Source organism: Heterodontus francisci, chromosome 8 (assembly GCF_036365525.1).
Source record: "Heterodontus francisci isolate sHetFra1 chromosome 8, sHetFra1.hap1, whole genome shotgun sequence".
NCBI lineage: Eukaryota > Metazoa > Chordata > Chondrichthyes > Heterodontiformes > Heterodontidae > Heterodontus > Heterodontus francisci.
In genome coordinates, this window is record NC_090378.1 from 72,296,556 (window position 1) to 72,440,734 (window position 144,179).

The window sequence follows — 144,179 nt, forward strand, 5'->3', positions numbered from 1 at the left end:
ACATCTGCTCAGGATGTTCAGGGAGCAATTCTCCTACAGCTAGGAACAGCGTGGCGAACATCTCTGTTTCACTAAGGACATCCTCACTGAATCTGCCACATGCTGCAGTCGGAGTGAGGAGAGGATGGCATTGTCAGTAGCTGTTAAGGTGACTGTGGCGATGAACGTTTATTCTTCTGGCTCTTTCCAGGCTGTTGTAGGTGATATTTTCAACATTTCCCAGTTTACCATCCACTGTTGCATAAGTGGGTGGTGGGGGGTGTGGGCGGGGGGGAGGGGGAAGGGCGGTGAGGGATGTTAGAGAGCTGAATACATGTTATTCTTTCTTTCCAGAGAGAAGCAGGTGGAGCAAACATATGGCTTCATGAGGATTAGAGGTTTCCCCATGGTGCAGGGTGCTGCTGATCACGCACACATTGTTTTGTGGGTACCACATGTCAATTCTGCCCTATACTGAACTGAAAAGAATTCTACTGCCTCAAGGTCAAATTGGTGTGTGACTGTACTCAGTTTGTCATGCAGGTTAATGCCCAGTATCCTGACAGCAGTTATGATGCCTTCATTCTGTGGGGCAGTCTGCTGTGCCAGCTGCTTTTCAGCCACCATGACAAACCAAGGATGGCTACTGGTGACAAGGGCTATCCTTTTGATGACAGGGCTTATGACTCTGGTACGCAATCCATGCAGACATGGGCAGCATGCATACAACAATACAGCAGACCATTGAGTGCTTAAGCAATGTTTCTGCTGCCTGGACCGCTCTGGAGGAACTCGGCAATGTATGTGTCAAGATTCATGGTGGTCTACTGCATGCTGCACAACCTTGCCATCATGAGGGTACAATTCTTGCCACCAGCTATACGGTGATCAGCTGCAGAGGAGAAGTTGAGGGAGGAAGAGGAAGGGAGAAGGCAACCAACACAGGACCTTTCTGGCTGGGCTCCCCACGATCAATTCATCCAACTGTGATACTAGTAACCGCAATCCCAATTCCCATTCACCACCAGTCCCACACCTTACCTTCCCCATTACTGACCATCACAGTGTCTGCAGGCATCGTGGCAGCAGTCTGGGCTCACTGGCTGACAGGCAACACTCGCAGGGCGGGGTGGCAATGGTGGGACAATGAATACTGTCATCTTGAGAGGAGAGCAGGTTCTTTCTCCATGGGGCCACTGCCACTCCTCTGGGGTCATACATCAGCAATCCAACCCTACAGGATCCTTTGAACATTGTTATCTGCAGACATGTTGGCAGCAGTAAGTTGACCTTGCATGACTTCAGTCTGAGCTTCCACTGCAGTACCCAAGCATTGGGTGGCTTCTGCTAATGCTGCAATGGAAGCTGAGACTTCAGCCATGAGATGCAATATCATGGTTGGGTCTGCAAATGTGCTAAAAAAGTTGGCCACCATTTCCATGCTGGTAAAATGGGCTCCAAGCTCCCTGTGCCAAGTTGGTGCCAGACTCCTCCATGCTCATTGACATTGCCATCAGTCTTTCTGGCAGGCCTGCCAGTACACCAAGCATTTCTGTGTGCATAGCCATTATCTTTTTCTGTAGGCCGCTCCACCAAAGCTCTCACCCGAGTCCTCGGCAGCAGAATTCCTGTGTGATGTCGCCGTCTGGCGAGTTGGCACCTGTGCTATCATTTCCCCTGCTTTAGCTGCAGGCCACTATTGCCTGGTGGCTCACCAAGTGCAGATCCCGCCTCTAAGCTATCCTCTAAGATACGCACAGTGTTAGTATCTGAATTGGTGGCTGCGAGTGTGAGAGCAAGTGATGGCGTTTCTTCTTCATCTTCTACCTCTTGCTTTTCCATCACTGCCTGGCAGTGCAAGATGCGAGATGTGGGTGTGAGATTGCGGTAGTGTTAAGTGTGTGAGGGTGGGATGAAGCTATGAATGTTATGCATGAGTCATGATTTATAGTGATTGTTGGTAGATGAGTGATGGGGGTGCAGTGAATTGAACGTGTGTGAGACTAGTGGTGCAGTTAGTAGGGTATGGCATTTGAAGATCCAGTCACTGACCTTAACCACTCATGTGAGGTCATTAAACTTATTGCAGCACTGCATCCAGGTCCTCGGGGCTGGTCTCCCGGGTTTGACTACCACAGCTATCTGCTCCCACTATCTTCACAAAGTTTGTCTGGAAGGCCTCCTGTGGATAGATGGCATCTCTCCTCCTCTTCTTCTCCTGTAACAAGGCCTTCAGTGCAGTATCAGAAAAATCTTGGAGCTCACTCTCTTCCATTGTTAAGTGTTCCCCAGATCAAAATCACTTTTAGAATGACTTCCAGAACCTGCTCCAGCTCAATGCACCTCCCCTTTAAGAGGTGCAGCTGTCTTTAAGTAGCACAGGCTACCTTGAACTTGTGCGAGCCCACTCTCTCAATTTTGCACCCCCTGCTCAGGTGTGCAGCCATTCAACAGCAAGCTTAGCGCTTGTTGTATACTACAATCAAATAAATCAGCAGGCAGCATGAAGTTTGCATGCTACCTGCAGCAGAAGCAACAGGCCTGCTTTCAGGTCATGTCCAAGTGCACGGCCAGGATTTCCCACTCTTGGCTTATCATGTCCAGATTGTAATGAGTTCTTTATATGTTGTCTGATGCAGTATAAATGAGATGCGTGGAGTCCAGTTTGAAGATCTCAAACAGGTTTATTAACAGCTAGCAAGTATATACAGCAGAGCAAACTATTTACAGAACCTTCCTCTAGGTGTTACAGTTGCCTCGTGACTCAGGCTTGTAGTCACATGACCTCATTCTGGTACTCAGCTCATTAGCATACTAAGATCTTAAAGGGACATTACTCTGAAAGGCAATCTTACAACATCCCCTTTCTTTCCAAAGATAATCCTCATATGCTAAAAGTAAAAAACACATAAAATCAGATATCAAAATTTTTACACAGGTATAGAGATTATGAACTTTACACGTGCAGAAGCTGAAGAGTCCATATATCATTTTGATGGACTGACAACTGTTCCAGATCTGGTTATGGTATAACCTTCTGGGGATGTGGATTTCATTCTTGGCTGTTTTGGGGTTGCAGGCATGTTGTCAATGTGTTGGTTGTTGTGTCACACCCTTATCGTCGGAGTGTGTTCTTTCGAGTCTGCTATGTGCAATTGGAATATTGCACATTTGCCTTATTTGGCTTCGGTTCCTTCTCAACACTGCTCTGCTAGGTGTTGTAATCTCGTAGGACCTAGGCTCACTGCATACTTTGGGCACCTCTGCGGCTGTTCTCATTGTGGGGTGTATGACCCTGACATTTTGTCCTATGTTTAGCTGAGGTAGTTCTGCCCCTGCATGTCGGTCATGCACCGTGCTCATTCTCCCCTGTTTTTCAAGCACTGTCTCCTGCATTTCAGATAATTTGGACAGATGGTGGCTTGGCTGAGTCATCCACACTTGTCTGCCAAACATGATCTCTGCTGGTGATGGTAAGCCCATATCCATAAGTGTAGTTCTGAGGTGGAGCATGGCAACACGAAAATCTTGTTTCGTTGTCCTACACTTCAGGATAAGCGATTTGACTGTGCGAACCATTTGCTTGGCAAGACCATTACATCTAGGGTAATGTGGTGAGACGTCATATGGTTTCCACCCCATTTGGCACATATATCCCTGAAAGGTTTGCCCATATACTCTGGTCCATTGTCAGAAATGATTTAAAAACAAGAAATGCTGGAAATACTCAGCAGGTCTGTGGAGAGAGAAGCAGAGTTAACGTTTTGGGTCAGTGACCCTTGAAGAAACGTTAACTCTGCTTCTCTCTCCACAGATGCTGCCAGACCTGCTGAGTATTTCCAGCATTTCTTGTTTTTTTTTCAGATTTCCAGCATCCGCAGTATTTTGTTTTTATGTCAGAAATGATTTCTTCAGGTGCACTGATTAGACAGAATATGGCACTCAATGGTGTTCACAATGACCGTGTTTGGTGTCTTTTACCTATCTGACAATTGGAAATTTGGAGACATAATCAGTGACTAAGATAAAGTCATCTCCATTAACGGAAAATAGATCAAAGGCAATTTTGGACCAAGAGACTGAAGGAATCTCGTGTGGGTGTAGAGGTTCGTTGCGTTGTTGTGGCTGGTGGCTCTGGCATGCCTCACACATCCTCACTAACCTTTCAATGTCAATGTTGATCCCTCGCCGATAAACAGTGGCTCGTGCCAGTCGTCTTGTTTGCTCCATGCCCATATGGCCTTGGTGAAGTTGTCACAAGATGTCCTGTTGGAGCGCTTTGGGCACAATCACTTGTTTTCCCATGAAGGTGACACCTCTCGACATACTGAGTTCATCCCTATAAGGCCAAAAGCATCTGAGGGTTTCTGGCACATCTTTTACTGTCAGGCCAACCTTCTATGATGACTGTCCACAGTGCCATCAGTTGTGGATCACTGGCTGTTTCTGACTGTAGTTGGTCACATTTGTGCTGACCAAAATGCAATAAATCAATTTTGAGCACATTTTCCACCTCGATGTCCATGCTGTCTACTTGTAGATCTAGTGGAGCTTCTTCATTCTTGCTCAAGTTTGGTAATCTGCTCAGCGTATCCGACATGGCCATTTTGGTATCCAGTTTGTAGCAGATGTTGAAGTCGTACCCCTGTAATTGCACTAAGAGCCGCTGTAGTCGAGGTGGTGCACTTGTCAATGGTTTGCGCAAGATCATCTCCAGTGGTTTGTGGTCAGTTTCCATTGTGAACTGCTAACCGAACAGATAGGTGTGGAACCTTGTGATCCCAAACACCAGAGCAAGAGTTTCACGCTCTGTGTTTGAGTAATTGGATTGTACTGGAGATAAACATTTGGACCCGAATGCAATTGGTTTGCCATCCTGCAGGATGCATGTTCTTAGCCCTTTCTGTGAGGCGCCACTTCCAGGATTATATTCTTCCTTGGATCGTAGTACTGCAGGGTACTGACTATGCTTGTTTGAGGGACTTAAACATATGCTGATGGTCCTCCTGCCATACAGACAGCACTTTTTTCTTTAAGACCTCTCTCAGCGATGATGCTTTGTCAGAAAAATTTGGAATGTATGGTCCCAAGAAGTTGAAAAATCCAAGACATCTCTGGAGGTCTTCCTTGTCTTGTGGGGTAGGCATATGCCTTACATCTTCGATTTTGTCTGGGTCAGGACAGGTTCCGCAACCAGAATAGATGGAGCCAAAGAAACTGATCTGACTTACATTCACCTGGCACTTCTTGCTGTTAAAAATAAGCCCCTCACGATGAGCTACTGCCATCAGTGAATGAAGATTTCGATCATGTTCTTCTTTGGTTTTGCCCATTACCACAATGTCATCAGCAATGTATACAGTCAGGCACATTTTCCATAATTCCATCCATGTGCTGCTGAAACAGATCTTGACTGACAGATAAGCCAAAGGGAAGTCTCAGGAAGCAATATCTTCCAGATGGTGTTCTGAAGGTGGTGACTTCTCGAGATTCCTTAACTAGGTGTACCGACCAATATCCATGTTTAGCATTCAATGTGGAGAAGAATTTGGTTCCTGTGAGCTTGGGATCCATTTCCTCTAATGTCGGAATCTTGTGAGGGCATCTCTTTAGGGAGAGATATAAGATGCCTTGGATTTAGACAAACCCTGATTGCTCCATCCTTCTTCAGTACACATGTAATTGAGCTGCACCAGTCTGTGTGATGATGCACATGATGGATGATGCCATTGCGTTCAATGTCATCTAACTTATGCTTAAGCTTTTCTTGTAGGTGCAAACTACACTTTTTGGAAGGGTCAATTAATGGAATTGTATCCTCTCTGAGGTGCAATAGGGGATTGCCTTTGAAATCTCCTCTGGCGAAGAACCTGTCCGGTTACATTTGTTGTAGGTCGTCGATTGACTCAATGTGGGTACTCTTGGTCTCTTCTGCTGTAATGGGTGCCTTGGTGACCTCATTGTTGAGGTCCTTGCACGCTGGTAGTCCTGCCACTGCTGGTCCATTCGTGTCTACCAGGTAAAATATTTGTGGTTTCCATGCTGACTTACCATAGCTGCATTGCATTGTTAGTGTGCCACTGCAAGGAATGGGTGACCCATTGTATGCAGATAATTTTGCATTTGTTGGTTGTATCATTGATTTCCAATGACTCTGGTACATATCCTTCAGGATTTGGTCTGGTAGGATATTTGCACTGGCGCCGATGTCAATCTTAACCCTGAGTGTACGTTTGCCAGCTTTCTTTAGGCACATGGTGTTCATAGTGGTGAAAGCTTCCAGTTGTTTGAGTTCATCAACATGACATGAGGGGGGAGGCGGTGGCATAGTGGTATTATCACTGGACTAGTAACCCACAGACCCAGGGTATTGATCTGGGGACATGGGTTCAAATCCCACCACAGCAGAAGGTGGAATTTGAATTTAATTAATAAATCTGGAATTAAAAGCTAGTCTAATGATGGCCATGAAACCATTGTCGATTGTTGTAAAAACCCATCTGGTTCACTAATGTCCTTTAGGGAAGGAAATCTGCTGTCCTTACCTGGTCGGGCCTACATGTGACTCCAGACCCACAGCAATGTGGTTAACTGTTATATGCCCTCTGAAATGCCCTAGCAAGCCACTCAGTTGTACCGAACCGCTACGAAGTCAATAAAAAGGAATGAAACTGGACGGACCACCCGGCATTGACCTAGGCACCAGAAATGACAACGGCAAACCCAGCCCTGTCACCCTGCAAAGTCCTCCTCACTAACATCTGGGGTCGTGCCAAAGTTGGGAGAGCTGTCCCACAGACTAGTCAAGCAACAGCCTGACATAGTCATACTCACGGAATCATACCTTACAGACAATGTCCCAGACACTGCAATCACTATCCCTGGGTATGTCCTGTCCCACCGGCAGGACAGACCCAGCAGAAGTGGCAGGACAGTGGTCTACAGTAGGGAGGGAGTTGCCCTGGGAGTCCTCAACATCGACTCTGGACCCCATGAAGTCTGATGGCATCAGGTCAAACATGGGCAAGGTAACCTCCTATTGATTACCACCTACTGCCCTCCCTCACCTGATGAGTCAGTACTCCTCCATGTTGAACACCACTTGGAGGAAGCACTGAGAGTGGCAATGGCACAAAATATACTCTGGGTGGGGGACTTCAATGTCCATCACCAACAGTGGCTCGGTAGCACCACTACTGACCGAGCTGGCCGAGTCCTAAAGGACATATCTGCTAGACTGGGTCTGCGGCAGGTGGTGAGAGAACCAACAAGAGGGAAAAACAGACTTAACCTTGTTCTCACCAATCTGCCTGCCGCAGATGCTTCTGTCCATGACTGTATTGGTAGGAGTGACCTCCGCACAGTCCTTGTGGAGACGAAGTCCCGCCTTCACACTGAGGATACTGTCCATCGTGTTGTGTGGCACTATCACTGTGCTAAATGGGATAGATTTCGAACAGATCTAGCAATGCAAAACTGGGCATCCATGAGACGCTGTGGGCCATCAGCAGCAGCAGAATTGTACTCAACCACAATCTGTAACCTCATGGCCTGGCATATCCCCCACTCTACCAATACCATCAAGCCAGGAGAGCAACCCTGGTTCAATGAAGAGTACAGGAGGGCATGCCAGGAGCAGCACCAGGCATACCTCAAAATGAGGTGTCAACCTGGTGAAGCTACAACCCAGGACTACTTGCATGCCAAACTGCATAAGCAGCATGCAATAGACAGAGCTAAGCGATCCCATAACCAATGGATCCTGCCACATCCAGCCGTGAATGGTGGTGAACAATTAAACAACTAACTGGAGGAGGTGGCTCCACAAATATCCCTATCCTCAATGATGGGGGAGCCAAGCTCATCAGTGCGAAAGATAAGGCATTTGCAACAATCTTCAGCCAGAAGTGCCGAGTTGATGATCCATCTCGGCCCCCTCCTGAAGTCCCCAGCAATACAGATGCCAGACTTCAGCCAATTCGATTCACTCCGCGTGATATCAAGAAACGACTGAAGGCACTGGATACCACAAAGGCTGTGGGTCCTGACAATATTCTGGCAATAGTACAGAAGACCTGTGCTCCAGAACCTGTCGCACCCCTAGCCAAGCTGTTCCAGCATAGCTACAACGCTGCCATCTACCCGGCAATGTGGAAAATTGCCCAGGTATGTCCTGTACACAAAAAGCAGGATAAGTCCAACCCGGCCAATTACGGCCCCATCAGTCTACTCTCAATCATCAGCAAAGTGATGGAAGGTGTCATCACCAGTGCCATCAAGCAGCACTTGCTTAGCAATAACTTGCTCAGTGATACCCAGTTTGGGTTCCGCCAGGGCCACTCAGCACCTCACCTCATTACAGCCTTGGTTCAAACATGGACAAAAGAGCTGAACTCAAGAGGTGAGGTGAGAGTGACTGCCCTTGACATCAAGGCAGCATTTGACCAAGTATGGCATCAAGGAGCTCTAGCAAAACTGGAGTCAATGGGAATCAGGAGGAAAACTCACTGCTGGTTAGAGTTATACCTAGCGCAAAGGAAGATGGCTGTGAATGTTGGAGGTCAATCATCTGAGCTCCCCAGGACATCACTGCAGGAGTTCCTCAGGGTAGTGTCCTAGGCTCAACCATCTTCAGCTGCTTCATCAATGACCTTCCTTCAATCATAAGGTCAGAAGTGGGGATGTTCGCTGATGATTGCACAATGTTCAGCACCATTTGCGACTCCTCAAATACTGAAGCAGTCCGTGTAGAAATGCAGCAAGACCTGGACAATATCCAGGTTTGGGCTGATAAGTGGCAAGTAGCATTCACGCCACACAAGTGCCAGGCAATGACCATCTCCAACAAGAGAGAACCTAACCATCTCCCCTTGACATGCAATGGCATTACCATCACTGAATCCCCCACTATCAACATCCTAGGGGTTACCATTGACCAGAAACTGAACTGGAGTAGCCATATAAATACTGTGGCTACAAGAGCAGGTCAGAGGCTAGGAATCCTGCAGCGAGTAACCCACCTCCTGACTCCCAAAGCCTGTCCACAATCTACAAGGCACAAGTCAGGAGTGTGATGGAATACTCTCCACTTGCCTGGATGGGTGCAGCTCCAACAACACTCAAGAAGCTCGACACCATCCAGGACAAAGCCGCCAGCTTGATTGGCACGCCATCCACAAACATTCACTCCCTCCACCACCGATGCACAGTGGCAGCAGTGTGTACCATCTACAAGATGCACTGCAGCAACGCACCAAGGCTCCTTAGACAGCACCTTCCAAACCCGCGACCTCTACCAACTAGAAGGACAAGGGCAGCAGATGCATGGGAACATCACCACCTGCAAGTTCCCGTCCAAGTCACACACCATCCTGACTTGGAACTATATCGCCGTTCCTTCACTGTCGCTGGGTCAAAATCCTGGAACTCCCTTCCTAACAGCACTGGGGGTGTGCCTACCTCACATGGACTGCAGCGGTTCAAGAAGGCAGCTCACCACCACCTTCTCAAGGGCAATTAGGGATGTGCAATAAATGGTGGCATAGCCAGTGATGCCCACTTCCCATGAATAAATTAAAAAAAAGTCAGGTTCAAAATGTGGAACGCCAGTTCGTCTTCTAGTCTCAAGTCTATTTTGCTGTGAACTTTGTGTATCAGCTTGCATTTACACAGGTCTCTGGGACTTTCCTTGCTGCTGTTGCCCTGTTGCTGTGCCTGTTGTCTGTTTGTTTGTCTCCTACTGTGATTTCTGGCTGCGTCTTTGGAGCCAGAGTTCTTGCATAGGTGGGCCCAGTGTCTTTTTGTACCGCACGCCTTGCACAGGTCTTGAAATGCAGGACAACTTCGCAGTGAACACTTACCACACAGCTTGCTTGCTCTTTTTAACCTGGTTATTGTGCCGATACTGTTGGCTGCGCCTAGTGCTTGCAGGTTCTGTTGTCTAGCTATAATGGTTTCATATTTCCTGCCATCTTCTAGCAGCACATCCCCAAGAGGGCTTTCTGAAACACTTCAATGTATGTTGGTACAACCAGCTGCTCCATTAATTGCTCTGACATCACAGTTTCTGAGAAATCACATTCGTCGCCCTTACGACATCTACTGAAAAACTGGTCTATTGATTCCTGTGGCTGTTGCCTGTAGGACATCAATTCCAGGCGATGAATTCTAAAATTCACTCAATCAGGGCTGATCCTCTAGCACTTCCAATATCTTTGTGGATCTTTCTGGTCTTCTTCAGATAAGCCAGAGGTATTGATTATCGTTTTCAAAGCTGTTTCACCTGTGGTCTTCAAACTTAGACTCTATCTTCTCACCACAGCTGTCAGCATATAATGAGTTCTTTATGTTGTCTGATGCAACATAAATGAGATGCATGAAGTCCAGTTTGAAGATCTCAAACAGGTTTATTAGCTTACAAATTTATACAGTACAGAGCAAACTATTTACAGAACCTTCCTCTAGGTGTTACAGTTGCAGAGTGACTCAGGCTTGTAGTCACATGACTGCATCCTGGTACTCATCTCATTAGCATACTAAGATCTTAAAGGGACATCACTCTTAAAGGCAATCATATAACACAGATCTCCACCTGACCACAAACATTTTGACTCATTTTGATCCTGGTAAAAATATTTTTAAAAACATAGCTTATAAAATTGTAAAAGACAAAGTCAGTCAGCAGGAAAGGAAGATGCATGAAAAACAGACATACACACTGACACAATGAGAAACATAACTAAGAGAAAAGATACAAATGGAAGGACAGGCATAAGAAGGGTGAGTGTCAGGCAGGGAGAGACATATAGAAACAGCGAAAAAAAAGAATAAAAGGCAGCGAGTGGAAAAAAGAGATGCAGGAACAGAGAATTTTAACTTTTGTCTGTGAGCAATGCTGGGGAGATTAACTAATTTGTATACAAAACCAATGATGGAAGAAATTACCTCTGTTGACTTTGCCTGAGAGTTAAAGGTAACACTTTGATTTAAACTGGAAGGAGTCTTGGGGGAAAATAAAACATTTGTTGCCTTTTTAAGGTTTCCAGTCCAGTGGAAAGTGGAAGCCAGCAATAGCAACATTGATGGGAAGATGTTGTTTGCCTCTTAGGGTAGCTACTTTGCTGAATGTATTTTTTCAAGATTATCTATCAGACGGAAGGAGTCCTAAATTGTCTGTCTCCATTGGGACAGGATATATATTTTTTTAAAACTACATTTTAAGTAGGTATTGGAGAACAACACTATTTCCCCTCTCCATCCTATTTTCTTTCTCCTTTCATTACATACAAAAGAACACTGATATTCATGACAGCCAATGATTGGTTATTGCAGTAGGATTGCAGCCTGTTTGACAGCTGGCATTTCTGAGATCCAGTTTCCAGTTGTGTACCAGGTGGATCATATAACTCTCACTTTATCACCCTTGGAGGCCAACTGAAAGACAAAGTGAAAAGAAAACCCACCCAAACACAAAACTAATGTTTTTCTACTGCAGTAACAACTTGGAATAGATGGCCTGAGTGAACGTGAGGGAGAACGAGCCGCTGGGGTTCAAGATCACTGCCATTTCTTCTGAGCATTCTTGAGCTGCTTAGCAACTGTGACCCTTGCCAAACACGTGATTGAGAAGAGATTTTCATTGCATTGCCCTCGAGGTGTCCCATTCAATGTATTGAGAATGTCATTCGTTCAGAATGTCATGAATGTCATTTTCCAGTACAGCTGGAGGAGGCGAAGAATCTTGCCCACCTCATGGTAGTGCTGTTTTCCAAATTCCAAAACCCATTAAAATACAAATAAACCACTGAGGAGAAGTGAGAAAGCAGGTGGGAATGTGTGGCCTTCAGGAACTTGACATCTTCATTTTATTTAAACGTTTGTGAATGGATTTATTGTTTTCACTATTAGTATTATATTTTACATTTATTTCTCGGTGCATAGGACATGTTACAAGAACTCCACATTCAAGGCGGCTTTAGTTTGTCAGTCAGCAGTTTATTTTATATATTACATAAATATATATGAATTATATATTTTATAATATAAACTGCTGACAATGACAAAAACAGATTATGTATTTCAAGTTCTACGTGGAGAAATTTTCCACATTGATTTCAACCAACAACTTAACTGGATATTCTAATTAACTTTCCATATTAGCACAACTTCTCAATTTTTTTCTTCTGCGTTATTTCTCAACATCTCTCACCTTGTAGAACGCTAATTGAGGACTTAACACTTCCTAGTCTGTGCTTCTTGTATCAGCATTAATCAGGTACAGCATCGGAAAGATGCAGAATAATGTTCCCTCTGCTCCAACGAGTCTCAATTGCAGAAGAACGTCCCAGTGCAGCACATTTCCACTCTAGTCATCCTGTAACCGCTTAGAGATTGCCAACTTAGCCGACAGTTACCTGCAATGGGCTGATGCCCACTGATTTGAGAACATGCAAACAGTTATGTGTGTGAATTCTCCAATGGCTCACTTGGCAAGGGTTACATGGAATTGAGTTGAGCTACATGAACCAGAAGGTGCCATGTTTAACTCAACACATGTCGAATTAGTCGATTTCAGCCTGAATAGCAGTAGGGGCACTAACAAAACTCTGCTTGAATGGAAAAAGGGGTTCCCATTCCCATTAATTCCTGTTAGATAACATATACATGTAAATCTCGATTACCCAGATAGGACTTGGCTATGGTACTCTAATAACATAAATGGCTAGACTCACATGAAATGTTACGTCTTGGGTGAAGATAGTGAAGGAGGCACAACACCACAGCTGGAGTAGACATTTTCAGGAGAAAGTAAAAAAAAAAAACTGACAAATATGCAGATGATGTGCACAGAAAAAACAAACTGAATGACCAACATTCTTCACAAAATGCTGAAGATCCAGGGGGATGGGGGGGGGGGGGGGGGGTGGTGGGGGGCAGTGGGGAGGGCGAAAATTCAGTCACGTCACTTTAGAGTTATATTTTCTCATCATAGAGTGGTTACAGTGAAGGAGGCCGCCATTTGGCATCATGTCCGTGCTGCCTCTCAGAGCAACTTAGCCATTCCCACTCCCCTGCCTTTTCCCTGTAGCCCTGCAGATCTTCGCTCTTCAGGTAGTTAACCAATTCTCTTTTGAAAGCCACGATTGAATCTGCCTCCACCACACTCTCAGGTCGTGCATTTCAGATCCTAATCACTCACTGCATAAAAAAAAAATTATCATGTTGCTGCTGGTTCTTTCGCCATTAACCTTATATCGGTGTCCTTTAGTTCTTGATCCTTCTGCCAATGGTAACAGTCTCTCCCTATCTACTCTGTCCAGACCCCTCATGATTTTGAGCATCTGTCAAAACTCCTCTCAACCTTCTCTTCTCCAAAGAAAGGAGCTCCAGCTTCTCCAATCTGTCCACGTAACTGAAGTCCCTCATCCCTAGAACAATTCTTGTGAATCTTTTCTGCACCATCTCTAATGCTTTCACAACCTTCCTAAAGTATGGTGCCCAGAATTGGAGGCAATACCCTTGTTTTTGTACTCTATGCCTCTATTTATAAAGCCCAGGAACCCATATGCCTTTTTAACCACTTTCTCAACCTGCCCTGCCACCTTCAATGATTTGTGCACATATGCCCCCAGGTCTCTTTGCTCCTGCACTCCCTTTATAATTGTACCCTTTTATCATTCTTCCCATCAAAATGTACGACTTCCCATTTCTCTGTATTAAATCTGTCATGTGTCTGCCCATTCCACCAGCCTTTTTTTTTATTCATTCAGGGATGTGGGCATCACTGGCTAGGGATATTTCCTATCCCTAATTGCCCTTGAGAAGGTGGTGGTGAGCTGCCTTCTTGAACTGCTGCAGTCCATTTGGGGTAGGCATACCCACAGTGCTGTTAGGAAGGGAGTTCCAGGATTTTGACCCAGCGACAGTGAAGAAACGGCGATATAGTTCCAAATCAGGATGGTGTGTGACTTGGAGGGGAACTTGCAGGTGGTGGTGTTCCCATGTATTTGCTGCCCTTGTCCTTCTAGTTGGTAGAGGTCGCGGGTTTGGAAGGTGCTGTCTAAGGAGCCTTGGTGCATTGCTGCAGTGCATCTTGTAGATGGTACACACTGCTGCCACTGTGCATCGGTGGTGGAGGGAGTGAATGTTTGTAGATGGGGTGCCAATCAAGCAGGCTGCTTTGTCCTGGATGGTGTTGAGCTTCTTGAGTGTTGTTGGAGCTGCACCCATCCAGGCAAGTGAAGGGTATTCCATCACACTCCTGACTTGTGCTTTGTAGATGGTGGACAGGCTTTGGGAGTCAGGAGGTGAGTTACTCGCCTCAGGATTCCTAGCACCTGACCTGCTCTTGTAGCCACAGTACTTATATGGCTACTCCAGTTCAGTTTCTGGTCAATGGTAGCCCCTAGGATGTTGATAGTTGGGGATTCAGCGATGGTAATGCCGTTGAATGTCAAGGGGAAATGGTTAAATTCTCTCTTGTTGGAGATGGTCATTGCCTGGCACTTGTGTGGCACGAATGTTACTTGCCACTTATCTGCCCAAGCCTGGATATTGTCCAGGTCTTGCTACATTTCTACACGGACTGCTTCAGTATCTGAGGAGTCACGAATGGTGCTGAACATTGTGCAATCATCAGCGAACATCCTCACTTCTGACCTTATGATTGATGGTAGGTCATTGATGAAGCAGCTGAAGATGGTTGAGCCTAGGACACTACCCTGAGGAACTCCTGCAGTGATGTCCTGGAGCTCAGATGTTCTCTTAAAGTCCATCACTTACCGCCTCACAGTTCACAATATTTCCAAGTTTTGTGCCATCATAAAATTTTGCACACCCAAGTCTAGGTCATTAATATAGATCAAGAAAAGCAGTGGTCCCAAAACTGACCCCTGGGGAATCCCATAAGATTATGTCCTCCGGTTGAAAAACAACCGTTCAGCAGTATTCTACGTTTCCTGTCACTCCGCCAACAGCGTATCCATGCCTACGCTGTTCCTTTTATTCCATGAACGTCAACTTTGCTGACAAGCCTGTTACGTGGCACTTTATCAAATGCTTATGGAATGGGCATCATCCTTTTGTTTCTTCACCTCCTCTCGAAGATAGTGGCTGATGCTAGGGTATAGTTATCGCTAGTTGTCATTTGGCCTTAATTATCTTGTGCAAGTGTATAAGCTTGAACAATGAGTGGCAACAGAATAGTAATCATAGGAGCATCACATGCAAACTCAAATCCACTCACCAGATGTTGAAACACATGCACTTTCCAGCTACAGTCACTGGATAGTAATCAAGAGCAAGAATCTTGCCTGATTTCTTGCTACCTTAAACCAAAAGATACTGTGCCCAAATGTAGCAACCCAATGATTGGCCTGGCTAAGATTAACTAGCTCAGCACAGACCCAGGATCCCTAGCTCAGCTATATATCACATGGCACATTTGCCATGTGATCCATTAAGGCAGCTACTGTATAGATATTTTTTAAAAATGAGTTTTTGGCATTTGTATTTAAAACAGCAGCTTTTATTTACTGTAATAAAAACAAGAAACGCTGGAAATACTCAGCAGGTCTGGCTTTACTTTACTGTACTTTGCAGACAATATAATTAATTCCTAGGTTTGCAATGACTTGTCCTTTACTTCACTTTTTGTTGATGCTTCTTGTAGACAGGCTCTGATAGATGCAGAATGTTGAAGTACATCAGAAAGATCAAGAAGTGGATGCAGGAAAATAGGGACACCAGGACCGGGAATAAATCTGGCAGTTGTGGGGGAGGAACGAGCATTGCACTCATCAAACTAAGTGTTGCCATGGCAATTACAGATAGAAGGAACTGTAGGAATAAAAGAAAAAGCAATTTTTTCATATATTTTAAGTCACATTTTTCAGTACATCTTTTGGTTTTTACAACTGTAAAGCCCAAATATTAGAACACACTAATGCTTTCTAAATTTGCAAACATAATATCCTGTATACTTTTCATTCTCCCTGCATCCTTACTTTGTTGTAATGCTCAACAAGCATCTTCTACTTTGGCTCAAAATTTCCCAGGATGCCATAACTGTGGAACTACTTGCCTTTCAGTTTTTCTTTCTACAATCCACAGACTGTTAAAATCTAAGTTTGTTACCCAAGCATTTGTCTGATATATTTTGCCTTCTCTGGCGCCTTTTTAACCTTGGTGGTGTCTTGCACCACTGATCTTGTACCTTCACCTGGGCTTTTAAATGAAAGAAAAAAAATAAAAACTGTTCTCTAAATGTGATTTGTTTTTTGATGATAGCTCATTGGGTAGCAATCTCACCTGAGGTCAGAAGGTTGTGGGTTCAATTCCCACTCCAGAGACTTGAGCACAAAAGTCTAGGCTGACACTCCAGTGCAGTACTGAGGGAGTGCTGCATTGTCACAGGTGCTGTCTTTCAATTGAAACATTAAACGGAGGCCCTGCCTGTCTAGTGGATGTAAAAGATCCAATGGTACTATTTCGAAGATCAGCAGAGTTCTCCCTGCTGTCCTGGCCAATATTTATTCTTCAACAAATATAAAAGAAAACAAATGATTTGGTTATTGTCTCAATGCAGTTTGTGGGACTTTGCTCTGTGCAAATTGGACGCCGCACGTCCCACATTAAAAAAAGTGACTACACTTCAGATGTACTTCAACGGCTGCACAGTGCTTTGAGACGTCCTGAGATCATGAAACGTACAATATCAATGCAAATCTTTCCTTCTTTCATTTTCTCCCAATGTTCCATCTTCTACTACAGCCATCTCGACAGCTTTTTAAAGTAGGATTGCCAGTTTAGTATTAGCTTATGCCACCTGCTGGGCCGTTCTGGGCTGTGGATTCATAACTAGCAGAACTGGGCTAAAATGTCTTCAGATTCATCTCATGGAAAGTCCTGTTTACAAATCATCAAGATGTAGAATGTCAAATTGGGAAATTAAATGTTTGACCCCACTTTTGTCACTAGTGCTAATATTAAGCATTTTCCCATTAATTACTACTTCGATTATACGCAATGTAAAGTTCTTGCTTCTCTGCCTCATCAATATAACTTCAACCTTACAAAAGCACTGCGTTGCAATATTTTCCATTTGCTGCACCAGCCACCCTTGTGGCCAATTTAGTGATTATTTAACCTCCAATTATCCAATTGCTGTAAGCTGGATCTGAACCCAGATCCCAGAGGTGGCCAGGTTAGGTGTGATTCCACTGTTCTAATGTTTCACACTTGAAAACAAATTTGAAAACAGTGATTTTTCAAAAAGCCATTATTTACTTACTGAAAATTTTGCAAGATGTGGTGGAATTGTAAAGTGTGGAATGTACTGCCTCACACCCTGGAATAATGGTTCGAGTTGCAGATCCTTCAATGACACTCTTTCAAATGCTGACAACAACTTTGTTGTGACGAGGAGGAAAGCCAAAGTGGTAACAGTGTAAGGAAGGAGCAGCCCATCCTTCAACAACAGGGGAAACATGCTGCAAGGATACAACAAAATAAAGAAGTTAGAAGCTTCATTCCTATTCAGTAGCACCACAAGAAATATGAAATTCGTTAAGTTAAAACTACATCCTTGGACTTAGTATTGACATCTAAAGATTAACAACATTGATATTAGCACTAATGGTTCTCTTTAATGGACATATGGTAAGAAGGCCAATAAGTTGGGCTGATCTATGAATTAGGGATAAGCTTATTGGGCATTTCTCCCCAAAAAATTGGGTGGTGTCCAAGGCTTAATGAGTAACAAACAAATGATATTTATATAGCACCTTTAACTTAATAAAACATCCCAAGGCGCTTCATGGGAGCATAAAAAGCAAAATATGATACCAAGCCACATAAGGAGATATTAGGTCAGATGACCAAAAGCTTGGTCAAAGAGGCAGGTTTTAAGGAGTATCTTAAAAGAGAAAAGCGAGGCGGAGAGATGTAGGGAGGGTATTCCAGAGCTTGGGACCAAGGCAACTGAAGGTGAAGCCACCAATGGTGGAGCGATTAAAATCAGGGATACACAAGAATTCAGAATTAGAGTGCAGATATCTTGGAGGGTTGTGGGGCTGGAGGAGATTACAGAGGTAGGGAGGGGCGAGGCCATGGAGGAATTTCAAAACAAGGATGAGAATGTTAAAATCAAGATGTTGCTTGACCAGGAGCCAATGTAGGTCAGCAAGCAGAGGGGTGATGGAGGAAGAGGGCTTGGTGAGAGTTAAGACATGGGCAGTAGAGTTTTGGATGACCTCAAGTTACCGGAGAGTCAGAACGTAGGAGACCAGCCAGCAGTACGCTGGAATAGTCAAGTCTAGAGGTAACGAAGGCATGAGCTGAGAAGGGGGGGGGGGGGGGGGGGGGGATGTTATGGAGGTGGAAATAGACAGTCTTAGTGATGGCATGAATGAGGCCTGAAGCTCATCTCAGGGTCAAATGTGACAGCAAGGTTGCGAACAGACTGGCTTAATCTCAGACTATTACCAGGGAGAGGGATGAGTTGGGTGCTAGGGAATGGAGTTTGGAGCAGGGACCAAAAACAATGGCTTCAGTCTTCTCAATATTTACCCAGAGGAAATTTCTGCTCATCCAGTACTGAATGTCGGATAAGCAGTTTGATAATTTAGCAACAGCGGAGGAGTCAAGAAAAGCAATGGTGAGGTAGAGCTGAGTGTGAAAACTAACACTGTGCTTTTGGATGATGTCGCCGAGGGGTAACACGTGGACGAGAAACAGGAGGCAGCCATGGATAGATCCTTGGGGGACACCAGTCGTAACAGTGCGGGAGCAGGAAGAGAAGCCATTGCAAGTGATTCTCTGGCTACAATTAGACAGGAACCAGGTAAGAGCAGTCCCACCCAACAGGACGATAGTGGAAGGGTGTTGGAGGAGGATGAAGTGGTCAACCATGTCAAAGACTGCAGACAGGTTGAGAAGGACGAGGAGGGTAAGTTTACCTTTGTCACTGTCACATAGGATGTAATTTGTGACTTTGATTAGCGTTGTTTTGGTACTGTGGCAGGGGCGGAAACCTGATTGGAGGGATTCAAACATGGAGTTCCGGGAAAGATGGGAACGGATTTGGAAAGTGACAACGTGTTCAAGGTCTTGCAGACATTCAAATGACTTTTAGCACAAGCTTTGGAAACACGGTGGTACAAATACATTAGGAATGTTTAAAAGAAAAATGTGACAGATATTTACTAAAACCACAAACAAGGGACAAGATTTACAGAGAGTATTTTTAAATCATGTGTTCCTTGTCACTTTAAACAGGGACGGAAATCGAGAAACACTTGTAAGGTAAGGCCTAAGCACTTACACAGAATCTTAGTTAGTCTCTATACAGAGATTTGACACAAAAAAGCTGACCTTACCTAAAAGTTGACACGAGCAAAAACCAAGTTGCCATGAAAGGGATTTCATGTAGAAGCAATAATACAGGTCTGAAAACAAACCAAATAAAAGCTACATGAATGAAGATTTGCACAGAGATGGTCTGAAATATGAGCAAGGAATATGTGGGTAAACACAATGCCTTGTGTGGTACAGAGCCATATAAAACAGGAAGGTAGGAAGTTTGATCCCAGTATGTATTCCTTTAGCTGACCTCAATCAGGGCAGTGGTAGTCTCAATATTTTGGGTAGGGTGAGGAGCATGAACCCAGCTGAAAAGTGTCTATATTTTAACTGGGTTGGGCTCTATTGTCATGTCCTCACGGTCAAGTATTGACATTCACTATCTGACAAATAACCTTTCATTCTCTATGTGTTGAGCAACCTCTTCACACTTAAATTATAGAATGGTTACAGCACAGACATTGGCAATTCAGCCCGACATATCTGTACCAGCTCTCTGCAAGAGGAACTCAGCTCGTCCCACTCCCCCGCCCTGCAATTTCTCTGTCTTCAGGTGCTTATCCAATTCCCTTTGGAAACCCACGATTGATCTGCCTCCATCACATTGTCGGCAGTGCATTCCAGATCCTAACTACTCACTGTGTAAAAGAGTTTTCCCTCATGTCACCATTGGTTGTTTTGCCATTCACCTTATATCGACGTCCTCTGGTTCTCGATCCTTCTGCCAATGGGAACAGTTTCTCCCTATCAACTGTGTCCAGATCTGTCATGATTTTGAACACCTCTATCAAATCTCCTCTCAACCTTCTCTTCTCCAAAGAAAACAGCCCCAGCTTCTCCAATCTGTCCATGTAACTAAAGTCCCACATCCCTGGAACCATTCTCTTTTCTGCACTGGTAAAATAGAGGGGAGCTGAGTTAGGATGGCTCCCAATGCACATTGTAAAGCCTTTACATCCTTCCTAATGCCAGAGTCTCCCTGTCTGTGAAGGCCTTTGTCAACCCAATTCTTGAAGATACGATCCATTTAGCACTGAATGGGCTAAGCTGACTAGCCTAGTTGCTAGGTTTATCCTTGCACCCTTTTTTGGACAAGGTTGTAACATTTGCCTTTCACCAGTCCTCTGGTACCACTCCTGTATCTAAGGAAAACTGGAAGATTATGGACAGTGGCTCTGCAATTTGCAACCTTACTTCCCTCAGTATCCTTGGACAAATCCCATCCAGTCCTGGTTACTTATTAACGTTTCAGTACAGCCAGCCTAATACATCCTCTTCATCAAATTTTAGTCCAGTGTCTCAACTACCTCCCTCTTTCACTACGACTTTGGCAGCATCTTCCTCCTTGGTAAAGACAGGTGCAAAGTCGTCATTTAATACCTCAACCATGCCCTCTGCCTCCATGGAAGATCCCCTTTTTGGTCCCTATTCAGCCCCATCCTTCCTCTTACTACCCTTTTACCATTTATATGTCTATAGAAGACTTTTAGATTCCATTTTATGTTAGCTGCCAGTCTCTTCTCGTACTTGCTATCTGGACAAGAATGACCAACTGGAAGAGGTAGAGTCCCATTAGCATCACTTGACTGTGCCCCAGAACCCATCAGAAGTAGAGAAAATATGTAACTTCCTACTAATTTTATCCCCCCTCTGCCCCTTTCCAGAAGCCTTATTGCTGAGGAAAAATTTCAGGAAGGCTAGAAAGTGTACATTACTGAGCATTAGCTTGGTTCAGTTGGTAGTGCCCATGCCTCAGTCAAAAGCTTGTGGATTCAAGTCCACTCAAAAAATTGAGCAGATGATCTAGGCTGATATGCCAATGCAGTAGAGAGAATGCTGCACTGAGGTGCTATCCTTCAGATGGATGTTGAATTGAGGGACTCTTCTTCCAATGGTTCAAGTGGAAGTTAATGATCCAATGGAACTACAAAACGTTCTTCAGGTGCCGTGGTCAACGTTCCACCCTCAAAACAGATTAATCGGTTATTCATCGTGTTCCTTTGAAAGATCATCTTGCACACAAAATGGCTGCTACATTTGGCTACATAACAAGACACAGCATTTCAAAATACCTCTTAGTACATGAAGTGCTTAAGATATTTCTAAGATGGAATGAGGTGGCATCCAAATACAAGCCCCTCCCCCAGGTTGAATCAGCTGTCTACACTCTGACTGAGCTCACATGTGATGAATGGACACTTAAGTAAAACATCAGTGAGAGGCTGATTCCTATTGAACCATACCCCAGCGAAAGTCAGTGCCTTCAGGAAGGGAGGGAGAAAATTAGAACAAAAAATATATAATTTTAAAATAAGAAATTGAGGCAGGAAGGCAAAATTGTAGCCAAGTTTTATAAATGATTCCCATCAAATGTGCTTTGGGCAGAAGGCTGCTCCGTTAATTTTATGGCAGCCAAATTGCCTACTGACTGCCTCAAGGTCGGAATGAGATAGAGTAGAAGACTACGTTTGAACAAACTGATGGGTTGATATGTTAACTGTCAGGAATAGTCATCAGATTAGACAGTAACCATGGAATAAAATTTTATCTCTAGTTATTTTCTGCTACAGAATTAATGGGCATTTTATAAATAAATGCTCTGTTCATTTTAGCTACTCCATCAGTGTTGCAGAATACATTCTGCCCAATTCTCTTTTATAGATAAACGTGCATTAATTTCAATTAAATGTAAATCTTTTTCAGACCAGTTTCCTGAAGGGGCTGATTCATACTCAAATGCTGGCACCCACCTGTACCATACTTCAGTGGCTATTCCCTATGCTTGAGCCTAGACAGACAGTCATTTAAAAAAAAAAACATTTCTTTGCTGTGAGTGCATGTCTGCATGAGTGGGAAGCACACAGGCAAGTTTGAGCTTATCGTCAGAAAAGATGTATTTCCTAGCAAAGCTCCCTGGATAGCCACCACGAGTGGGGACCCAGCCTAATTTTCCCCTAACCCAAAGTCACGGAATTGTAGCATGACACCACTACAATGGGATGTGAGCATCACTGGCAAGACCAGCATTTGGTGCCCATTCCTAACTGCTTGCTAGGCACATGTAGGCAGATTTCCTTCCTTAAGGAATTGTTGAACCAGATGGTTTTTACAACAAATCGACAATGGTTTCATGGTCACCATTAGACTAGCTTTTAATTCCAGAATTATTAATTGAATTTAAATTCACCATCTGCTGTGGTGGGATTCGAACCCATGCCTCCAGAGCATTAACATGGGCTCTGGATTACTAGTCTAGTCTAGTCTAGTGACATTTCTTCAAAACTCCACTGCCTCCCCGTGGTCTAATACTTCAGCACACAGTGCATTTACTCACTGAATCTTCACACCAGGTCAATCAAAATTCATTACGTAGACAATTACCTAACGCCTGCCACAACTCATCTATCTGAGCTTAAAACATCAATTTAGCTCAGTTGTTAACATTTCTGGGTCAGCAAGTTGAGTTTAAATCCTATTCTAGATTTTGAGCATGTAAACTGCATTGAATATATAATTAGGATTATGTTAGAAATTCATCAACGTAGCAGTTATGACAAAGCAACTGTATCCTGAGCGCTAACATTTAAAAAATTATCAATGTACAGATTTATAATATATTCAACTTGTACTAGCAAGACAATGGAAACTTAAATGTAATAATTGAGAAAGGCACACTTCTGGCTAAAACACTATGTGCATTATATCTCTTCATCAGTCATGTGTTCACAGTTCACACCACTGTATTCCCTACAGCATTGATCACAGCAACTACGAGAGAGATTGGGTTTACAGAGCATACATAGCTCGGTCTATCGTGTATAATGAAATGTACCTTCCAGTTACAAGGAAAAGTAAGAAAGTTAAGCCTGTTTTCTTTGCTAAAAATGAGACTTTGAGATTACCTAATTGAAATTTCGAAGATTAAGAACGGAACTGACAAAACTGATCCGGGCAAATTGTTTGTGAGGTTCAAATGCCAAGAGATAAATTAAAAGGTAATAAGTTATGGCTAAGAAAATCAGGTAATAAGGTAAATCAGTTTCCACACAGTGCAACAGATCTGTGAAATAAGTTGCCGGGGTAGGCCGTTGAACCAGACAGTATAGAGAGGTCTATTTCTGAAGAAAGGAGGGGCTGAGGGATATAGTGAGAAAATGAGTTGTTATGTTCAGTCTATGGAAGAGAGATGGGCTTGTTGAGCCTGAGGGAAATTCCCATGTATTTTTTTTTTTAAGTGAAATAATGTCTATTATTTTACTGAAAATATTGCATTATTATGAGGAATGTGAAAAAATAAAACTTTATCTATAAAGAAACATGCACATAATTCCCTTTTAAAATTGAAGGATGACAACACTTAAAGGCGCATTATTTGTAATGTGACATTTATGCAAAACATGCCTGCTCCTGGGTGACTTTTAACTTAACACGACCCCTCTACCTCTGCCGCCAAACACGACACATCAAATTTTCTTTTGATAACATTGACTCATGCTGAGCCACAGTTCCTCAGCCAACTAACTGTTCTTCATGTGTGAGCCCTTACAGGTGAGTATTAATGGACTATTCAGCTATGGGATCACACCATCCCAAACCCAATGCTGTCCTTACCAGTCATCAATAAATGTACCCTTTCCAACAGGGGGCACAGGTCAGGGACAAGGGCCTTGCTTGATTTATATTTCGCTTCCTCTCTCTAGACTGAAAAATTGCTGCCGTCATCAAGATCAATCAACAGAAAAAAATCATGGAGCGAATATGAGAACTTTCAGGTCTTTTACAGCTCAATACTACACCAGGCTGAACATTTACATACTTAACCATTGGGAAAGCTCAATCAATAGTTTTAAAACAAAACATAGTAGCAAGCAATAACAGAGGCACACCAAGCAAACTGCCTGTTGAATGTTAAGGGATTCAGTAGAATAAAGATAGCCTTTAATTAAATATTTCTAAACAATTTACTAAGTTATGCAAATCCCTATAATACTGCATCTCGTTATTTTTCATTGCAACAACTAGAAGCTGTAATGTTAAGTGCCAATACCGCAACTAAAACACAACATGCTCCTTTCAAGTCAGCTGACTGCATCCAATGTCAGATTCCATTAAATTTAAAAGATCACAACTAACCAATTTTAAACACTAAACCAAAACACATGACAATCTGAAGATTTGAACTCTCTGTGCATCTTAGTACAGGGGCCTCAATGAACTTAAAGGGGAATCTTACTCACTGAATCAATGTTACAATGGGAGTTATTGACACACTTGCCCCTCGATACTATGTTGAGATGAAGGTTTAGACAGAGACTGGAAGCAGGTGGTTTGTGTAAATCTCCTCTTACAGCAGACATGACATCATGAATGAGCACGTACCCACAATTTGTATTCATGTCACTGGAACGGAACACAATGATCTAACATACAGGACAGAAAACTAGGAATGGCTGTATGGAACAGGGAGATAAAGAAAAATGGGAAGGGCAGAAAATACCTTTATTAAAACAAATACCATAATCTTTGGCCTCCTTATCTCGAGAGACAATGGGTAAGCGCCTGGAGGTGGTCAGTGGTGTGTGGAGCAGCACCTGGAGTGGCTATAAAGGCCAATTCTAGAGTGACAGGCTCTTCCACAGGTGCTGCAGAAAAATTTGTTTGTCGGGGCTGTTACACAGTTGGCTCTCCCCTTGCGCTTCAGTCTTTTTTCCTGCCAACTGCTACGTCTCTTCGACTCGCCACACTTTAGCCCCGCCTTTATGGCTGCCCGCCAGCTCTGGCGAACGCTGGCAACTGACTCCCACGACTTGTGATCAACGTCACAGGACTTCATGTCGCGTTTGCAGACGTCTTTAAAGTGGAGACATGGACGGCCGGTGGGTCTGATACCAGTGGCGAGCTTGCTGTACAATGTGTCTTTGGGGATCCTGCCATCTTCCATGCGGCTCACATGGCCAAGCTGTACTAAGATTTAAAAAGGGGTACAATTGCCTGCTGAGGTAAGTAGGCCACACAGACCAGGAAGGTCCCTGGTTCAATCTCTCATCTGTGCTTTAGCTGAGATAGCAATTATAAGGAAGGTTACAAAAAAGCTGTAAATTTCACTCCTGCTGGAAAGTGCATACTTAACGGGGGGGGGGGGGGGGGGGGGGGGGTGGTCGCAGGCTATGTTGCAATGTCCCCCTGCCCAGAGTTGGATAACCCATCAGTGTTCGCTATCTAGTCGCACATGTTAAGAATGGCCACTTGACTGACGTTTTGGAGAGCTGCTGGTATTTATGGAATCATATCCCACAAGATTCAACACCTTTAGCAGAAAAGGGGAAATTGAGAGCAGAGGAAGTCTTAAAATTTCTGGTTTAAAACATCTTACAGTTTTAACTAATTTACCGTTAATACAGGCAATTCCTTAAGTACTAATAAAGTGACAGCAGCAAAAGAGAATTCTTACTTATTTACTCTGTTGTTTATCACATGGTTTAGCAAGTTTGTGTCCCGCAGATTAAAATAACAGATTTCCAAAACTTACAGAGCAGCCAGAAGTATAGACTTTTCGTGAACTTGGAAGGAAAACAGGAAGAATGACAAGGAACAATTCACCTAGAAATTGCAAAAGTGAAGAAGTATTTTAATTTTATTTTGTGCTGATTACTACCTGCAAGAAATCTTCAATGCAATTTCTCCCCCACCTCCAACCTTTGCTTTTTCTCAAAACACTGACTCATGTTAGGATACAGTTTCAAATGCCAGCAGTCCTCTAATATTTCAATGTGGGCTTTGGCCAGTGTTAATTATTGGTCATTACTCAATTAACAAACCACTCTTGGGAATGCGTCAACCCAGAGGTGGGATCTCTGTCCATTCCTGTCATTCCCTATAAACACAACTCCTAATTTCAGTTATAAAACTGGGGGCAGTTGCCAAGTGGAATCCGGACACAATCACACTTTTAATAGTGCCCTTTCACTTGGTGCAAGGAAGCTGGAATAACACTGCCTGCTAATACAGGTAACTTACATTCCTTTACAGCAGTGGAGAGGAATCATTGCAGAATCCCAGCTCAGTCAAAATGCAACAATCAGGCAGGTCATGAAAGATAGCCCAGTGACACAAGGAACACCCAGTCTACTGAGGAACATAGCTGAGGGAAGCTGGGCTGCAAATGATGCCAGAATCACTGACCCAGACAGTGTCAATAGGCTACTCCACAAGAGGGAGCACCCTGCAACAACTCATACATATGATAGGAGAGGAAACGAACTGATTTTCTTCCTAACCTAGGGGCACTAAGGCCAACTGTACCACCCTACATGCTGCATTGGCCGTGATCAGCTATCTCTTACACTAAACTTTGAAACAGGGCATTCTGGTCCGTGTATCTTGATACCACATCACATGGTACATTTTCCTCAAAGCCATGCTTTAAAGCAGTGGTATTCAAAATATGGTCTAGTTGCCATTCACCTGAAGGTCTCAGCAGACATGCTTCTCCATGTGGCTCCAAGCCTCCATTCATGGACTTTCTGGTTATGGGATATTGACCAAATTTGTTGCCTTGCCCTTTCTTGCTTTCCAGCAAAAGGTACAAGATTCTATTAGGAGGCCAGTCTATCTCAGCTCCCAGCCCAGAGTGAAAGAGTTCAATTAAAACAGGACAATTATTGCCCTTTCGTCCTGTGGCAATCTACTCCCAGTAGCATGACTGAAATAAAAAGAAAAGATAGACTTGCATTATATAGCTCATTGTGAGCAATGACAGCCACAGAACTATCAATGCATCACACCATAGTGCATCATTCATCACTGTGGCTTTTAAACAAGATTTTGGTTCGGAATATGGCCCTTAGTAACATAGTCCAAAATAAAACTACTGAATTGGTTTAGGTTGTTCATAAATTAGTTAAAGCTTCAATATATGATCACAGCAAAAATTATATAGCATTCCAAGCTTAAATCTGCATTTCCAATTCTCCCAAAACTGTCAGCACTTCCAGAATTGTAATGACTCAAAGATTCATAGAGCGTTTGAGTCCATTATTGCTGCATTTTAAAACCTTATTAGCAAACAATAAATTCATAAATTCATTGTTGCACAAACACTTAAAAAAAGCAAATATTTTAAATCCCAAGTTACAAGCACATTATTAAAACAAATTAGTTGAATTTGTAATTGTGCTGTCAAGTGTATTCTCTAAGATTTTATTTATTTTTCCCCAAATTTTCTTCCCTCCTTTCCTGCTTTGAACTCATGATGTACTCCACAGCTGCTGACTGCCCTCTGGAATCTCACCCAAGTAGTCATTTTCTGCTAAAAAGTGAGTGTTAGTGGACCAATTAACTACATATGGCATCACAGTTGAGAGCCAAATATTGTCCTCATCCAAAAGGCACATATCTAGCAAAGATCAGTAGGCAGCAATCAAGAGTGGGAACCCCAGCTGATTCTTCCCCCTGAGGCAATGAAGCCCATCATAGCACCCCAACTACTATCCTAGCTAAGATGAGCTAACTAAGAATCGTCCCATCTATATGAGTTAACACTACACTGAGCGGCACCTTCATCCACCAGGCCATCAAGGAGCACAGAAGCAATGTGTTTTAAACTGGTGCGTCTGCAGAGTGCAGCTCACATTCCACAACACATGTTCTCTACCAACCATGGAGGGATCTTATGACATGAAGGAATCCTGTCTTTATCTGTCTTCACTTTCACTCATAATAAACTGGGTTACATTCCCTGAATAAGTGCCAAACTACCAGAAGGTCAAAATCTAAAGGTGAAGATTAAAATTCTCTTATTTGTAGCCTTTTTTTTTTTCAAATTCTCAGTGCCCGATATCGAAGGACAAATAATTTCTGTGGAAATAATTTCTATTTCCTGAAAACAAATTAATCTAGAATTCTTGATAACTGGATGGGTAAATGCACTGCACAGTGCAGTAATGCAGAGCAGAAAGGCTCTAGCTTTAAGTTGGTCAATCTAAGGTGACAGCAGATGTGCAAATGTCTTATGGGGTAGGAAGGGGAAAACCCAGCCAGCATTTCCATTCCTGATCACTGGCCAGTGACTTATGCTAGAACGCAAGTGGGTGTGAATAGCAGGCTCTCGAAAAGTGCAGCAATGCCATTTAGACTTCGCAGGGGGATGCAGCTCCTCAGGTGACACCTGAGGTGGTATTTCAACCAACTGTTTATTCTTTACGCGAGAGCTGAAAAAGTGTCAGACTATTTAACTGTTGGGTGGGTGCAGGAAACCACAGCTTTGCCCAACCTTTCATTACCAAAATGTCCATACACATGCAGGTAATTGGAATCACTGGATGGTATTTAGGAAACGAAGTTTGGTTACCTTCCCTCTACCATTGCCTTGGCTGAGAGCAGCTAACTTAGTACAAACTGGGGGCATTGAATCAACCTTCCTGGTCAGTGTAGCTCAGTTCCACTTACCAACTGAACTATAGGGAAGGCAACTGCAAAAAAGGCAAATAAAGTAATTGCATGCAATGAACATCAATTTGAGCTAAATAAAGTAGTCAAGACTTACCAGTGCAAGTTTGAACCCCTTTAGTGTGGGATTAATTGTCAGCTTTATGCACGTGGGTAACAGTGTCAGAAGTGTTGCACCAAAACTGACAAAAGAACACAATGTTGTTAAACTAATAACTTATAAACAAAGTAAGAATGCTTTAATTAATTAGCACTGGAGTAAATGAAAGAGTAGCTGGCGCTGACTTACCAGACTGGCAAATTGGCTTGGAGAATCACTGATCAGGCACTTGGACTTGATGTTAAATGCCAACCCACTTTTATCCAAGAATGTTGGCCATAGTGAAGGAGCTACAGCACTCTACTACTTTAGAATTCATTTTGAAAAAAACCCTTTGGAGATATAAATAACCTCCACACACTTCAATTGAGCACCTAATTAGAGATACAAGTTTTTTTTCCCCTCTCTAAACATTTGTGTTTCTAAATGTGTGGGATGTCAATCTGGAGAATGGGAATGTAGCAAAGTACAGATCCAGAAAACAATCATCCACTCCCTCAATTATCCATCCAATTCTCCCTTAATTTTTTCCCCACACTGCTTCCATTGTGTTCTTGAATAGTCTATTCAAAATATTCACCATGCTGTACGCAAAATAGTTAAATCCAAACTGCCCGAGTACCTTCCCTCTTCTAAGCCTGAGCCCATGTTCCTTGGTTCTAGACAGTGGCAATTTATCCATTACCTTAAGTATCATGAATAATATTTCCCCAGAGCCTCCAGAACTATCCTCAGCATTCCAACCTCTCCTCATAGCTGAGATGCCAAAACCTAGCAATCAAATTGGTTCCCTTTTCTCAACTGACATCAATGCCTGGATATTTTGCTGTGACCAGAACTGTACACAGAACTCTAGGTACGATTGTAGTTCTGCCTTGTGCAGACTCTACCACCTCCAGGGATTTATACTCCATCTTTCTGGCTGTACCAAGATTCAGTTGGCTAGCTTTACACTGCTGCACACTGCACTGTCGGCTTTGGTCAGTTACACACCAATGTCCCCAAATCTATCTCGTGCGGTGTTCTGTAACCTAGAGACATCCATTTTACATCCCCACTGTTTACTTCCCTTCCTTAGTCTCAGTATCCTGTACTTATCCACACTACATGCTCGCTTCAGCCCCCCCTACCTACCATTTTAATAGTGTTCCCTCTTCTCTATTCTTTAAACCTTTCCCCAGTTCATGTCATCCACAAACTTATTTTTTAAATAAACTTTAGTCACTGTGTCAGAATCATGAATTTTACTGTCAGGTGTAAGCAGGAGTGATGCAGAGTAAATGTTCAATAACAATTTGCCTTAACTCCAACCCCAGAACACTGCCTCATACAGCACCAGTGAGACAATTTTCCATCCGAGTGATTGCTAGTTTAGTTGCAATTTATCTCGAGTTGTGGGCAATTTTGTACAGTAAACCTATGCCCAGTAGAAACTGGATTGGCATTATCCCAATAATCTTGTTGCCAGTAGAAATAGACTTTTTTCCCTTTAGGCTGAATTTAATTTCAGATTCCACAGGAGAAAATACACAAAATAAATTCTAGCTTGAATGCAGCAATTCTTTTTTTCCTTTCGCATCTCTTCTGAAGCATCTAGGTCTCAAGTACTGACAGCTCATTGTGTACCTTCAAGTTGCCATTCTTCATGTAGATAGAGTACATCAATAATAAAGTGCACCAAGTGCAATTTATCCCTGCCTCGGCTTTGCAAATTTTCACTTCTCACCAGAAGCCAATAGATAGATTTTCTCCTCAGTAGTGAGGGCACGGAGGTCAACTGCAGTGTCCTCAAAGTTATACCAGTTGTGATCAGCTAACCACAGCTTCCTAGCCCGAATGGCTCAGTATAACAGCAGGCAACATATTCACCCGCTGAATTATTGTAAGAACTTCAAAATGCTAAATTTAGGGTCACTTGCATTGAAGTGTACTTTTAGATAGACCATTTACACAATGCACAGATTGGCCATCCAAATCAGTCCACTCACTCCAGCCAGTGTAAAGGTCAAACATTGTCCAAACTGAAATATTGTAAAGTAGAAACAATTGTGCAAATAAAGTAGTTTTTGTTTTATAGATGTGCATATTAAAAGTACACTCCAGATAAACAGAAATGGATCATGGAAAATGTTGGTTTTGAAGAAATATTGTAGGACCTGGTTCATTTGTGTGAAAAAGACAAACCTCTGTCCAGATCTTTTTCCAATAAATACTGTTTGTTGTAATGAAAGTTCTTTCTTTTGTTACTCTTCTTCAGCCAGCCTGGCCCGAGAACCTCAACAGGTGAGGCCAGTTTGGACTGCGGGAGTAGGAAAAAGCCACATTTCCACTTCCAATCCATTCTGCATCTTATTCACATTCATGAACTTTGGGTGATGGTGGGATCAGGAATGATTATGTCTATCCCTAGTTGCTGTTTATGCTCTGTCTATTTTCATTTCTGAAGAATTTTTGTTATTCGTTCATGGGATGTGGGCGTCACTGGCAAGGCCAGCATCTATTGCTCATCCCCAACTACCCTTGAGAAGGTGGTGGTGAGCTGCCTTCTTGAACTGCCGCAGCCCATGTGGCATAGGTAAACCCATAGTGCTGTTTGGTAGAGATTTCCAGACTTTTTATCCAGCAATGAAGGAATAGTGATATATTTCCAAGTTAGAATGATTTGTGACTTGGAGGGGAACTTGCAGATGGTGGTGTTTCCATTAGCCTGTTGCCCTTGTTCTTCTAGGCTGGGTTGCAGGTTTGGTAGGTGGTGTTTAAAAAGCCTTGGCAAGTTGCTGCAGTGCATCTTGTAGACAGAATCATAGAATGATTACACCACACAAGGAGGACATTTGGCCCTTTGTGTCTATGCTGTCTATCTGCAAGGGCAACTCAGCTAGTCCCATTCCCCCACTCTTCCCCCTAGCCCTGCAAATTTTTTCACTGCAGATAATTATCCAATTCCATAGTGAAAGCCACAATTAAATCTGCCTCCACCATACACTCAGGCAGTACATTCCAGATCCTAACCACTAGCTGTGCAAAAACATTTTTCCTTATGTAGTCTTTGGTTTTTTTGCTATTCACCTTAAATTGGTGCCCTCTGGTTCTCAACCCTTCTGCCAATGGGAACAGTTTTGCCCTATCTGTCCAGACCCCTCATGATTTTGAACACCTCTATCAAATCTCCTTTTAACCTTCTCTTCCCTTATCCAGAACAGCTCCAATCTATTCAGGCAACCTTTCCCAAACCATCTCTTTAAAGGCAGCCCATTGTTCAATTACAGTTTTTCCTGCCAATTTTTGATTCCAATTTACCTGGGCCAGATCTGTTCTCACCCCACTGAAATAGGCCTTCCCCAAATTAATTATTTTTTATTATGGATTGCTCCTCGTCTTTTTCCATTGCTAATCTAAACGTTATGATATTATGATCACTGTCCCCTAAATATTCCCTTACTGACACTTGGCCAGAAACATACTGATCTAGAAAATTCTCAACACACTTCAAAAACTCTGCTCTCTCTCTGCCCTTTACACAATTACTATCCCAGTCCACATTAGGATAATTAAAGTCCTCCATTATAACTATATAATTTGTGCACCCTCTAATTTCCTTGGAAATTTCTTCTTCTTTATCTTTCCCAATAGTTGGTGGACTACAGAATACACCCAGAAGTGTAATGATACCTCTATTGTTTTTTGTTCTAACCAAATAGATTCTGCCCTTCACCCCTCTAGGACATCCTCTCTCTCCTGTACTGTAATATTCTAGTTAAGCAATACTGCCACCCCTCCTTTTTTCTTTCCTTCTCTATGTTTTCAGAACAACATGTATCCAGGAATATTTAGTACCCAGTCCTGCTCTTTTTTGAGCCAGGTCTCCGTTACTGTCACATCATCATTAACCTGATGTTTATCTGTACCTGCCGTGCACCAATCTTATTTACCACTCTTCAAACATTCATATCCACAGTGGGCTTGTGGTGGAGGGAGTGACTATTTAAGGTAGTGAATTGGGATGCCAATCAAATAGGCTGCTTTGTCCAGTTTGGTGTCGAGCTTCTTGAGATGCACTCATCCAGGCAAGTGGAAAGTATTCCATCACATTCCTGACTTGTGCCTTGTGGATGGTGGACAGGCTTTGGTTTGGGGGGGCGGGGGAGGGGGGGTGGGAGGGGCAGGGGTCAGGTGGTGACTTACTCACTACCTCTGACCTCGTCTTGGAACCACCATATTTATGGAGCAGGTCCGGTTAAGTTTCCAGTCAATGGTGACCTCCAGAATGTTGTGGTGGGGGATTCAGCAATGGCAATGCCGTTGAATGCCAAGGGAAGATGGTGAGATTCTCTTGTTGGAGATTGTCATTGCTGGCACTTGTGTGGTGCAAATGTTACTTGCCACTCATCAGCCCAAACCTGAATGTTGTCCAGGTCTTGCTATATGCGAGCACTGACTGCTTCAGTATCTGAGGAGTTGCAAATGGAACTAACATTGTGCAATCATCAGCGAATATCCCCACTTCCGACCTTATGATGGAGGAAAGATGAAGCAGCTGAAAATGGTTGGGCCTAGAACACTACCCTGAGGAACTCATGCAGCAATGTCCTGGGGCTAAGATGATTGGCCTCCAACAACCATCTTCCTTTGTGCGAGGTATGACTCCAGCCAGTGGTGAGTTTTCCCCGATTTCAATTTTACTAGTTCTTGATGCCACACTTGGACACTTGCTGCCTTATATCAAGGGCATTCACTCTCACCTCAACTTTGGAATTCAGCTCTTTTGTCCGTGTTTGAACCAAGACTATAATGAGATCTGGAGCCGAGTGGTGGTTCCCAAACTGAGCATTGTTGAGCAGGTTATTGCTGAGTAAGTGCCGCTTGATAGCGCTGTTGGTGACACCTTCCATCACTCTGCTGATGAGTAGACTGATGAGACAGTAATTAGCTGGATTGGATTTGTCCTACTTTTCGTGGACAGGGCATACTAGGGCAATTTTCCATTTTGCCAGGTAGGTGCCAGTGTTGCAGCTGTACAGGAACTGCTTGGATAGGAGCGCAGCTAGATTTGGAGCACAAGCCTTCAGCACTACAACTGGGATGTGGTCAAGGCCCATAGCCTTTGCTATATCCAGTGCACCCAGCTGTTTCTTGATATGTGGAGTGAACTGAAATGGCCAAAGACTGGCATGTAAAAACTGGCATCTGTGGCTGAGATGGATCTTCTACTTGACACTTCTGGCTGAAGATGATTGTAAACACTTCAGCCTCGGTCTGAATGGTGATTTGTGCATGATAATGGAGAATAGCTAGCAACTACTGAACCACATCTCAGCACAAGTCACCAACTTCAGCAAAGATAGGGAGAAAATTGAGCAGTAGTTAAAAACACACAATGAGCTTTTAAATTAATGTATGCTAATTACAATTATCTTAAAAATATCAAGTCATCAATTGGGGCTGGTTGATGAAAGACAGACTATGAAATGTCTAAATAACACAAAATAGTTTAACAGAGACAAAATGTTACCTGAGCCAAAGCTGGGTCAGAGGTGACCAAAGCTTCTTCACTTTCAATATCACGGATAAACTGCACCACACATTTCCAACTTTATCCTATTTAGAAAACACATGCAAATGATCAGACACAACATGCGAATTGTTTCATTGAGTACCTGTGGCCTTGGAATTCCAATTTTTTAACTCCTTGTTAACCAGCTTCATCTCACCAGTGCCCACACTGCTGTGGTAGTCATATACTTACGTGGCTGCTCCGTCCACTAAATGGTGACTCTCAATATGGTGGGACCCTGTGGGCCATGCAGATTGCGCACAGTGATTGTCATTCAACAGCAAGTGTGCATTTGAAATAAGAGATATTGAGACCATGCCTTCTAAAGGACGTAGAGAAGTTTTAGAGAAGAGAAACAAAGATGCTCCTAGGATTTAAAACTCTAGGTTATGAAAAAATGTTCAAAGAACTAAAATTGTTTTAATTGTCAGAAAAATAAGATTAGAAAGCATGGAATGAGAAAAGGCCATCAAATCCGTCAAGCCCACTCCTTCCATACAATGTGTGCAATCTACCCAATCGTGGGCTCTAATGCTCCCATTTAACATTGAGGCATAAAGATTCTGGAATATTTATCAATTCTGTTACTTTCCACAGACAATATTCTCTTCCCACTTCCTTGACCTCAGCAGGGCAGGAACCATTATGACCGTAGTCATACTGCCAACCAGATATTTATCTGGATTCTTAGGGTTGAATAAATTAATTCCTTCACAATCAGCTTTTGCTGAATATGTTCCACATGATTGAAAACTACTGAGAGAAAAAAGGTTATCTAGCTTAAAGTGTGAGTGCATTACTGCAGCAAACGAACGTACAAGAAAAACTAGAGATTAGCAAATTTTTTTTCTTACCCATGGAACTGAGAGTATCCAGAACAGACAGATTAACGTCTTCAAAAGGGAGCTGAATGAATTTTGGTTAAGAATGGAATTGAGAATGACTGAAAGTTAAGGATATAATGGGATTAACAAATGCTATATGAAATACAATATTTCCTGTATTGCTGTGGTCAGTGTTACCCATGGAATGCAATTAGGCAGGGTTGACGAACGCGGTTGCAATTTTACATCGATAGCCTAGTGATTTTTCTCAACCACCTCCAGTAGAGATTTCAGATTGTTCTCCTCATGAAGGTTTTGCCTGTAGTTACTCAGCTCCTTTGTGAATAACTAAATTGGGGGAGTCCCTGACGGTGCATATTATACATGGCTTGATAAGCTGAATGGCATTTTCTTGTCCCAATTAATATTTTGGCTATTTCCTTTTTTTTCTCAAATATTTACTAAAGCTTGGTGGATCGGCAGCAGAACCTAAACGAAGACCCCAGCTAATATTCTCCCCATTAATCTCTTAATCTGTCCCACTTAGCACAATAGTGCCACACAACACTCCAAGATCTACCAGTCCAAAACCAGGCATCAATGAGGTGTTGTGACAGCATAACTGTATAACACCACAATTTATAACCTCATGGCCCACCATATACCGGGATCATGTCCCTTTTCAATCTTCTTCAATGAAAACAACTTTAGTTACGAGAGTCTCTCCACATACCGTTGACTATTGCTTTCTTTGGTGGTTATTGGGCAATATAATTGGACTAGGAAAGTGGAAGTTCAATCAACTCTAGTTATTATATCCATGTCCATGCTTCCCTGTCTCCACACCCTAACCAGCGATCAGATGAAACAATGCTATGGGCTGGGATGAGCCCTCTCGGGTAGACCACCGAGGTGTACTACAGTCCTCTCTTCACCAATGAAATGGTGCTCAAACATTCCATCCAGATGCAGAACACTCAAATATGGAGGTCAGTGGAGACCAAATACAGGAGTGTCGAAGCTGGAATTGAGCCTCAAGCTCTCTGAATACAATTCTAATTCTCTGCCACTGAAACACCCGGAGAACACTACAGTACTTCACTTGCTGCTATTGGCCAACAATGTTAATTGTAAACTGCACAAGTACAAGAAAAATATAGTTAACATCTTAATTTCCTAACATCTTGAAGGTTACAACTAAACTATATAATAGCACAGACTAGTGGTCATTCACAGAAACTGTGTCCACTTGGCTTTCATAACTATAACCTAGAATATCAAAATCGGTCATAACCAAGGAAAGTCTAATTTGCCCTTGTTTTGGCAGCTACAAGACTGAAGAGTAAGAGAGGGAACAAGATAAATCAAGAATATTGATTAGATGACACCAAGCTTGGGTTTTAAAAGCTTGTTGATTGCAGGGGGAAAGAAAGACTGAGGGAGGTAAAGGTTTCCACAGTTTTGAAATTTAAAGAATCACCTAGAGTTTACTGTGCAATGAATCTTCATTTTAACATGGTGAAAATGTAGGGAGGAGGAAGAACTTGTAAGCAACATTTCTGAAACTTAGGAAGAATGTGAAAGTTCAGATGAACATTAGTATCTATAAAATAGGGAGACAAGATGATTGCAATGGAAAGAAGGTTTGGAAACTGGAGGTGAGAAGGGCTTAGCGGTTACAAAAACACTCAGGAGTGCAAATTAATAAAGGTCATACGTCAAAGCCATCACAAGTCTTCTTCCATTAATACAGCAACAGGGAAAACAGTTCCAACATACAGCCTTTCTCCTATCCCCCATAATGGTAAATTACTCAATTGCTCTCTGCACACACCTCATCACATTTAAAGGGGTTTATCACAATGGTGCCTGCAGAGTTTTACAGGAACTAACACAAATGCATATGCAGTTCCTCTCAGATCTACAGCAAAAGCCCAGCAACTTTCCCCAAAAAATGCTGAGCTTTTGTTGTGTCCCCAATTGGTCCAACTACTTTATCCAATGAGTGTTGAGGAATGCAAACCTGGAAGATCTCCAGTTTGATTCGCAAGTGTGAAGAGTTAGTTGATTTCACCAAGGGCAGCAATAGCAGTGCTCCGATTGACTTTGGTGCTACTAGTTAAAGGAGGGAAGAGCTGCCCAGAGTTCTTGCTCCAAATTGTTATCCAATGATTCTACCCCTGCTGGACAGTATTCGTGTAGATTGAGGATGAAGAAAAATAGACTCAATTGCGATGTCCCTCTGGTCAAACACCTTTTTGATACCACAATAGTGAGATTACACATGGATGCCCAGTTGAATGAGATGCCAGTCCTGACACACAGATGTGTATGCCAGAAAGTACTTAACACACTCAAAGGAGAGGGAAGGGGGGAAATCTGAATATAAAATAAAAGAACAGTAGGTCTTCTGATAGATTGGGTACTTTGATCTCATGCAGTGAATGACACACTGAAAAAAACAAATTTCCTCAGCCTGCAAAAGAAACACAGGAATATACTCTATAAGAGATTCTTTTCTTCTACTTCCAGAAATAAAGGGACTTGATTTGTCTAATTACTAGCCACTAAATGCCAAGGAAAACAGTTGAGATTTAGACTTTTCTTCTTTATGATTGTGTTTTAACCTCAATCTCTCTTTTAACTGGATTTTTTTCATCTAATTTTCCATTGTCAGGATCAATTGCTCTCCCTGTTCAAAACATGCTACTCTTCATTTACCCCTCTTACTAGTCCCTGCAGTGCCATGCATTTGCTAGAACTGGAATGCAAGGCAAATGGCCTCTAACAATACATCTATTGGCTGGACACCAAGTGCTATGCAAGACTGGAGTGGTGAAGCCGCTTGACATTTGCTTGGCTCCCCCACAACAGAGAGGGAGAAATCAAACATGTGTTCCGCAATGTGTCTCTGGGCTCTAGGTTTCAGGACAGATGGACAAAGAAAGGCAATGAAGTTAAAAAAGCAAAACTTGCTTAATGATATCCCCATAAGAAAAATAAACTGAATTCTCAAAGTTCCGGAGCAGCAGGGGAACATAATTTGTCCAGACATGGGGTATTAAGGGGGTAGGAGAAAAGGAAGGAAGACAATGCTGGAAAGTGTGCATACTGGTAGGTTGGAATTTGGCTCAGCTGTGATGTCTGTGAGGCCTAGAGGTTGTAGTAATATCAATCATGACAGCTGCTCATGAACTAGCTGATTTGGTTAGTGATCTGGTGTCCAAGACCATAAGGAGCACATTGTCTTTGTTATGCAGGATTTAATGCAACACATAATCTAGGCTGACACTTCAGTGCTATATTGATGGTGCCATCCTTTGAAGAGGAATTCAAGCCAAACTCCCCCCTGCCTGTTCCAGTGAATATTTACCATAGCACCATCTGATAAGCAGGTACTCCTAGAGTCCTTGCCAACACTCACCCCAATCCAACATCACCAGAAATACAGTAGCTGCTCATTCATCTCGCTGCTTGTGCGATTTTTCTGCACACAAAGTAACTGCTACGTTTGCCTAAATAACAATGGTCAATTCACTTCATAGCCATTATACATCAGAGTCATAATGGCATAGAATGAGGCCATTTGGCCCATTGAGTTTATGTTGGCTCTCTGTAGAGCAATCCAATCAGTCCCATTCCCCAGTTTTATCACTTGCAGCCCTGCAAGTTTATTTCCCTCAAGTGCCCATCAAATTTCCTTTTGAAATCATTCATTGTCTCTGCTTCCACGACCCTCATAGGCAGCGAGTTCCAGGTGATTACCAAACACTGTGTAAATAGTTCTTCCTCACGACCCTTGCATCTCTTGCCCAAAACCTTAAATCTGTGTCCCCTAGTCCTTGTACTATCAGCTAATAGTAACAGCTTTTATTTGATCACCCTATCCAAACCTGTCATAATCTTGTACACCTCTATCAAATCGCCCCTCAATCTCCTTTGCTCCAAAGAGAAAAACCTCAGCTTCTCCAACCTAACCTTGTAGCAAAAATCCACCATCCCCAGAACAATTCTGGTAAATCTCCTCTGCACCCTCTCAAGGGCCCACATATCCTTCCTAAAGTTTGGTGACCAGAACAGAATGCAATGCTCTAGTTGTGGCCGAACCAGAGGTTTATAAAGGTTCAGCATAACGTCCCTGCTTTTGTACTCAATACCTCAATATTTATAAAGCCCAATGTCCCATACGTTTTGCTAACCACTCTCTCAATATATCCTGACACCTTCGAAGATCCATGCATATGAATCCCCAGGCCCCTCTGTCCCTGTACACTCTTCAGAACTGTACCATTTAGTGTATATTGCCTCTCCCTATCACTTCTGCCAAAATGCATGACCTCACACTGTGTGTTAAATTCCATCTGCCACTTGTCTGCCCATTCTGCTTGCCTATCTATGTTCCTGTTGCAAGTAAAAACAAAGTGCTGGAAATACTCAGTAGGTCTGGCAGTTTCTATGGAGAGAGAAAAACAGAGTTCATGTTTCAGGTCTGTGGCCTTTTGTCCTGTTGGAGCTGATCTGTATTATCCTCACTGTCTGCGACACCTCCAACTTTAGTACTATGGCAAATTTTGAAATTTTACTCTGTACTCCAATATTTAAGTCTTTTATATATATTAAAAAAGCAGTGGTCCTAGCACTGAACCTTGGGGAACACTGCTGTTTACCATCCTGCAGTCTGAAAAACAATCACGACTCGCTGTTTTCTGTCCTTAAGCCAATTTTTTTTATCCAATTGCACACTGACCCTCCTAATCCATGAGCCTCAATTTTGTTAACCAGCTTTTTATGTGGCTTTCTTAAAATCCATATATAGAACATGCATTTCTTTCTCTTTATCAACCTTTTCTGTAACTTCAAAAAAAATCAATTAGATTAGTCAAGCATGATCTGCCTTTTACAACTTTGTGCTGGCTCTCCTTAATTAACTCACATCTCACATTAAGTGCCTGTTGATTTTTTCCCTGATTATTGTTTCTAAAACATTACTGACCACATATGTTAAACTGACTGGCCTGTAGGTACTAGAAATGTCCTTTCGCCTTGTCTTGAATAAGGGTGTCACATTTGCCACTCTCCAATCTTCTGGCACATCCCCTTTATCTAGGGAAGCTTGGAAGATTATGACAAGCCCTTCTCATATCTCCACTCCCTCTTCCTTTAACAACCTGGGATGCAAGCCATCTGGACCAGGTGACTTATTGACTTAGCTAGCCTTTCCAGTACATCCTGCCCATCAATCTTCACCTCATCCATTCTTCTACCATCTCCTCTTCTACTGCTATTTTGACAGCATACTCTTCCTTAGTAAACACCGATACAAAGTACTCATTAAGTATTCTCGACTTATCCTCACTTCTAAGCATATATCACCCTCTTTGACCCTAATAGGACCCATCCCACCTCTTACTACCAGCTTACTATTTACATACCAGTAGATGATTTTTGAGTTTCCTTTTATGTTAACTGTCATTCCATTCTCATTCTCTCTTTGTCAGTCATATTTTCCTTTTCTCTTCCCCTCTCAACTTGTTGTATTTGGACTGGTTCTCGCTTGAAGAATTCATCTGACATACATCATACACCCTCTTTTTTTGTTTCATCACATTCCCTATCTCCCTCATCATCCAAGGAGCCATGGCTTTGGCTCCCTTACCTATTGCCCTTGTTGGAATGTACCTAGCCTGTACCTGAAACAACATCTCCTCACCCATTGCTGTTAATTTTTCCTGTCAGTCTTTGGTTCCATTTTACCCTGGCTAGATCCCCTCTCATCCCATTGAAGTTAGCCCTCTTCCAATTTAGAATTTCTACTTTAGATTGTTCTTTACTCTTCTCCATTGCTAATATAAAGCTTATGATACAATGATCACTCTTACTCAAGTGTTCCCCCACATCCACTTCATCTAACTCATTTCCCAGCACCAGATCCAGCAATGCCTCCTTCAGAGTTGGACCAAGTACATACTGGTCGAGGAAATTCTCCTGAACACATTTCAGAAATTCCTCCCCCTCTTTTCCCTTTACATTAACATTAACCCAATCAATATTTGAGTAATTAAGGTCCCCCAATTTCACCCCTCTATAGTTCTTGCGCATCTGAGATTTTCCTACAGATTTGCTCCTCTCACTCTTTGGAGGCCTATAGAATACCCCCAGTAGCATGATCATCCCCTTTTTGCTTCTCAACTCCAACCAAGTGTGAAAAACTTCAGATATACAAAAGACATGGAAGTGTTATGAAATTGAAAATTATTTTTTACTTTCTTGTATGGGCATTTAAACAAAATTCCAGCCTGTATCCACACATTCCTGTCCTGAGCCTTCTGCAAAGCAGTTAAAACGTTAGACATACCCGAGTTGACTAAAACATGGTCTCCTAAATGTTTTTTCTTTCACCCATTACCCAGTCAAGTCATATCTGGTTTGAAGCCAAGAAATGCAAAAGCCTGCTATAACATGTTTTGCAAACTTTTAACAAAAAAAACTTTAGTTCGAAGTAATTATCTACATTACCTAATTCTAAGATTTACTGCACTACCATATGTATTGCATAATGACATTAAATGAGATATTACGAACTTATAACCAAAGCTGCCTCAATGACTCAGTGAATAAATACTCTTCCTAATGTGGTACTGGGCCATGTAGACCGAGCAAGTCACCAGTTCAATCCCTGATCTTGACTGAGGTGCTACAGTTGCTTCGAGCAGGTATGCAGGGAAATCTTGCTTGCAATTTCTCTTATGACAGTTGAGGAGAGAGAGATTTGGGCTTCCATTTTCAGCCAGTGAACCCCATGTAAAGTATTTGTATGTTGATGTAGAATGAATACAGGAATGGACCATGATATATGATACCTCCACCAGTTAAATAGCCTGTTGACATTTAATGTCTAGATTCCCACTTGGAAGATACCAGTAGGTGACCAACAATTGTGGAACTATATGCCAGCAGAAGCTGGCAACTTCAGAGGAGGAGGAGAAGCTGATTAGATGAAAAGAAAAAAAAAAGTAATAGAGAACTGTTTTAAGAAACTGTTCTGTACACCTGAACTTTGCCTCCATCCCTAAAGTTAAGAGCATCCTATTTACTGTACAGGTACTTTTAACAGAAAGGAAAGTAGAAAAGGTGACACAAATACATGGAGGCTGCCAACAGCTGAAGTTCTGCCACGTACAGGCAGTGTTGTGGTTTTGTTACAGCAAATAAAAAACACCATCTAAATAAGATTTGGAAACAAACTTGTAAGCGTAAAGTGGCACCCATTTATTTGGTTATTTCAGAAAACACTTGAAAACTTTTTTTTTTTCGCTCCAGTAATTGCTCCGGTTGCTGGAAATTGCACAGATGAGGGATGCTGAAACCTGTAGTTACCTGTATGGATCGGAACAAGTGAGTTTCAGCCACTCAGGCTAACAGTCACAAACTTAATTTTGCCATCTGTACCTTTGATTTCAGTGCACCAAACACCAAAGACAGAAGTTAGGTGTGCGTCTCCAGCATGCACTGCCGTGTCAGTGGAAACAAGACTGCGGTGTTTATATTGCAAGTGCACAGCCAATTTTAAGGGTTAAGTTTGGGGCAGATTGGTTCTATAAATGACCTATCTGTGGATGGCTGTGATATCAATATCAAGAATGCAATATTTGATACCTCCGTTCAGGTCAGGAAATAGAAACAGCAGAGACAGTTGTCAATGTCACAACTGGAGGGGACATAACTTCACAGGCAAACCTGCCACACCCAGACCGATAGAACCATTTCACTTCTACATGCTAAGATAGAATATCTGCCCTGAATTTGATGAGGACACAGAGAAAGGTTAGAAGGTTAACACTTGAAGCATTCTACAAACAAACCGAAGATATCAATTTTATAGCTCATAATGTAATTTACACTTACCAGCATATTTTTTTTAAACAGCAATTGGAGATGGCCAACATGTCACACTCAACTTGTAGAGTGCTTACGCTAACAATTTCTCAAGTTCATCCTCACCCATGTCCAAATAAGTCATCCGCTACAGCCTTCTAAACTGATGCTGAGCTAATATTATCGATGAAATGTTAGTCAGGAAGATTTCCTGATGAACTTGGTGTCAGGTGAGAACACTAGCCTCTGCGGCTTAAGTTTAGTTGGACAATTGGACTCTCAACCTTTGCTCGACATTTAAAATGTCTTTTTCCCAGCATTCTCAGTGTTTCACCCAACTTGGTGTTAAAGTACCTGCCCGCCCATCACATAAACACAAACACAAAGGAAGCCCGTGCATATTTCAAAGCTGTTTTATGGCTTGAAATTATTGACAGCTGCTACAACCTCTAAGTTTAGTATAGTACATAAATATTTATTATTAAACAAACATGAACAGTAATGTCACCTGAAGCTCATTTTCCAAACATACCTCAAACAAGCCTCTATCAACTGGAAAAAGCCTTCGAAGCACCTGCAGGGACTGCTGGACACTGGTGAGGAAGGGCAGCCAGCAGCAAGCAAATGAAATCAGCACAATGAGGGCAATTTTGATCAACCGTATCATCCTGTAACAGAAGAGAAGAGATTTGTTCTCTTGAGTAGCCAGGCTCACCTCTGCCTCCCTAGCATTAATATCCATAGCAAAGAGAAGGGAATGGAGAGACGTTACAGAGGATCACATTTTCTCTCCACTTTTCTTGAGGCCGCAGGGGTAGTTTCACAATGCCAACAGACTTCCAGAATTCTCACTGGGGTGGCTGTTCTGCACACAGGGCTATTCAGCTACAGAGGATTCCGCACCCCCATCCTGTCCTCAATCAATACCTACATGTAAACATTCCAGCACTGGATGCTGGATAGTGACCACATACAAGAACTCTAGCTAATTTTTCCCCTCTACAACCCAAAAAACATCAAAATCAGCTGCAGCATCTCCATCATCTCACTGGTTGAGATCAATTAATTTAGCAGAGACTGGAGATAAAATGTAGGCCCTTCCTAGTCTGCATGGCTCCTTACCGCACTGGAAGGTAGTTTTGGTATTTGACTCTAGAGGGGGCGAGGGGAGCTGAAATATTTTCATCAGATGAGATTCCAACACTTCAATCATGGCTGCCCCACATCGACAAGATGAACTCCACCAACTCGCCAAGGTTCCTTCGACAGCACCTTCCAAACCCGTGATCGCAACCAGCTAGGAACAAAGGCAGCAGGCATGTGGGAACATCACATCTGCAAGTTCCCCTCCAAGTCACAAATCATCCTGACTTGGAAATTTATCACTGTTCCTTCACTCTCGCTGGATCAAAATCCTGGAACACCCTCCCTAACAGTACTCTTGGTGTACCTACACCACATGGACTGCAACGGTTCAAGAAAGTGGCTTACCATCACCTTCTCAACGGCAAAGAAGGATGGGCAACAAATGCTGGCCTTGCCAGTGACACGAACATCCCATAAGTGAATAAAAAATAAATTCTGACAGTTTCCATAATGCACATGTTAACAAGAAGAGAGGCACAATAGGAGTGGCAGAAATATAATCTCTGTTAAAAGTAGTCTTAGGTTCTAAGAGTACAGAATTACGAATCGTTACAGCACAGGAGGAGGCCACTCAGCCTGTCATGTCTGAGCTGGCTCGCCGAAAGAGCAATTTAACTAGTGTCACTCCCCTGCCTTATCCCCGTAGCCCTGCATGGGTTCTACAGTGTAATATCTATAAAGGAATGTCTCAAAGTGTCTGCAATTTCTCCCCTATCTCCGCACCCCCCCAAACCACTCCCCAAACCCAGATTATGTTCCAACTCTCTTAATACAATTACTGACTGTAATGAGAACCCTTTGGCAGTGTTAAGCCAGAATGTATGTCCCCTGCAGTCTTTGGCTGTCAGCAATCTCATCTTTTGATATTCCTATAGCAAATGCCTTTGATATACAAGCACTGCTTTAAGAAGTATGAAGAATACTAGGTCAACTCAAAAGATGACTAAAAGCTAAAATACCAGTCAGCAGGTAGCTCAGATGCATCATAGATTAGGTTTACGTTGCCAGTAAAAGATCTTTCAGTTGGTATAGACAACATTTCCACGAATATTCCTCACTCGATGTACTCAATGGCAGAATTCTCACCTGAATCAGGTTTGAGGTCAAAATCACTCCAAGACGTGAGCACATCATCTAGACTGACACTCCAGTGCAGTACTGAGGGATTGCTGCATTGACAGAGGTGCTATCTTTTGGATGAGACATTACACTGAAGCACCATCTGCTTGCTCAGGTGCTACTGTAGAGCAGGGGAGCTTCCCCAGTGTCCTGGCCAATATTTATCCCTCAACCAACAAAACAGAGCAAGCCATCTACCGCATGGTTGTTTGTGGACCCTTGCTGTGCATAAATTGGCTGCCACGTTTGCCCAAATTAAAACACTTTTAAAAAAAAAAAGTACTGAAGCGCTTTCATTCATTCATTCAGAGATACAGCACTGAAACAGGCCCTTCGGCCCACCGAGTCTGTGCCGACCAACAACCACCCATTTATAACTAACCCTACAGTAATCCCATATTCCCTATCACCTCCCTACACCAGGGGCAATTTACAACGGCCAATTTACCCATCACCTGCAAGTCTTTGGATGTGGGAGGAAACTGGAGCAGATGACCTGAGATTGTGAAAGGCACTACATAAAAGCAAGATTTTCTTACAATCAATAAACAGCAGTATATTCCACCTCTAATTTTCTCCCTGCCTTTTGAGTGCACTGACGCATTCCAGGATATAATCCCACAAGCAGCGACAGCTCTCCAATATCTTGTACAAGTGGCCATTCTACCTGTCTGAATCTTCAGACTGGGGTGAAAGCAGGCTATTCAACTTTGGGGGTCATAACAGCCGAGTCCACTTCTGTCCTCGTGCAGTTCACACATGCTCCTTCCAGTAGGAGTTAATGGATAACAATGCAGAACAGAACGCTGATGATTTTTTCATCCCTCCTATCAGAGACAAATTACAACATTCCTATCACTGCTCCAGCTGAGATAACAGAGCACACAGACCTGGGACCTTCTGATCTGGAGACTCTGTTCCACAAAGAGTACTGTATTCACCATTAAAATGCTTGCAGGTTGACTCAGGTCAAACAGCACAAAATCACCCCAACAGACATGTACAAAAGGTCTGCTGAGCAAGAAGAAATATTTGAGAATAAAAAGTTTCCTTCTCAATTAAACTGATATGCTTAAAACATAGCTTGCATGTTTATTTTAAGCTGTTTACAGAGGGAGGGCAAAACAGAACAATTCTCAAGTCTTAAAAATAGACCTCACTTGATCCATATGACATGACAAGGACCATGAGTTTATTTAATTCATTGTTTCAGTTACTCACCCTTCACCTTTCAGATCTCTCTTTAAACAGTTTCCAAGGAGATAGCAGAAGAAAGGCAGTGCGTGGTAAAGTTCCATTTGCTTATAATTAAGAGCCAAGCAAAATGCCACAGAGCCAAACAGGACTCGGTCAAACAGGAGGCCCAGCAGCCCCCAAAGGGCAAGGCCCAAACTGATAGAGTTATATGTGTTTTCATGTTAAGGACAGCACACAAGTATTCACTCGGACAGCATATGTGGACAAACTAATACTCTCACCACCTCTTTCACTGCCTTGTACCAATATATGAAAACTTTTCAAAAGAAAAATGTCATTCAAAATTTTCAGAATTTAGGAGTAGGATTTAGATAAAATGATTTAATCCTTTTCAAATTCAGTTTGAATGGCAACCAAGAAAATTTCCATTTGCTTATGATCAAGAGGCAGATATTTCATTTCAGTATTATGCCTTTTCTGTCACCTCCAAGATCTGGCTCACGTTGAATTATTGTTCAATGGATGCTGGACAATCTGCTGCCTCAAAGTGAAAATACCAGTAGGAGTGTTGCAATCAAGCACAGTCCTGTCCTCATCCAATACATACACACATTTTTCCAGTAGGGATCCACGAAGAGCAAATCAGTAGCAGAAACTGCTGACTGAATTTTCTTCCCCTTAGCCGTGGGGTTACTGAAGTTATCCTGCCTGAAATGAGTTAACTCAGTAAAAGGCCGGGCATTGAACCTGGGCCCATCCTACTCTTTATGGCTCAGTACCACACCAGACAGTGCAGTCACTCACTGAACCACTGGGGGAGCTGAATGTGCTGCTTTAACAGTTTCGTTAAAATTCAAAACCACTACCAGTAAGGATATTGAAAATGCCCATGGTCGATAAGAATGAGTCCAGGATACAGCAATACACACAGCATAGAGGAGACCTGCGAAGAGTAAAAGTAGAGATTGTACATTTGTGATACCCCTCAGATATTAATTAGCAAGAACAAACTGGTATTTAGATACGATTACACAGAACAATGCCTTTTGATAAGCAATGAGTTATTTTACGAACCAATTTTCTCCCTTCTCTCCTGAAGATGCTAACACGTGCTGGGATTGCAAATGATTTGGACACCCTGCAGCACCTTATCCAGCCAAGGCACTTCATACTCAACTTGAGGGCACCACAGCTCAAGCCCAATCTACCCTTACCAGCAAACAACCATCCAATACAGGCAACTGGGATACTGAGTGGGAACCCTGGCTGATTTTTTGTTCCGTGCCCAAACTCGGGTGCAGACGTCACTGTAATATAAATTTAAAGTGGCCTTGCCAAAACAGATTATGAATGCTTTTTTCCATCCCTGTGTACTTTTATTTCCCCATTTTCCCCTGAAGGTATTGATTCATACTGGTCTCACTGGTGCCTCTTGTAACACAACAAAGTGCCCATTCTTCCCATGCAAGTCTAAACGGTGAGTGTAAGCCAGCTGTTTGACCATGGCTGACACCATAGTCAAGCCTAATCCTGGTCAGGTTATTTGACCACAGGGAGTATTGCAAATGTGCACAATCCTATCCTCACCAGATGTCAACAGACACACACACTTTCCAGCAGGGCTCATTTGATGGCAATTAGCAGTGGGACCATTGGAACAGGAGGAGGCCATTCTGCCCCTCAAGCTTGTTCCGCTATTCAATTATGACTAATCTGTACCTCAACTCCATTTACCTATTTCTTCAAATCCCTAGATATCCTTACCTAACAAAAATCTATTGATCTCAGTCCTGAAAGCTCCAATTGACCCAGTGTACACAACATTTTGGATTTTGCATTTTCTAGATTTCCACAACCCTGTGCGTCAAAAAAATGCTTGCTGATTTCACTTCTAACTGGCCTAGCACTAATTTTATTATAGGAACACTGGCTGTTTCCTCCCCCCAGGCACCCCCGCCCATCTCCCCTCTACAGCACCACTGAGGTAAACTGAAGCTCTCAACTGCTACTAGATCTTCAGTTCAGACAAAAGATTGAACCTAGGATCATTTTGGTCTTTATGGCTCTGTACCGAATTGCATGGTGCATTTACCTACTGAACCAACTGGACTGCAACGTAAAGATATTTAACCGGCTCAACAAATACAACTGGTCAGGTAAATATTACCCTCAAACAAAGGCTGCCGGATGATAGCACAAGGCATACATCTCATCACACAGAATGCAATTGATAATAAATAAAGCAGTTCATAAATATACAATATTTAACCTTTACAAAGCATTGCATGGTGACTAATTGATCACCCAATGTAGGACTGAAGCATATACACGGGAAAGATCCAGCTTCCATTCCTGGTCTGTACAGAATGACAAGATCTCAACAGAGATAGTATGGCAATTAGGGCATCTGCATACAAATCTTTAGTGATTGTTGGAAAGTGAGACCAGAACAGGATCAGGCTTGACCGTGATGCCCTCCACAGTCAAATACATTGCTATCAAGACTTAACTGGAGGAATGGTCACTTTGGTTGAGGCATCACAGCTCAGTAAGAATTAGTGTCTTCAGGTGAAAATGGGGAAATGAAAATACGCAGCAGAGATAGAAAAAACATTTGCGTTCTGTTTTTTTTTGAAAGACGGTGGCTAGGGATTTGTGTCCTATGACATAAGTGCATTGCGCTCCTGTGTGATTTTAGTCACGTAACGCAGGTGCTAATTTAGGAACACTTACTCACTGCGCACAAATAAGTAGATGGGGCAGTTAATGCGCAATTGCAGCTGTTACCTTCATATGAAGTACTCTGATAATTACATGGGACAAAGTGTGAATAAATGTCATTACTGTTCCCTCTCAGCTGTTGATTGCCCTGTAGTCTGCACCCACTGCTCTCTTCCACCCCACAAACAGCTTTCCTGCATGCTTCTTGGGAAACAATTTCAAAAATTGTTTACCAGCCAAACAGATCTGGTTTCATGGCATACGTATTTTGTGCATTATCTTGAAGCACCCATCATAGATCAAACAAGACTTCACCTTGACTTTTATCAGCATTTAGAACATGTTAGTGATTTGGTCTTGTTGTTTCAGTATACTAAAATACCAGTAAATCTAATGATGATTCCATAATGTGACAGAATTCAAAACATCGGAGTGGTTTCAAGTAACATTATCCTCAAGCCATGCAAGCCACTGCTGTATGATCGTGTCGACCTCACTTGTTCCACGGCTATGTTCCACAGGGTTTAACTGAAACTCTCTACCCATGTCCTAAGCCTATCAATCACCTTCACTAAAATGTCAAACTGTACTAAATTAATCATCTGCTCAAAAACCGGAAGTTCCGCTGATTACTGTGAAACTTATTCCTCGTCAACTCCTCTTGCCCCCACCCCACAAAAGAATTTTCCCTCCTCCTCTCCTGAAGGCACCAAGACTTGCTGCAGTGTGTTTCCATATGTGCCCTTGGATACGGTACACTTGTAGACATTCTTAACAAGAGCCTATATGCCAATGCCAGTCGGCTATTTTCCTTCATGGGGCGGTGACTCATCACAGTGGAGCCTTATCCTGCCTTCACCCAAAACATGTCTGCAAATACTGAAACATGCATATACACACACGGATAATAATCAGGAACAGGAATCCAAGCTGATTTCCATCATCACCCAGTGCCCTCACTCCTTAGCACAGGGCGTTCAGACCAAACACTTGATACTGAGATTAGTCAACTTAGTTCAGGCAAGGACTTTGAATCTGGGACCTGCTTTGCTTCTCGATCAGGTAGTGCACTTAACTCCATTACAATATCAATACTCCTCTCGAGCTAACCAGAGCGGAATTTAAGGTATCCAAGTATCAAGGTAAGCGGCAGTGAGGTTACAAGTATTTAAGTAAAGGCGGATATGTTAAATTTTGTACCTTGTCCACCTCAGCTACTAGAAACACCAAACAACTTACATTTATGTAGTACCTTTCACAAAACATGTTTCAAGATACATTAAAAGAGTGGTGGACATCAAACAAAAAGAGAGAGAGAGCACTTACATGAGAATGCTGAAGAAGAGGTTGAAGAGGTAGGTTTTGACAAGACTTTTAAAGGTGGGAACAGAGGTAGAAAGCAAAAGTAATTAGGACAGAATTCCAAAATGTAGACTTGAGGACACAACACTTAGGTGTCATTGGCATGCAAATGAAGCTGGTCCCATGGTTATTGATTATGGTGCCTGGGTTAAGAAAAAGGACTGAGCCCCAGAAGTGGAGATTTGGGTACACTGGAAATGACCACACGGGCATGGGAAGAGGAATCAGGGGAAGTTTTATGACCTGGAATTTGCTGAAGTGGGGCATTTCACAGCGTGCCCAATGAGTTAGACTTGTTCCTGCACCATCAGCTCAAAAAAGTTTTTCCCTATGAAGTTTCTGGAAGTGCAAGCTATAACAGTACAGGTGAGGACAATGGGGCATCTGGGACCTTGGTGAACAATGGAACAAACTGTATATCTCCTTAATCAATGAGATATAAAGATTGAGAAACAAACAGAGGAAGAACTGAGGAAGTGGGCAAATTAGAGTGGATGAATTCAATGTCAAATCAGGTATGGAGAGAGAGGGGGGGAAAGAAAGATTGGATTAAGAGGGAGAGAAAAAAGGCAGAAAAGGAAAACATAAAATTTGACATTTTTAAAAACCTTCAACAATTCACAACCTGAAGGACTGAGACTCCACAATTTAATTGCTCACTTTCTGGGCAAGACAGAGCTGCCATTAATAATTATCACATCATTAAAATACATGTTAATTATTAGACTTAACTTTCTTTGTTGAGTTTCATGGCCATTTAATGTGCAAATCTAGCAACCCGAAAATCATGGGGAGGTTAAGGGAGAGATGCTGTTTTGGTGAAGCTAATGTCGGAGTGGTGAAAATTGTAGTGAGGAAGAGCTATCCTGTGAGTTGTGAATCGCCACAAGTTGCTGGACGATTTGCACATTAATAAAAAGCAGGCATCATTCACACATTGTTACTTTTTCTCATATTCTGGGCCACTGCTTTCAGAAAAGGTAGGAATAAAACAAGAGAGCACTGCCATGAAGATGAACCATAGAAAAGGGGCAGTGAAGGAAAATGAAGTGCTTGAGTGTATCAAAGGCCACATGAAGGCTGAAAATGTATTGTAGTCAAAGCTGCACAAGATGTTGGTAGATGACCAGTACAGTTTTGGTGCTGTGGTTAGGATGGAAATCAGATTGAAAAAATGGTCAGCATGGAGTAGGACAGAAGTGATACATTGTGGGAGTTTGAAATTGTCCTAGCTGTTTGACAGGGAAAAGTAATTCAAACTAGGCTTTCTAAAGGGGAGATGAAGGAGAAAATGAGACACGATAAAAGGATAAGGTTGGCAAGAAGAGGGCTTAGAAATGCCAGGGTGAACAGTGAAGAGCTGGATCAGGAGGGGAATCAAAAGAGCAGGTAGCTGTTCTCTGATAAAATGGTTTGATGGGTTTGTGCTGGAATGAAGAAACTGAGTGCCACGGACTGGGGTGGGAGGCTGAGATCATGGCATTCTATTTATTTATTTTTTATTTATTTAGAGATACAGCACTGAAACAGGCCCTTCGGCCCACCGAGTCTGTGTCGACCAACAACCACCCATTTATACTAACCCTACAGTAATCCCATATTCCCTATCACCTATCTACACTAGGGGCAATTTACAACGGCCAATTTACCTATCACCTGCAAGTCTTTGGATGTGGGATGAAACCGGAGCACCCGGCGAAAACCCACGCAGACACAGGGAGAACTTGCAAACTCCGCACAGGCAGTACCCAGAATCGAACCCGGGTCCCTGGAGCTGTGAGGCCGCGGTGCTAACCACTGCGCCGCCCATTCAGGGACGTGCTGAGGCCAACAGAGGCAGAGTAATCGATTGAAGAAAGATGTCCACACCTCTTTGGACTGGATGTCAGAGGGAAGGTTGGAAGAGATGGGAAAGGGAAATCAGACTGGCAGTTTGTAGCAGAAAAAAAGAGATAGGGATGGTCCTTACCCTTACTATTGAATCTGCTTCTACCTGCCCTTCAGGCACGTATTCCAGATCATTACTCATTGCGCCAGAGAATTTCTTATCTCTCCCTCCCCCCACCACCACCACCCCCCACCTCCAGCATTTGTGCTAATTATCATCTGGTTATTGACCCTCCTGCCACTGGAAATATAGATAGGGAGAAACTATCAAAATGCCTCAATTTTGAACACTATTTTGCCTATTGCAATAAACATTTACTATATCATGAAGTTCTGAAGAAGGGTCACTGACCTGAAACGTTAACTCTGCTTCTCTCTCCACAGATACTGCCAGACCTGCTGAGTATTTCCAGCATTTCTTGTTTTTATTTCAGATTTCCAGCATCCGCAGTATTTTGCTTTTATTTACTATATCATAACTGAGATCATGTCTGAAGACTTCTTTTTTTTAAAAATACCTCATTTGATGGCCGAGTTGGTAAATATACTGGTCAGTGTGATGCTGAGTCATACAGAGCAGAAAGGGCCAAGGATCAATTCCAGTTTTGTAGGCATAGGCTGCTCTCCAGTATCTCACTATTCTTTGAATACAATTCCAGACAATTGTTGATAGGCTACTTGACTGGTGGCAGGTGGTGCAGAAAATCAGTCTGATCCTATATTTATCCTATGCTCACACATGTCTTTCCAGAACTAAAGTTACCAGATAGCAGTCAGGACATGGAACTCTGGCTGATTTCCACACCCATCCGGCTATCTTTCTCGTCTTGGGAACAGTGGGAAATGTAGCATTTCAAATGCATTTTAGCCTTGGCTCAGTGGTAGCACTCTCATCTCTGAGATAGAAGCTTTTAAGTTCAAATTCCACTCCAGGACTTCAGCATGTAAACTAGGCATTGCAATGCTGAGGGAGTGCTGCGCTTTCCAAGGTGCTACTTTCTCGATGAGCCGTTAAACTGAAGCCACATCATCCTGCTCAGGTGGACGTAAAAGATTCTATGGCACCATTCAAAGAAGGAGAGTTTTCCCAATTTCCTGATCAAATTTATCCCTCAGAGCATAAAAAGCAGATTAACTGGGCATTTATATCATTGCCGTTTGTGGGACCTTGCTCTGTGCAAATTGGTTGCCAGTTGTAAAAGGCGCTATACAAGTGAAAATTCTTTTTTTCTTTTGATACAGCTTGACCTTTTAAAATTAAATAAACCATGTATTTTTCTGACCAAAATGCAGCACTAGAAATAGCAGAGAAGACAGAATAAATTGATGCCACTTGGCTGACTCCTGGAACAACTTTCAGGCACAACTTTCTACTTCTAAACTTCATTATAGGTTTTGTGCAAGTTGATCCCTCAGGTACATGGCTCATAACTGAAAAAAATCTCAGCTAGCATTTGTTCTGGCGTTGTCAGTTTTGCAATTGCCATAGTTACATTGACTGTAATGCTTACCTTTTTGCTCTCTGATCCTTCACAGTGATGAATGTAACAGAGGATCGCAGGAATATATACAGCAAGGTCTGCAACAAACACTAAAAATTGGCAAAATGTCAGAGAACTGTAAACATAAGAATTTTTAGGAACAGTCGAAAGCCTCAAAGTCCAAAAGGGCCATCCTTTATAGGGATCAATCCTACCTGCCCAATTTTTTAATGTATTCTTCAATTCCTTGATTAGACTCTTGAACCCACTTATACCAACTGCTTCAGTAGACTTCCTTAGTAATTTGTTCTACACATCTGTGGTACCATTCCATAGATGCCAGTCACTCTAAGGTACATTGTCTAAGTGGCCACTGATCATGTGAGATTCTAGACAGCTGGTTAGTGTCAATGAACTTCTAAACTTCTCACTGTGGCAGGGTGGAGCTTTGCATAAATAACAAGACCCAGGATCAATGAATAGAAAACAACAGCTTAACTGATTTCCCCTCCCTCTCCCATGGTCTCCGACACCAATCCTAGCACCTCCAATAGCACCCTGACAGATAAGCAAACTTTGCACAACCGGACATTTTGGTTTCTATGGAACGGGAGTAGGCCATTCAGCTCCTATGGTTAATCTGTACCTCGACAACATTTTCCTGCCTTTGCTCCATATCCCTCAATACCCTTGCTTAATAAAAATCTACTAGTCTTGAAAATTGCAATTGATCCACATTGCAGGCTTTTGGCTGGGAGGTGGAGGGGGGGGGGAAAAAAGAGTGTTCCAAATTTCCACCACCCAGAAAAACTATTTCTTCATTTAACTTCTAAATGGGTCAATTTCATGTTACCTTTACGAAATGAGCCAAAGATACTCAGTCTATTTTCCCTCATGTCCAAAAGTCCATGTGATTTCACTTCCTACTCAACTTGAGCTTTTAGCCAGTGCCTCCTAGTTTTGAACCTTTGTAGTTGGCATATTAAAAAGTTAGGTGGCACAGCAGCTAATATTCAACATAACACGGAGGAAAGCTGGAATGCCAACGTGGCCAAGCTGCTTTGGACACTTCTCAATGGCGTGCACTGCTCTTTCACGACTGGTGCTTTAATCCAGCCTGAACGAATGGAATGCAAGCCTTTACTGGGAGGGAGGGTTCTTTCTGAATTGACCTGAAAGAGTTTAAATGCTGCTAAAAGTTGTCCAGAATTCAGAACGAATTGGAACCCAACTGGCAATCTCACAGAGGTCACAAGGAGATGGCTGGTGGGAGAAATGCAAAAAATTCCTAATGGTGTGCCAAGGTGTATCTTTAGAGTGTTTTCAGCATGTTTTATCTATATTACAAATTTCTCCTATCTGCAGTATTTTGCTTTGGTTGCACCATGTGCTAGTTTATCCTATCAAGTTCTGCTTCAGCATGCTGCACCACAAGTGTAGTCTATCTGTAATACCATGGGTCAAGGGGTTGTCCCATAATTCAGTATGTTGCTTCAAGTCACGGCTTAAAGTACTGCAGCGTGGGTGGGGGCGGGTCAGTTGGTCCTGATTTAATGTGCTGCACTAAGGGTTCACTGTGTCCCATCACACTATGCTAAAGTGGATTGTAGAAAACTGGAGATACTCCCTCAAACCTATAGTAAGTAGCACTACAGTGTAGCATACAACTGGAAAAAGTAGCCACTTCACTCATGGGTATGGTTAGACATCTAAGATTTACTTTACATGGATCCATGAGATTTTTTGCATGGGGAGTGGGAAAAGATGATTAATACTCATTTCCAGCCCAGTAACCCCAGATGACCTTCAGAATCCTCAAGGTCTCCAACTGAACAGGTGTTAACAGATGCTCAGATAGGTCACTGGATAGAGTGCAGCTGGGAAGTATTCCATCTCAGACTATGCCAAAGATTAAGTTAAAATTTTAAAAAATGCTTCCACCGATCTTCACAAAAAAAACAGGTGAGGCTGCAACAGTTCAAAGCATGGATCACATATAAATTAATGAATAAATTAATTTACACCCATCATAAATGAGATGTACTGCTTCCATAAAGCTAAAATATTTATTTTTTTAATAAAGTACAACAGCGTTTGTGTTCTTCCACTTTGCCTTAATCCATGTCCAAATGCATTGCAATATTTGCCCCTCTGTCACCATTTACCCTACATACATGATCAAACTATTTGAGTTGTCTAAGCGATTTAATCCAGTACCATTTTGCACAGTCCCCCCAAACTCTTGGATATTGTGCTCGCTTAAACATCTTATGGATGTCACTTCTGGCATTGATGAATTGCCTAAGGTGCCCTACTTAAATTACAAGTTATGCTGGTTAATCACTGGCAATGAAGAGAATGTTTTGACTTGCCAGCTTGGTGGCCTAAAACAGAGAGGGACAAAGGATTCAAACAGCATAAGTAACAGAAAATCCAACATCTTGTTGAAGGTGGATAGGCTTTCAGGGGTCAAAAGTAGAGCCATTGCCAAAAAATCTACCCTCTTCTCTTCACTGCCCTTGCAGCCATGGTGTTGATAATGGCTGGTGCAGTTAAGCATCTGCTCAATGACAATCCAAAGTTGATGGTGGAAGATTCGGCAATGGTCGTGCCATTGAAGATCGGGGAGATGGCTGGTCTACTTTTGCTTGAGATGGTCATTACCTGGCATTTATCCAGCCCAAGCCTGCATGATATATTTTATTATTCCACGGTCGGAGTATTTGTGAATGGAGCTGAACACTATGGAACCATCTGTAAAACAGTCCCGCACCCGACATTATAATGGAGGAAGGTCATTGCTGAAGCAGCTGGAGATGGTTGGGCTGAGGATGCTTGGTGAGGAATCGTGGAGCTGGATTGACTAGCCTCTGACAATCATAACCATCAACCTACTGTTCATTGCCCTTTCATTTATTTGAAATTTGCAGTTATTTCTAAAGTTCTTAATTACCTGTCGCTCGCATGAATAGTTTGTGCCCCAGGCTTTCATACCCACGCGATGTACGAAGGGCAATCCACTCAGGATTTATCGATTTAGCTCTGAATTTAAAAAAAAGTTTATCTCTAGAATAAAAATGCATTTCACTTTACTTAAAATGCACACACAATCAATAAAAGATACCCGTGACTGATAGTGATACATTTTATTTCTCCATCTAATTCCCTCTCCTCCCCAAAGGGGAAGACTCAAACAGTGAATGTTGAAGGGTGTTTGACTATGGAAAGTACAACTTGAGCCTAATCCTGTTCTCATCCCTCACAGCAGCTCACACAAACTGCTTTCTTTCCAACATTGTGGCAGTTGGCTTAAGTGGACTGAACAACCACTCAGGCCCATGGACAAATGGTTCATTGAAACTAAAGTGTACATTTGCAATTTGTAATTTATGCTGGGGAGTAACTCCAATACTACCAGTGGCTATTCTTCAAACTTCAAACCTAGACAGTAAAAATGAGCACAAACAGCATCAAAGCCAAGAATGATCCTGATCTCACCCAGTACCCACACCACTGTGCTTTTTCGTGGTCAGGGGAGCAAGAAAGTGGTTGCCGATGGAGCTGGAAACTGCTTTTACATTTCATATTAAAGATTTCTTAACACTAATTCTAAATACTGAGTTATCTCAACAATTGTAGATCAAACTTACACATATGCACAAATCAGACTGTGGTAAGCAGTGAGTGGTGGATAATCAAGGCCCCAGTACTTCAGATTATTGCTGCTTGTATTGAAGTACCTGAAGAGGGAAACAGAGCAACTATATATCAACCATAAAGAGAATGCATTCAGAAGTAGTTGGCTTCTGCATTGTTGTTAAAAAAAAAGTATTTTTTTTTTTAAACTAGGTTAATTTATAAAATCTCCATATAAAACTTATTTTAGCAACATACTCTCAATGTCTCTATAGGTAATTGCACCACCTGATACAGAACCAAGATGGTCCCAGATTCAATCCCAGGTCTCTGCTGAGATAGCCAATCTCAACAGGGTATCAGTAAGGGTGCTAGAATTAACCTCAGTGTCATGGTGTACCAAAGAGGGAAGCAAGTCAGTCACTCACAATAGATATCCAATGATTCCTGCTAAGTGTAGATGTTAAGTGAGAACAGGACTGTGCTTGACAATGATGCCCAGACCCTTCAAAGGGTTGACAATCTTCTCAGCATTCCCCGTCCAGGATTGCATGCAAAGAACAAACACCTGATTGAGATACTGGAAGAATGCCAGGGCCAACATCAATGCCATCAGCAGTAGGGGGGGGGGGGGGGGGGTGCTGGCTGAGAAATTCTTCAATTCAATTGCAAATAATCTAAAGAAAATATTCAGTGACACACCCTAATAAAGGTTGAATTAATTGAATAATGAGATTACAAACCATTGTTGGATGGGTAGATTGAATGTAATCTCTTGCCAGTGTCGCTGAGCTTCATAATCTCCAAACATAGGTGGTTTCCCAGCACCTGAGGAGACAGTAAAAACAGCTGAGCAGATAACATTTGAGAGCACTATTTTCACAAAAAGTTTTTTTTTGGCAAATTCTACCCTTGAACATAACTGCAATGTCCCATGAGGAAAGTGAGTATACAGACAAGAAGGTCCCCAATTGTGTCTACTTTCTGAGAGAAGTTTGCTATTTCAGCTACTGCAGCAGTGCAAGCCGTAGTGTCACTGCACTAGGAAGGGAAGAGCATTATCCTGGTTTCTTGGCTCTTGATTAATATAATAGCCAATCTGCTGAGTGACAACAGGATTGGTCTTATGTGTGATACACATTCCCACTCCGTGTAAAGTGTATGCTATCAAATCAACTGTGACATGCTCTTATTTATGCTTTTAATTTGCAAGAATTTTACAATGAGGGTCCAAACCACAGCTAGAACTTTGGAAGGGTGGTTACAGGAGATGACAAAGGATGTAGTCTAGGCTCACACATGGAGTATGGCCATTTAAGTAAGGAAATGCTGAATTGTTGGTACCTATGGAACTATATTCCAGAATCTTTGGGAGAAAAGGTGGAAAAAAAGCATTTGACAAAAAAAAATACCGATGATGCCAGAAATCTGAAAATAAAAATACTCAGTAGATTAGGCAGCATCTGTGGTGAAACAGTAGTAACCATTTCAACCCCTCCTCAGGACTACTAGATATTACAGATGAACAGCATTTAAAAAGAAATACACGGGAAAGGGGCAAGGTGAAAACAAATACACAGGAAAAGAAACAGAATGACTGGACAGAGTACAGGAGATGATAAAATTCCAGTCATGATATTAGCAGGAGACAATACGAGACATAATGACAGAAATCAAAGACAGTGTGAATAACTAAAATGAAGCATGAAAAATAAATCACGGCAGGCTCCAGCGGTTCGGGAACCCGCAAGAAAGAAAGCAGGGAGACGTCTGATTCACAATTTGAAAAAGCGTTTGGCATTTTTTGTGGGGATGAATCTGAGAAACAAGATGCAGAAAATCCAATAATTCTTTTGCAGGATGATATCCCTGAGGAAAGCGATTTGAGCAGAATTTCTCAATTTACATCACAATACTGTGGGATTCCAAAACCAATCACAGTTTGCCACATTATTCAAAGCCTGTCACTTTAACAAATCAACAAACTAAGCCCACTCAATACTGTCATATCTACTGTCCTAATTACACAAAGGTTAACACATTTTGTTGGGCTGGCGAGGGGGTCTGTGTCCGCAATATGTGGGGCCGAAAGATAAAGGCGGAGAACTGCAGCTCACTGACTGACCTGAATAAGAGTTCAGAGACACTGCCCAGCGCACCATGAGGCTGACTGCGAGTATTATGGTGATAAGACTCCATCTCTCCATCCTTTGTCGCTCTCTGCCTTTTCCTCTCCCTCTCCCTCTCTCTGCCTTGCCCGGCACTTCCTGGATCCCGCGCATGCGCCTCTGTGCCGTCCCACTCCGCCGGCGCTGCCTGATGACGTAAAAGCTCCTTGGCCAACTCAAGAAAAATTGGTTTGCATTTTCAGTGAGGAATTTACGTTCATTTGTCGAGAGTTTATTGGATTTAAGTTTTGGGAGAGACAATAAATAGGTGCACCACTTCCAAAATTAAATTGTTTAAATTCTCATTGGATAACTACAGTATCTGCATTTTATAAAACTATATTTATTTAAATTAAATTGTATTAGATACCTACATCCATTTCAGAAGTTGGTTCAATTCTTATTACAGTAACCTACAGTCGTTTATAAATATGTTGTCTGGGTTTATTTTCAAATTGATTGTTTAAGTTAAGGGACAGAATTCATGGCTAGATTCATTTGGATAAGTAGAAAGATCATAGTTATTTACATTGACATTTCGTTCCTGATTTTACGTATGTTGGGTAGTATACTAATTATATATTGTCCTTTGCACGTAAAACACGTTAAAGCATACAAATACTGAAAAGGAATAGAAAAACAGGGAAATGCTTGGGATTAAGCTTGTTTAATGGAAAGGAAGGGAATAAATCCACTCAAAGTATGGATTTGTATTTATTTCTCGCAGTGGAACACATTAAAATAAGTCACATTATCGATCAGGAGAGAATTAGTCGGGACAGGTCAGGAAAACACCGGATTCATTAGTTTATGCTCATGCAAGTTCATATACCTATAGCGTCGAATGACGAAAAGCTAGTGTTTTTGTGAAACCGTTTGAACCGAAGAGTGAAGTTATTTCACATGGGCGAACAGCATCAGTTTTCAAACTTTCTGCTATGCTCCCTTCCTTGTATTGCTGCCAAAATTAATATTATTTTAGCCTCATTTGTCATCATACGTTATAATGGAAGCAGTTGAGGCAATTAGTTTTATTTAATTAGATATCTCATACATAACCTCGAATATATTTAAGTTGAACTGGATATTGACAAGGTTTGAGAATGGAATTTAATTGGATTCCTTTGCCTTAATACAAAAGTAGGACGATTTAATTGGATTCGTTTTTGCTCATTCTGATGAGGCGTTGGTGGCTGATTACTTTTCGCTTTTTGCAGTTTATGATCATTCCTTGTGTCAAGACTTGGCCAGACGCTCAAAAGCAGCAAGATTGTGCATTTCCCTGCATTATTAAAACAATTTTTAAAAACCATTTACATCAAATGTTCAACTTTGCTGCTTTTGTGTATGAGCAACAATTCCTTGCTGGTTTTATGTGCCCAAAAGTCCATAATCAGTAACGCCTACATCTTGATTGCTTAGAATTGTAATTGCAATATAAATATTCTTTATTATTATTCCATATTTTCCTTGAATATTAACGTGAGTTTCGGACAGCTCAAAACATTCGTATACTGCAATGTTGTCAGCTATGCTATGTCTCCAATGATATTTACAAAAAGAACCACTTAATAAAAAAATGATGCTATCAAATAACCATAGTAAGCATGTATAACGTAGTCTTTCTGTTATAAATATATGGTATACATTATATAATAAACATGTAAAATGTATTCATTTGCATACGTCTTTAGAAGCGAATCCACTCGACAACGCTAGTTAATTTCGGACATTGCTGTCCGATATTTACAGAATACCAGAGTTTAGCCATCCCACAAGAACCCTTCATGTACATTAACCCCAGGTTTCCGTCTTTTACTGACTGTAGAAACTATAATTGCATCGTTTAAAATCATCGCTGCCAAATACTTGTAGGCGGTAGTTTAAAAATGCATTTTAAAAACGGATAAAACTCTGCCGCCGTACTTAGTGGCTATTTATCTGAGCAAAGAACGGCAGAGAACAGCGGGCAACGGCCCATGAGTTGGTCGAGGTGACTCCGTGTTCCTGGTGATTCACAATCGGTCTCCCAGGTGTTCTGTTAATTTTTTAAGTAAAATATTCGAATTACAGAGACTGCGAACAAAAACTGACACAACTTTATAATGCTCACTAAATCCTGCAGTTTAATTTAAATCGAATTGCCTGTCGGTGTAAATTGGCAAGAGTTGACAGAAAAATGACAGATAAAATTAAAAATAAAAAATAAAATCGATTTTTTTTATCTGAAGGTCTTAGTTGAAGTTTCTTGTTGACCAGCTGCACGTGCTGATTTTACCTCCTAAAGGTGGCACGTTCATTTTTTAAATTGAATTAATTTAAGCAATACTGTGATTGAACAAAAATCGAAATTGCGAATGAATTTTGCTTCCATAACTAAATGCGTTTATTTACTGCAGAGCGTGTTTGGTGTATTTGCATCCATTTTGTATGTAACTTTGTGTTCAGTCACTGACAATATTGTCGGCTCCTCTTTCAATTCCATAATCCAAGTTAAAGGTCCAGAGTTTTTTTTAAATGATTTCTTACATTGAAAGCTAGAGGTATCGGATCTCGGTGAATGATGGTTTAATTGACGTATTAAATGCAAGAAGAGCCGGGATCCCTTGGAACAAGAACAAGGGCATCACTTTTCTCTCACACAATCTGAAAATAATTTTGCTCAAAGGCAATGAACTAAATCTTAACATTTTACAAAGAGGATCAGTTCCACAACCAACTGGATATATGATTCTAACACAGACACAGACACACATATATAAAGAGAATTTACTTCAAATTTAGACGGTAAAGGGTTAAGCTTTAATGATTTTTTAAAATATTCGCTCTTGTGCTGAAAGTAACTATAGGGCAGTTGCTAACATTTCAGATATTTTAAGCACATTCCGTAAGTGCCATCTAGTGCTGCGTTTCGGTATCACAGACTCGCATCCAAATCCAACCCCGAGCTCCCAAATGGAAGGAGATTGGGTAAAGTTACAATATGTATTATGGTATTATCATTAGCAACACATTACTGAGATCCAAACTCTCAGTAAAACAAGGACGAAAATTATGGTTACAAATATTAGCCTCATCGCTGATTTGTGTGTTATCGATTACTCGGTTACACTTCCCACAAGTTACCGTTTACCTTTTGGGTTTCAGCAAAAAGGCAGTTTGTTCCAGACCAGAGCTCCTATAATTTATTTTTAAAAATCAATGTAAGTAGTTTTGAGCAGGTGAGTTTGTAAAATGGCATGTTTATCTCTGCCCTTCATTTATGTCGAAGTCGCTGTGAAACTCTTATTCATGCAAGTTTCGTTTCGCAATTTTAAAAAAACATAAATCACTTGAACCTCACAGTTGACCGCAGGGTGACTCAAAACCTACAACTGCAGATAAATACGAATCAGTAAAAGTTACAAGCAACAAAGGATCACTGTTGGAATGAGCCCCTGTTATGGCTCGTCATTTCGGAATGGTTATATCAGCAGGTTTCTGAGGCGGACAGTGACTTTAGGAGTCGCCTTCGACTTTCCCAGGGGTATCAGTTAAATATAGAACTAACGCTCGCGTTTCACTAACCATCCGCCATTTGCTAGGTTTGTGTAAACGTAACATAACCAGGGTCACATCGGCCTAACATCTTGTTACGTTTATAGAAGCAAGAGACAAAACATTTTTAGATCAGTTTCAATTTCCTTGTAAAAGGATTACTGAGGGAGATTCAATTTAGGGACGGGATCTGGTGTTATTAAGTTGCCCTTCAAGTAAAGTTGGGAGTGGCTGTTCCTTCGTGTCAAACGATTATCAATTATATATACGCTAGCTGCTGAGACCACACCCCGACAAGTAGGACAGCTCGCTTCATTTGGCGTATTTATACTGAGGTATAAATGTTTGCTCACAGTAAAATAATATTTACGGTTACAGAAAGAACTCGTGTCCAAGCCGGGGCGCAAATGTTGTTCAAGTTGGACGGGGTCAGTCATTTCGCAACACTCTTTAAGCACAGAGTGTGAAGTAAATAAGGAAATTCAATACCGGCAACGACACTTGAAGCCGCGACACATAGATAAACAGTCAGGGGAGAAAGGCTGGTGATCTAAACTCAACCTCGTCGCCCGAGATCATTTACAAAGTATTAAAATATCAAAACGGAAAACGATCTGCATACATTTTCTCTCCTTCAATATGTTTTAAACAAATATTTTCAGTCAGAACTCTCCCAGAAACTCGCATCGGTTTCATCTGTTTCCAAGAACTAAAAGTTAGATGAATGTGATGTATTTTATTTGTTGGAATTCACATTACACAAGTTGGGAGAATCACGCCCCAAGTTTTCACAATAGTTCCACAAAGATGTGCTCACCCCATTACCAAACAGTGCTAGTTTTGGAATTGAGATAATTCATTAGTTAGAATTTTCGGATTTGTTTCAAGTGTGTTTGTTTAATATTAATTTGAATATTCGTTCAAGTGTGCTACTTTTGAGATGTCTACCAAACACGTCTGCAATTGGGAACATAGGAAACGATAAGATTGTGCATGGAGCTTAATATTTCCAGAAGACCTAGATTCTTCTCTTCAGTAGCGCAGTGGTAACCACTGCCTGTTCATTTTCAATCCCTTTTTTACAATCCGCATGCATTTTCCCATTTTTTCATCAATTTTCTTAGCATTTAGTGTTTCAGTTAACTTGCTGATAATCGATACCCGATTGCTTTTGCACCCTTACCTCCTGTTTTAAATTGTATATTATTATTTCAGTGATTATGTGGAAGATACAATGTCATTCAAAAATGTGTTTACACCTCCAATTGGCGGGTTCCTTTTTGTTCAGCGAAACAAAATCCGCTCCAATAAACACTGTGGACCAGTTTAAACTGTGTGACTGCAATAATTTGCTGAGTTCCATATAAATAATGCAATCTTAAAGGTATCCCAAATAAAACAGCAACCGCGTCCACTCAAATACATTTATTTAGATCAAAAATATATAATTTACGACAAAGCGCCACACTTGCTTTGATATGACTGTGATGTACAGCCTTTTAAAATGGTAAAATCTTCTAAATAATATATTTGCCCACATTACTAAAATGGAATTGAAACAGATTTCAGTCGAGCCCTTTTCAATTTGCCCTTGCAAACCTCTCTTCCATGAAGTTAAACAGTAGGTGCTGTCAGCTCAAATTTCACAGCTAATATCTTCAGCACAATGTTTACTGATTAAATGGCTTTTAATTTAAAAAAGCGGCAATGACCTCTATGCCGTCACTTCAAACAGAGATTTTATTCATAATAATATGCTGAGCAGTCTTATCTTTTAGAGTTTGCTATTTAATGGCAATGTATTTTAATGTCCCACACTGTAACCCTATGCATTTAGTACAATTATGACAGGAAAAAAACTCTAATACTGCGAGGCCAAGAGCTCTTTTTTTAGAAATGAACAAGGACAGAAACGTTTGCAATTTGTAAAATTTATTTACAAAGTTGTTTAATTCCCATTGTACAACACGACGGTAGCGCTACATAGAATACATATATTTAATTCATATAAAGGGCTTTAAGCTTTTGCAGTCGTATACAATATTGACATTTTTTATCCTGTTGAATTAATTTTTTAGAATGATTCAGTCTTCCTTAATATCTATACATGTTCGTCAATAAACTACTGGCAATGAACCTTTCAAAAAGACATTAATTGTGAAAGCCCAGAGCTCTATACTACAACTGTGAAACGGTCTAATTAAAAAATAAAACTCAATGACTATGAACCGATTGGTTCTTTATACAAATATTTACAAACGTATTTACCTGTACATAATGCATTCCTTTTTTATATAACATAGGATTATAGTCTATAATTTGCAGTCAAGTTCAGTGCAACCCACTACCACAGGAGAGAAAAAAGGGATATGGTGAGTGAGCAGTTGGAAGTGGAGGAGGTATTAAGATGGCCATTTGGTTACTGCGGCGGCCGAAGCTGCTGACTGTAAGAATTGTCCGGAGATTATGTTCGTGGGGACACTGAGGATGGGGGTAATTGCAGCCGTGGTTCTTGCTAAAGACAAGGGCTGAGGACTGATCAGGGCTGACTGGACGGTCACTGGCGGTCGCAGGAAAGTTTGTGAGCTGCCTGACGTGCTGGTCACGCCGATGATATTCTCAATGCTGAAAGAAGGTCTGCTGGTGGGCTCCGTTTTCACGATGGATGTGGAGCTCAAACTGCTGAGTTGGAGCTGGAGGCTGGGGCTGAGCTGGGAATTAAAGGCTTTCCTGTTGAGTTCACTGGACGGGATGAGTGGGACGACTGGGGGCAGCATGGGACCCACAGGAGGGATATAGGGATACTGGAGAGTTGAGGGATGAGGGTAGGAGGCGGGATGCAGCGCATAGGGACGCCCGTAAGGACCGCTCAGGCTATAAGCTCCAAAACTCTGCATCATGAGGGCAGTCTGCTCCCTCAGATGGTCTGCAGGCTGCCTCTTGAACCTTTTCCTCCGACGAAGAAAGCTCCCATTGTCAAACATATCTTCAGATTGTGGATCCAGGGTCCAGTAGTTCCCTTTACCTGGATTACCAGGCTCCCTGGGAATCTTCACAAAACAGTCATTGAGGGACAAGTTGTGCCTGATGGAGTTTTGCCAGGCGGGGAATTTCTCCCTATAGTAGGGAAATCGGTTACTGATGAACTCACAGATCCCACTAAGGGTTAATTTTTTCTGGGGACTTTGCAGGATAGACATGGTGATGAGAGCAATGTACGAATAAGGTGGTTTCACCAGACTATTCTTGGGTTTTGAGGCGGTGTTGCCGCTGGAAGAGCCACTTTCCTGAGTTTCCGATTTCGTTACTTCTCCCTCCGAGGAAGGCTGGCAGATAGCGGAAGGGCTCTCCGCGATTTCCCTTGCCCCGATCTCCTCCACCTCTTCTCCCTGATCGTGGGTGGCGTGGCTCTCAGCGTCGCTGTCCTTTCCCATGCCCTCGTCTCCTTCTCCTACCACATCAATATCGACATCCTCGGCTGTGAGGACCGTGTGCCCTGACATATCGCTCGCACTGCCGCTGCCTGACAGGGTCATCACGCTTTCCCTTTCACAAATCAGCAGAAAAAAGGTAAGAGATTGGCTTCTTTTCTGATGAAACTTCTCTCCCCCCCTCTCTCTCTCTCCTGTCTCTCGTCTCTCTCACACACACAGTCTCAGCTGGCAGTCCCTTGCAGATCAGATGACAACGCTTTTTTTAATGCAGGTCAAAGGGCTGTCAATAATAGTTACCTTTAACTTTTTGACAGCCTATTTCAACTTACACATTGCAACTTATTAACTTTCCCTGTATTTTCTCGCAATGCTTTTTTTTAAAAAACGTTTACAGGTACGCAGCTCTTTAGCTTTTTATGCCTCCTTTATATATATAAAAAGACTGTCTGAAGATTGTTTCAGTTAAAGATATACTCTCAGGATTGTCACGTGAGGGACTAACGTCAGACTTCCCTCTGTTAAGCCATGCAAAACTCGAGTTATTTCATATAATCGTCAACATAGATCCGGCCAAGACAACAGTAGCACCACTCATTCCTACAAGCACCATTTCATCAAGACGATCAAAGCATTCTTTGTCAATAAACTTGGTACGAGAACAGAGCAAGACGAGACCTCAAATTATTTAATTGGGCAGATTTTTTTGCAATTGCACTTTTTGGCCAAATGCACAAATATGTTACGATGTTTGTTTATTAATTTTCATTTATTTCGGGCATTTTCCCCTCCCAATCAAAACAGTGAAAATAAATATTTTGATTAGGAATTAAAACATAATGTAACCATATTAATGAATGTGACACTATTTAGTTTAACAAATGTTGTGTAGATTGGCGTGACATTAGCTTTCTTTATAAAGACAATGAACGGTTTAATTTTCTTTTTTTTTTGCTTTACACTTTTGCTTTACACTTAACAGTCAGGCACCAGCGTCTAAACGACATTTTTTGTTAGCAAAAGGTATAACTGCATTAGATAGGGTTGCCGCACGTACAGCAAAATGGTTATTGATTAATCTGTTAGATTTAGTGAAGAGGGAACGAAAAGAGTCGGAGGGGAAAAGATATACGATAACAAAAGGATAGCTACAAATAAAGAACTTTGGACCAGGATGTGCAGAGGTGTTAACGAGCTAATCATCCCTATGTGTTAGCATATGAAAAACTAGGAAATGGGAGAGTGTGGGTGAATGTGAACGAGCCATTCACAGCACTGAAGTTTGTCTCAATGCTATTGCCAGGAAAGAAGATCTTTAACCTGCAGCGTGGAAACTATACTTTTCCAAATAAGTTTAACAGGAACTGACACCATCCTTTAAACAAAAGCCTAATTTCAGTGCAATAATATCTTCCCAAAAAGCAACATCTTGATGAAAATCTCTAGTCTTACTTTTTTGTAACACTGAGGTTTTGCGTGTAAATACTAGGTTTAATTTATGTTTTTTTTTGTTTTGGTATGAGGTTAAAATCGAATTGATTCGTTTCCCAATTCCTCCTACTCAAATCAGAATATCTTTAAGTGACAAAAGAATCAATTATTCTTTCCACCCTCCTATTAAGACTAACAAAACCATGTGAATGGGTTTACGACATGTTTTCGATGGGAGGGATGAATAACCATTTAAACCTGACAGGGCTTCCCTGTGACACAAAATGATATTATAAACTGTAAGCGATCTCCCCACAGAGCAAAGTATTGTTTTTCTCCCGTATAAAGGCGTATTTTGCCGGAAATAGAATCTCCCTTCATTTTTGGCACGGTTACTATTTTATGTTACAATTTTATTTTGCTCAAAGTGGATTTTAAACTGTTAATATTAAAGCGTTTAAATGCAAACGAAAGAATACATTTTGTAAAGACGTCAGGCCTTATTTTTTTCGTGGAAATCAGATATTATTTACTTCAATTCATAAACTACAATTAAGATGTATAGCTTAGTGTTTTTTTTTAACAAGTGCTGAATCCAAGCGAATTAAGATATGTTAAACAATGGTCTAGGACAAGTACATTTGAATCAAGCCTGGAGGGGAGTGAGAGAAGGGAAAACTTGCATTGTGTGGTTGTAAATTGGCTATAAGTGAGTGGTGGTTGTTGTTTCCATTTGTGTAAGTACGCAGAACATCTCAGTTTACAAAGCACTTTGTTTTCTCGTTTGTTTATTTCATCCTGGGCCGACAGTCACAATCAAAACTTACTTTAAAAAAACTTTAAATGATTCTATCAAATTCTTAACAAAATCTGATATACGCTAGGGTAGACCAAAGTCGCCTCGATATTTATGTGGTTGAACCACTTTTCGTTTTTATTCGTTATAATTATACGATTAAACTTTCCGTGTGTCACATTTGACGAAAATCGTGCACATTCTGCGGCTGAAAGTGATGGGGTTTTAATTGTTGAAGCAAAATACTGACTTTAGTGTAATCTGGGAGCAGGAGAGGTTACTGTAACAGGGGGTTCTGTAATCACTCTTCATTTAAAATGGGCTACGTTGGTAGGCTAACCATCATTGGCAATCACAATTCGCCACACAAAGTCTCATTTTTTCCATCTTCTTTTAACATATCCCGTCTTCCTGTTTGAATCTGGGGTTCAAAAAGTTCCACAATAAAATAATGACAGTTCCTTTGTATGATTTCGAGATAAATTAAATGTTCCCACAGCCTGGAATGCAGCTGCAAAATAAGATCAGTGATTTCATTTTAGAGCACTATTTGTTTTTTTTTTAAACGCTCTTATATGCGACCATCTGGGCTTTTGCTTTCAATTGCGATCAGCTCGTGCTCGGAAGAGCATCGTTAACAGAAGCATAAAATGCCGTCTTTGTTCCAAAAGCATCATCCTATTTATTTCCGATGATCTTCTTAACTCTCAGAGGAGTTGGGCAGGGAATTTTAAAAAAAACAACCACAGAGCGCAGGTCCCTTTGATGCGTATTTTTTAAACACAATAAAAGTCAAATTAATTAAATCATACCATTAATTATGACTCTTAGCGTGAAAAGGTTTGCTTCCCCTCGATTAGGGATATATTGTGCTAATCCCCGTGTTGACTCAGAGAACTATCTGTTCTACAATCATTTCTATAGAAAGCCTTTCTAGACCAATTTGGCAAATCTTAATCAGGCATGTGTAGGGTGAAATAATGATTGGAATATCACTGCGATTGTTTCACTTATACATTTTAATTTCAAGAAATAAACGGGAATTTCAGATTGACCCATAAAAGACACACGTGGATTTTACATTGGAACAGCTTCTCATTTTGGAACCTAAGCGGCAAAACCAATAAACTTTCAACTATTTTTTAACGAGAAAGTTGAACACAGCAAATAATAATAATAATAAAAGATGCACATTCCCCCTCTGCAGCTCACAACCTCCTGATTTATATTTCAGAGCGTCTATAATCTTGTTTAATTTCACGTCGCTAAGAGAAGGGGCAAATCTGTGAGCGGAGCTGGGCGTCACAGATCCCTTTTCAAATAATAACAGGATCCTGAGCGAATCTTCCTAATAGGAACCGGCATCAAATCCAGTCAAGATGGTGTAGAGGGATGGAGGCAGAAACCGGGAAAAGGAATGACAGAGTACTGTAGAGAAAGCTACATCGATAAAAGGAATGAAAAGGCCTAGGAAAACATAGAAAGGGAAAATATATAAATTAACGGGAAATAATAGAAGCGTCAAACGAATCGAGGGAATTTTTTTATTTCCGGTTTTGTTTGGTTCACCTCCTGTATAAGTGGAGGTTTTATTTAGATTAAAATATACTTGTTCGTATTGACTAATTTCCCAGTTAAATGGAGCTGAGATTTGGACCCATCTGACGGGATTGCGATCAGATGTCACTCGGGCTCGGCAACCCTAAGGCTGTGGCTTCACAAAGTGCAATTGCCAGGATCTAATCGCTTTACACACAACACGGGAATGGTATCAAAGACGTCCTATTTCCACTCCTTAAACCCTATTAGCCTCCCCGATGAATTATGTAAAATCTCGACCTTACACTTGGATTATTAAAAAGGAGAAATCCCATTATGCTGTACACGGCAAGAGAGAAAGTGAGTTGAAGGGAAATATTCTTTCAGCCCCCAATGTGTGGGCTGACTTCAAACTTCGGCGACACCATACGGAGCAATAGTGACCGAATAAAATATATTTTACATTCAAGTGATGTGATAGCATCGCCTCAACTTATTATTGGAAATATTAGCGGTAATAATATTAGCCATACAGACATCTGGGAAACGGCAGACTCTTACCTGTGACACACTCTTCTCAATCTTTGCACATCCAGGAAAATCAATACATTTACCAGCCGCCTAACTGAAATCAGTAACAGCATCAAACCTTTTTACCTACTGTACACAGTGTCTGTATCAGAATAACCCCCACCCCATTAACATCACTTTCACTGTTATTTCTCGACACTGTTAAGAGAGCGAGCACCTCCGCGACGGCAGATTTAATTGGCTTCTTTAATATTTCCTTTTATTAAAAAATGCTACATTTCGGCTAACACTAGGTTCTTTCACACTGTCATTTTCTCAACATGTTTGAGTAAAATGATTCAAATAAAGTAGCTGTAATATTTCAAGCACATTTTTATTAACGGCTCCGTTTCCTCAAGATCGTAAAATTGTTTACATTTATTCAAATCACCAATTAACTATAATATGGCGGGGGAAATGGCAAAACGGAATATTTCATTTATATCTTTGTTGTAACTTAACCAATTAAGACGATAAAGGGGAGGGGGCAAAAACTACGGTGATAATGGATAGGAAAAAGTAAGGGAGATAACTCCAATTTATACAAATCAAACAGTGCTTAATAAAAAGGCAACTCGTTTAATTAAAGGTTCAAAGAATTCGGATCCAGCATTTGGACAGCACTTAGAATGCGAGTGAAATTCTTGATGAATTAATGGCATTGTTGGCGCGCTCTTAATTATAGTTATTATGTTAATTATTTTACATTAGCATGAAGTTATCAGCATGTCAGATTTAATCAAAATGCATCGTTCTGCAGAAAACCGTTCTTTTATTCCGCGATGTGAGATCCTACATCATGCGGGTTTATTGTTTAAAGATATAAAAAATGACTTTTTATTGAAAGAAATGTTTAATTTGGTTTTGTACGGTCTGGTCACGTGTAGCCTGCAGGCTCAAGCTCCTAAAAGGGCTGGATTCGCCATTATCACCCCCTTTAGGAACCTACTCCATCAACGTGTAACTCTGTCAAACAACATGAAGTTGCTCATTTTTATCTGTTGATATTTTTTTGCAAATACGACGCGGGCAGCCCCGCTTTCACAACCAGAGAGAAGTGGTCGGAACAAAAGAGATATTCAATGGCACTGTCAGTGTGTTCTCAAGGTTTGCTCACAAAGCGTCAGGGCAAATTTTATTATCCACACACGACTCCTATACTCAGCAGCATTCCACCTATAATTAAGAGGAGGAAATATCGACAAAGATAAAATAATCTATAATTTAAAAGAAATCTAAATACCATTTCTCCAGTTACTTTTACATTTATCCAATTATAACAGTTTTGTGTACTAAGAGCTTCGTGCAGTGTCTTAATGACATCGAAGCGCATGTTTTCAGCGTCCTCTCTCCGCATTACCTGGAGCCATATATAATTTTCAACAGCAAAGTATATAATAATCAATTTAAAATACACAATGACCTCTCCTTTAATTTGCACAACATCATGCGGATACCTAATGTGCCATAATTTTTGTATTTGCTCCTAACCTGCCACCGAATGAACTCCGGAGGTGTCAGTAAGGTAGTGACGAGAGGATCTGTGAAGGTGACAGGATCTCCAGCAAAGGATCACTCACCGAGATCTGACTCAAGCAGAATTAACCGATGCGACTGAGATTTGAGAAGAGGAATAACAGCCAGAAAACAGCGACCGCATAGTACAATTTGCCCTACAGAGACACTTTTAAGAATTTGCCAGTTATTCTCCAACAGGAGTTTTAGTTTATATTTTATATTTTAGTTTACATTGTGCGGAAAACTCCAAGTTCAAATTGTTTATTGCACTAAGGTCCGCTCCTAATATTCAACCCTGCGAAATGCGCCAGCTCTTTAATTTTATTTTCAGAAAATTATTATTGAGTCTTCTTCCTTATCTTTGAAAAACGATTTGTTCCAATTTGGAATAACTGGCGCCACTTCTGAATCATTTAAAGACCAGATGAAAGCCACCCGTTTATTACGACAATAATTTCTTTTGGAAAAAATGGAAATTAACAGATTTTTGGGGAGGACGGGCTTTTCCGTACTTTCCCTTTTCATCTTTTATCGATTTGCTGTTTTATTGTAGCATAAAATAGTCCATCGTAAATTAAACAATTTCATGTCGAAATACATCAAACTTTTTTTTCCCGAATGGACGGCTCTCACCTACAAAAACAGCGACTTTGTGCAAAGCTTATGTGTAAGGTTTCAAGGCAGATAGGAAAAAGTATCTTAAACTGTGTTTGTTTCGGGCAATGCCAAGTTCATTAAATACCCATGATGTGAATTAAAGATTGCCATTCAGTCACCAATGATAAAATAGTGCAAGACAGCACGGAGAGTGGACCTCGTATCTCGACGGTGTTTTTCGAGTTCGATGTGTCGTTGTTGATGAGTTTACCGTGAACATTGCATTATGGTTATGTCCTTTTCTTCTAGGTATGTTTTTACAGCTGAAGATAAGACATGCGCACGGAAATATTGACGGGAACATCTGTGTTTTTTGACTTTCCAATTACTGCATTCCTGAATCGCCTGAAAGAGTAGAAATCAAAAGCAAGATCATCAGTTGGGTTAGTGGCCCCAGGAACAGCAGAATGATCGAACCAGCCTTGAGCCAATCGTCTGCTTTCATTGACTTGTACTATTTTGATTTCCAGGTGACGAGGAGTTATACTGCCTACTTGTGCCGCTCTTTCTTGAGGCAAAACAGACCCCTGAGCGTAGCGGTTAAATTACTCTACTCACCCACCTCCTACTGCCGGTGGAAGTTTTTCACTTTCTAATAGTACAAAAACGATGACTTTCCTGTCAGATTTTTTTTTTAGAAATGTGAAATAATTCAAAAGTTCCACTGAACCACCATGAAGACAGTTTCAAAATTCAGCTATGTACTGGTTGCAGTTAAACTTGGCCCATTGCTGACACTTCTCAATGCCCTGAATGAGCTGGTTATCCGATACCTCTGCCCTTCCTTTTTGTATGAATACACAAGTTACAAGAGGCTTTTCCTCATGTAGAATCATATCCATCCAGAGGACAGACCTGACCCAAGGAGGCAATCACGGTGTGTTACATTTGCTTTGTCTATTGTGTCGGTTTATTCAACAGGTGACCATCATGCTTTCTCTTCAAGCAATAGATATGTAGCCAAAACTATTTAAAATATATTATAAAACCGTTCTATAATATTGCTTAAACAATGACAGACCCGTTATAGATGACTTGCATGCAACAATGTAATTACAAAGTCCAGGGACATGGAGACCATTCATTGATACTGTGGGATTGTCAAAGCAAACTTTTGTGCTACAACATCTGATTTTCTGCAACTCACAGGTTTAATAGCTGATTGATAATCATGCAACGTCTTCATCGATGCTCCTGTAATTTACAGGTGTTTAAAACCCAAGTTTGGCATTACACAACTATTGCTTTTTCAATTATCTCTTTTCTTCTGCTCATTTTAAACTTATTGGTTACCTTCACCACATAGAATGCAACTGTTCAAGAAGGCAGCTCACCACCATCTTCTCAAGGGCAATTAGGGATGGGCCATAATTGCTGGCCTTACCAGCAGCACCCATATCACATGTCAGAATGGATTTTGGCCGTACATACATCTAGGTGTCTCAAAAAAAAATCTTTAAATGTCTGGTGTGTCAACATACAGATGGGGAATACCTGTGACAAATATTCCTTTTGCGTGTTGTGATAAATATTGCAGTCATTGGCTTCAATGAAGGATATTTGCGTGCTTAGATTCAATTTGACTTGGGTGTACTCTCACCTCCTGAGGCAGAAGGTTGACGCTTACACCTGTATTTGAGAAGAAAATCTAACTTGCCAGAGATGAATGTGTGCTGCATTAACTGAGGTGGGATTTGGATGGGAGGTTAAACCAAGTCTTTATTTGTCTCTTCTAGTGATTCCTAAGGATTTTAAGGATTCTTTGGGAATTTTCAAGGAGAGAATGGTGACCTGGCCAACATTTGTATCTCAACATTTTCCCGCACAAAGCAGATTAATATGTCTTTCACCCTATTTACTGTTTGTGGTGCATTGCTGTATGCAAGTTGACTGCTGCATTTGCTTATATAATAACAGTGACTACACTTCAAAAGTTATTCATAATGAAGCAATTAGGCACATCCTGTGGACAATAATAAGGTGCTATATAACTGAAGGTTCTTTCTTTATATATGTTGGACAGCCTTTGGATGTAATAGGAGTTTGACCAGTAGACCCAATCAAATACCATCATCACTGAGTTTTATGATGTAATGTTCAATGTTTGGACAAATATTACTCCCAATGGATCCCAAAGTGTCTTCCAATTATATCAGTGATGAACAAAAACATGGGCCATTACCCCATCACTCAGTTTACAGATGCACTACTACTGTAATCCTGAGCCATTTCATATCAGAATGGTTCTGAGTTCAATCCATGTTGGTTTACTTCATTTCCACCAAGATAATTGCAAGTGGCCTCAATATCCCAGCAAAAAGGATAGGAAAAATCAGCCAGCATTCTTGTTTCTGTTTACTAACTAGTTACATTAGGAGTGAAAGTAGGGTAAATTAACTCAGAATTTAGGTGATGCAGCATTTACCAAAATTATAATAGCACAGAAGATGCAACAACTTTTCAAACCTATAAAATATGTCATTGCTTCAGCCTTAGTCATGACAGTAGCTAAAGGAAGCATCTGAATTTATGAAATGAAGTTCATTGTGGTGTTGTAGTCAGTAATGACCACCACTGACCACCTCCAGGCGCTTACCCATTGTCTCTCGAGATAAGGAGGCCAAAGAGAAGTCATTAATGAAATGTTTGTTGTTGGCTGACAAATTTTCCCTACTATTGGGGTTGAATAGTGAGTTTGCTCTGATTTGTGGAACAAAATTAAACCTGTAAGATCATGTATCATGGATGTTTGTTATTGCATAGGCTGATCTATGGAATGAGTGAAGGATATGACTGAGCTAATCATGATATATGACATATTATCAAATGTGAGCCGAACTGGACAATGCAGGGGTGACAAAAACAAAATTAATGTCCACCTTGTGAATCAAGGTATTAATATCAAACTATTACAGCACACTTAGTAAGCTTTTAACTAAAAAAAATGTCCATGTACTTCATGTGCTTAAGCATACAGTAGAAGTTGCTTTGCAATGTAATTGTAATGACGCAAACAGATTGGTGTAATGGACAGACACATGGCAGATGAAACTGAATGCAGAGAAGTGTGAAGTGAAGCATTTTGGTAGGAAGGACGAGGAAAGGCAATATAAAATAAAGGATACAATTCTAAAGGGGGTGCAGGAGCAGAGGGACCTGGGGGTATATGGGCACAAATCATTGAAGGTGACAGGGCAGGTTGAGAAAGTGGTTAATAAGGCATTTGGGATCCTGGGCTTTATAAATAGAGGCATTGAGTACAAAAGCAAGGAAGTTATGGTGAACCTTTGTAAAACACTGGTTCAGCCTCAACTGGAGTACCTTGTCCAACTCTGGGCACCATACTTTTGGAAGGATGTGGAGGCATTAACGAGGATGCAGAAAAGATTTGCGAGAATTGTTCCAGGGATAAGGGACTTCAGTTACATGGATAGATTGGAGAGGCTGGCACTGTTCTGCTCAGTGAAGAGAAGGTTGAGAGGAGATTTGGTAGAGGTGTTCAAAATCATGTAGGGTCTGGAAGAATAGATAGGGAGAAACAGTTCCCATTGGTGGAAGGGTCAAGAACCAGAGGACACTGATTTATGGTGATTGGCAATAGAACCAAAGGCAACATGAGGATAAACCTTTTTTATGCAGCATGTGATTAGGATCTGGAATGCACTGTCTGAGAGTGCGATGGAGGCAGTTTCAATCATAGTTTTCCAATGGAAATTGGTCAATTATCTGAAGAAGAAAAAATTGTAGCTCTGGGGAAAGGGCAGGGGACTGGGACTAGCTGTTTTTCTCTTGCAGAGAGCCATCACAGACATGAAGGACTGAATGGCCTCCTTCAGTGCTGTAATCATTCTATTAGTCTGTATTGTTGCCTCCTAAATCCATCTTTCCCACAACTCCATATTTAAACACCACTAATCGGGTTTGCACCTCTGCCACTGTACTGAAAATGTCATTATCAAAGTCAAAAAATACATCCTATACGACTGTGACTATGACATGGTAAACTATCCCTCCTCATCCTCCTCAACCTGTCTGCAGCCTTTGATATCGTTGACCTCACCATCCTCCTTTGACACCTGTCTTTCATCGTCCAGCTGCAATCGTCTGGTTCCATTCCTATCTGTCCAGTCATAGCCATATAAGCACCTGCAGCTGCTTCATTTCCAGCTCCCACACCTATATCTCTGGAGTCTCACAAGGAACTATCTTTGGCCCCCTCAATTTCTTATCTACATACTGCCCCTTGGCAACATCATTCAGAAACACATCAGGTGTACACCAAATATACCCAGCTTTAACTCACTACGACTTCTCTCAATCCCTCCACTGCCTCTGAGTTGTCACATTGCTGTTCTGACATCCAGTAAGGGATGAGCAGAAATTTCCTCCAATTAAATAGTGGAAGTCAAAAACCAATGTCTTTGGTCCTTGTTACAATCTCCATTTCCTAGCCACGACTCAATCTTTCCCCCTGCTCACTGTAAGGCTGAGCCAGACCATTGGCATTGGCATCCTATTTGACACAGAGATGAGTTTTGACCCCATAACCTCTTCATCACCAGACTGCCTACTTCCACCTCCGTAACATCGCCTATCTCCACCTTTGGAGGAGGTGTTATCAATTTTGGAAAGTGTGAAAATAGATAAGTCCCCTGGGCCAGATGGGATTTATCCTAGGATTCTCTGGGAAGCTAGGGAGGAGATTGCAGAGCCTTTGTCCTTGATCTTTATGTCGTCATTGTCGACAGGAATAGTGCCGGAAGACTGGAGGATAGCAAATGTTGTCCCCTTGTTCAAGAAGGGGAGTAGAGACAGCCCAGGTAATTATAGACCTGTGAGCCTTACTTCGGTTGTGGGTAAAATGTTGGAAAAGGTTATAAGAGACAGGATTTATAATCATCTTGAAAAGAATAAGTTCATTAGAGATAGTCAGCACGGTTTTGTGACGGGTAGGTCGTGCCTCACAAACCTTATTGAGTTTTTCGAGAAGGTGACCAAACAGGTGGATGAGGGTAAAGCAGTGGATGTGGTGTATATGGATTTCAGTAAGGCGTTTGATAAGGTTCCCCACGGTAGGCTATTGCAGAAAATACGGAAGTATGGGGTTGAAGGTGATTTAGAGCTTTGGATCAGAAATTGGCTAGCTGAAAGAAGACAGAGGGTGGTGGTTGATGGCAAATGTTCATCCTGGAGTTTAGTTACTAGTGGTGTACCGCAAGGATCTGTTTTGGGGCCACTGCTGTTTGTCATTTTTATAAATGACCTGGAAGAGGGTGTAGAAGGGTGGGTTAGTAAATTTGCAGATGACACTAAGGTCGGTGGAGTTGTGGATAGTGCCGAAGGATGTTGTAGGGTACAGAGGGACATAGATAGGCTGCAGAGCTGGGCTGAGAGATGGCAAATGGAGTTTAATGCGGAAAAGTGTGAGGTGATTCACTTTGGAAGGAGTAACAGGAATGCAGAGTACTGGGCTAATGGGAAGATTCTTGGTAGTGTAGATGAACAGAGAGATCTTGGTGTCCAGGTGCATAAATCCCTGAAGGTTGCTACCCAGGTTAATAGGGCTGTTAAGAAGGCATATGGTGTGTTAGCTTTTATTAGTAGGGGGATCGAGTTTCGGAGCCACGAGGTCATGCTGCAGCTGTACAAAACTCTGGTGAGACCGCACCTGGAGTATTGCGTGCAGTTCTGGTCACCGCATTATAGGAAGGATGTGGAAGCTATGGGAAGGGTGCAGAGGAGATTTACTAGGATGTTGCCTGGTATGGAGGGAAGGTCTTACGAGGAAAGGCTAAGGGACTTGAGGTTGTTTTCGTTGGAGAGAAGGAGGAGGAGAGGTGACTTAATAGAGACATATAAGATAATCAGAGGGTTAGATAGGGTGGATAGTGAGCATCTTTTTCCTCGGATGGTGATGGCAAACACGAGGGGACATAGCTTCAAGTTGAGGGGTGATAGATATAGGACAGATGTGAGAGGTAGTTTCTTTACTCAGAGAGTAGTAAGGGCGTGGAACGCCCTGCCTGCAGCAGTAGTAGATTCGCCAACTTTAAGGGCATTTAAGTGGTCATTGGATAGACATATGGATGAAAATGGAATAGTGTAGGTCAGATGGTTTCACAGGTCGGCGCAACATCGAGGGCCGAAGGGCCTGTACTGCGCTGTAATGTTCTAATTCTTCGAACTCTTTGCCTCAGCTCATCTGCTGCTGAAACCCTTATTCATGCCTTTGTTACCTCTAGACTCAACTATTCCAATGTCTTCCTGGCTGGCCTCCCACCCTGCACCCTCTGTAATCTTGTGCTCATCCAAAGCTCGGCTGCCCACATCCTAACTCACACCTAGTCCCATTTACCCATCACTACTGTACTCGCTGACCTGCATTGGTTCCTGGTCTGGCAATGTCTCTATTTTAAGACTCTTGTAGTTGATTTCAAATCCCTTGATGGCCTTGCCCTTCCCTGTCTCTGTAACTTCCTCCAGCCCTATAACACTCCGAGATTGCTACGCTCCTTCAATTCTGGCCTGTTGCTCTTCCCAGATTTTCATTCACCATTGACAGCAGTGTCTTCAACTGCCTAGGGCCTAAACTCTACAATTCTGACCCTCAGACTCTTTGCCTCTCTACCTCTCTCGCCTCCTTTAATCCTTAAAAACTACCTCTTTGACCAAGCTTTTGATCACCTATCCTAATAGTTCCTTAGTGACTCAGTGTCAAGTTTTGTTTTTTAATTCTGATTCTTGGGATGTTGTTATTACATTAAAAGTGTTATATAAATGCAAGTTGTTTTTTTAATATATGTGAAATATATATTTTTTATTGCGGTTAATATTTTCTCCACAACGAGCAAAACCATAAAGCGAATTGTTTGTGGCCGTGAACTCTCTGTAATATCATCAGATGGTGGCACACAGTGTGGGACTAGGAAATAATGGTAAAGTGCTGAGCCCTTTCTGTTCCATATGAATAAAGAGTAAAGCCCAATATGTATATTATCAGAAAATTTACAGCTGCAATATATTTTATTTTAATAATGCCTGCAGGCCCCAGTAATTGTATAATGTAGGTTTTATTTTAAAAAAGTATTGTTGCTGGAGTTTTTTGTGGTGATATCAATAGTGGGCTGCAGACTACTTTTAGATTGGTGGGGCTGAATTTCATTGTAGCTTCCTAGTTTTTTTCTGTTGTCTCAGCAAGATCTGCCATCAGGGGGCGATGCTGGTGAGTTCTGGGACTGAAATGCAGCAGTGGTGAAGCCCATAACTGGGAGGTGGTAGCTGCAATGATCAGGTTAGGAGTAAGTAGTAAGTAGCTGTGAAGTCCAGGAGTTGGGAGGGAATGGAGTCTTGAACTGGGGAATGGGCCTGAGACCTGAGATCAGTATCTGTGTGGCCTGGAGCTATAGATAGCACCAAGCATGGGGACCTGCAGCTGCAGAAGGCATGATAGCAGGTTCTGGAGTAAGGAGCAGAGGCCACAGGGCCTGGATTCATGTAAAGCAGAGGGAATGGGGGAGCAGAACTAGGCAGTTAACTTTATGCCACAATATTTTTTGGAAGAATATGATTAGCCAATTAGAAAATGCATGATATATGTGATTTTAAGGTCTGATCATCATTGGTTATATGGGTCTGAGGTGTGACTGACTCTTGGTTCCTGAATTTGGTTCAAGGAGGAGCAGTGGTCCATGTGATCTGGTTGTATGAAGTTCCGGAATGGGATCTAGTGAAGGGACAGTGGGTTCCAATTCTCAGATCCAATTGATTGAAAGGACACTCTTACAGATACAAAACATTTAATAATTTATAAAGTATATGGAGTTATTTTTCAGTGCCATATATTAAAAAATACATAATTTAAAATCAAAGGGAGTGGATGGAACTCCTGATGAGTGACATGTGGTAGTTCTAGCCAACAAGAGGCATCCATGTTCACATCAGAAGAAACTGAAAGTGACCATCATTAGGAAAGTTTAATGAGTAGAATATATTAGCCTGGAAATTACTATGAGCAATATTATCATACAGCACTTAATGTGCTCTTATCAAATTTCCTCTCCGCTATTTTACTGGCAATGTTAACCTGTTTATCTTAAATGGGTTAATGCCTCCAATAAAATAGTGGAATTTGATACAAGTATGTCAAATGTGTATATGATAATGTCACTCACATTAATTTTCAGGCTATTATAGCAGGCGGCACAGTGGTGCAGTGGCTAGCACTGCAGCCTTACAGTTCCAGCACCCCTGGTTCAGTTCTGGGTACTGCCTGTGCGGAGTTTGCAAGTTCTCCCTGTGACCACGTGGGTTTCCTCCCACATGCCAAAGACTGGCAGGTTGATAGGTAAATTGGCCATTATAAAAGAAATAAAATAAAAAATTGCCCCTAGGATAGGTAGGTGGTAGGAGCATTGAGGGAAAGTGGGGATGTGAGAGGGAAAAATGGGATTAATGTAGGATTAGTATAAATGGGTGGTTGATGGTCAGTGCAGACCCGTTGGGCCGCAGGGCCTGTTTCAGTGCTGTATCCCTCTATAACAAAGTGTGAGACCTATTGCATTACCCTTTTAAACATATCAAGGCTAAGTTTCTAACTGTATCCTCCTGACAGACAGAATATTGGGAAATCATAGATGTGTTCCCCACAATTTTCTGTTTGTTCATTTTAATGGTTATAAATTTGTGGAAAATATACCCACCATTTCCCTATATAAGACCCGAACAGTCAAGGCCCCTCACCAGGGATGTGGATTTGGAAAGTTGTCCCTGTTTAAGAGGGAACTATTTCAAAATAAGTTACATTGCATCAAGGAGATTAAGTATATAATCCCTTATACATTGCATCAAGAAGAGTAAGTATATAATCCCTTATCTTATTCTTAAAGGTGACATATTTTGATGTATATTTTAAAACTAAGCACATCTTCACGTGTTTAAATATGATTGCAATTTATGTCACTTCTGCTAATCGGAAATGTTGCTCTTAGCATCCACCCTATGTTGACAACTGAGTACACTAGGCAGATATTGCACAGGCTGTTGAATAATTTTCCCTATTACTGGCAGTATATATTTGTCATATACTGTATTGTTCACCCTGTATAACAACCCTGACTGCACCTCTCATTATTTCATTGCATGTGAACCACTTTGGGATGTTTTTAAGAGATATGATAAGCATTATATAAACTGAATTCTTACTTTGTACATATAAGAGAAAAGCTGCAGAATCAGGCTAAAGAAATAAAAAAGACACAAGAAACTGGTCTTCCATAGGTGGGTAAAAATATATGGGCTCTGGAACTAGTTCTTTGAATGATGAACCTGAATATTTTTTCCGTGAAAGAAAATACTCAAGAAAACTTTCCGCTCTGGCTCGGTGAATAAATGTAAGTGTGGAAATGAGTTATACAAAACAGGAAGTCCTCAGGTTCACTTACTGGTCTGTACTGAGTAAATTGATTTCAGGCCAGTGACAGTGGAGGTGTTGTTGAGTTACTATTGTGAGAATATAGCTCCTGATTGCTAGCCTGTGACTTCTTCTGCAAAAAGCTTGTGTGTGGATGTTTGGTGAGGTCAGAAATGGATTTGCTGTGATTCCTCCCACGATTGAATAACCCATTAACATTCAAGGTTCACATATGAAGGATGACTATTTGGGAAGGGTAGGGGAGCCCCTGACCCTGGTAGAATTGTACTTCAGCATAAATCAGTGTCTTCAGAAGAGAGGGAAAGGTGAAAAGAAATCTCAGCCATAGTTTCTAAATTGTCACATTAAAAAGTCTTCCTCTGCACAGTATGACAATGAGCATTTTATCCATGTTAAACTATACAAGCTAATTTAGATAATGATAATAATCTTGGCTTAACTTTGTAGCCTGTGTTTAAAGAATTCGACATCAGCAGCATCTCCATGAGTTGACATTGTCATTCCCAAGGTTGCATGAAATTACTTTTTAATTGCAGGTTATAATGGTCCATTTTTCCCTGCAGTTATAATTTATTGACTTTTTTCTGGAGTTTAAGATAATGTAGCTGGTGACCTGAACAGAATATGCAGATCAACATTGAGAGTCACTATGTTATACCTATTGGGTTTTTCCCCTCAATTTTAACCCACCTCTTGTGTAGGCACTAGGGTATGTTTCCATCTTTACAACTAGGTGCCAAGCATTGCCTGGGTGGAGCTTAGAAAGGAAATTTAGGCAAGGAGGTTCACAAGTTGGTAACAGAATCCATTGGATTTTCCTTCCATTGCCAGTGTCGGCAGGCTTGTGGGGAGCGGCGGGGGGCAGGATATCAAGGCCAAGCAGGATCCTGTCCTCACTCAACATCCATAAATGCATACTTTTCAGCAGGTGTCCTGGTTGTTCTCTTTTGCATCAGGTACTGAGGCCAATTGTAGCACACACACAAGTGTCCCAGCTGAGATCAACTTACTTAGGGATAGAAATTGGGCCTTTCTTGGTTTGCTTGGCTTAGTTACTCACGAGGCAGTGCAACTAAACCACACTGATATATTTGGTAAGAGTTTGGATATAAAATGTAGGCTTCACCAGCACTTCAAATGTAATGTAGTACAATAGTAATTACATTTACTTCATGGTTTCTAATGTTGAGAGTGAGACCTCCCACCTCCTTCTCCCAAAATGACCTTTGCAAGAAAGTGCATGTGTGTGGATGTTGAGGACAATACCATGCTAAACTGTACAGCCCTCTCATGATTGAATAACTGAAGAGTATTCACTATCTGAGGTCCCAGGTAAAGGATGGTTATTTGACTAAGGTATCGAAGTGTGTCCAACACTTGTGGGACTGTACCCTAGAATCAGTGAGGTTCTTCAAGAGGCGAAGGGGGAAAATCAGTGGAGGGATAAAGAAATTCCATTGTATTATCTTCATTGTTTATGAATTCAATAAATGTCATTTATTGAATAATTAAGAACAGCAGAGCAATTACTTTCTAGTCACTGAACAGTATGCACTTTCATTTATTCCCTTTAGTCAGACCAGTTGGTTTGTGCTGTTTGCTTTTACAATGAAGATCAATTAGCTTTTCCATCATCCATGATCCTATTTATTTCAGACATGATCTGAATAATTTCAATGAAATCAATTACTGTGGATTTGTTGACGATGATTTCTGTGAGGTGCTTAGTTCCACTGCGATCATAGGATCCACCATGAAATAGAACCTCATCTAATCCAATACTTGGTATATTAGTACAGTGTGCTGGGAGTCAAAGAGCACAGTTCTTTATTCCAAATTCTCTTGACTCCCCTCTTTTGAATGAATGACTGCTGAAGGGATGGGGTTCTGTAGGTGCTGGCAGCCTTCCACTGCCTTGGCCAAATGGTCATTCTTTACATTTCAGCCTGGACAGTGATTATTGGCAGGTTATTCAACTGTTGGGTTTGGAGATGGGGGGTGGAATTACAGCCAAATTGATCCTGTCCTCATCCAATGTCCATAAATGCATAATTTCCAATGGCAATCATACAATCATAGAAACTTACAGCACAGAAGGAGACCATTCGACCCATTGTGCCTGTGCTGCCTCTAAATGAGCAAGCATGCTTATTCCTACAATCCTGCTTTTTGTCTGTAACCCTGTGAGTTCCTCATCCTCAAATACCTGTGCAACACCATTTTAAAATTATTAGTTACTTGATATTAATCAGGAGCGGCCACTCTGAAAGAGATCTTGCCCACTCCCCTCCCCCTCTCCCCGCTCCCCCCCATCACCACCAGCCTCACTCACTCCAGGGTTACTGCTGCTAGGGAATGCGGTTGTGAAGATTTTCCAATGGTTGTGTAGGGCGGGAAAGTGGAATGTCTCGTGCGGGACATTTTACATTGGATCAGCTTCATTTACTGTGAATTTATTCTTGATTTAATTCTTGAAGAAGGAGAATTCCCCCTTATTCTCCGATATTGGAAGTTTTGAAGGCACAGTTGAATATTTTTGGTTGTCACGTAGAGTTGTAAATCATTGGCACAAACAACTGCCTGCTCACCAATATATTAGTTTTGTAATAGAGGTTCCACTGGTGCATTGTGGCGATATTAGTAAGTGATTTATGCCCCCCAATGGGTTTGTGGGTAAATACACTACCTGCTTTGGCAGTTGGAACAATGACCAACCTGTGTTCCTGAACAGGGAGAGAAATATGTATCAGCCTGGATTTCTACTCATGACCGCTATGTGTGCATGACAGAAATACTACCATAGTTGAATAATGAAGCACCTACTTACAGGTTACTGAACAGTATATTCACGTTTCAACACTACTATCCAGCCTCAATAATGAAGAGTGACCATTTGGGTGAGGTATTGAAGAGCTGCTGATTCTTATAGAACTATCCCCTTTGGAATGGAGAAGAAAACTGTAAGGGAAAAGCAATTCCATAAAAGATGTTATTCCTTTAATGAAGATCTAGAGAGTTGCAACTTTGAAGATTGCCCTCAAGAACAGGTCTGTGTGAATTTCAAGCTTCAAACTTTCTGCTGAACTTTAACTTTCCTTCTGCTGTTGCCAAGTTGATGAAAAGGAATTTCAACTTTTTATAAAAAGGATCTTGTTTTTCCTCATTAAAATGCCTTTTTATACAGGGTAGCCTGTTTTAGCTCACAATGGAACCCTCTTGGCATTTTACAAATAAAGCAACTACACAATAAACAAGACATTCTAACCAAAGATTAGTAATATTACTTTTAATAAAAATAAAATAAGATCTTATTTTCTTTGGCCTATATTGTGCTATATTCTTCAGAATCTCTTCATTTTCCTTCGACCTCTGTCTTATATCTCTTCTAGTTTAGTTTACAGCTATCATAATTATTAGTCAAGACCATAAGATAATTACGGGTGAGGAAGACCATTCATACCACATTCATTCGTCCACCCAGAGTGATGGTGTTTATCCTCCGCAATCTCTTCTGCATCCAAGCATTCAGCCTCCCACCTTACTGCCTGGCCAGCATAAAATGGCGAGGGCAGTGTTGGGGTGAGGGAAGGGGGAAAGCAAGAGGTGCATGGTTACACCATCTGCAGATTGTAAATTATAACAGATTGTGGGATGAGGGTGAAGTGGGATTTGAGAAGGTGAATTAGGCAGGGACTTACCATCATCTTCGATGGGTCAGCCACACTACTGGACACATTATCAGGGACAGCTCCGCCATTGATGGCCAGCACCATCTCTTCCATGGGGTTGAGGATATGAGGACATGCAGCATGCCTCCCCCACCTCCCAACCACCCACCCCCACCCCCGCCCCCAACCCACCAATTAGCTACTGCTTATTATGGACCACCTTGCCCTTCAAAAGAGAGGGAATTGTGCCAGTGAGTGTGGTGCAATGTGTTTGGCTGATGTGCCTTCTACAGTTGAATAGCTGGCAGGGTCCACAAGTTATGAGTGTGCAGCTTGCAGCAGTGCTAAGTATGTGAGGGTAATATGAAGCTATGAATGTGAGGTATGAGTTGTGATTGATAGAGATTCTTGGTAGGTGAGTGAAGGGGTGTGATGAATGGAGGAGTGTGTGAGGATGGTCGTGCAATTGGTAGGATATGGCATGTGAAAATGCATTCACTGACCTTGACCACTCGTGTGAGGTCATTAAACTTCTTGCGGCTCTGCATCCAGGTCTTTGGGGCTAGACTGCTGCTATTGATCACAACACCTACTTGCTCCCACTGCCTTCTCAGTATCTGTCTGGAGGGCGTCCAGGGATCTGAAGGAAGAGGACTTCTCTCCTGCTGTGCACCTCCTGCACAAAGACCTTCAGGGTGGCATCCAACAACCTTGGACATGCTGTCTGGCAGTTACACCATTTTTGTAATTTCTTCCTGGTCTTTGACTGTTTAATCTCACCTTCAAGAGGTGCAATCTGGTTTTAAGTAGTGCAGGCAATCTTTAAGTGGTGCTTGCCTCACATGAACCCAGGGACTGTACTGAGATGTGCAGCCACTCAGCAGCATGATCAGTGCTGAGCAGCACGCCACACTCATTAGAATTTGCAAATAGCACAAAGTTTGCCTGCTGTCTGCATTACTTTTTTTTATTCTTTCACGGGATGTGGGCATCGCTGGCTTGGCCAGCATTTATTGCCCATCCCCGATTGTCCTTGAGAAGGTGGTGGTGAGCCACCTTCTTGAACTGCTGCAGCCCATGTTAGGTAGGTACACCCACTGTGCTGTTAGGAAGGGAGTTCCAGGATTTTGACCCAGCGACAGTGAAGGAACGGTGATATAGTTCCAAGTCAGGATGGTGTGTGACTTGGAGGGCAACTTGCAGATGGTGGTGTTCCCATGCATTTGCTGCCCTTGTTCTTCTAGGTGTTCGAGGTTGTGGGTTTGGAAGGTGCTGTCGAAGGAGCTTTGGTGAGTTGCTGCAGTGATGTGAAATTTATTCAAAAAACTTAAATAACTGTTTCTTGCCCCTCTCCCACCCCCACCAATGACCATATAATTAATTCCTTTCCCGCTCCCCCCGCACCCCAAAATACTTACCTTGTGCACCTGACCTTTCCCCCACAAAGTTCACAAACTATGCACTTTACCTCTTCCCACCATCCCCTAAACTAATCGGAGGAGTTTGACACCGCTCCCCCATCTCCCCCACAAAGAAACCTACCCGCTCCCCCCTCCCCACCAGTGTTCCGCCTCGGATCTCCGGACGGAGATCTGAAGGTGCGGGAGTGCCGGCCACCGGTGCCAATATCAGAGGGGGATGGACAGTGGAAGCGGAAAGGACATTTATACATTTATTAACATTTATTTAAATATTTAGATTTGGCTCCCGTCGCCGGGGGGTGGGGGGAGTGGGGCCACCATGAGGCCTCACCACCACCAGCAATATGGATCTGGGCCTTCCCGGCATCGGGGAGCATGGCGGGCCTCTGCTGGAGGCATTTTCCGGCCCCAACGCCACAACCCCCGACGTCGGGGTGGGGGCACTGTAAAATTCAGCCCAATGTTTCGGGTTGATGACCTTTCACCAGAACTGGGAAAAGTTAGAAATGTAATAGATATTATGCAAGTGAAGGTAGGAAAAAGAGCAAAAAGGAAGGTTTATGATAGGGTGAAAGGCAGGAGAGATTAAATACCAAAAGAGTTCATGGTGCAAGGCCAAAGGGAGTGGTAACGGGACAAGTAAAGGAACAAATTATGTCTAGAGGAGGTGTGAATGGCAGAATCATGAATAGTTGCCAGCCAAAAACAAAAAAACAAGAGGAAAACAAGAGTAAAACCAAAACCTGCAAAGGAAAAGGGAACAAAATGTCAGCAGAGATTATGATCTGAAATTATTGAACTCAACGTTGAGTCCGGAAGGCTGTCAAGTCCTTAATCGAAAGATGAGGTGCAGTTATTCAACCTTACTTTGAGCTTCATTGGAACGGTACAGGAGGCTGAGGACAGAGAGATCAGCATGAGAGCAAGGGGCAGAATTAAAATGACAGGCGACTGGAAATGGAGTCACATTTGTGGATGAGCGGAGGTGTTTCCTGCATTTTCTGTTTTTATTTCGGATTTCCAGCATCTGCAGAATTTAGGTTTTGTATGACCTGGTATGATCTTGTTTTGTTGTGTCTGACTTCTTGCCCAAATTTTTTCACCATGTTTACATTTCTTTGCATTTCTCTTTCCATTTCTATCAATAGTGTTATATGATCTGTGAAGTCAAATGTTCCCTGTCTCCTCCATCTGAACCCACTGTTCTCTTTGTGTGCATTCAGATGTGCTGGTATTCCAAATAACAAGGGTAGAATGAACATCCTTGCCATAAATCGTTTTTTATTTTGAACCATTCCATTGTTCCATGCTCCATTTTAACACAATATTCCATCCCATCATGGAGTTCCTTAATGATGTTTGTGTACTTGTGAAGAAATCTGTAACATTATAAAATGTATCAATGTAACTCTATCTTGGCTATCAAAGGCCTTTTCAAAATCATTGAATTTAATGATGAAGCTGTCATCTTGTTTATTCATAACTTTCTCAATGATATTATGTAGTACAAATGTCCTATTGTTGCAAAATCTTCCGTTTCTAAATCCTGCCTGTTCTTCAGACATTCTCTTGTCTACAACTTTACTAATCCTATTCATATTAGTTATGTTTCCTGGGATTGACAGTAACTATTTTGTCAACTCCCAGTGCCTTTCCAGTCTTCAGCTTGTATATAGTTTCCCAGCCTCTTAGAAACCAAATGACTTGGGGTAAAAAATTCAATTGAATACATTAGGCGCCATAGGGATCGTGATACACTATTACCCCATTCAGGGTCGAGGTGATCATAAAAATCATACTAATCATAGAATTTTACAGCGCAGAAGGAGGCCATTCAGCCCATCATGTCCACGCCCAATGACAAGGAGCCAGCAGTCTAATCCCACTTTCCGGTTCTTGGTCAGGAGCCTTGTATGTTCAAGTGCATATCCAAGTACTTTTTAAATGTGATGAGGGTTTCTGCCTCTACCAACCTTTCAGGCAGTGAGTTCCAGATCCCCACCACCCTCTGTGTGAAAAATCCTCCCCTCGAATCCCTTCCAAACCTCCTACCTCTTACCTTAAATCTATGCCCCCAGTTATGGACCCCTCAACTAAGGGGAATAAGGGCCTTTGAATCCACTCTATCTAGACCTCTCATAACATTATACATTTCAATTAGGTTTCCCCACAGCCTCCTCTATTCCAAAGAAAATAACCCTAGCCTATCCAATCTTTCCCCAAAACTAAAATTCTTCAGTGAAGGCAACATCCTTGTAAATCTCCTCCGTACCCTCTCTTGCACAATCACATCTTTCCTATAACACAGTGACCAGAACTGCATGCAGTTCTCCTGCTGTGGCCTAACTAGTATTTTTTTAAATTTGTTTGGGGGATGTGGGCATCACTGGCTAGGCCAGTATTTATTGCACATCCCTAATTGCCCTTGAGAAGGTGGTGGTGAGCTGCCTTCTTGAACCACTGCAGTCCTTGTGATGTAGGTACACCAACAGTGCTGTTCGGAAGGGAGTTCCAAGATTTTGTCCCAGCGACAGTGAAAGAATGGTGATATAGTACCAAGTCAGGATGGTGTGTGGCTTGGAGGGGAACTTGCAGGTGGTGGTGTTCCCACGCATCTGCTGCCCTTGTCCTTCTAGGTGGTAGAGGTCGCGGGTTTGGAAGGTGCTGTCGAAGGAGCCTTGGTGAGTTGCTGCAGTGCATCTTGTATATGGTAGACACTGCTGCTACTGTGCGTCGGGGGTGGAGGGAGTGAATGTTGAAGATGGTGGATGGGGTGCCAATCAAGTGGACTGCTTTGGCCTGAATGGTATCGAGCTTCTTGAGTACTCTGTTAGTTCTCATTAGTGAGAACAAGTCTACCACCTGCAGATTAGGTAGGCCTGGGTAGGTATCTCTCATAATAAGGCTTATCTTACCTTTTAAACTGGACCCAACATCACCCAAGTAAGCACTTTCCACTATGAATCCTAGCCTTTTGCCCCTACAAACCATAAATTCTAATTATTAACTATTACTATTTACCCTGACCATTGACCCTTACCCTCCATGCACTCTGGTCATTGATTATTACTCACCATGAATCCTGACCACTGGCCCTTACCCAGATGGATCTTGATTGTTGATTATTACATGATGAATTCTGACTATTGGCCTTTACTCAATATCAATTTCAACTATTGATTTATTTATTACTTAGGACAGGAAGTATTTCTAAGATTAAATGGCTATAGTAGAGTAATCCACAGCCTCTAGAAGAGGAGCTTGATGGACCTAATCACATTTCTTATTCCACACCTTCATGTATTCTTGGCAGTTTTAATTGAAAAGAAAGTTAAATAAACACAGTGAAAGAAATGCCAATAAGGGAGGCAGTGGCGTAGTGGTAATGTCACTGGACTAGTAATCCAATGGGTTCGAATCCCACCATGGCAGATGGTGAAATTTGAATTCAATTAATTTGGAATTAAAAAGCTGGTCTAATGGCGACCACGAAACCATTGTTGATTGTTGTTAAAAACCTGGCTCACTAATGTCCTATAGGGAAGGAAATCTGCCATCCTTACTTGGTCTGGCCTACATGTGACTCCAGGAATGTGGTTGACTCTTAAATGGCCTCACAAGACACTCAGTTCAAGGGCAATTAGGGATGGGCAATAAATGCTGGCTTTGCCAGTGAAACCCATATGACACAAACGAATAAAAAAAAAGTAAGGTGAAAGAGAAATTATTGAAGCTGGACAAAGGGATTTACAGAGAAGCTAGATGATAGGTGAACCCAACCAACCATACCATCAATAGATGTGCTTAAGAAATAAGTTGGCAGCAGGCCCCAACTGATGATGGAAGGCTATATTGTACCATGCTGGTGTTTGAGCAGTTTCGTAGTTTACATCTGCACCTGGATGGGGTTGTGTACAATATGGTTGCTCTGTAATCTGTCTTCAATATACAGACTGTTCAGATATATTTACACATATGAATGGTTGAAGTCACAAAAAATGGAGTGACCTGTTAGAAAATGTTCTTTTTCTTTCTTAGTGTGTCAGCTTGGCTCAGTTGGCTGAACTGGATCAGAAACTGTGGGTTTGAGCTCATGAACTGACACTCTGGTGAAGTGCCACATTATCAGTTAAGATGATAAACCCAGGTCCTAGTTACCTGATCTGGTGGTTTCAGATGGATGTGAAGACAGGGAGTTTTTCCAGTTTCCTGGGTTAACATACCACTCTCAATCAATACAGACAGAAACAGACCAACTGGTCATTATCTTTTGCTTTTTATGGGATCATGATTTTTGAAAACACATTTATTAACATAACATGTAATTACACTTCAAAGTAAATAAATGGGGTTGATTTTAACCCCCGCTCAGCAGGAATGTGGCATGGGAGAGGTTAAAATAGGCCAAGACTACTTACAGGCCCACCCAGCAGCATACTATCATTGCCAACTTTGAAGTTGGCTGAGGCTCCCATTGCAAGCAGGTGGGACCCTAATTTAAATCTAAAACAGAAGGCCAAATTATGTCATTGGCAACAGGATTTTAATGAAAACTCAGAAAGGCCCAGGGAAACGGGATGCAGGTAGAAAAGGCCAAGGTAAGTAACATTTCTTATTCTTTGGGAGGATTCTTCAGGGACTAAGAGAAGTAGGAATGCTTCATAGACTAGTCAGTAGATTCATCTTAAATCTTATCTTTCTTTTATCACCTCCTCTATGGGAATCCACCAGTGCCTCACACAAATGGGAATTTGTCATGTGAATGTTTGCAGGCTATTCAACTCCTGGGGAGGTGCACATCACAGTAGAGTCCAGCAGAGTCCAATTCTAATTGAGGTATATAAGATGATTAAGGGGATTGACAAAGTAGACGTAGAGAGGATGTTTCCACTGGTGGGGCAATCTAGAATGAGAGGTCATAGTTTTAGGATAAGGGGTAGCAGATTTAAAACGGAGATGAGCAGAAATTACTTCTCTCAATGGGTCGTGAGTCTGTGGAATTCACTACCCCAAAGTGCGGTGGATGCCGGGGCATTGAGTAAATTTAAGGAGGAGATAGACAGATTTTTAATTAGTAATGGGTTGAAGGGTTATGGAGAATGGGCAGGAAAGTGGAGCTGAGGCCGGTTTGAGATCAGCCATGATCGTATTGAATGGCGGAGCAGGCTCGAGGGGCTGAATTGCCTACTCCTGCTCCTAGTTCTTATGTTCTATGTGGCAAAACTGTGGCAGATGGAGTTCAATGCAGGAAAGTGTGAAGTCATCCACTGTGGACCTAAGAAAGATGGATCAGGGTATTTTCGGAAAGGCAAGAAGCTAGGAACTGTGGATTTGTGGAGAAATTTAGGGGTTTAATTACAGAAATCACTAAAAGCTAGTGGACAGACACAAAAATTAATTTTAAAAGCTAATGGAATGTTGGCCTTTTTCTGAAGGGGGCTGGAATACAAAGGGCTGGAAACTATGTTGCAGTTGTATAAAACTCTGGTCAGATCCCATTTAGACTTTTGTTTTCAGTTCTGGACACTGCGCCTCAGGAAAGATATATTGGTCTTGGACAGGATGCAGCAACAGGTTCACCAAAATGATACCTGGGCTAATAGGGCTAAATTATAGAGACAGGTTGCATAGACTACAATTGTATTCCCTCGAGTATAAAATATTAAGGGATGATTTAATGGAGGTGTTTAAGATGATTAAAGGAGTTGATAGGGCAGGTAGGGAGAACCTATATCATCTGATGGGGGAGTCCAGAATAACTCTAAAATTAGAGCTAGGCTGTTCAGGAGTGATGTCAGGAAGCACTGCTTCACACATAGTGGAAATCTGGAACTCACTGCCTCAAAAAGCTGTTGAGGCTGGGTCAAATGAAAATTTCAAAACTGAGATTGCTAGATATTTATTGGGCAAGCATATTATAGGTTAAAAAGCAAAGGTGGGGAGATGGAATTAAGATACAGATCAGCTGTGATCTAATGGAATGGCAGAACAGGCTCGAGGAGTTGAATGGCCTATTCCTGTTCCTATGTTCCTTTCCTCAACTCATGCCCACACAAACACAAGTTGCATGAATTCCAGCTTGACAGAGTACTGCTTCCACAGAGTACTTAATTTGGGAAATTTGGTGAGTGAGGGAATTCTGCGTAGTGAGCGAGGAGGTGCTGTTCTGGTCTTTTACAAGACAAGGAGCGGTCCAAGTGAGGGAGCAGGAGACAGCAAGATCTGGTGAGTAGCTGTTAAGTGTTTCAAGTTAATAGACTAGAAAGTAAAGGCACGGCAGGGAACCTCAGCTCCCTAAACTCTGCCTGTAGGATCTCATCCCTCTTTCTGTGCCACGTGGGAGATCCTGGATGCTTCTTGTGGTTTGGATGACCACATGTACAGGAAGTATCGCCAGCTAGAGTAGCTCGATTTCTAGGTTTCAGAAATTGAGCGACCACTGGAGTCACTGTGGGGCATCTGCGAGGCTGAGAGCTTCGTGGATAGCATGTTTCTGGAGGTGGTCACCCTGTGGCTTAAAAATGTGCATGCAGAGAGGGAATGGGTGACTGCCAGAAGAACAAGGAAAACCAGGCAGGCAAGGCAGGGATACCATGTGCTTCTGACTCTCTAACCAGTAATCAATTCTGAATACTAGTGAGAGTGATGGTTCCTCTGGGGAATGCAGAGTCAAGACCATGGCACTATGGGTGGCTCAGCTGCATGGGGTGGGGGGGCGGTGGTGGGAGATGGGTGGAGGATGAAGAGTGGTGGGGGATGCGATAGTGAGGGGAACAGACAGGTGCTTCTGACTCCAGGATGGTACGTTGCCTCCTGGAGCCAGGGTCAAGGACGTAACTGAGTGGCTGCAATACATTCTGAGGGAGCAGAGTGAACAGTTAGAGGTCGTGGTCCATATTGGCACAAATAACATGGGTAGAAAGAGGGATGAGATCCTTCAGGCAGGGTTTAGGGAGCTAGAAGAGAGATTGAAAAGCCAGGACCTCAAAGGTAGTAATCTCCGAATTACTCCTGGTGCCATATGCTAGTGAGTACAGAAATAGGAAGATAGAGCTGATGAATATGTGGCTGGAGAGATGGTGCAGGAGGGAGGGCTTTAGATTCTTGAGGCATTGGGACTGCTTCTGGGAGGTGGGACCTGTATAAACTGGATGGGTTGTACCTCAACAGGGCCAGGACCGATATCTTTGCAGGGGGTTTTGCTAGTGCTGTTGGGGATGGTTTAAACTAGCTTGGCAGGGGGATGGGAACCTGACAGTCGATTCAAAAGAGAGAGAAGAAAAATTGGAAGTAGAAGGCAGAAAATTGGTAAGCATGTTTCAAAGGCAGAGGAAACAAAGGCTAGAAAATAGACAATAAGGGAGTTCAACAGTGCTAAATGGTATATACTTCAATGCAACAAGTCTAGGGAATAAGGCAGATGAGTTGAGAACACAGATTGACATGTGGGAGTATGATATTGTAACTATTACTAAGACATAGCTGAAAGAAGGGCAGGAATGGCAGCTCAACATTCCTGGTTACAGGGTTTCCAGATGAGATAGAGAGGAGGATAAAAGAGGAGGGGAGGGTCACAATATCGATTAAAGAAACAATTATAACTGTGAGGATGGATGATATGGTAGAAGGATCAACAAATGAGGTCGTATGGGTTGAACTGAAGAACAAAAAGGGGCAATCACTGAGAGTGTACTATAGACCCCCAAACAGTCAGAGGGAGCTAGAAGAGCAAATATATAAGCACATCTCTGAGAAGTGCAAACACAATAGGGCAGTAATAGTGGGGCATTTCAACTATTATTAATTGGGATTGAATTAGTGTGAAAGGCACAGAAAAGCAGAATTCTTCAAATGCATTCAAGAGAACTTTTTTAGCCAATAAGTAGCAAGGGCAACAAGAGAAGGGGTGGTTCTGGACTTAGTTTAGGAATGAGACTGGGCAGGTGGAAGGGGTATTAGTTGGGAAGAACTTTGGTAGAAGTGATCATAATTCAGTTAGATTTAGGGTAGCTATGGAAAAGGACAAAGATAGACCAGGAATAAAAGTTCTTAATTGGGGAAAAGCTAATTTTACTAAGTTGAGAGGTGATTTAACTGAGGTGTATTGGAAACAGCTACTTGAAGGTAAATCAGTGCCAGAACAGTGGCAGACATTCAAGGAAGATATAGTGAAGGTTCAGAGCAAGTATATTCCATTAAAGAAAAAGGGTGGAACAAACAAATCCAGAGTCACCTGGATGTCAGAAGGTAAAGAGAAATAGAAGCTTATGATAGATACCGATGGCTCAATACCGCAGAAAACCCAGAGGAGTATAAAAAGTATAGGACTGAAATTAAAAAGGAAATTAGGAAAGCAAAGCGAGGGTATGAAAAAATATTGGCAAGTAAAATCAAGAAAAGCCAATAGATTCTTTAGAAATACCTCAAGAGCAAGAGGATAACTAAAGAAAGCGTAGGGCTTATTAGAGACCATAAGGGTAACCTGTGTGTGAAGGCAGAGAACGTGGGTGTGCTTCTTAACAAGTACTTTGCATCTGTTTTCACAAAGTAAGGGATAATACAGACATTGCAATAAGGGAGGAGGAGTGTGAAATATTAGATGAAATTACATAGTGAGAGTGAAAGTGGATAAGCCCAGATGAAATGCATACTAGGCTGTTAAGGGAGCTGCAGGCTGACAAGTCCCCGGGTCCTGATGGGCTTTATTTTATTTAGAGATACAGCACTGAAACAGGCCCTTCAGCCCACTGAGTCTGTGCTGACCAACAACCACCCATTTATACTAACCCTACAGTAATCCCATATTCACTACCACCTACCGACATTAGGGGCAATTTACCTATCACCTGCAAGTCTTTGGCTATGGGAGAAAACTAGAGCACCCGGTGAAAACCCACATGGTCACAGGGAGAACTTGCAAACTCTGCACAGGCAGTACCCAGAATTGAACCCAGGTCCCTGGAGCTGTGAGGCTGCAGTGCTAACCATTGCGCCACTGTGCCGCTTCAGCCTAGGGTCTTAAAAGAGGTGGCTAATGAGGTAGTAGATGCGTTGGTGTTAATTTTTCAAAATTCGCTGGATTCTGGAAAGGTTCCATCAGACTGGAAAGTAGCAAATATCACCCCTCTATTCAAGAAGTGGGGGGCGGTGGGGGGGAGGCAGAAAACAGGTAACTATAGGCCAGTTAGCTTGACGTCTGGGGAAGATGTTAGAATTGATCATTAAGGGAGCTATAGCTGCGCACTTAGAAAATCTCAAGGTAATCGGGAATAGGCCCTATTCCCCTTGGTTGAGGGGTCCATAACCAGGCAGCTTAGATTTAGGGTAAGTGGTAGGAGTTTAGAGGTGATTCGAGGGGAATTTTTATCACCCAGAGGGTGGTGGGGATCTGGAACTCACTGCCTGAAAGGTTGGTAGAGGCATAAGTGCTCATAACATTTATCATGTCCTTGGATATGCACTTGAAGGGTTGTAACCTACAAGGCTATGGGCCAAGAGGTGGAAAGTGGGATTAGGTTGGATGGCCACTTGTCAGGTGCTGCAGACACGATGGGCCGAATCACCTCCCTCCGTGCTGTAAATTTCTATGATTCTATTTCTACATACGCTGTGATCGAGGACTATTCATCATGTGCCTGGCGGACAGTGAAGGCGCGCATGTGTTTTGACCACAGATGCGTAGGGGTGGTATTACATCTTAACCTAATCCTGGCCTCACCAAATCTCCATACATACTCCCTTTCCAGCAAAAGGTCACTGGATAGTGAACAAAAGTGGGAATTCTAGCTTATTTTTTCAGCCCCTCGCCCAGGGACAATGATCGGACCTGGACCGTCACTGCAGCTGATTTGACAAATCGTTCTCACAAAAAATGATCAAAATAGATTTACAGAGTGTTGGCCTACAGCATTCAATTTTACATACAAGCCAATACCATACAGATTAAAAAGTGCCAAATTCATTGATGTAGTTTCAGCGACAGCCTTAGAAATTTAAAGGGCAGTAAAAAACATGAATAGATAAGAACATTGAACTTTTCCTGCAGTCTGATTGATAATCATTGTTGAAGTGAATATGGTGGAGATTGTAAACTAACAAGTTGGGACTCTTTTAAAGGTTCAGTGGGTCTGTGCACTGTAATATATAGAGTCACACAGACCAAGAAGGTTCAAGTATCATTGGGGGTATTTTAACCTCCAAGAACATGTGGGTTTGGGGGACAGCTGGGAAGTCAAAATTTTTAAATTTCAAACTGACCTCAACCTTTTTACTACTGGTTTAAAGGGAGGCAGGTGGAGGACAGGGCAATCGATACCTTGACAGCAGGTGAGTCAGTCACTGAAATCTTTCAACCTCCATTTTAACAGGTCTTTATTTTTCTTTACGTTTTTGGTCATCTGGCCTAATATTTCTTTATGAGGCTTGGTATCAAATTTTGTGCCATAACGCTCCAGTAAATCATCTTGGCACATTAAAGGTGCCATTTAATTGCAAGACGTGTTGTTGTTGCTGTTTCCCAGGAAACCTGGTAGGTAAAAGGATCAGAAGGAGCAGATCCATAAGGTGAATGCATTTACAGCACTACCTGTAACCAAAAGGAGCAAGAGTGTTTTCCCCAGCCCAACAATCTTAACTATGAACTCCCTACCCCCACGACCTGGGACCCCCACCACCAATGATCTCTAATCATCATACCCCAGCATCTGAGACCCCCCCCCCACCTGACACCTCACAATCTTTGACCCCATGCCGATCTCTGACCCCCTTTCACCATGACCTCTGACCCCCATTCCCTGTGGTCTCTGATCCTCACCCCCCACGATCTCTGACCCCCACCACCTCCATGATCACTGAGCCCACCCCAATCTCTGACCCTATTCCACCGTGATCTGTGATCCACACCCCCATGATCTCCGCACCCACCCCAATCTCCAGCCCCCCTTTCACGCATTTTCTGAGCCCCTCCACTCCCGAAGTCTCATACCCCCTCATTCCTCGTGATAAGTGACCCCCCCCCATACCCTGTGATCTCTCACTACCATCCCCTGCCATCTCTGATCTCACCCATGAGATCTCTGTGACCCCCACCCCCACAATCTCTGACCACAGCCCAATCTCTGACCCACTTCCCCTGCAATCTCTGACCTCACGCCAATTTCCAACCCCATCTCCTGGGATCTCCAACTCCTACCCCTCAAAATTTTCAACCCTACCCCCCAGGATCGCCGCCTCCCACCGCTTACCTGGCTCCTCAGCTGCCTCCCCACACTACAGGTAGGCAGCTTGTCAAGCAGGTTGGCTGTCGGTTAGGAAACCTACTGAAAAGGTTGAAAAGACATCCTGCAGTTAATTCCTGCAGGATATCTGGGAAGGCCTTACTCCCAGGTTTCCCATCTGGAACTCCTCACCCGCTCTCTCTTTATGGCTCTGAGCAAATACCAGGGCCATTATCTGGTCTTTGTTGAGTTAGTTGATTTCAGCCAGGGCAGTAGTGAAGGTGGTATGGGATGGAGGGAAGATGCCACAGTTTCCTGGACTAAAACTGTGCTGTTTTCCACCTAGTGATTCCCAGGCTGGAAAGCATGCAATTATGGACACTGAAGAGCACAGTGGCGCAGTGGTTAGCACCGCAGCCTCACAGCTCCAGCGACCCGGGTTCAATTCTGGGTACTGCCTGTGCGGAGTTTGCAAGTTCTCCCTGTGTTTGCGTGGGTTTTCTCCGGGTGCTCCGATTTCCTCCCACATGCCAAAGACTTGCAGGTTGATAGGTAAATTGGTCATTAGCAATTGCCCCTAGTGTAGGTAGGTGGTCGGGAAATATAGGGACAGGTGGGGATGTGGTAGGAATATGGGATTAGTGTAGGATTAGTATAAATGGGTGGTTGATGGTCGGCACAGACTCGGTGGGCCGAAGGGCCTGTTTCAGTGCTGTATCTCTAAACTAAACTAAACTAAACTAATTTTAGCCTGTAGCTAATCCAGTTCAGTTTCTGGTCAATGGTGACCCCCAGGATGTTGATAATGGGGGGATTCAACGATGGTAATGCCATTGAATGTCAAGGGGAGATGGTTAGATCCTCTCTTGCTTGACATGGTCATTGCCTGGCACTTGTGTGGCGCGAATGTTACTTGCCACTTATCAGCCCAAGCCTGGATGTTGTCCAGGTCTTGCTGCATTTCTACACGGACTGCTTCAGTATCTGAAGAGTCACGAATGGTGCTGAACATTGTGCAATCATCAGCGAACATCCCCACTTCTGATCTTATGGTGGAGTGAATGTCATTGATGAAGCAGCTGAAGATGATTGGGCCTAGGACACCACCCTGAAGAACTCCTGCAGTGATGTCCTGGGACTCAGATGATTGACCTCCAACAACCAGAACCCTCTTCCTTTGAGAAGGTGGTGGTGAGCTGCCTTCTTGAACCGTTACAGTCTTTGGGGTGTAGGTACATCCACAGTGCTGTTAGGAAGGGAGCTCCAGGATTTTGACCCAGCGACAGTGAAGGAACTAACTCAACAGAGACCAGATAATGACCCTGGTACTTACTCACAACCATAAAGAGAGAGCAGGTAAGGAGTTCCAGATGGGAAACCTGGGAGTAAGGCCTTCCCAGATATCCTGCAGGATATGCTGTGGCAAGATCAGGTCAGAGGCTGGGAATTCTGAGGCGAGTAACTCACTTCCTGTCTCCCCAGTGCTTGTCCACCATCTACAAGGCACAAGTCAGGAGTGTGATGGAATACTCTCCACTTGCCACTTGCCTGGATGAGTGCAGCTCCAATAACACTCAAGAAGCTTGACACCATCCAGGACAAAGCAACCCACTTGATTGGCACCCCATCTACCACCTTCAACATTCACTCCCTCTACCACCGCTGCACAGTGGCAGCAGTGTGTACCATATACAAGATGCACTGCAGCAGCTCACCAAGGTTCCTTCGATAGCACCTTCCAAACCTGCGACCTCAACCAACTAGAAGGACAGGGGCAGCAGATGCATAGGCACACCACCACCTGCAAATTTCCCTCCAAGCCACACACCATCCTGACTGGGAACTATATCGCCCTTCCTTCACTGTCGCTGGGTCAAAATCCTGGAGCTCCCTTTCTAACAGCACTGTGGATGTACCTACACCCCAAAGGCTGCAGCAGTTCAAGAAGGCAGCTCACCACCACCTTCTCAAGGGCAATTAGGGATGGGCAATAAATGCAGACATAGCCAGCGATGACCACATCCCACAAACGAATTAAAAAACCCACCAATTTCACAGGTTTAAACTGCTCCTCTGAGTAAGTGAGCGGGGCAGCTCCTGGAAACTGACAGGGTTCTTTAAATATGCAGATTGGCCTCCAGTGATCTTTGGGATTTTAACCAGAGGCCTGCACGAGTAAACTGTTATGACCCGGTGAGAAAGGTGTCTCGGGGTCCCTCTCAGCATTCACCTGGTCTTACTGTTACAGGGTTTAATTTTAAACACACTGTGTTTTTAGCTCCCCCTTGGTGAATCCTTGTTCACTGCTTTCCAATTATAAGACAAAGAAACCAGCACACCAGAATTTCTCAGGTTTAAAGAAGAAAAGTGAAATTTTATTAAACTTAAACTCTAATTCGGTTAATGCCTACGGATACAGTACGTGCCCATGCTAGCATGCGCATGCGATACACATATGCAAATAGGGACAGAAAAGAGCAGAAGAAAAATAAAGTGAAAAAGTTTGAGGCAATCTCTGAACGGGGTTTGTTACTGTGCTTCGAGTTCAATGTAGAGTCCTTGATTGTAGGTAGTCTTGCTTTTCATTGGGGCCCAGTATTCTTCTTAAACCTTGTTCAATATAGGAGACTTTTCTCTCTTGGGGTTCATGTTTCTTCAGCGGGTTTTGGAGTTCCGTGAGAACAAGATGGCAGCAGGCAGAATAGAGGTCTTAGCCCAGGAGCAAACAGCTTTCTGAGTTCAAATTCTCTGTGGCGGGTTCAAAAAAACCTGCAACAAACAGTTAGTCATGTGACCAGCTGGCCTAATCAGTCTTGGCCCTTGTGGATTGTCTTGTCCTCGCAGACCTTGGAATGTCTCCTCTACACACAATACCTGGTGATCAAAGGTGGGTTAAACTGAAGCAGGGAATAGCCTCTTTGTCCTTTCAAGTACCGTCAATATACGAAAATGTCTTTCCAGCCAGTCTGGCAGTCCTTGTAACTGGTCTTCCCTTCTTCCCAGCAACAATTTGAAATTTAATGTCTATGTGGCAAAATTAATATGCCTCATTCTTGGCAGGTGGGGGCCTGCATGACACCTCCACACCCAGGGGAAAGAAATGCGATTTGAGAAGTGCATTTCATTAAAAGGTCGAGAGAAAATTATAAGATACAGAAAGAAAAACCATGCATTTCTCTCATTCATTGGCATTCATTCATAAATCCTGCAACTTATTAAAATTGCCCGTTTTTTGGCATCCCTATACTGGCTCACACATAGTGAAAAGGCACTTGAATGAATTACTGCAGGGCTGCCAGTTCTAGTGGAACTACATCCAAACAAGAGTTGGGAGAGAAAGGGTAAGGGAATGGCCAATGGGGATGGAAATCTTTTAGGAAACAGTGGTCTAAGGTGCGAGAGGCACAGTGTAAAGTGGATTGTTGGTTATGTCATGAGCACAATGCATTTACTATTTAAAAGAAAAATACTGCCCTGGGAAATGATGGATTAGCTTTTATTTAAACCATCCACTCTCAACAGATTTTCTATTTAATTAAACTTTTTATTGTTTAGAGCATAAAAAATAGAATTTAAAATTAATTTGTACTTTTAGTTGCTGTTTTCAGTCTGTTTCATATGATGTCATCATATATACTGCAGAGTAAATTCATCCACCGAGCACTCTCAATGGGGAGCTACACCCAAAGGGAGCTCAGGTTAGAGAATTAATACTGCAATCTTATCTCCAATCAACACTCCCTTTGAGTGTAACCACCACCCCCCCCCCCAATGAATGGGAATCAGAGCCCTAAAAATTTTCTCAATGTAAGCACCATGCTACTTTCACCTCATAAACACTCAATTTCAAAATTGGTTTCCAAAATTAAGAGCATTAAAATTCCTTGAAATGTCCAATTTATTTTTTTCACCTTTTCACCCGAGCAACTGGTCTTTCATTTTATGAATGGATTTATGGTTGAGTTTGCTTTTTAAGTGACATGGCCAACCAGATAATCAATAAACTGCATCATGTAAACTGACCAGGAAAATAAATTTTTGTCAAGAGCAGGTTGAAAATGCCTGCCTCTGAAATTAATTTTCTTCACAACAGTGTGGTTTTCTTTTGTATATACAAACTAATCAAAGAAAATCAATAATAATTTCTGTGTGTAAATATATTCTCTGCAGAACGAACATGGAGAGATATAATGATTTTTTTGGTTCTGTCAGTGTAGTCATTAATTTTCAACACCTATCATGAGTTCTCTTTAAACAATAATTATCCTGAAGGGTTTTTTTTCCAGAATACCTACTCTTTGCTTAAGTAAATATAAACTCACTTGCATTTTTTGCCTCTACTGCAGCTTGCACTGGCAGTCCTCTGGTAGGTCACCATGGTGGCCATCTCCAATTTGTGGGTCTAGATAATGGGCATTGACGGGCTATTTTGCCACTTGCCTAGTTTGGTGCAGCTCCAACAACACTCAAGAAGCTCAACACCATCTAGGATAAAGCAGCCCACTTGATCGGCACCCCATCCACAAACATTCACTCCTTCCAGCACCGATGCACATGTGGCAGCAGTGTGTATCATCTACAAGATGTACTGCAGCAATGCACCAAGGTACCTTAGACAACATCTTCCAAACCCATGACCTCTACCACCTACAAGGACAAGGGCAACAGATGCATGGGAACATCACCACCTGCAACTTCCCCTCCAAGCCACACACCATCCTGACTTGGAACTGTATCGCCATTCCTTCACTGTTGCTGGGCCAAAATCCTGGAACTCCCTTCCTAACAGCACTGTGGGTATACCTACCCTACATGGACCGAAGTGGTTCAAGAAGAAAGCTCACCAACACCTTTTCAATGGCAAAGTGGGATGGGCAATAAATGCTGGCCTGGCCAGCGATGCCCACATCCCAGGAATGAATAAAGAAAAAAAAAATTGACCATGGAGCCTGATCGAGCTCTCATCAGACATGCTGTTTCCTGAAGGGTTCAATAAATGGCAATCAACGATATGAACCCTTCCCTCTCTAGCCCAGGAGTACCATGGCCAGTTGAAGCACCAAAGCTGCTGCCCAAGTTGAATTCAGGTAATTTAGCACAGACCAGTTATTGAACTGGAGACCTTTCTGGTTAGATAGTTCAGATTCACACTCAGTGCTACACTTAACAACAGAGCCATTGAGGGAGCTCCTGCTCTCAATTTTTAATAGAATGTTTTAAAGAGTTTAAACCAAAAAAAATGTGTTTCAGAATCAGTTTTTTTCCCCTGAGAAGTGTTTCAATGCACTGAACATAAATTCAAGACTTATGGGATTGTCATTATTTTGTGCAATGTTCATTATAAGCGCACTTCTTGCCATAAGCCGCTCTCCTCTTTGAGTTGCTAGTCTTCTCATCTTCCTACTAACATTCTAATTGTAATTCTTACCTTGTTATTGGAATCCTTCGCCACAGATGACAGTTTGGTTGGGTCCATTTTGCAATTCGCTTCATAACCTTTAATTGGGACATCTTTGATGTTTTCTACTTTTGCATAGAAAAGAAGTCCAACTACCTTTCCTCAAAGTATCAATTCCTGATATCTAATATTTTTAATGTGCATTTGGACCCTCTCAAGGACAAGGACAATAGCAGCCATTCAATGATTAGCTGTCCAGAACTATGGAGTGTCCCAGTTGGGTTCTGACCAATCCCTTATAAAGCAACAATATGCTCCTTTATCATAGAAATCATACAGCACGAAGGAGGACATTCAGTCCATCGAGTCCACATCAGCCAAAAAGTAGCCATCCAAACTAATCCCACTTTCCAGCTCTTGGTCCGTAGCCTTGTAGGTTATGGCACTTCAAGTGCATATCCAAGTATGTTTCAAATATTATGAGGGTTTTTGCCTCTACCACTTTTTCAGGTAGTGAATTCCAAATTCCCACCACCCTCTGGGTGAAAGTATTTCCCCTCAAATCCCCTCTAAACTCCCTCCTCTAAATCTATGCCCTCTGGTTATGGACTTCACAACCCAGGGGAATAGGGCCTTCCTATCCACTCTATCTAGACCCCTCATAATTTTATACACTTCAATTAGGTCTCCCCTCAGCCTCCTTTGTTCCAAAGAAAACCACCCTAGCCTATCCTCATAACTAAAGTTCTCCCATCCAGGCAACATCCTCGTAAATCTCCTCTGTACTCACTTGGGCTGAATTTAATGAGCCCGCTGCTGGACCCGGCGGCAGAGCCAGAAATGGGCGCCCTTCCCGTCTGCCATGTGGGTGGCAGTCCCACTGCGATCACATGGCGGGTGGCCATTTTGTGTACTGGAGACGTGGGCCCCCTGACCTCACGTGGCGGGGGACGGATGCGAGTTGCCGATTACGGCGTCAGATGACTCCAGTGCAGGTGCTGGCACCATATTTAAAGGCCTGCAGCCCTGCATTCACTCCTGCCTTTGAGCCATCGGCAGCTTACGAGTGAAATTAGAAAGAAAATTAGGAAAGCAAAGAGAGGGCATGAAAAAATATTGGCAAATATAGTCAAGGAAAACACAAAGATGTTTTATAAATACATAAAGAGTAAGCGGATAACTAAAGAAAGAGTAGGGCCTATTAGGGACTATAAGGGCAATCTGTGTGTGGAGGGGGAGGGCATGAGTATAGCTCTTAATGAATACTTTGCATCTGTTTTCACAAAAGAGAGGGACAATACAGATATTGCAATTAGGTCGGAGGAATGTGAAATATTGGATGAAATTAACACAGTGAGAGAGGAAGTATTAAGGTGTTTAACATCTTTGAAAGTGAATAAATCCCCAGGCCCGGATGAAATGCATCCTGTTAAGGGAAGCAAAAAAAGATATAACAGAGGCCCTGACCATCATTTTCTAATCCTCTTTGGCTACTGGCATGATGCCAGAAGACTGGAGAACACCTAACATTGTACTATTGCTGTAAAAAGGAGAAAGTGACAGACCAAGTAATTACAGGCCAGTCAGCCTAATCTCAGTGGTGGGAAAATTAATTGAAAAAATTAAATAATAATTACTCGGGGTCATGCTTATTGACTGAACGGTGGTATTCCGCAAAGTGGTGTTGTCTTTACTCTTGAATTCTATTTTAATGCAGACATTAGCTTGTTTATTATAAATAGGTAATGTCTCCACTGAAATGGGCGGCACAGTGGCGCAGTGGTTAGCATCGCAGCCTCACAGCTCCAGCAACCTGGGTTCAGTTCTGGGTACTGCCTGTGTGGAGTTTGCAAGTTCTCCCTGTGTCTGCGTGGGTTTTCTCTGGGTGCTCCAGTTTCCTCCCACAGCCAAAGACTTGCAGGTTGATAGGTGAATTGGCCATTGTAAATTGCTCCTAGTGTAGGTAGAAGAATGGTGGGGATGTAGTAGAGAAAATGGGGTTAATGTAGGATTAGTATAAATGGGTGGTTGTTGGTCGGCACAGACTCGGTGGGCTGAAGGGCCTGTTTCAGTGCTGTATCTCTAAATAAATAAATAGTTGACAAATCTACATTGTTCATTTATCTGCCACTATTACCAACTATAATTTCAAGCCTTAAGACTTTTTACTATTCCATTGAACAGATGCTTTTGGGATTATTACCTTGTGCTACAGGTGAAAGAATATTCAGTCAATTGTCATAACCAGGTTGTGTGGTGATGCTAAATAACCATGTTATCTTTCTCTGTCGATTCTCACCAGTTGAAGTCTTCATTTTAATGTTTCCACTAATTCAGTTTTGGTATTCTACTAAAGTCTTTCCTGTGGCATTCATTCCATCACCTCTGGGGAAAACCAATCTTCAGGCATATGGCATTTACACATTTCCATCATAATCTTCCCACCATTGCATTTTCTATTCCTGCACATGAACCATTCCTTCTAATGTTTCAGTGTTGTGTAACTCTAGCCTCCCAGTTGACACATAATACCTTCATCGCAAAGCACGTTCCCAAAGTATCAGCTGCTTCTTCTCCATCACAGTGGTCTATTGTTCCTGTCAATTAGCTGCATACAACAGTAGGAATTATTTAATGATGTGTGAATGTACTTTAACTTGTAGCAGTCAAAACATTTACACTAGAGAATATAAAGAGACATGAAACAAGAAAAGGAATTAGCCAATTACTTCATCCACAAATCATGCACAATTTGTTCCATCATGGATTCTACTCAACCCATTTAATCTCCTAAGGGAAAGTTCTGCAGAATTTGTCCCTGCTTCCTAAAGCTAAAGCAAGAAAAGCTTCAGCATATATGTCTGAACTTACACGATATATTCTATATACTTACTGAATCAGTTACCTCCTTTCTTCAGTTCCTCCTGGCCCCACACAGGAAAGATTTTGACTTAACTTGTGGGGGCCTCTTTGACCTCTGGACAGCTGCTGACCTGTCTTCTCCTGGTAGAAAAGCCACAGTGGTTTCCCTCTCAGGCCCTGGTTAAAATCCAATCAAGGTCTTCTTGATGTAATGGGACTCCAATTTGCATAGATTTATGAGACCTCTGCCTGCTTCCGACAGGTGCCACAGCCACTGAATGTAAGTGAGCAGTTAAAATGGTGGCCAACGTGACTCGATTGGGAACAGGGCAGTAAGGCTGAACGCTCCATTTTAAAGGCCATCACCCACCTGTTCCTGCCGGGCAGGGTGGGTTAAGATTCCCCTTCTGATTTTATTTAATTGGATTTGGGTAAATTTTAGATTACTCTGCAGTTCTTTGCTATTGCAGGTTGTGGACACAGAGTCCAACAGCATATTGCAACTTACAGCTCAAAACTGGAAGTGAAGCCGACAGAGATAGCTGTATTGAGACAGAATCTTTAGCAAGCATAAAAGTAAAAGCACCTCATTTGTACTTACCTTTTGAACCTCCCTACCATAAGGAAAGGTATGAGGGTCCTTGAGAGGGTGCAGAGGTGATTTACCAGAATGGTTCCAGGGATGGGGGATTTTAGTTAAAAGGTTAGGTTGGAAAAGCTGGGTTTGTTCTCTTTAGAACAAAGGAGATTGTGAGGAAATGTAATAGAAGTGTACAAGATTACGACAGTTAAACAAGGAAAAACTGTTTCCATTAATAAATGGTACAAGGACAAGGGGACACAGATTGAAAGTTCTGGGCAAACGATGCAGGGGAATATGAGGAGATACTTTTTTACGCAACAGATGGTAATGACCTGGAACTCCCTGCCAACAAGGGTGGTGGAGGTGGAGATGATCAGTGACTTCAAGAGGAAGTTGGATGGCCACCTGAGTGAAATAGACTCGCAGGGCTGCAGGGATCGAGCCAGGGAGTGTTATGAAAGAACCCACAGCTAATCTTTTAAAAAATTTATTTGTTCAAGGATGAGAGTGTCGCTGGCAAGGCCAGCATTTATTGCCCATCCCTAATTTCTTTTGAGAAGGTGGTGGTGAGCTACCTTCTTGAACTGCTGCAGTCCATGTGGTGTAGTTACACCCACAGAAAAAGAAAGCTTATGATGATCACAAAAAACATAATACTTTAGAAAGCCAAGAGGAGTATAGAAAGTGCAGGGGTGAAGTAAAAAAGGAAATTAGAAAAGCAAAGAGAGGACATGAAAAAATATTGGCAGGTAAGATCAAGGAAAACCAGAAGATGTTTTATCAGTACATTAAGAGCAAGAGGATAACTAAGGAAAGGGTAGGGCCTATCAGAGATATACGAGGGAACTTATGCATGGATGCAGAAGATGTGGGCAGGCTTCTTAATGATTTTTTTGTCTCTGTCTTCACAAAGGAGAGGGCTGATGGTAGTTAAAGAGGAGGAGTGTGAAATATTAGATACAATAAACATAATGAGAGAATAATTACGAGAGGGTCTGATATCCTTGTAAGTGGATAAATTGCCAGGGCTGGATGGATTCCTTGACTGCATCCCAGGTTGTTAAAGGAATCCAGGGAGGAAATAATGAATGCGCTGAGGATCATCTTCAAATCCTCGTTGGATACAGGCGAGGTGCCAGAGGACTGGAGGTCTGTGAACGTTATACCATTGTTTAAAAAGGGTGCAAGGGTTAGGCCAAATAATTATAGGCCAGTCAGTCTGACCTCAGTGGGGGGTAAATTATTAGAATCAATTCTGAGGGACAGGATAAACTGTCACTTGGAAAGGCATGGATTAATCAGGGATAGTCAGCATGGTTTGTTGAGGGAAGGTCATGTCTAACTAACTTGATTGAGATTTTTGTGGAAGTAACAAGGAGGATTGATGAGGGTAGTGCAGTGGATGTGGTCTACATGGATTTTAGTATGGCATTTGACAAGGTCCTGCATGGCAGACTGGTCAGCAAAATGAAAGCCCATGGGATACTGGGGAATGTGGCAGGTTGGATCCAAAATTGGCTCAATGACAGGAAACAAAGGGTAGTAGTCGACGAACGTTTTTGCAAATGGAAAGCAGTTTCCAGTGGCGTTCCACAGGGCTCAGTGTTGGGTCACTTGCTGTTTGTGGTATATATTAATGATTTGGCCTTAAATGTGTGAGGCATGATTGGGAAATTTGCTGATGACACAAAAATTGTCTGTGTAGTTGATAGTGAAGAGGATAGCTGTAGACTCCAGAATGATATCAATGGTTTGGTTGAGTGGGAGGAAATGTGGCAAATGGAATTCAATCCGGAGAAGTGTGAGGTAATGCATTTGGGGAGGGCAACAAAGCAAAGGAATACATAATAAATGGGAGGATATTGAGAGGGGTAGAAGAAGTGAGAGACCTTGGTGGCAGGATAGGTAGATAGAGTGCTTTCCTTTATTGACCAAAGTATAGAATACAAAAGCAGTGATGTAATGCTGGAACTGTATAAAATGCTGGTTAGGCCATGAGCGGGAGTATTGCATACAGCTCTGGTCACCACATTACAGGAAGGAAATAATTGCTCTGGAGAGTGTACAGAGGAGATTTACAAGAATGTTGCCAGGGCCTGAAAGTTGCAGCCATGAGGAAAGATTGGATCGGCCAGGGTTGTTTTTCTTAGAACAGAGGAGGCTGAGGGGTGACTTAATTGAGGTGTACAAAATTATGAGGGGCCTAGATAGAGTAGACAGGAAGGACCTGTTTCCCCTAGCGGAGAGGTCAATTACCAGAGCACACATATTAAAGGTGATTGGTAGAAGGATTAGAGGGGACATGAGGAAAAACTTTTTCACCCAGAGGGTGGTGGCTGTCTGGAATTCACTGCCAGGAATGGGTGGTGGAGGCAGAAACCCTCAACTCATTTAAAAGATACCTGGACATGCACCTGAAGTGCTGTAACCTGCAAGGCTACGGACCAGGTACTGGAAGGTGGGATTAGATTGGCGGCTATTTTGTTTGGCCAACACAGACATGATGGGCTGAATGGCCTCCTTCTGTACCATAATTTTCTGTGGTTCTACAGTGCTGCATTGGAGGGAGTTCCAGGATTTTATCCAGTGACAGTGAAGGAACAACGATATAGTTCCAAGTCAGGATGGTGTGTGACTTAGAGGGGAACTTGTAGCTGGTGTTGTTCCCATGTGTCTGCTGCCCTTGTCCTTTTAGGTGGTAGAAGTCAGGGATTTGGAAGGTGCTGTTGAAGGAGCCTTGACGAGTTCCTGCAGTGCAACTTGTATACGGTACTTAGTGCAGCCACTGTGTGCCGGTGGTGAAGGCAGTGAATGTTGAAGGTGGTGGATGAGGTGCTAATCAAGTTGGCTGCTTTGTCCTGGATGGTGTCAAGTTTCTTGAGTATTGTTGGAGCTGTACTCATCCAGGCAAGTGGCGAGTATTCCATTACACTCCTGAGTTGTGCCTTGTAGATGGTGGACAGGCTTTGGGGAGTCAGAAGGTGAGTTACTTGCTGTGGAATTCCCAGCCTGTAAGTTGTTCTTGTAACCACAGTATTTATATGGCTGGTCTAGTTAAGTTTCTGGTCAATGGTAACTCCCGGGATGTTGTTGTTGGGGTTTCAGTGATGATAATGTAACAAACACTGGATCAACTTATGTCAAGAAATCCAAACTGCATGTGACAAAGGAAATCTATGAGCTATGTAGGTCCTGTCATCACCAAAGTTGCTCCCCTGAAGTCGGCAGATGGTGAAGTACTCAGCGACAGGGTCATACTTAAAAGACTCCATTTACTTGCAGACCGAGTGTATCCACAAGCATAGTGCGGTTTCTGTGCTGGCAGATCTACTGTGGACATAATCTTCTCCATACGCCAGCTACAAGAGTAGTGTAGGGAACAGAGTATTCCCCTTTACCTTACTTTTGTAGATCTCACTAAGGCATTCGACACTGTCAGCAGAGCAGGGCTCTACAAGATTTTCAAAAAAATTGGCTGCCCACCAATTCTCCTCAGTCTCATCCGCTCCTTCCATGACAACATGCACTGCACTATACAGTTTGGTGGCTCCACTTCCAACAGTTTCAGAGTGAAGAATGGAGTGAAATAGGGTTGTGTTCTAGCCCCCACTCTATTTGGCATCTTCTTCTCCATGGTCCCAACCTTCGCCTTCCCTGCAGATATGGAAGGAATCTACTTGCACACTAGGTCAGACAGCAAGCTCTACAATCTAACAAGGCTGAAGCCGAAGACAAAACCACATCCCGTCCTGATCAGAGAACTCCTCTAAACTGATGATGCTGCGCTCACACGGAAACGCAGCAACAAAGACTCATGGACTGTCTCTCCAATGCCTGTAACTTGTTCTCCTTGACTATAAGCATCAAGAAAACCATGGTCATGGGGCAAAGTGCAAAGTGTTGCATCTCCACCACTGTTCACACTAATGACACCCCACTGGAAGTGATTAGCAGATTCTGCTACCTTGGGTCCACGGTGATAGACAATCTGTCCCTTTATGCAGAACTCGATACAAGTGTAGGGAAAGCAGCTACCACCTATGGCCGACTTGCAAAACGCACATGAGATAACACCAAGCTGACCCTGAGGACCAAGCTGATGATTTATAAGACTTGTGTTCTCAGCACCTTGCTGTATGGCTGTGAAACATGGGCGACTACAGCTACCAGGAAAAGAAGCTCAATAATTTCCATCTTCGCTGTCTGCGGCTGTCATGCAGGCCCCCACCTGCCAAGAATGAGGCACACATTATTTCACCACATGAACGTTAAAATTTAAAGTTGGTGCTGGGAAGAAAAGAGGGCCTATCACAAGGAATTGCCAGGCCCCTCGCCGGAAAGATCTTTTTTGCATGCTAGCAGACAGGCACAGTGGCGCAGTGGTTAGCACTGCAGCCTCACAGCTCCAGGGACCCGGGTTCGATTCCGGGTACTGCCTGTGTGGAGTTTGCAAGTTCTCCCTGTGTCTGCGTGGGTTTTCTCCGGGTGCTCCGGTTTCCTCCCACAAGCCAAAAAGACTTGCAGGTTGGTAGGTAAATTGGCCGTTATAAATTGTCACTAGTATAGGTAGGTGGTAGGGAAATATAGGGACAGATGGGGATGTTTGGTAGGAATATGGGATTAGTGTAGGATTAGTATAAATGGGTGGTTGATGGTCGGCACAGACTCGGTGGGCCGAAGGGCCTGTTTCAGTGCTGTATCTCTAATCTAATCTAATCTAAACAGTGTTGGAACAAAGGACCTAGTCCTTGCTTCTCCAACACACAGGTCAGACCAGTTTAATCACATGACTAATTGGCTGTTTGAATTTGAACTTTTTACTTTAGTTTTCTTCTGCTCTTTTCTGTCCCTATTTGCATGTGTGTATTGCATGTGCATGCTAGTGTGGGGCGCGACATGTATCTGTAGGCATTAGCTATATTAGAGTTTAAGTTAAGATTTAATAAATTTCCATTTTCCTCTTTAAACCTAAGCAAACCTGGTGTGCTCATTTCTTTGCCTTATAATTGGAAAGTGGTGAACAAGGATTCACCAAGAGGAGCTCAGAACACAGTGTGTTTAAAATTAAATCCTGTTACAATAAGACCAGATGAAGACTAAAAGGGACCCCTAGACACCTTTCTCACCTGGTCATAACAGAAATTTGGGGACTCGTCTGGGATTTTACCCATATACAAATGAGAGAAATTGGAAGTGGGAAGCCAAATTGTTCCCAGTCAAAAAGAGCAAGGTTTTAATACATGTTTTCTTGTGGTTGTGTGTGATTGAATACTAAGTTGTCTGCAACTGAAGCGAGAGCTCTCCAAGCCAGGGGGAAGTAACTTGGGATAAGTTAAAAGCACTGTGTATGGAGGAGCTGAGAAAAATGGTTGAACAGTGTGGGATCACTGTACGTGGCAAGGCTAGGAAGTCTGAACTCCTAAGGCGAGTGGCCAACCATTTTTCCCTTGATTCTGAAGAAACAGAAACGGAGTTCGAAGCAGAATCCGACAGGGTATTGTTAGCAAAGATACAATAGGAACAGAGGAAACTTGAATTTGAGGAAAGAGAGAGGGAGAAAGAGAGAGCCTTGCAGAAGGAATGTGAAGAAAATGAAAGGCAGGAGAGAGAGGTAGAAAGACAGGAGGAGGAACGAGAGGGAGAGGAGAGAGAGACAGAATACTCCAGAAAGAATCCGAATAGAGAGAGCTGAAGCGGTTTGAGTTAACTAGGGGATGACAGAGTAACCCCAGTGAAAGCATGGCCAATATGGAGGAGCAGAATTCAGGGCTGGGTACAAAGTTGCTAAAACCCACTCAATTAATTCCAAAATTCAATGAGGAAGATGTGGAAGAATTTTTTGTGTCTTTTGAGAAACTGGGAAGGCAGCGAAAATGGCCAGCTGAGTCCTGGTCCTTTTTAATACACAGCAAACTAACTGGAAAAGCCCATGAGGTTTATTCCTTGCTGCCAGATGAGAGTTCATCAGATTATGAACTGAGCAAAAATGCTATCCTCAGGGCATATGAATTAGTACCCGAAGCCTACCGCCAAAAGTTTAGAACCCTCAAAAAACAAGCTAATCAAACTAACCTCGAGTTTGAAAGAAGTAATCCTGTTTGAGGAATTTACAAATTCTCTCCCCCTCTCAATAAAGACACAGCGAGTTCAAGGAGCCCGGCAAATGGCCATTCTGGCCGATGAGTTTGCTTTAATTTATAAGTCAGATTCCCCAGGGAGAACCTTTCCTAATCACCCCCACAAATCCGAAATGGGCAAAGGGTGGGAAAGTGATAGAAGCCCAGGTGGTCCTGGGAGAGAAAGGAAAGCAGGAGACACAGGGGACCCTCCTCCAACCAAAAAAGAAGGTGCTGTGAGCAAGAGTGAGACCCAGAGACCTGAGAGCATCCATTGTAATAAGGCAGGGCATTTAAAAGCTGACTGCTGGAAACTAAAGGGGAAACCAGTAGGGTTAATCAGGGCACACCCGCTCATTGAAGATGGGGACCTGATGCAAAGCACAGCAGAATAAGCTGTGGCTTTAACTGCAGTTAGAGTGCAACCCAGGAAGCTTACTACAGCCAGTGCAGGAAAAGTTAATAGGATTCCTGAAGGTTATCAGGGTTTTGTGTCTGAAAGGAAAGTAACCCAATACCCCTCGAGTGGGGCAAGCAAGCCCATAGCAATTCTCAGGGACACAGGGGCCACTAGATCCCTTTTACTGGGAAAAGGCCTGGCCTTTCCCCCAGAGAGTGCAGTGAACACCAAAATGGAGGTGAATGGTATTGCCTGTACCTGTACACCAGGTGCACCTGGAGTGCAACCTAGTTTCGGGACCGGTGACTGTAGGGATTGTCCTTAGTTTGCCTGTGGACGGGGTTGACCTGCTGCTAGGTAAAGATCTGGCGGGGGTGAAGGTGGTAGCCCCCCCAGTAGTGAAAGAAAGACCACAGGAGGTCAGAGAGACAGGGCAGTGGCAGGAGACGTTCCCCTGCTGTGTCCCTGAATGTGTAGTGGATCACGCCATGATCAAACCAGCTCCCCCAGAGGACACTACATTAGCACTGCAGGCAAATGACCATGAGGTCTGCCTGTCCGAGACTTGCTTTGGAAAGTTAGGAGACCCAGGGAATGAATTAAATGGACTTTCCCTAGCTGAGGCTCAGTGAGTTGATCCAGTATTGCGAGAGTTAGCACAGGCTGCCCAGTCTGAAAGTGAAGCAGAGGGAGTCCCTGATTGCTACTATTTAAAGAATGAGGTACTGATGAGGATGTTAGTGATGCCACAGAGGTACCGGGAAGAAATATTAAGAAAGGCCCACAAGACTACAATGGCTGTACATGTTGGTATATGAAAGACCAAAACCCACATAAGACAGCAGTTTGACTGGCCAAAACTCCACCAGGATGTGGTGGAGTAATGCAGGAGTTGCCACATGTGCCAGGTTGAGGGGAAACCCCAACCTACAGTGAAACCTGCACCCCTAAGGCCTGTATCGGTGTTCACCAGAGGGCTGGTGAACTGTAAATGACCCCCACCGAGAACCAAAGGGGACAGGCAGGCACACGGCTGGCAAAAGTTTAGAAACAGAAGGGGAAAAAGTGAACAAGAGGGCAGATCAAAGGAGGTCCAGGAGGAATTGCAGATGAAAATCCCTACTGTCCAGTCAAACAACCCCGTAATATGTGAAAAGTGAGACCCCCACAACCTCCCATGTAAATGCAGACTCTAGAAGCACCCCACCAGAGTTGCTAACAGCATTTACAGGAACCTTCAGAAACAAAATGAGATCTCTAAGGGGTCCCAGACACTATGAGGGTGAAGCCTCACCTAGTTGAAGTGCCCCAGGAGAATGCAGTCAAGCCGGTACAAATACCTGCAGGTAGGAATGTCCCAGACAACAAAAGGGAGATTAACAAAGAATCCTCCCCTACATTCAGAGAAAAAGGGAACAAACCATCCCCTGAAGGCAAAAGTCTTTGCATGACTCAGCAACACGCTGATAGAGAGTTCAGGATAGACCTGCCCACTACTAACTCTCCAAAAAAAAATTGCCTCAGCAGGAACAAAACCCTGGGCAGTCATGGCAGTGGGCAAGCTGAGGAAAGGCTTCCCCAGAGAACCACATGGTTACTGGGATGCCAAAAAGGGGGAATTAAAGCAGCACTGTCACCCAACAAAGACCATTTTAATAGGCTTTAAGATTGATGAATGACTGGAAATGAATGAGAGAAATGCAAGGTTTATCTTTCTGTATCTTATATTTCTCTCAAACCTTATAGTGAAATGTGCCGTTTTCTTTCAAATTGCATTTCATTCCCCTGGGTGTGGAGGTGTCATACAGATTCCCACCTGCCAAGAATGAGGCACACATTATTTCACCGCATGAACAATAAAACTTAAAATTGGTGCTGGAAAGAAAAGAGGGCCAGTCACAAGGAATTGCCAGGCCACTCGCTGGAAGGACCTTTTTTGCATGCTAGCAGACAGTGTTGGAACAAAGGACCCAGTCCATGCTCCTCCAGTGCACAGAAGACCTGGCCAGACCAGTTTAGTCACATGACTAACTGGCTGTTTGAATTTGAACTTGCCACAGATTGTTTGAAACTGAAAAAGCTCTTTTCTCCTGGACTGAGAAAACCTCTGTCCTGTCTGCTCCCATCTCTTTCTCACGGAACGGAAGACCTATTGAAGCCACATGAACCCCAAGAGAGAAAAGTCTCCTACAGTGAACAAGGTTTGAGAAGAATACAGGGCCCCAACGAAAAGCAAGGCTACCTACAATCAAGGACTACAGTGAGCTCAAAGCACAGCAAAAGCCCCTCTTCAGAGATTGCCTCAAACTTATTACTTTATTTTTCTGCTGCTCTTTTCTGTTCTTATTTGCATGTATCGCGTATGCATGCTAGCGTGGGGCACGGTGTGTATCCATAGCGTTAACCGTATTAGAGTTTAAGTTTAAGTTTAAATAAGTTTCATTATTCTTCTTTAAACCTGAGAAAACATTTCTTTGCCTTATAATTGGAAAGTGGTGAACAAGGATTCACCAAGGGGGAGCTCTAAACACAGCAGCCGGGATTTCACGTTGGGCGGATGGGAGCCGACCACCGACTGAATAGTCAGTGGCGAAACCACTTCCGCCTTGTCTGGGGATCCGACCTGCATTTTATGGGTCCACAGGCTTTAATTGTTCCGAGGTGGGACTTCCATCCGCTTGAGGGAACGTTGGCCACTGCTGGGACTGCAGCTAGCCGACCGCAGAGGAAGACATGGAGCCGGGAGTCCAGGTAAGTTTTGGTTGCCTTGCCAGGGGTAATCGGTTGGGCCCTGGCGATACAAGTGTGGTCGTTTGGGGGGAAGGTGGACGTGTTGGGTCTTGGGGCTGGTTGGGGTTGTGGGGGCAGCCCTGCATCGGGCACCCTGTCTCTAATAAGCAGGGTCCCTCTCCCAACCCAGGAAACCGCCTGCTATTCCCAGGATGCTGTTCCCGGCTCCAGGACGTCCACTTGCCACATGTAAAATCCGCGGGGAGATGGCAAAGGCCCTTAAGTGGCCGTTAAGTGGCCACTTAAGGGTCTTGATTGGCCTGGGGTGGGTGGGCCGTCTTTCACCCCTCCCCCACCCCACCCGCCCTACGTAAAGGGGGGTGGAGGCTGGAGCGGGTTGGGAAAGCCTCCTGAGCTTCCCGCTCCATTTTACGCCCCCCTCCCCCCGCCACCCCCCCCACCACCATCCGGCTCGTTGGGGTGGTGTAAAATTCCAGCCAGTGTGTTTAAAATTAAATCCTGTTACAATAAGACCAGGTGAAGACTAAAAGGGATCCCTAGAAACCTTTCTCACCTGGTCGTAACAGCGGCGCATTATGGGTATATCCTGGCAGGACAAAATCACAAATGCAGCAGTCCTTTCAAAGGCAGAGCTCCCAAGTGTGTTGGCACTGATCACACAGAGATGTCTTTGGTGGATCGGACACGTCCACATGATGGAAGACGGTCACATACACAAGGATCTTCTGGATGGTGAAGTAGCTGAGGCCAGACGACCATTGGGGTGCCCAAAGCTCCGCTTCAGGAATGCTTGCAAGCGTGACATGAAGGCCCTAAATGTCGACTTTTGGACCTGGGAGTCACTAGCTGGTGAAAGAAGGAAATGGCGGAACGTCCTGTTGACTGGCGTGCACTATCACGATGACCAGTAGCTACAGCAGCTTAGCAACAGGGGCCAATGTTGAAAACAACAACTCACCGGGTCACTTGGCAGCTTCACGTGCAGCACTTGTGGCAGAATCTGCCTCTCAAGGATTGGCATCACACCCATCAGCAGAGGTGTACCAAGAGAAGACACCCCGCTTAAATGGATTGTTTGCCACGTGTCCAGCATCTTTTGTAGATGGAAGGATGCCAACCAACCAATGCCATTGAATGTCAAGGAATAATGTTTAGATTCTCTCTTTTTGGAGATGGTCATTGCCTGGCACTTGTGTGGCGTGAATGTTACTTGCCACATACCAGCCCAAGCCTGAATGTTGTCCAGGACTTGCTGCGTGTGGACTAGGACTGCTTCAGTATCTGAGGAGTTGTGAATGGAACTGACAACTGTGCAATCATCAGTGAACATCCCCACTTCTGACTTTAAGTTGGAGGGAGGAACATGTTTAATGTTTTTAACTATTTCTCCCTTCCTTTCCTAATGGTGTTGGGGTATAGTTCCACAGGTGCTAGTCAATCTCTGGTAACTTATTCAAGTGTCTATTCTGCATGTTTGAGCTGAGGTGTAGTGAATATCAACAGGCTAATCAACTGCATGGAGCATTAGAACCGAACTAGATCTTGGCCTCACCTTATGTCCACAATTTCCAGCAGAAGTCATTGGATAACGAGAAGTAATGAAAACAGCAGTTGAGTTCCCTTCCCAGCACCAGATTACCTGGCCATTATCACATTGCTGTTTGTGGGAGTTTGCTGTGGGAAAATTGGCTGTTGCAGTTCCTACGTGACAACAATGACTACACTTCAAAAGTACTTAATTGGCTGTAAAGTGCTTTGGGACGTCTAGTGGTCATGAAAGGAACTATATAAATGCAAGTCTTTGTTTTTCTACGTGACATCAGCTAACTCAGCAGAGACTGGAGCTTTCCTGGTTTGTATGGATGAGTTCCACATCAAGCAATGTTTTAAGCCACTGAACCACTGGAAAGGCTACTTTAAGAGTATCTGATGTCATGCAGATGTACACAGGTAAACATTGTATTCATGAAGTCTTTTGGGATTTAGCTGAAAGAAATTCAGATACTTGACCCTTCCTTCACTTCCACTGCTGGAATGTCAATGACCTACTGGGCCAGAGCATTACCTTGCTTGAGAAAGAAGTCGAAACAAAGCTGTGAACACAGACAAATAAGATAGAAATGTCTTTGTATTCCTTTGTTTTGCTCAATTAATATAAATTAATATATCTTACACAGGATACTACAAGAAATGTTAGCGTATGGCTGCTCACTTGATAGATCAGTGCGGAGAAGTTACTGAGCTACTGTGTTACTGAGCTATATAGGTTAGGAAATTTAATCTCTGCTTCTCTCTCCACAGATGTTGCCAGACCTGCTATTTCCAACATTTTTTGTTTTTATTTCAGATTTCCAGCATCTGCAGTATTTTGCTTTTATTTTAGGAAATTTAATCCATGTTCTCTGCTGAGCTGATCTCAATTAGACGACTGGATGGCATTTAGTAAATAGTCTTAATATCTGTGAACTGTGGAGGGGAAAAATCAACCATGGTTGCTGTTCATGATCACATTTTTTTCGTGTGTGTGTGTGTGTGTGTGTGTGTGTATCTGTTTCGATATATATGTGTGGTAATCAGCTGTGAAAAACACTGGACTCAACTATCATGCCACCCAGGGGCAAATAGCCTGCTGGATGGATTTTATCTTCACAACCTGGCAGTAATCTAGAGGCGCAGAAACCCAGCCTGTTATAGAACCCGCTTGATTTTCATTCCATTCAAAGGAATGTAAACCTACCCCACTGTCTCTACTCATCTACTGGAGGAAAATTTATTAATGGTAGCTAAAGGCTATGTATAATAGCTTTGAAGTGAAGTCACTGTTGTAGCACAGGGAAACAGGGCACAGCAAGATTCCACAAACAGCACTGAGGTAGATGTCCAAAACATTAGATTTTAGTGGTGTATTGAATGAGACCTTAAACTGAGATTCTATTTTCCCCCTCAACCTATGAAGGAGTCATGTCAAAAACTGAATAACACATTGTTTGAGAGGGATTTAGATGTATAACGACTCATTTCAAAACATATCAGAATGTGACCCTATAATTCTCACTATACAACTGCCACTTCTTTCAAATTGATTAATAGAAAACCACTCTTTTTACAACTGTAACTGAGAAGTTGTTCTGACATTGTTATAGAACATCGACTTGGTTGTAATGGGGGTGCTACAATTAGCCATAGTGTCCACAGGGCTAAGGAGGGGAAAACTCCCATTCCGAATGGTTGTCTGCTGACCTCTGCTGGAATGAGTGCATGTGGGGATAGTAGATGAGAACAAGATCACCCTTGATGGAGATTGCTCCATGACAAAGAGCTGGCTAACACACTTTCCAGGCTGGCAGTTGGGTAAGGTAACATCATGAATCAAATGTTTCTTCGATTGACGGGTTATCCAGTGGGAAAGGAGGACCACCTGCCCATGTGACTACCACTAATCCACCACCTTTTTCCTCTTGAGGTCCTCACTAGTTAAACAGGGCAGTTGTGAAGTGCCACTCTCATAAGTTTACCTCTGCTGTGGGGGGGTGGGGGAAGAGAAATTCGGTACTGCAGTGTTTAAAATGATGTAAAAGGGGCACGTGTTTCTTTTTTGGAAGAGCAGGAAACAGGAATTACCAATATATTGGAGCGAGAATCAGCCCCAGGTGTGTTAGCAGAAAATGGTGTCAGAAGGAGTCAGTCCAATCTCCACCACAATCTCTGAAGGGTGGCCAAGGTAAAGCAAGGGTCTGTTATCAATCCATGTCTTGTACCACTGATACAGCCTTCACTCAGCTTTTTACTTATCCTATTCTTTCTCTCTTAGCATCTGTGTGTCTGGGAGACTCACTAATGTGAAGGGAACCTCTGCTAACAGTTGAGCTCCACCTTTATTCAGTTATCTGTTAATTCACATTTCCCATCATAGTATCATGGAAACTTTATTTAAAGAGACAATGTACTTGCCCCTCTCATAATCATAGGATGCATTCATTGATATAATAGAGGTGTCCACAGCATTCATATGCCTTTAATGTTGTCTTCTCTTTTACCAAATGAAAAGCTGACCAATAACCATTACCAGAGATATGAGAGATGGCAAGTGTGAAACTGAGGTGGTGAAAGAAAGTTGGGAAAAGCTGAGAGAAGTTCATTATAGGTAGTGCTAGCTGAATATGCTTTCTCAAAGTTTTGCAGTGCTCTGACACTCAACTGTTGGGCTGGATTTTGTGTTGGAGGTGGGGCTCCTGGTGCCGGGCTGAAAAAGCGGGTGAAAGCCCGCCTCTGCCTTTTCATGCCGCCCCCGGTGCGATCCTCCGGTCTTTTTAAATCAAAGTTTCAGGATCTGGGATCCCCGTCCCTTTAAAGCCAATCAGAGCGCCAGCAGCTCAGCAGAGCGGTGGCCACTGCAGGTACTGCAGAGGCCTCAGACCCAGGCCCAGCACTGGAACTCCGGCCCCAAGGTGAGTGAGGCCCCGGCAAGGGGGACGGGGGTGGGGGTGGGGGTTGGGGCGGTGGGGGGGGTGGGTGTGTGGTGGTGAGGTGGTCATGAGGGATGGTCCTGGGGGGGGTAAACTAGTTCTGGCGGGTGTCCTCTGTGGGCCACAGATTGCCCACAGAGGAGGGACCCCCCCACCAGCCTGCAAGGAGGGTGCCTCGTTTTACAAGGTGACCTTCCCCCGCCACTGGTAAGATCCCAGTGGCAGTGGGAAGAGGCCATTAATTAGCTGTTAATAGGCCACTTAAGGGCCTCAATTGGCCTCTGGGCAAGAAAGCCATTGTTGGCCTATCCTGCATCCGGAAGACTGCTTGGTGACAGGGAGGTGATGGGTCCTCCGCCCCTCTTCCGCCTGTCGCGATACTCCGTGCCCCCCTGCCTTAGACCCCACCTCAGGGGGCCACATAAAATTTCTTCAAGGGGAAATGTTACTGTGTGTGCAGATGAACAAGCTTTCCTGTTTTCCACATTCTAGGGCATGTCTTAGAGGAAGAGGAGAATCATTCAGGTGACCATTCAAATTGGCATATTCATACCCACAAATGCAGTTCCATCTTTGCCAACCATTTCAGCGCCAGCCCAGAGTTACCCACTTTGAGGAAGTAGTTAAATAGATGGAAGGGTTTTCACCAGGTGAAGCACAAAGCACTCAAGAAGACCTGGCAGTGGAAGAGGGAGAGTGGTGTTCTTTCATGGGGGGTGGAGAAATGACTGCCTTTGAACGAGAAGTATAAGTATCATCTATCAGGGACCCATTTTTCACAAGAGCTAGGATTAGGGGTTATAGATCTTTTGTGGAAGTAATGAAGTTGGTTTCCATACATATTTTTGAGATGATGGAATATTGGGAGGAGTCCACCAACCCATATCTGCAACACATTGCCACACGTTTCTCAGGACCTGCAGAACACCATGCAGAGGGTGACAGTCAGGATAAGGACACCAGGAAGAGTTAGGAAAAATGGATCAGAGTGGTTAACTGTGCCCATTTGTTCTCATTTAAATGCAGCAAGGTGGACTCCTGGCGGATTTAAAGGAGACTGGTAATGCTTTGGCAAAAATGTTCTGGAGCAATATTAGACTCACGGTTTTGTGGTGGTGGGCATTACTGCCCTATTTTGCTCCATTTGCAACCTCAAATCCGCCCTAAAATGGGTGGTAATTCAGAAGAAAATACAGCCCATGTCTCAAGCTTTCATGTGAGAATGAGGGACAATTGGAGGAAAACAGATGGAAAAAAAAAATCAAGAGGTACTCAAAGCATAGCATCTGTTTTTCAAGTACTTGCAGCATTCTTATCTCAGTTAATCCTCCCTGCATTATCCTCAGCCAGAAAACACAACAGGCACCCTACGTTAAGATTGCACACAATTCATTCCTATTCAGTCTTCTTTGAAATGTCAGTCACTGACTTTGACCTCAACCATGAAATGACAGAATATTACAAGGACAAGAGGCATAGTGAATTTCAGTGTCTGTTGCCTGCTTCACTGGAGCCCTTTTTCATAGTTTGTTAATTTGTCTGCTCTCTCTGAAGAAGGCAATTCTGGGCAAGACATGACCTGAATCAATGGTCATTACTGTGTCAGCATTGAAACAACTATAGTCACTAAACAGCAATAGGGAGAATTACCCTGGAGGGATAGTTTGTGTTTGCATATGTAAAGCTCTCTGAAACCCAGCTCAATGGACAATAGTATAAACTGTCAAAATACGATGCAGTTTTGATTTATAATCCCAATGGCTTTCTAAGAAACCTCTGCTCCTATGACAATATCTTGAACTTCTCCAGTACACAAAGAGTCTGCCTTGAGCAAAATTAATCAGGCAACATTGAAGAAGCAATAATGAGGGCATTTAGACAAATGAGCCCTACTTTTCTTCAACTTACTGCAATTTTTTTTCAGACGTTTATAGACTGTGGAGAAAGTTGTTACTGTTGTTGTGGTATTAATATTGATATTCCAGGGCTAACTGATCATCTTCTTTGGCCTCCTTGTCTCGAGAGACAATGGGTAAGCTCCTGGAGGTGGTCAGTGGTTTGTGGAGCACCATTTGAAAAAAAAGACATTTTGTAAACTGTCTCTCCTTTTTCTCTCTTTTTGTCTGAAGGTGCTCACTCTTTCTATGGTACAGTTCCACAATGCCGGCAGTTATTCAATATGTTTGACAATATCTCCATCAGTGCGTCTTCCGATACTCGACCTTAACATAGCTTTTGGACGTCACTCGATAGATCTGTCTCCAAACCCGGGCAATAGCTCGTTGATGTTCCATGCTGATTCCTCCCTACCAGCTTCATCATTGTTCCACCACGGGACATCTGACTTTAAAATTGGACTCCTCCCTATTATCTCCATCTAGTTCCTATTTCCTGTTTACTATCAGATTTTTATGTACCCTAATTTTAAGTAACTAGACCTCACAACTGTGCTCAAGAAAGAAGACAGAAGGTACATATTGACTGGAAGAATCCCAGTGAATCAAGCAGGAACATCACAGTCACGATCACTCCTAAGTGACCTACAGTCATCTCAGATTGACCACCTGAGGGCATAGTAGCTGGAGGGTTCGGGGAATGGAGGTTGCAACCTGCAGGTGGGAAGCAGTGACCTGGAGCTGCTCCCTTCGCACACCTGGAGGACAAGATCACTCCTAGGTTTGTGCCGATCTGGGCCCTGCTGGTCAGTGCCTTCAACATTAACAACAACAACAACATCAAGAGCTAATAGCGCTCTGGTATACCAAGTTGCTACCTTCACCACCTCACTATATAGAGCGACATGGATCTCCTGCAGCGCCACATCAAGCGACTTAACCACTTCCACTTGTATTGTCTACAATGTATCATTGGCATCAAATGGCAGGACAGGATGTCTAACACTAATGCCCACAAGCACTGCAATATAACTGGAATTGAGGCCATAATCAATAAGATCCAGTTGCATTGGTCTGGACACCTCATTTGTATGCCTGATTGTAGAATTCTTAAAGCTGTCTTTACAGCGAACTGCAGTCTGGATATTGTAATAAACGTGGGCGATGTGATGCTTTGAAGACTCATTAAAGGCCATCTTAAAATGTTGCAATATTAGCCCTGACACCTGGAAAAACACAGCTACTGACAGGTCATTTTTTAAAAATTCATTCATGGGATGTGGGCGTCACTGGCTATGCCAGCATTTATTGCACATCCCTAATTGCCCTTGAGAAGGTGGTGGTGAGCTGCCTTCTTGAACCACTGCAGTCCATGTGAGGTAGGTACACCCACAGTGCTGTTAGGAAGGGAGTTCCAGGATTTTGACCCAGCGACAGTGAAGGAACCGCAATATAGTTCCAAGTTAGGATGGTGTGCGACTTGGACGGGAACTTGCAGGTGGTGATGTTCCCATGCATCTGCTGCTCTTGTCCTTCGAGGTGGTAGAGGTTGCGGGTTTGGAAGGTGCTGTCTAAGGAGACTTGGTGCGTTGCTGCAGTGCATCTTGTAGATGGTACACACTGCTGCCACTGTGCATCGGTGGTGGAGGGATTGAATGTTTGTGGATGGTGTGCCAATCAAGCGGGCTGCTTTGTTCTGGATGGTGTTGAGCTTCTTGAGTGTTGTTGGAGCTGCACCCATCCAGGCAAGTGGAGAGTATTCCATCACGCTCCTGACTTGTGCCTTGTAGATGGTGGACAGGTCCTGGGGAGTCAGGAGGTGAGTTACTTACCGCAGGATTCCTAGCCTCTGACCTGCTCTTGTAGCCACGGTATTTATATGGTTACTCCAGTTCAGTTTCTGGTCAATGGTAGCCCCTAGGATGTTGATAGTGGGGGATTCAGCGATGGTAATGCCATTGAATGTCAAGAGGAGATGGTTAGATTCTCTTTTGTTGGAGATGGTCATTGCCTGGCACTTGTGTGGTGCAAATGTTACTTGCCATTTATCAGCTCAAGCCTGGATATTGTCCAGGTCATGCTGCATTTATGATAATTTCATGTCTGCCAGGTTAGTTGGTATTAATTTGAGGCTGTGAGTTTGCAAGATCTGACTGCCAAGTGCCTGATACACAAGGCAACGCACCTACCTGTCTCATCTGGCTTCCAACCCAATATGTAGGACAGCATATTTGCATCCAGTATTTGGCTTTTCTCCCATCAATGCACCCACAAAAACTGAGACGCATCTCAGTTGACGGGACACTCTATCAGGACATCTTTCAGGCGATCATTATAATGTGTGTTTAGTGAATGTTGGAAGGCCATTTAATCATGCATTTTCCAGCACTGATCACGAGGTAGCAATCAGGAGTAGGAAACTTCACTGATATTTTTTGCTTCATCGATTAAGGTGCACTGAGGTCAATTGTGGCATCCTCATGATCACACAGACTTAGATCAGTTAACTCAACAGAGACCAGCAATCAAACTTTGAATCTTCTTGGTCTATCTGACTCAGCACTGTTGCATTTTCCATAGAGACACAGGGGTACCTCAATCCTTAATTTTTTATGTGGCCTGCTATCTCCTTGCAGGTGTTGACTTCTTAATTCTGCTACTTGACATTTTATAATTTAAGTGGGCAGTAGCTTCATGAAGGAAATACTGCAGGGGTTACAGGAAGACGTAATAGATAGGTGCAACAAATACGTGTGAACATTCATATGTTGAAATTCCTGCAGGAAATGTTAACATAGCAGTTTTTAGTGGAGCATACAACACACATAAGAATTGTAATATATTTTAGATTTCTCCGGAAGTTTTCTCCCCATCTTTCTTGAATGTTCTGTCTCATGGGTTGGCTGCATTTGCTGTCTCAGTCAAGTAGTCATTCTTAATGTGTGAAACTAGAATTTGTAATCTGAAATGCTTGTTGTCATCCTGGGATTTCAGGATTCAGTTTCAAACCCCGAACTAGTTTTTCATCTCTCCTTATAGAAAGGGACCTAAATTGGCTCTTAGAATACAAGAAGGAACTTCTTTCCTTCTAAAGAAGACAGGATCAGACTTCAAATCTCAGCCCTTCATACGCATTAGGTTGATATAAACGCTTGACAGTAAACCCTATTCTTGCCAATCACACCTGTCTCTGGGGAATTATAAACAAACATTCTGTGATGTTGTCTGTCCCACAATAACAAATTTTTAGACTGTAAGTCCCAGGATTTAGGGTCATTTAAATGGCTTTGGTTCTCAGGATGGAAAATCCCTGGATTGCAAACACTTTGTCAGCCTGGATTGTGATAGTCAGCAGACAATTCCGTTTTGGGTGCACAAGGGTCTGAATCCAATCTTCTCTTCACTTGATGTGCACATACAGGAGTTCGAGAAGAAGTTAGGATCGTGATTGCATATCGGTAATCTGGATGGTTTTCCCATTGCATAGTCCAGTGACGCTGAGGCCAATTGTAGTGCCTTACTGCTGTCTGTACAGAGATCGGTTAATGCAGCACTGACCAGGAATTGACCCTAGCCCTATTTTGATGAACCAATAAGGTGACACTGGGTTGCCCTGGTGTTACCAAACAGGAACCTGCACAAGTGCCCCTTTTAGAACACCACTATTATAATGAAAAAACATATGGTTTACTCAAACTAAAAGAAGCTCAACATAAGCAAAATAAAAAGCCCCAACAAAGGCAAAGGGAACCTTCCCAACTGAACTTGCCGTGCTGATCAGCTTATTAATACTCGGGCCATATGGAAGATAAATCTATGATCACTGACTTTATTGAATACAGATGACACCTATAGAGATTACTGGAGAAGGAAGTAGCAAACTGGGGGAATATTATCATAAGAATATATGGATGTCTAATTACACATTGTATATTGAGCTGAATTTTACAGATGTCGCGACGTCGGGGGTCGTGGCAGGGGGGGCCAGGAAATGCCTCCGGGAGAGGGCTGCCATGCACCCCGACACTGGGAAGACCGGCCCGATATTGCCAGTAGCGGCGAGGCCTTGTGGCAGCACCCGCACCCCCCACCCCTCTCCCCACCACCCCGCCACTCAGTGACGGGATCGCCATTTAAATATTTAAATTCATTAAAATCAATGAATTAATGAGACCTACGTTCCCACTGTCTGTCCCGGCGCGGTCGTCGTGCCGAAGGCCTGTAATTACTCAGTCCACCCCAGCTATTTAAATGAACTGCTGCACAGAAGATTGCAGCAGCTGCGCATGGATACTCCGCCATTGTTTTCACCTGCCGCGGCAGTATAAATTTCAGCCCAATATTTTATTTCCAGAACATGTTATTTAAAGTTTTTGCAAGAGAAGTACAAGATCATGGAATTGTAGAATCATGATACTTGTCCAACAAGAAATACAAATACAACTTTAGATTCAGTAAGGTATTATGCTGAACAGTGGCATTCCTTGCAAAATAACATGGAGTTACAACCACCGTTATTTGTATTTATATAGCACCTTTAACATAAATATGCCCCAGAGTGCTTCACAGGAGCATTATAAAACAAAATATGATACCAAGCCACATGAGATAACCGAAAGCTTGGTCAAAGAGATAGTTTTAAGGAAGAAAGTGAGTAGAGAGACGGAGAGGTTTAGGGAGCGAATTCCAGAGCTTACAGCCTAGGCAGCTGACGGCACGGCCACCAATGGTGGAGAGATTAAAATAGGGGTTGCTCAAGATGCCAGAATTGGAGGAGCACAAATATCTCGGGGTTGTGGGACTGGAAGAAATTACAGAGATAAGGAGGGGTGAGGCCATAGAGGGATTTGAAAACAAGGATGGGAATTTTAGAATTGAGGCCATGTAGGTCAGTGAGTACAGGGGTACAGGGGTGATGGATGAACAGGATTTATATCCTGTTGATGATATCTTAGAAGGTCCTCAAATGAGGCCATATGGGTAGAACTTGAAAACAAAAAGGGGGCAATCACTTGGCTGGGAGTGTACTACAGGCCTCCAAACAGTCAGGGAGAGATAGAGGAGCAGATATGTCAGAAAATCTCAGAGGTGTAAAAATAATAGGGTAATAATAGTAGGGGATTTCAACTTCCCCAATATCAACTAGGATAGTCTTAGTGCAAAAGGCTTAAAGGGGGCGGAATTCTTAAAATACATACAGGAGAGTATGTAGAATTTCCTACAAAAGAAGGGGCGGTACTGGACCTAATCCTAGGGAATGAAGCTGGACAAGTGGTAGAAGTGTCAGTGGGGGTGCAATTTGGGAATAGTGACCATAACTCTGTTAGATTTATGGTAGTTATGGATAAGGACAAAGATGGACTGGAAATAAAGGTACTGAATTGGGGGAAGGCCGATTTCAATATGATAAAACAGGATCTGGCCAAAGTGGACGGGGAGCAGCTACTTGTAGGAAAGTCTACATCAGACCAGTGGGAGTCATTCAAAGAGGAAATAGTGAGAGTTCAGAGCCAACATGTACCCGTTAAGGTGAAGGGTAGGACCAACAAGTCCAGGGAACCCTGGATATCAAGGGATATAGAGGATTGGATCAGGAAAAAAAAGGAGGCTTATGGCAGATTCAGAGCGCTGAAAACAATGGAGGCACTAAAGGAGTATAGCAAGTGTAGGGGGGTACTTAAAAAAGTAATTAGGAGAGCGAAGAGGGGACATGAAAAAACACTGGCAGGCAAAATAAAGGAAAATCCTAAGGCGTCTTATAAGTATATTAAGGGCAAGAGTATAACCACAGAAAGAGTAGGGTCCATTAGGGACGAAAGTGGCAATCTGTGTGTGGAGCCAGAGGACATAGGTGAGGTTTTAAATGATTACTTTTCATCTGTGTTCACTATGGAGAAGGACGACGTAGGTGTAGAGATCAGGGAGGGGATTGTGATATACTTGAACATATTAGCATTGAAAGGGAGGAAGTATTAGCTGTTTTAGCAGGCTTAAAAGTGGATAATTCCCCAGGCCCAGATGAGATGTATCCCAGGCTGTTATGTGAAGCAAGGGAGGAGATAGCTGGGACTCTGATACAAATTTTCAAATCCTCTCTGGCCACAGAAAAGGTACCAGAGGATTGGAGGACAGCGAATGTGGTGCCATTATTCGAAAAGGGTAGCAGGGAGAAACCGAGTAATTACAGGCCGGTGAGTCTAACATCAGTGGTTGGGAAACCATTGGAAAAAATTCTGAGGGACAGGATTAATCTCCACTTGGAGAGGCAGGGATTAATCAGGGATAGTCAGCATGGCTTTGTCAGGGGGGATCGTGTCTAACTAACTTGATTGAATTTTTTGAGGCGGTAACTAGATGTGCAGATGAGGGTAAAGCAGTTGATGTAGTCTGCATGGACTTCAGTAAGGCTTTTGATAAGGTCCCACATGAGAGATTGGTTAAGAAGGTAAGAGCCCATGTGATCCAGGGCAATTTGGCAAATTGGATACAAAATTGGCTTAGTGGCAGGAGGCAAAGGGTAATGGTCGAGGGTCGTTTTTGCGAGTGAAAGCCTGTGACCAGTGGTGTACCGCAGGGATCGGTTCTGGGACCCTTGCTGTTTATAGTGTACATTAATGATTTAGACGTGAATATAGGAGGTATGATCAGTAAGTTCGCAGATGACTCAAAAATTGGTGGTGTTGTAAATAGTGAGGAGGAAAGCCTTAGATTACAGGACGATATAGATGGGCTGGTAAGATGGGCAGAGCAGTGGCAAATGGAATTTAATCCTGAGAAATGTGAGGTGATGCATTTTGGGAGGACTAACAAGGCAAGGGAATATACAATGGATGGTAGGACCCTCGTAAGTACAGAGGGTCAGAGGACCTTGGTGTACTTGTCCATAGATCACTGAAGGCAGCAGCACAGGTAGATAAGTTGGTTAGGAAGGCATATGGAATACCTGCCTTTATTAGCTGAGGCATAGAATATAAGAGCAGGGAGGTTATGATGGAGCTGTATAAAATGCTAGTTAGGCCACAGCTGGAGTACTGTGTACAATTCTGGGCACCACACTATAGGAAGGATGTGATTGCACTGGAGAGGGTGCAGAGGAGATTCACCAGGATGTTGCCTGGGCTGGAGCATTTCAGCTATGAAGAGAGACTGAAAAGGTTAGGATTGTTTTAATTACGGCAGAGAAGGCTGAAGGGGGACATGATTGAGGTATACAAAATTATGAGGGGCATTGATAGATTAGATAGGAAGAAACTTTTTCCCTTAGCGGAGGGGTCAATAACCTGGGGGCATAGATTTAAAGTCAGGGGCAGGAGGTTTAGAGAGGATTTGAGGAAAAATGTTTTCACTCAGAGGGTGGTTGGAATCTGGAATGCACCGCCTGAAGAGGTGGTAGAGGCAGGAACCCTCACAATATTTAAGAAGTATTTAGATGAGCACTTAAAACGCCATAGCATACAAGATTACGGGCCAAGTGCTGGAAAATGGGATTAGAATAGTTAGGTGCTTGATGGCCAGCACAGAAAAGATGGGCCAAAGGGCCTGTTTCTGTGCTGTATAATTCTATGACTCTAATGTGAGTTAGGACATGGCCAGCAGAGTTTTAGATGACCTCAAGCTTACAGAAGGTAGAATATGGGATGATAGCTAGGAGTGCATTAGAATAATCAAGTTTGGAAGTAACAAAGGCATGAATGAGCAGCAGATGAGCTGAGGCAGGGGTGGATTCGGCTATGTTATGGAGGTGGAAACAGGCAGTCTTAGTGATGGTGCAGATATGTGGTTGCAAGCTCACCTCAGGGTCTAGTATGATACCAAAGTTATGAACAGTCAGGTTCAGCCTCATACAGTTGCCAGGGAGAGGGATGGAGTCACTGGTGAGGGAGCGGAGTTTGTGGTGGGGGCCGAAGACAATGGCTTCAGTCTTCCCAATATTTAATTGGAGTTAGACGTAATAAGGGCACCAAATTTCTGAAACTGCTGATCACAATCAGACTGTTTGCTACAGTGATTCCTGATAACCAGTGTCTGTTATATCATTGTCTGTTAGGGATTTTACCTCATTTGTGTGAATGGCTGATCTGGTTAATTTCTTCCTCAGCACCCACCACTCCCTAAGGGGGCAGAGAGACAATGAAGAGAGGAGATGAAAGAAAATGACAACACAAGTTCCCTCCGCAACATCAGATGACTGGCAGCAAGAACAATTACAAGCAACAGGCACATGTCTCAGACTCATCCAACTTCCCAGGAATTAAAAGCAGGTAATCTATTTTCTAATATGGACCTTTAGATTATTATTTAATAAATTTGCAGTAATTATGTCACAGTGCGGATGTTGGCAGCTACATGGAAGGTTTTGGTAATGTCAGTATCTGACATGATAACCACTTCCAGGAAAAGGCAAAGTAAAACGGAATAAACCTGCTGGTGGCATTGCTCTGAAGCACTTTCATAAACACCTTCATTTTGAAAGCATTTGCAATGTTGCTACACATAACAAGTAGCAATTCTTTTCCCACTTTCAATGTAAACACCACAGAATCTATCATCAGAAATTAGCAATAGCTCAATGGATGGTTCTACGGATAAAGTAATTAGCTGGTGTGGTATTGACCTGCAGGGACAAGGAAGCTTTCAGAAGGAGTCGCACACAAGAGATCGCAAGGTTACACCTCCCTTCATGAGAACAGCAAACTTAAGAGACTGTCATCCACCTCCTTCTGGAATGTGCCTTTGCAAAGCAGGTCTGGAAAAAGAAGCAGTGATTTTTGTCGAGGTTCATCCCGAGCAGCTCCGTAATGCTAAACTCTGTGCTCCACGGGCTGTTCCCAGAGCACACGGAGATAAACATCAGCTGCGGCTGGAGGACCATCAACTCAGTGAAAGACACACTTTGGTCTGCCCGAAACTTGCTGGTCTTCCAGTACAAGGAGTTGTCCATGACCAAGTGTAGCAGACTGGCACTATCCAAGGTCCAGGACTACATGCTGTGGGACGCACTAAAGCTTGGGGCAGGTGCCACAAAGGCTCAATGGGGAAAGGCCACTGTGCAAAGTCCTCCTGCCATAGTACACTAAGGGGCTGGAACCCATGTAAAACTCCTCAGGCTGTATGCACCAGAGAATATTTTTGGTATATAATGCAAATGTACATTGTATATAAAATGAAATGGCAAGAGTAGTGAGGCACCTCACATCGAAAGAAATTGACCTTTATTGCATTTTATGAAATATCCAATTTGAATTGTTTTGTGATGTATTTTTTTTTTACAAATTTTATGAATAAGGTATATTTTTTGGAAAAAAACCTTACACTTCCATTGTCAGTAAATCTCACTTTTGTAGTTTGTTTCTGCTGTTGGGCAAGAGAAAGTCAGAGAGAACAATGTAGACAGCCGCACTCTAGACTCCATAACAAAAATAAAAGTCTCCTATTAAATCTACAGGGCTAACAGTTCTAGTTAACTGTAAGTACTGCGATCGTGACATTCACACTTGCAGGTGGGTTGGCTGTGTAAACAAAAACAGAAAACAAGGAGAGTGTTACAACCAGGTAAGAAAGGTGTCTAGGGGTTCTGTTTCACCTTCACCTGGTCTTATTGTAACATGATTTAATTTTAAACACACTGTGTTTTGAGCTTCCCCTTGGTGAATCCTTGTTCACCACTTTCCAATTATAAGGCAAAGAAATTAGCACAAACAAGCCTTCTTAGGTTTAAAGAAGAGAAATGGAATTTATTAAAACTTAAACTTAAACTCTAATTTGGTTAACGCCTACGGATACAAGTCACGCTCCACGCTAGCATACATACGCGATATGCACGTGCAGAGACAGAAAAGAGCAGAAGAAAAAATAAAGTAGAGAGGTTTGAGACAATATCAGAAGAGTTTCTCATTACTGTGCTTCGAACTCACTGTAGTCCTTTTGTAGGTAGTCTTGCTTTTCGTTGGGGCCCAGCATTCTTCTTAAACCTTGTTCACTGGAGGAGACTTTTCTCTCTTGGGGTTCATGTGTCTTCAATGGGTCTTCAGTTCCATGAGAAAGAGATGGGAGCAGACAGGAGAGGGGTCTTTTCAGTCCAGGAGCAAACAACTTTCTCAGTTCAAATTCTCTGTGACAACTTCAAATTCAAAAAAACCAACAGTCAGTTAGTCATGTGACTAAACTGGTCTGACCACGTCTGTTTGCGTATTCGGCCATCTTAGCAGTTAACCTGGAATGCTAGCCTCTCCACCGTCAAAAGTCCATTGTGGATTAAATTGGAGCAGGGAGTGGCCCCTTTGTCCGTTCCAAGTACTGTCTGTTACTATACAAATGTCTTTCCAGTCAGGGGCTTGGCAACCCCTTTTAATAGGCCTTCTTTTCTTCCCAGCAGCAATTTTAAGTTTTAATGTTCATGTGGCGAAATAATGTGTGCCGCATTCTTGGCAGATGGGGGCCTGCATGACAAGAGACATGGCAACGCAAAAAGACAAAAAGAAGAAAATAATGGAAAAGGAAGCAAAGATAAAAGAGAAAGAATGAGACAAATACTATGTATTAATACCACCTTTTACCTTTTACAGCCCCGAAGCATGGAGCATTGGCCCATTTCACAGACGTACAAGCAGGATCAGTGTGTTCACTGCCTGCTCACATCATTGTGAAGTTGAAGAAGGCAGATTTGTATGCCTGGTACTTAGATGCATGCCAGGATTGCAGCTTAATAGCACCCACCACCAATGTGATTTTCAATGATTAAAAATAGCTGAAAAGATAGCTTTCTTAATCATTGGAAGTTGAATGGTGATGCAGTGCACTCTCTGTGTGAAGTGAATGAGTTTTGAATGAGTTAAAATCTCACCCTCAAATGTTTGTTTCCACTTTTAAGGCTTACATTTTTCAGGTGGACTTCACATTTGCTGTCTATCCTCTTAATTCTGGTACGCAAACAGCCGAAAGCACTTCTTGTAGTAACCACGTGTGATTCAGTTGTTCTAGAATAACCGAAGAAAGCAGATGATTTCAAGTAGTCATGTCAGCAGTAATAGAACAGCGAGGCCACATAAAAGCAATATCGCCAGCCACCATGTGATGGCCAAAACTTGACGCCCTTAGTTGTGCTTATGTTTTTGATGAAAGGGTCACATTGAAAAATTACAGTTAGAATTTCCCCAATGTGAGGATCCTACAATTGTTCTGTGTTCTCAGGCTAAAGTATTCAGCTTCTGATCGCCATCCAGTGAATCTTGATGGAAGAAGGTGTGTGGGCACTTGGCAAGGACAGGATCAGGCTTGGATATGATTCCAGTGGTCGAATGGCCTGCTGACAGTCACTAGGTTCATACATCAACAATCGCCACTTGGGGGTTGCCAGCATGCATAGGGCTGCACTCCAGTATGTGCTAGCATCCTTCAGAGGGAAGGAAAGGAAATTTGAAGATGGGAAAGCAAAATAACAGCCACCCAGGACTGATTCCAACACAATAATCTAACCTTGGCATTAAAATAAGGCTTGCCGTTGCAGTTTATTATGTAGCCCACATTCCTGAATTATTGCCATGCAGTCACTCATTGGTCACTATTTTCCTGTTGTTATTTTATCAGTACTATCATAGTCAGTACCAATGAAATAAAGCCAAGAAAGGTTGCCTCTGATCTTTCCTTTCTTGACCCCTCAAAGATCTAAATTCATCTTGCCAGAAATTTCTCCTCCCTATCCGACCTTTCTCAACTCAGGCGATATCCTTTTCTATGGACCATGGACAGTCATCCAATTTTTTAGTTTTATTCAAATTGTAGTTGTGTGTTGATAAGGATTTATCATACAGAAAATACAGGAACACTTGCAAGGGGAGCAAAATTACATTGCAATACAGAAATACAATCATGTACTATATGGTCTCACTTGTAATAATAGTCCTTACTCCTAAATGCGTTACACATTCAGTGTGTAAAATCTGTCTGTGCAGGCATTTTGCGTTTAATAGTTTTCTGCTGTAATATGTTTTAAGTACAAATTTACCTCAAACAATGTGACCCTAGATTCACTCTCGAAATGCAGACATGAGTAAACTATGCTAATATAAAAATGACTATCAAGTTAGATGGAATAGGAAACTCAGGTCATAATATTGGTGAATTACTTTACCACTTCAGTGAATCTTTTTGAGCTTACAGCAAACGATTTCACAGTTTTTGTCAGAAATGAGAGGATATTGGGCTCACATGAGTGCTTTAACCACATTTAATTTTATCATCTTTGAGACTAAACAATTTAGCCCTTTCCATTTTCTTTGGTTTTTTGACTTTATGTAGGAAGTGATTCAGAGGAAAGGACTCATGGTTTGAACACAGATCACAGTTTGGCTTATTTGCATTGGAAATGCCTCCCTGAGGTACTGTGCTGTGAAAAAAGAGAGAAAATACAGGTTAATAAACCTCTATTTCTGGCAAAGGCAACTGTCATTCTTTTTTTGTCCCATTATGCATTGCTTGTCAAATAAGCATTGGAGCTGACCCTTGAACTCAATCTGCACATGCTCATTGAGGCATAAATATCTATCATATCACAGTAAATTAAATTCAATTTTAAAAAAGCCTTCTATTCAACAATCTGTCAGGCTTTATGCCATGTTTTATCCCTGGTCCCCTTTTAACTGTCCAGCAGGATTTTTCTCAGTGTGGCTTTTGATTAACGGAAAGCTTTTATTTAAAGTAAGCATGCTATTATTAATACCCCTAATCGCTTAGCTCTTGTCGGGCCAGTATTGTACCCTACCAGCAGGGTGCATAAACAAAATGCTTTGGCCCTAGTGACTCCTGGTGAGATTACAATCAGCATACACTTCTGTTAGTTAAGCTGCTAGCTGCTAAATTGTCCATTTCCTCTATTAAACTCGGCATATAATGATTTCACTCATTTTTGCAAATTTTCTTTGGCAAAATATGCAAAAACTATGCACCCTGAAGCCTTTTACAACCAGACTAATTCATTCTGAACAGAATTACATCGTCACATAAGATTGAACAGTTTTTAAGTTATGATTATTATTCAAACATGATTAACAATTTTTCAAAAACAAATTATTTCCAAAGGCGGCCACTGCCTCACTGGGTAAATGGACTTCCGACTTATCCTGGACAACGTTCTTCCAGTAACCAATACCCACTGAAAACAGGGTGAACTAATCACTTATCTTGCTTGCTGATTTTGTGATCTTGCTGTGAAGAAATTGGCAGTCACGTTCCTCTGAATAACAGTAATTTGAAAGTAACGAATTGGATGGGAATCACTTTGGGATGTAATAAAGTGCTATGTAAATACAATTTTTTATTTCTTTGAATAAGACAGGTAAACCAAGATTTGATCTTTATGCTTTGCTGTTAGTAGGGGTGCCACTATAGACCTCAGTGTTACTGTGGTGGAGGAGAGAGGGAGTGACCCCTGCTGGTAAGGTCATGTGTATGGCTATTGAGTGTGAATCGGATGTGGCTAAGCTATGGCACCCTCCACATGAACAATTATCCTGCTGACTCTTGCTCTCTATGCTCCTGTGTGAAGAATGGCCTCTCAGGTGGGATTGTGGAGGCTGCTGGAACCATATCTCAGTAACAGTCTATACCTTCAGAAAAGGGTAGGAAATTGGAAAGGGGCAAAACTATATTAAAAAATTGTTTCTTTCCACCAATCTTCTTTAATAGCATAGCTAGATCTAATCTCATATTCTATCTTTGATAGTATTGAAAACTTATGTAATCTAAAATGATGAACAAAATCAATATTTTACAGCTCCACCCCTCCCCACCGCCCCCCCCCCCCCCCCTCCCCGTCTCCAGGTGCAACCTATTGGTCTCCACTTAAAAATGAAACCTTTTTATCCCTTTCAAGAACTCTTTGTCATCAACAAACCATTTTTTCCTTTTCGACTCCCACGTAAATTCTTTGCCCTGTACTTTTCTTTTACAGATGCCTTCTGGCTAAACACTAATGAAATTTCTTTGCTTAATTCGATTCTGCTGATTCTTACAGTTATGACCTTACTTTCCCATGAGATGCATGATTGAACATTCCTTTACCTTATGGATGGGAGAAAACATTGGCTAGAAACTGGACAGATCATTTCCATAATTACAGAATTCAGTGTAATGACCTTATAGAACAATAAAACGTTCCCAACCTATCTTCATTTCAGAGACTGACATTCAAAAAAATTTCCATTTTATAATACGCAAGGAATCACAAGAAAACAAATTCACTTTCTCCTTCTCTGAAGAGGATACTATCCTATTATCCCGAGGTTAATTTTCTGAATAATAAAGGTTACAATTTAATATTTAGCATTTCTTTGTCTTTAATAGCTGGGTTATTTACGATCTCAAAGATTAGTTGACTGATTTAAGACAATCAGTTATAACGGTGGGTTTGAAGAGTGGGATCTAAGATGAGGCTTGGAATAATTAAAAAGATCACTCAGTCCTTGCTTGAATGTAATTATTCCATTATTTTATTGCATTGCAGAAATTGCTGAGGACAGTGGGGATTGGAGTGAATTTCTTGGAATGTAAGAGCTCAGTTGGGTTATTTCTCTTTGCTGTAAAAATGAACGCAGCCCTCATTAAAAGTGGAAAACAAATTAACGGATTAAAAACAATTACATTAAGCCACCCTGAAGGCTGTGTCTTGTGGTACTGGGCCACACAGATCAGGAACATCCAAGGTTCCATTATTAGTATGTGCTGAGGCTCATCCAGATTGGTGGTATAGGCAGTGCAAGTGGCCTCAATAACGCTGGGTTAGGGGGCAGCAAAATTGATCATGGTTTCAATTCCTGATCTTTATCCAGTAATTCCTTCTGTAAAGTGTGCATGTGTGTGAAAGTCAGCTGAGGGCATGATAGGGCTCAATTCTGCATAACCTACTGATACTCAGAGTCTAGGCTCACCTATAAATAATGACCATCTGAGTCAGGCAATTGCCAGAGTGTGGAACAAGAAAGCAGCAAGAGTCAGTCTTCAGGAAAGGAGGCTCACCAACGAGAACTGTACAGAAATAAGCTCTTTGTATTGGAATCCTGTCAGAACTACTACATATATAATTCTTTGTTATAAATAAAGGAAAAGCCATGAGTGCTCGAAATTTAAAACAAAAATAGAAAATGCTGGAAATATACAATATGCCAGCTGCATCTAAGTGAAGTGATAGGTTAATTTTTCAGTTGGAAACCTTTCATCAGGATTCTTCTTTGGCCTCCTTATCTCGAGAGACAATGGATACGCGCCTGGAGGTGGTCAGTGGTTTGTGAAGCAGCGCCTGGAGTGGCTATAAAGGCCAATTCTAGAGTGACAGGCTCTTCCACAGGTGCTGCAGAGAAATTTGTTTGTCAGGGCTGTTGCACAGTTGGCTTTCTCCCTGCGCCTCTGTCTTTCTTCCTGCCAACTACTATGTCTCTTCGACTCGCCACATTTTAGCCCCGTCTTTATGGCTGCCCGCCAGCTTTGGTGAACGCTGGCAACTGACTCCCACGACTTGTGATCAATGTCACACGATTTCATGTTGCGTTTGCAGACGTCTTTAAAGCGGAGACATGGACGGCCGGTGGATCTGATACCAGTGGCGAGCTCGCTGTACAATGTGTCTTTGGGGATCCTGCCATCTTCCATGCGGCTCACATGGCCAAGCCATCTCAAGCGCCGCTGACTCAGTAGTGTGTACAAGCTGGGGATGTTGGCCGCCTCGAGGACTTCTGTGTTGGAGATACGGTCCTGCCACCTGATGCCAAGTATTCTCCGGAGGCAGCGAAGATGGAATGAATTGAGACGTCGCTCTTGGCTGACATACGTTGTCCAGGCCTCGCTGCCATAGAGCAAGGTACTGAGGACACAGGCCTGATACACTCGGACTTTTGTGTTCCGTGTCAGTGTGCCATTTTCCCACACTCTCTTGGCCAGTCTGGACATAGCAATGGAAGCCTTTCCCATGCGCTTGTTGATTTCTGCATCTAGAGACAGGTTACTGGTGTTAGTTGAGTCTCGGTAGGTGAACTCTTGAACCACTTCCAGAGCGTGGTCGCCAATATTGATGGATGGAGCATTTCTGACATCCTGTCCCATGATGTTCGTTTTCTTGAGGCTGATGGTTAGGCCAAATTCATTGCAGGCAGCCGCAAACCTGTCGATGAGACTCTGCAGGCACTCTTCAGTGTGAGATGTTAAAGCAGCATCGTCAGCAAAGAGGAGTTCCCTGATGAGGACTTTCCGTACTTTGGATTTCGCTCTTAGACGGGCAAGGTTGAACAACCTGCCCCCTGATCTTGTGTGGAGGAAAATTCCTTCTTCAGAAGACTTGAACGCATGTGAAAGCAGCAGGGAGAAGAAAATCCCAAAAAGTGTGGGTGCGAGAACACAGCCCTGTTTCACGCCACTCAGGATAGGAAAGGATTAGTTCACTAGAAACATTCTGTTTTGCAGTTGTTGACAAATATGCTGTGTATTTCTTTTATTTTCTATTTTTAGATTTGTTTAATATTCTAGTATTTAAGGAAGCCAAATATGCAAAAGTGATATGCAAGATTAAGAGGATAACATATAGGACCAGATAGTCCTGTTCTTGTGCAAAGGTAAAATATAGCACATGTTGGAACTCTGAAATATAAACAAAAAATGTTGGAAGTGCTCAGCAGGTCAGGCAGCATTTTTGGAAAGAAAACCAGAGCTAATGGGCTGAATTTCAGTTCCAGAGCCCTGATCCTACCGCTGGACTGAATTCTGGCCTGCCACTGTGGGGGGCAGCCACCATTCAATCCAGCCACATCATGGGGCCTGTCCACCATCTGGAAAATCCAGACCGCGTGTGAAGAGTGCCCTCATTTGGAATTTTAATTTGCCTACTTGGCTCTCCACCGGTGGTAGGCGGGTAGCTGTCACCCTCCCCCAGAAGCTGCCACCCTGAAAATAGGCAGGAGGCGGGAACATGCTGGCAGACCGAGAAATTGCTAGCATGCCTGCCTCCAAATCCACCTCCGCCTCGGGATGAAAGTCCAGCCCAATGTTTCAGGTCGATCACCTTACATCAGAACTGGTCATCAACCTGAAACTTTGGTCCCGATATTTACTGGGGTGGGATTTCCATGCAGGTGAGGAGTTCTGGTCGCTCCGAAAAGGATGGCGACTTTACTCCACAGCGTGCATATTTTTCTTCAAACAGGATCCCTACCTGGAAGTCAGCCTGAATGACACGCTTGGCTCCCTGTTGGGCAGGGAACACTGCAGCAGAGGATGCAGTGGGTAAGCTCATTCTGCTGGGGTAGACATCATGTGGAACATGGGTACACAGTGGGACAGAGATTAGGGTCGTGATCAGTGTGGGAGAGGGGTCCGATTGTGGGGGAGATCGGTGATGTTGTGTGTGAGGTGGTCTGATCGTGGGGGCAGGATCCAGGATATCACAGAGTGTTGGTGATATCGCAGAGGGGGAATCTGATTGTGGAGGGGGATCTGACCATGGAGGAGGGATCCAAACTGGAGTGGTATCTGATCTTGGGGGGATCCGATCGTGGAGGGGTTATCTGATCACAGGGGGTTTCCAATCACAGGGAACCCAATCTCAGGGGACATCTACCATCAGGGAGGTCTGATCGTGGGGGGTGTCTGATTGCGAGAGGGTTCGATTGCAAGGGGGTATAATATTGGGGAGTTTATGATCGTGGAGGAAGGAGGGTTGAATCGTGGGAAGGTCTGAGCGTGGGAGTGCGGTCTAATCGTGGGTTATCTGATCACAGGGGGTGAGGTCTGACTGTGGGGAGGGGCCTGATCACAAGAGTGTCCAATCATGGAGAGTGCAGTCTGATTGTAAGTGTGATGGTGTGCTGGCGAGGTGGGAGGGCCTGATTGCAGGCATTTGGTCATGGGGGTGTCTGATTGTGGGGGATACAATCATGGGAGGGGTTGTCCAATCTGGGTCAATGATGGGTCTGATCATGGGGATTCCGATCATGGGGTGCAATTGTGGGGAGTTAGTGATATCATGGTAGGTCCAATTATGGGGGCGGGCGTCTGATCAGGGATGAGGGGGTTCCGATCATCGGGCAGTCTGATTGAGAGGAGGGAAGCAGTTTAGCTTGGGGAGTGGTTGGGGACGGGGGGGTGCAGGTTGTAGCACTGCTGCTCCTCCTGGCCTGCAAGCAGTGCTAGTAAAGGAAGTTACCTCTTCTACACAGTCCTCATCTCCCTTTAGCTGCTGAGTTTCCTGAGGCCTGGGAAACCCCACTCGCCGGTGTTAAATTGAAAACAGAAATAAAATCAGAGGCAAACAATTTTATTAAAATATTTAAATGAGGGACCTGCCTCCTGGGAGCAAGATGGATTCCTGGATTCCAGCTCTTCCCCATCCCCCCATCCCCACCCCCACCCCCACCCCCACCACACGCCTGGCCTCCATTAAAACGGGAAGTGGTGAGTTCAGGACAGATTGAGTTCAGGTTTGAGATTTTAAAAACATTTTTACATCCCATCTGAGCCAAACCCACTCATTTTTGCTGCTTAAAATTCCCCTTATTAATTCTGTTTCTCCACAGATGCTGCCAGATCTGCTAAGTATTTCCAATGTTTTCAGGTTATAATGCTGTACTTCTGCCTGGGTTTAATCGATTATCAGAATCCTGCACAATAATCGATTAAAGGAGAATCCGACTCCCATAGTGAGTTTGCCTGATTTTCCTTTACATGCTGTATCAGGTGACCCTTTTATGCCTAGATGCATGAACAAGAAAATCTGCCCCTCACCTGCACAACTATCTAATTACCAGAGTAAAATGTTGCTATGGCACAATAACGAGAAGAATGGATACCCAGCAGTCAATGAGTTACAGGATGGGATCATTGAGGAGTTCTGATGATTTATATAAACATCAAAGGGTACCCAGCAGTTAGCTGCAAACCTGTATCTAACTGAAGGGTGTGAATGGTGATTGTGTGTCATAGAATAACGGATGCCTGAGAATGAATGACAAGATGAAATCTAAACAAGGAGTTCAGATGGTTTATATTTGGTATAATAAACTAAAATCACAAAGATGTGTAAGATAAGAGAGAACTTCAGGCCCATCCAGCATGTCTTTCTGTAGAAACTTGTAATAGCCCCATCGTAGCATCTAACTGCTTTTTAAATGACGCCAGAATTTTTGTCCACACCACCCCACTCAGTAAATCATTCCAGGTACTAACCATTCCTTGTGTGAAAAGGTGCTTTCTAATATCAGTCTTGAACTTTTCTTTTACTACTTTGTAACCATGTCGCTGGTGGTTGTACTTTAACATGAAATGCTGTCCAGGATTAACTTTATCTGAGCCCCTCACGATCTCGTATACCTCTCTAAGGACCTTTCTTGTAGACCTTCTTTCAAGGCTGTAGTGTCTTCAACTCACTCCTCTGACACTCAGAATCAGCTTCACTGCCCTTCTCTGTAGCTCTTGCTGGCCTTGGGCATTTCCCTTGTGCCTCAGTGACCAGCACTGAATACTGTATTCAAGCTGTGGCCTGACTAGGCACTATACAGCTTCAGCATGGTCTCATAGCCATAAATCTCAGCTTGCTTGTTAATTGTAGCTCTGCAATGACTGGTCATGGTCACTATAGAGTCCATCACTCCAGTTCTCTTTCAACCTCTCCTCAAGCTAGATCAGTACCATTGATTTGTTCTCTATTTTCTATTCCAGAGAATAAGTTACAGGTTGTAATCTAATTATGGGGTTTGGATGGTTTATATGCCGATATATGGAGTGAGTTACACTCTGGATTAATCAAAGGATTTTTCTGGTTTATATATACTATATGTAATCCAGGGAGTGAGTTAAGGTTGATTCCCAGCCCAATATAAGCTGAACTGAGCAAGGCGATGCTGACTGGAGCTAAGCTTGGGTGTCAAACGCTCATGGATTGTAGAAGAAATGAAGGTGAGATTGCAGAGAGGAGGAATATGTAGAATAGCATACTTGGAGCTAGAAAAAAAACAAAGGAGTAAAGTTTAGAAAGAAATGTCCATAGCACCATTGACAAAACAGAGACAAGTGTGAAAGAAAAGTTTTTGATGCACATGTAAGATGAAGGAGAGCTGTTAAAATATTGTTAATTGGAAAAAAATTATTTCTCTAATATATTAAATTGTATTATAAATCTAATTTGTATATATTAAAAAAATATGTTTTTGTATCTGTACAGAATGTGTTTTGTTTAATAAATTACTTCTTTTTGCTTATTTATTTACTCTCAGTTCAGTTCCATCTTTCATTATCTCTGTGCTTCTTTGATTTTTTGAAATCCAGAACTGGTTCAGCTATGACCTTTCTGACTTCTGACATATGTTGCCTTGACAACTAATGCATAAACATGGATTGTTACACTCTGTGTTATCCCTTGAATGAAAGAAAATTGAATATATTTCTCCATCCAATCCCACACCCCCACCCCCAACCTGAAGGCTCCGACTCCTTGGGTACAGTCCCACAGACTTTCACCATTGTCCTCTGTAGCAGGCCACCAATTTCCTTTCACTCTGCAAGAAGATGCAATAATCTCTCTAGCATGGTTTAGTTTATGAACAGAGTCGGGTTAAGCATTTCAAACATGAGTCTTCCCATTACATGGTTTGGGGGGGGGGGAA

At 42.7% G+C, this 144,179-nt stretch overlaps 2 protein-coding genes across 3 annotated transcripts; both read right to left on the reverse strand.

Annotated features, from left to right (window-relative positions):
- Nucleotides 1-15,325: 15,325 nt before the first annotated feature.
- On the reverse strand, nt 15,326-59,970 carry alg6 (ALG6 alpha-1,3-glucosyltransferase). Of its 2 annotated transcripts, XM_068037327.1 has the most exons (14): nt 59,813-59,970; nt 58,431-58,515; nt 57,702-57,791; nt 57,005-57,093; nt 54,082-54,161; nt 47,475-47,543; nt 46,625-46,806; nt 43,671-43,806; nt 34,398-34,483; nt 28,883-28,967; nt 25,868-25,938; nt 19,356-19,424; nt 17,270-17,468; nt 15,326-15,816 (listed from the first exon to the last, which is right to left on the reverse strand). In XM_068037327.1, exons 1-14 carry the CDS (start codon nt 59,967-59,969, stop codon nt 15,619-15,621), a joined length of 1,596 nt encoding a protein of 531 aa, XP_067893428.1. In that variant the 5' UTR covers nt 59,970; the 3' UTR covers nt 15,326-15,618. The 2 variants fall into 2 exon arrangements, with proteins under 2 accessions (XP_067893428.1, XP_067893429.1); XM_068037328.1 differs by lacking the exons at nt 43,671-43,806; nt 46,625-46,806; nt 47,475-47,543 and having other exon boundaries at nt 15,355-15,816.
- A 5,824-nt stretch (nt 59,971-65,794) lies between these two features.
- foxd3 (forkhead box D3) lies at nt 65,795-66,928 on the reverse strand. Its single transcript, XM_068036461.1, has one exon. It carries the CDS (start codon nt 66,926-66,928, stop codon nt 65,795-65,797), a length of 1,134 nt encoding a protein of 377 aa, XP_067892562.1.
- Nucleotides 66,929-144,179: the final 77,251 nt, after the last annotated feature.

Excerpts from the sequence above, each read along its gene's own strand:
- foxd3 (XM_068036461.1), bottom strand. The coding sequence starts at position 66,928 with ATGACCCTGTCAGGCAGCGGCAGTGCGAGCGATATGTCAGGGCACACG.
- alg6 (XM_068037327.1), bottom strand. The coding sequence starts at position 59,969 with ATGCGCGGGATCCAGGAAGTGCCGGGCAAGGCAGAGAGAGGGAGAGGG. Across the intron at positions 34,484-43,670 it reads TTGATAGAGGCTTGTTTGAG|GATAAAGTTGGAAATGTGTG; the intron begins GTATGTTTGGAA and ends TTTTCTAAATAG. Across the intron at positions 15,817-17,269 it reads CACATCTTGCAAAATTTTCA|TTCCTTCTATCTGTAATTGC; the intron begins GTAAGTAAATAA and ends TTATTCCTACAG.